We start from the raw sequence: 129,430 nt of genomic DNA on the forward strand, positions 1-129,430 counted from the left end.
ATATGTTTTAGAATACTACTAATACTAGTAATACTTCATTAGTCAGTTTTCAAAGACAATAAAGGGTTATTACTACTGTTTTCATCTTTTCATCAATAAGATTTTTTTTTGATTGAAACCGATAATGTTAGACATTCAATAGATAAAATATAATTGTTCAGAAAAGAAAATGTAATTAAATACAATAAAGACAGTAAACACCTTAGATCATATATATATGATCCAAGGTAAACTCTTTGTTTGACACAGATATGATTACCAATTATCTGAAGCTTTTGTAAAAATCATTCTCATCGAGGACTAATCATAAAAAAATACATACCTATTGAGAATTTAGGTATGTTAATATTAACAACAATAATTATTTATAATAATTTATATGAAAAATAAATATAAAGTTTTATTATTTTTTTTTTTTATGGAGGTTGATTGAATTACCTACTATACTATACTAATGTCGAATACTAAATATAATTCGTTTATTAAATTTCACTTACTAGAGGTAAATTTGGGCGAAAATTGAAATCGTTTTTTCCAGAATCGACTAGAATCAAAAAATCTGCTAGAATTATAAAAACATACTTCATGGTTTTTAACTATAAAATGTAATGAAGTTTTACACACTGATAATACCACGCAAGGACAATATATACTTACTGGACTACTGGATTCTATTAATTATATTGCACAAATTAATCTATGATATTTATTTTTAGAGTACTTCCGCTTTAAATACATTGTTATTATTTGTATTCAATATAATAATGAATGTTTTTTATGAATTACACATACATTACCATGGCATTGTGAGTAATATATTTACCTTGATTGTTCTGTGTGAATTTAGGCACATTTAATTGCAATTTCGCGTGGTTATAGTTTTCAGATTTTCTAAAATTATAAACATAAACTAAAAATAAAAATTAATAATAATAAAAATAACGGAGATCACGCATTGCATTGAATTCATATCATAAACTGCTTTAGGTATATGGTATATGCATATAAATTATAAATATATTATTTAATTGAAAAAAAAACTAATTTAAGGTATACTATAATACTATTGGAAATAATGTATGGGTCTTATCAATTATATTCTTAATTTTTCCAATATTACCTCGCGTGCACACGCAACTCACTTAACACAATATTCTGATGTATATTCATTTTCACATTTTATAAAATAAACTAATTCGTCTATAATAAAAGAAAATAAACACAAATAAAAGTATTAATGATAAAGTCACTACCTATTTTAAAAATTAAAATTAAATTAATTTTTTTATCAAATTGTATACTTATTTTTTATCTAGGTATATTTTGGATTTTTTAATTGTATTTAACATAAATATTTACAAATATGCGAAGGAATCTATAAAACCCCACCTATAGTTGTTCTCCTACATCAAAAATATTATCGAAAAACAATAATAAATATTATAATACAACAGGTACATGGTGTACATATAAATATTAATTGTTATTTGTTGTGGCCGTGGGTGCTATTTTTTATTTGAGTACCCACATGATAAATTGCGCGTCTCATGACAATTTAAAAATCACGCATAGTTTAATTGTTTATTGTAAGACCGACAATAATTATTTTATATACCTACCATTTGTATTTCGTGGTATTTGTTTACACGACTGCATCGAAGATTGATCGTTTTTTCTTGTACCTAGCGATCGTGCGGAAGGGTCAGAGGCGAAATAAGATGTTAATAATAATATACTCGTATACTCGTACTATTCATTGATTTGCAGTGACAGCGGTGGCAGACGTGTGGGTGTCTGAAAGTTTCATGAGATTTGTATACAATTTAAGACTGAAAACGCATATTTTGAACGTATAATTTTATACATATATATAATATATATTCGTGTTTTTATAGGATATAGGCGCTTGTTCGTCCCTTATAAGAACGACGCTAATGCTACTGTATATGATGGGCAATAAAACATTAGAAATTCATGAACGCATCTACATCGTTGTCGATATATCACACTTTAAATAATTCTCTTTTCGATAGTGAGACTATAGAAGGCACGATCATAGTTATCCCCCCTTTCTTTAACCTCCACATCATTAAAATTATCTGCGTTATCTACCAAGATCTTAACTGTTGCGCCAAGTGTGCGAACTATAAAATAATATGATAATGATAATGTAGGTGTATAATACTATATAATATGTGCTATAGTTGTTATTTTTTAACAGAAGAAAATATTTCAATTATTATAATAATAAATTATAAGCAGCGTTACATTTTTCGAATGAAAAAATCGAACAAAAAAACAATTTAATATAATTACAAGCTTTTTATGAATTAAAATAACGATAATATTTTATTTTATAATCAAAAGATATACTGAAATCATTGAGTATTTGTGTGCAATACTTATTTAAAGATAGAATGTTATAAATAAAAAATACTGTACAAATAAAGTGTCTATGAATCATTGATAGAATTGCAGATGCTTTTGTTTTTTTTTGCGTGGGTATCATCGGTAGAGAGTAGAATTATTTGTGAAAGCTTTATTATTATAAGTATATCTTAATAAATTAATTTTTTGAAAAAACTTCACTGAAATATCTGTACTACATCTCGAACTGTGGTTATTTATAATTGCGTTTTTATTTGCCTTTTCTCTATACACTATAAGCACTATACAGTGTACCTGCACTATATTTTAACTTAAAATACACCGAAATCCCAATTTGCAGGAAGCAGGAAATCGTACGAAGGCCGCCCGTCTATTGCATAATAATATTACGTGCGTGGTATAAAAGTGCATATTATACGAAAAAAATAGATTGATATCTACTAGAAATTATAGTGATACACGTGTATATTATAATAATATAGTGTGCTGTTAATTTATCCTAATAAATATCTTAATAATCCTACGCGCCTTGGTAATGTGATCGGCGCGCAAACGAAGCGGCCTATATAATACTTTGGTAATTAACATTCGGGGGGTATTATAATATTATTATGTACGTGTATGTAATTACACCTATTTATATTACTACGGCACTTTCTATGCGTATTCGTGTAATCTTACTGGAAAACTGTAAAAACTAAAACAGATACCACGTGTACTAATAAATTGCTGTAATCATTATTATTATTATTATTGACAAAACAATTTTAGCCATTAATATTATGCGTAAAATAATATACGTAAGTTGAGTACAACAAACTAAAAAAATATGTAATTATAGTGTTATCGAGTAGAGGGGCCTATCGATTGATTAATCGTCCTTTAATCTAGTTCAACCAAAATTATTTGTAATTAATATTCATCGTTTAAACTGTCTATACGTATTATTTATTACACTGGTATAATTAATATATTATTATTATTATTATTATTATTAAGTACATCGAGCACTTGCGATCGTTGGCAAAACGTTCACACCTAATTTTTGGAATTCCAAATCTGAGTGTGATAATATAATACGTTTTTCACACGTGACACCACTTCACACGCAGACGATGTTGAAATAGCGCATTTTCAGACGTTAGAATAATCTAAATTCCACTAATATAATAGTATAATATAAGTGCTGTATAAAATTACATTTTGTCATTTTGACCGGGACAACTGTAATTTTATTAATTATTTGTTATATATATATATATATTATATACAATGATACTGTTGACCTAATGTAATAAAAAATAATTATGTTCTTGAATGTATGTAATACATGTTTCAATAATTTATCTAAGCTTATTTCTTCTAATAAATTTAGGCTTGTTGGCCATCATATCTTACCATATAATGCTCAGATGGAGCGATTTCATAATATGTCTGCATTCGACGAGGAGTTGTTTGACAGTCAGTTGTAACACACACAGACTGTACATTTGGTTGTGTAATCTTTGCTTATGAGGTAGATGTGGGTGTATCGGGTTTGTTCTATTATAAGTCATAAAAGCATGTCTTTTTATCTTTTAAAATGTTCTGGTCTTTTTTTCAACGATTGGTAAACTATTGACTTTATAAATTTTAACATTAATAAGCCTTATGATTTCAACGTACCTACACACAGTTTTTCAAATTGATTTCCGTTAAATCATAATCTGCTTTTTCCTTTGTTATAATTTGCTATTTTTTCATCCTTCTAAATATTTCTATAGCTTAATACCCAAGTCTCTAATTATTATTTTTATTTATGCTAATTTTACGTTTATATAATAATTATGTTATCATAAAATACTATATATATTTGGTTCTAATAGCTAAACTGGTCGGTTCTTCTAGAAATCAAGTCAACATTTTAATGAAAAAAATTAAATGAATTTGATTAAAATTAGCAAAGGACAAGACTGACTAGTGTAACTAGTGTAAGTATTGAAAATTGTATCAAATATTTTAATATAAAATTATTATATTTGACAAAAAGAAAAACGGCAACAAAAATAATTTTGATTTGTTTTCAAAAAAATTCTCTATGAATAAAGCCATAAATATAAAAACGTGCATAGTTCTAATAGAAAAATCGTAACTTAATCATATGTCATAAGGTGATATTTGAATTAAAATAATCATCGTAGATATGACGGTCATTATTTTTTTGATTGCAGTACTGAATTATTAGTACTGACCATTAATGATACAAATTTCACATTAAAAACAATTCATAATATGCAAAAATTTCAGATTACTTTGGTAGTTTTTTTCGTCGCAGGGTCGACGAGACTACGTGTAACAAGTGTTGAACAGTTTACGTCGGTATAAAAATCAGACGATACGTTTGGGATTTTGCAAAGTGTCAAGTTTCCGCGTAAGGCCTATTTTATAAAAAATAAAAAGAGGGATACGAAAAGAAAAGAAAGATTTCTTCTGAGACACGGAGCGCTAAATCCCTTAAGACTGTCACTGACGAGGGAGATAACATAATATAATATGTAATTTATACATCATAATAATAACATTGTTATTAAATAATATAATATACGATATAATAACAATGTAACATCATATTATGCTCGAGAAAAACGTCAACAGGCGCGGAAAATGCGTGTAGCTGATTTAATCATCTAGTTCTAGTTTACGCGTGCGGCGTGTGAAATATAATATAATCGCGGAATCGTACATACATTACATAACCTAACCTATTGAAGCTAGGTACCGTGAATCGATTAACTGATTAACACATCGCTTATATAATATAAATTCATTGCCGCAATTACCGGGTGTGCTAGGGGAGCAAAAACCCCAAGGTTACAGCTTATTATAATATGTGTCATCAGAATGAACAATTTTTAGACTAGGATAGGAGCATTATTATTCAATGATACTAATAATAACAATTCTGTGTGTTTAAAAATTAAATTAGTTATATGTCATCTAAAAATAAAAGGATTTTGTATATTAACTAATATGTTTAATACTGTATCGCACCGCGCCACCTGCATTGCCAAAACACGCTCATACAAGTATGTATACTTTATAATAACAATGCGTTATACAAAAAAAAAAAAAAAATGAATGGTACACGAAACATATTATATAATATTACGTATTATATAACATAATATCATATTGTTTGGTCAATGAGGTTTGAAGGGAAGCATAAGAAACTAGAAAATAGTTTAATAACTTCTAGAAAAAATATACAAAAATCATTATCGATTAAAAAACGGTTAAAACTACCATACAGATTATTGTCAACTAAAAATAATTATTAAAAAATTCCCATAGAAATATGACCATTAATTAAATTAAGTCCAGTGCAGGACACTGATTTATATAATATATATATTTTATATACATTCAATTAATTATGATTTGAATAACGATGATATACATATATTTTGTTTCATGGGTAAACATCAATGGAGTTTCATATAATAATAATAATAATATAATTCTATATATCTCTAACTATTGATGAATGTCATGAAAACAATGATTTATTACCTTTATTCGGTTTGATTAAATGTATTTTTATTGTGAAAAATGAACGAAAACTTATTTTCGAAATATTTTTTTACAAAATTATTTGGGTATTTTCAACATTTTTTTTACAAAATTATTAATTTTCGAAATATTTTTTTACTAAAAAACTTATTTTTGATATATTATATTACAACATTATTTAAGTATTATCAACAATTTTTTTTACCAAATTATTTAGGTATTTTCAACATTTTTTTTACCAATTTATTTATTTTCCAAATTTTTTTTTTACAAAATTATTTATTTAAAAAAATTATTTTCAAAATATTTTTTACCAAATTATTTATTAAAAAAAAATTTTTTACGAAATTATTTATTTGATTATCGTCTAGACATTTGTTGTACTTAAATAACTTTTTAACACTTAAAATAGTAGTAATTAGACTGAAACTTTATTCACATAAAAATATATGTACCTAGGTAAACAAACATTTAACGATAATCACCATAGTTCCCCATGATAATATTATTCTCATAATAATTCGGTCGTTGGACACTATTTAATTTATATTATTATCTTTTTCAATAGGATATAAATAACTATGATACAAACATAATTATTGACTTGTTACTTGTAATCGATTTGATTATCAGTTAGGTCTTGAATTGGATATGATAAGCAAATTAATGTTATAAAACTAAATAAGAGCTCTCTAGCGGTCAGTAATCAATCAAACTTTTATTTCGTTCTTGAATTGAAATTACTATAGAAAACAGAAAAAAATGGGGTAGTTAGCTAATTTTTCAATTTTTTTGAGTTGTTGCAGTCTTGAACTGAATTGTCGAATATAATAGATTTATAATATGTATATATATTATACATCTATTATATTACACAATCTAACTCGTGGCTCGATGGGTTCATTCGAATCTGGTGCACACTGTACGAAACGGAATTATTGTACCTACGACCTACGCGTGTCCCCCAAAGTCTACCGCTACGAATAATGCACTCAACGCCGTGCACCATCGCGTTTTTAATAAAACGTATGCGAGCCTTTTCGCCGACGAACTGCATTAGTCGTACATACGTACGTATAAAATAATATGGCCTACGCGAAAGTCATCCCCTCGACGATGAATGACTGACTACGCATAGTGTACGCGTATTTTATAAATAAATATATACATATATAACTAGCTACTTTTGCTGTACTTGTATAGTACAGCAACCACTACAGCGTATATATATATTACGTATATTATATATTATTAGGCGAGGGGATAGAAACAAGGGAGTTTTCCATTAAAGCGGCGGTGGAATACGTGACCAGTCGACTTTAAATTAGCTGTACGCGTCGGCCTTTGCGTCGTATACGCATAGCCGACGTTTGTATTGTACTCGTGTGTATATCTATATATGCGCAGTAGACGAGCCTAGGGCCCATATATACGTAGGTACCCGTAATGTTGTATATACTGCTGTGTGCAGTACAATAGTATACATGTATAGTAAAAAGTTGCACGGGGAGGGGCAGGCCAGACGAAAACTCTCGACGGCTATATGATAAATATATATATATATATTGTGCGTCGTCGCGAGATCGGCACAGAGGAGGAGTGATGGGGGAGAGAGAGAAACTTGAAGATGGCTAGACGACGTCGGCGTATCACCAGGCGACGGCGGGCAAAAAGTGGTCGAAATGCATACACGAGACGCGTATAATATGTTTACACAGCGTGCACTTTTAGGTAATTTGAACGTGCTCCGTAGAAAGTATTTGGTTTTTTCCTTTCCCTCCCCTCCCCGTACAAACCCCACACGCCTAACCGTATTCACGTGTACGTGTGCATAATACGAGCGTGTGTGTGAACGCATGTATATTATACGCTGTATGTAAGTACATTACAATGGCCTATTCAACGACGGCGTGGCTGTTCCTCGCCTGCTGCTGCTCGCAGGACAAGTAGCTCGGGCGACATGCACAACCTTTTAGTCCTTCCGCTCTCCGCGAGCGTTTTATATACTACCGTCGTGAATATCCGTTCTTAATATCATATAATATTATATACTGTATAATAATATATTTATATCGTCGGTGAGCGTTTACGTTGCACACTGAGTATACGGAAGTGTGCATGTGCGTGTAAACGCGATCCGTCTCGATATCGCGGTATATTTTTATAATATCGTGTAAATAATTCCGCCCAGTTATCACTGGGTACCACCAATGCACGCGCACGAGAGCACACGAAAAAAAATATTTCGATATCACTTGCTCGAAAATAGAAATTGGCTAACGTTTTTGTGTATAATAATATAATATGCATGATAGTTGATACGACTGCAAAATTGTATGAAATATTAAGATGCGATAAAAATACTTAGTTTTTTTTCAATTTTGATTAACATAACCGTTCTGAAATTACGTATAGGTGTGTCGTGTCACCTTAGAACGATACATTCATAAAATATGTAGGTTTTACCTAATCTAACTTATTATTATGGAAATAAGTAATAACACATAAAACCAAGTATTATAATAATATGTACATACCGTGTTATATAAGACTTATTAACAGTCTCGCGTATACGTGTAGATTACGTTATCATATATTATTTTAATTTATATTATACAACGTACCTATCTATAAAAATATATGTTAATATATGTTCCTTAAATCTAAATAATATAATATATATTGGCGTGCTCATTCATAGCCATAATATGAGTAATAGCATAATACGAGTAATAATATTTTAACAGTATAAATTATTTAACAAAAAATAACAAATAAGCTAAAATATAATATTATACATAGGTATATCAACATCTCATAAGTCAATAAAGACTATAAATAGCTTAAAACAGCCAAAATATGGGTCTGTTACATTAGCATCACCATGCTCAAAAATCAAAAAAATATATATCAACGATTTATCTATAAATTAGTTATACAAGTATTTGGTAAACAATTTAAATCACAAGAAAATATATATAAATTATAATACTATTAACTATTTAGACTTAAACATTGATTTAATTTTGTTGGTTCATAGAATATGAAAAAAAACAACCAATATTATTCAGAAATTGATTCATTAATATTTACATATTATATACATTTTCGTGCGTTAAAACTATTATAAATATAATATATATTATAATATTATAATTATTGTTTTATAAGAATAATAAAATAGGTTCACAACCATCATGTGTAGCTAAATTGACTATACAAGTCGCCGTATTATCATAATACTTTTATTAGATTAGTTTTTAAAATATCACAATACGAGTATTAACTTAATACTTATAGGCATTGTTAAAATAATACAATTAGTCCGGTGTCTTGCAATGAATGATGCAAATAGTATATGGTCTTAAAATATTAAATATTATGTGGTTGGATTTTCACTCTCTCGATATATTCAAAAAATGTTTGTACTCGCGACTTAAAAAGTGTTCTTACTATACTTGCAGTAAACACAAATAGCTATTATAAAACAATGAATGCTATACAAATGTTGATTATTCATTGAACATTAGACTTTCTACGAACAGAAATTCCTTTTCAGTTTTGGTTTATCATGCTGGCTTTTGAATAAGAGTCTGTTCGATTTATTATCAAGTGGAGCCCTAGTCTGAAGTAGTTAGTTTTGTGGGAAATTGATGAATTGTTAACGTAAAAGCTCGGGTGTCTCCTGGTTGGGCGGAGTTACGCATCAAATTTAAACTTGACCCATGTCGCACGAGGATTGCCGAAACTTCCTAGGAATCCCCAGAGAGCAGGGAGGGAGTACCTAGTCACGGTCAGAGTAACCGTCTTTGGCTACGGTATCGGGGGACCACGTTCCTGCAGTACGAGTTGACTACGTTCTTCACCGTCCGAGTATAATCTCCACGGTTTCAAAACACGGAATACATTATAAATGTAACCATTGATGTACATTTCCGTATCTTATTATTATATTATTTTATTCAAATATTTACAGTCTATTCTGCCGTGCCTGTTGTAATTTAACACCACGAAGAATCTATGCGAATAAACAGTTGAAAACAGAGGGATCTTGGAACAATAATAAATAAACTAAGTATAATAATGTTCTTATATAGGTAGTAATAACGATTAATAACATTTTATATTTTCATTACAAAAGAAAGTTTGAATTTTAATTTATATAACCATCATCAATGTTGAAGATTGAAACTATTTTTTCTGCTTCTATTGCTTCTAATGTGAACTAAAAATATATACAGTGTGATTTTTTTATCATTGAACACTGAAAAAGTCTATACTTTTTGAAATAATGAGTGTTGAACGATAAAATCACCCTGTATATATAAACCAATACACATTCCTAACTCCCATTAGAATCTAAAATAGCATACGCAACAAATGCCTATTTTCAACATAATGTATTCTCCTATTAGGATTGTTATTAATATACAAATATTAAATGACAATTTTAATAAAATAATAATACATTATAAATATTATGTCATAAATAATTTTTAATGAACATTTAACAACATATCGTATCTATGGCTAAAGAAGTATTATTTTTTTTAATAAACAAAAGATAAATATAATTAATATAATAAGAAAATTTTTTGATATAATTAAGGAATTAAATGCATTTAGTAGAGACTGATAGACTGAATGACAATAAAAATAGTTTCAGTAGTTAATTATCAAATAAGGATTAAAAAATATAGGTTTTAATTACTGTATTCCAAATTCACCAATAATAAAGTTATAAAAAGTAGTACTTAAATCTAAAATAATTAGTAGAACGAGTACCTAATCTAAACAAAATTGTATATATGTATGACTAATATATGGCTAGTATAGTAACTCTATTTTATCAAAATAAATAACTATCATAACTAATAATATATCATTTTATAAGTTGTATATGTATATAGGTATTATCTTAAAAATGTAAAATAAAAGGTTTTGTTTCTTTAAATACGAGCTGTGTATTTAATTTAATACAAAATCCAATGAGATTCCCTCTTCAAAATTGTTTAAAATATATTAGGTTGGTGTTTTTACTCTTGAACCACGTATTAAAATCTTTTCGTTTGTTTCGCGTAAACATGTTTAAAGATTTAATTTGTTGTAAGATTTAATTTTTATTGTAGTCATGTGTCATTTATAAACTAGTAAATTTATTTTTTATACTACTAATATATTATACATTTAAAATATTATTTAAATTTTATTTTTTTAACTGGACACATTTTTAATTTTTAATGTTTGTTAAAAACTTAATATTCTTAATATATAATAACTAATAATTATTTTTCTACTACTCGTCACTTATGTGTCGCTTAATGTAATCTAACAATGTTCACATCTGCAAAATATAAAAGTCACTTATTATTGTTTATGCGGTTATTTTTTCTATTATCTAAAATCAGAAGATATATATATATTTCATAACATATTCTGTTCATTTCACCATCTACCGAAAACTATTCTGACCAACTGAAACGTGTTTTCGCGTACGTTGAACAGCGTGAGACGTATTATAGGTATATATACACTGTACAGTATATAGATGATTATTTCTCGAAAATAACGATTCGATCCAATGTTTTTTCTTTATTTTTTTTATTGAATTTTGCCCGGATAACTTTACACTATGTGTTCTTGTACGTGATCGACATTTACTTAAAACTTGTTTTCAACATTTTATAAGGGTCGACGAGTCGTGGAAGGGTCTAGTACTAGTTTCTGTTCAACTGCCTTGTCGAGTTAAATCGTATCAAATACAATATATATCAATATATACACACGTATTGTCATTCGAAACTTTTCTCAGTCTATCAATGCTGCTCTTATTTTACCAAGTGTAATGTAATTTAAGCAAGAATATGTTTTTATAATACCTAAGTCACAAATTATAAGCAGTGTATCACGTATGATACAGTTACCACTATATTACAGATACATTATAGTAACAAGCGAACAAATTTTTCTAATAACAAATAATAATTAGTGTCAATATATCCCAACATTTTCAACTCAATTAATAGTTTCACAATATTATAAATATAATATACTATACAAGTACTATATTAAAAAAAAAAATTTCTGAAACTTAATCATACAGAGACCTCTCTAACAGGATAATTATGTATATATAATTATATAATATATTATGTGTATTTATACATCAATCTCGAAATGTTGTGATTGATATATCAAATATCGTATTGATTTTAGACACACATTACCTAAATGTCAATATAATAATATTATATTGGGTAAAAATGAACTGACAGGTAAATACAATAACGTTTATGTGTTGAGTGGTGAATGTATATATTGCCTTATTATACGTATATAGTGCATATATAAATTTGATACCCGAGAATAATTGATTTAATTTATTATTATTTTACTATATCGAGAAAGAAAATTAAGTAGGTTATAATTTATTATCGAATCTTCATGTATTTATTTGCTTATAAATAGTTACAACAGCAAAACAGTTAATGTTTAAAATAGAATATATTCAACTTAATTTAAAAATAAAAAATTATTTTAAAATGTATTTTTTAGAAATCCTATTTTCTAATAATTTGTAAGACATGATAAAGTACAGACACTTTCATAAAAAATACCTTATGCAAATTTTTGTTATCCCTCTTCACACACCGTTTACGAAAATCGACCTTTATTGCCTATTGATATTTACGGAGACTAGGATTTTAGGTACATGATAAGTATTTAGTTCTTAATATTATCATAATTTGTGGAAATGGTACTATACCTATCTATTATACATTTTACACGTTTTACATATTACTAAGCTGAAACGTTCAACGTTTATGCATATTATGGAATAATTGAGTTTGCAATAAATTAATAACTTAAGTACGGCAGTGGAATATATTCTAACATCTGCAGCCGTTGTCTGCAGAGTACAGAACTGCTGTAAATTGACGAATACAATAAAGCAACTATAAAGAAACGACGGAAATGCGAACACTCGAGAGATTGAAAATTAAATTCCGGGTGATGGATTTATTTCGAAATCGTAAGATAATAATTGTTGATTGTAAATTTGTTATAATATTTATACAATTAAAGACATCAAACATATTTTATATAATAATATGTATTAGCTATACATTATAAAACGTATTTCTTCGTATTCGAGTTCGTTAAATACCTGCTATATAAGTTCGTTTTATAAACTTCCGAAAGTGTCTAATGAGGCAATTTTGTTTGCATAGATAAGGTTTTCTAATCTTTTACACAAAAACGTTTGTGTGCACCTATATAATAACAATAATTAATAATATATGCTTTAGTAGTCTAGTGTAAGTATACACTGCACTTCTAACATCCATCCGAAACCTCTCACCACCACAACCGTCAGTTCTCAGACTTATTACAACAATAATAATATTCCCATAAGTGCACCGTCGGCCGTTCATCACGCTCATATTTATATATAGGTTTCAAAACTTCAGTGCATGTAGCCATTGGCAGCCGCGTGCCACAGAAATACTGTATATAATACATACACGGATTATTATATGTAATGCAACTTTAATGCAAGACACACCGTGTATCACACGACCCATTAAAAAAAAAAAAAAAAATTGTTGTCATTTCCTAGTTGATCATTCCAGTCCCGTCTCGTACGATTACGATCAGCAATTATGTTTTTAAACGAAATCCTGTGTGACGTGGTAGAAAATAGCTTTCATAAAACTAAAAATATAATAATAATAACAAAAACAAATAACAACAATAATAACTAACCCTTTAAAATTAGGTCAAAGGTTTTGACCTATTTATATTTTTTTTCATTTGTTTACTTGGATTCTTATACGAGAATATTGTATATTATAATAGGGCGTCACCGTTTTCCGCCTAAGTACAGATCCTTGACCGTTATATCTGTGTCAGTTAACCGACAAAGGCTATATTATTCGAATTTCTGCCAAAATAAATGTAATATATATTATTTTATGTATTTTTAAAACAAACCTTTTTTTTCCATCATATCGAAATGATTACGATATACACGCCTTACCTCACCACATCATATCAAGTAATATTATTTTATCAACAATCACATAATATACGCAAATGCCAGATACGCTAATAGTTTGATTTATATTTGGTATACACAGTAAATATTTTTTGATATGACATATATTATATACATATATAATATTATAAATGCGTAAAAGTCAAACAAATAATAATAATTATATTTATTTTAAATCGTATAAACAGTACCTAATAACCAGACGGATATTGTAACGTTAATATTATACTACTGTTGATACCTACCTAATACATTAAGTATTATTAAAAAAATTGTAAAAATAACATAAAATAGACATTTTTTTGTCAAACAACCCCTGATTGCATTATGATAGTTCGATAGATAATATGTATAATATGTATAATTATGTAGATAAACCTGCGTAGTTAAATCAGTAAAAAATAACTTTTATTTCATTTTAAATCGTATTATCGAATAATTTGAATATTTAAATGAATTATGTACCAATGCTATATTATAATAACGATAGGTGTGAGTTAGCCAACTAGGTAGGTACTTAGTTATTTTTTCAGAATATAAAATTACGTTAGGTTATATTTTTACTTATACTCTCATAGTTTGATGATAAAATTTAATGCGATTTTAAAAATCAGTATTTTAATAACGTACATTTGCAATAAAAAAATAACAAAAATAAACCTGCAGTTTTATTCGATCGTTATAAATATTATAGTTATTGAGTAATACTATTATTAATTGATACTAGATAAAAAATTTCCAAAAAAAAAAATGTCCACGGTAAAATTGTCCAAAATAATCTAAGTCAAACACCTTGTTTAAAAATTAAAAATAGGATAAATGTATACAAATTAAATATATTATTATACACAGTATACCAGATATCTATATAATATAACTAAATGTATGTTTACAATATTGATTATAATGATATGTAAAAAAAAAAATTAAATATTCTTTGGTTATTACTGTATATTAAAAATGTCCAAAATAAAAAATCAGATAATTTACACAAACACAATATATTACCTAGTTAAAATATATAAACGTCAATGATATACACTTTAAAAAGTTATAAAAGCATTCATGTTTTATATATACCTACCTATCACAAACTATTTAAAAAAACTTCCTTATTCCTAGAGCTATGGTTGAGTGTATTAAATTCTCGAAGTGAGTTGATTTTTTATTCTGTAATCTAAATGGAGATATTAATTAATGTTCCAAATATTGTAGATGGTTTAGTTCTGTGTTGCTATCCGCACTTAATGTATTTGTTGGTTATATTTTATTTTAAATAGATTTTTATAAATAATTTACCTAACCTAATCCATTCTATATTAACATCTAATAGATTTTAAATCTTAAAGGATTTCAGAATAAATTAAATTTCTTTTATTCTATAATATTATAAACATTATTTTTATTCAAATATACTAAAATATTGAACAATATAACGCTATCTATAGGTTAAATAATATAAAAGTAAACTTCAAGACGTATCAAAAAAACGCCAATAGATGGCGCTGTAGTTATTAAAATCTTAAAGTATATTTTATACTTATAACTCAATGTACAAATTAATATTATACAATATTATATTTTGTGGGATTTACAATTTAAAATAACGTGTTTTTTTATTATACATAATATTTCATACCGAGTAACTATACTATAGACACTAATATTATTGTATGTTGAATTGTTTTTTTACATATTATTATAATATCATACATTTTTTTATATAGTACCTAAGTTTATCACATAGGCATTACGGAATTACCTATTGAAATCATAAAAAAAAACCAAATTTTAGTTTAGTACATTGAAGATTACTATGGCATAAAGACTGATAGAGTTATTTATATGAATATCGCCGTTATTTTCTGTACCTATGATAATACTATTTTCAAAATAAATTTATCAATTCAAAGTCTATTATATTAGAACGTGTATAATTTGAAATTTTTTTTATCGCTTTCTATGCCCTCATAATACCAATTAATATTATTGCGTACCTACTACGGACATCGATGCCATTTTTCCTGTTCAAAATATTGTAAATAATATCAGTTTAAACTATAAGAAACAAACAAGAAGTTCAAAATGAAAATGCCAAGACACCGACGCGATATTATTATTATATCAATAGGTACCTTCCTTCAGCCGCAAATGTCATCTCGGGTGTAAATTCTCGGATAACGCATGAATTCTTGCTAAATGATAAACTTATCATCATGTTTGCCCTTTGCCTAAACCAACTACCGCACCGACAAGCGACTATTAAATACGTACGCAAGACTGGGCAAGTTAATGATGTTTTTTAACTGAATTAATTTGAACTGATGGAAAACGTTTTTAAAACGTTTAAGTTAATGGTATCTAATTTATCTACATTTGTGTTGAACTCAGTTTAATGACGATTTTATACTTATATACAAACTTACAATTGACCTACTAACTTAAGTTAAGTTTCAGTAGAATATATTTATAATTTACGTTTTAGGATTTTTTAATCCTATATAATATTTTATTTCCATTTTCAATTATTAAACATCAAACGATTACACTTAAAGTCGTTTGTGTATCGGAAAATACGAAAACAAAGCGTATCCATAGTTAATAATTAATTATGGATCAAACAAAACTCATAATATTTAATTCAGCTCTTCACATTGGCAATTTAGAGCCATAATTTAAACTACTAAATAATAAAAAAATAATTTGGTAAATAGTACGATTTAAATGTAATACAAAGAAATTAAATGGTTCATGCATAGAGTACTACAGATCCTAGTAGAGCGATAATACTAAATAATTCATTCATTTTGAAACGCTTAAAATTACGTTTTTTTATTTGTTTATTTTTTTTAAAGTTTTATCGACTTCTCATAAAACTTTGTTGTTTAGTTTACATGCACAACAGTAAAATTTATACTCTTGTATTACTGACAATAGTATACAATAGTAGAATATTAAAACGTACTACACAGTATATCAGTTATCAGATAACCAAATAGGACAATGATAATCGATGATAACCGCGTTAAAATGTGTAAACAATGATTGTTAACAAAAATATAAAACATAATGTTTAATATAGTGTAGTAGTATGAGTAATGTGCTACTAGTATAATACGTAGTATAATGCATAATAATGTAGATTTTTTGACAAAGTATTAATAATAAAAATTATAATGCTCACATAGCAATGTATCAAAAACATATTTTAAAATATCTTATTATTTTAATATTAAAACGTTTAAAAATATTTTTAACTATCTAGCATATAACAACTAACTAGGTACATAACAAACATACAATTATTTTTTTATTACACATAATTAAGGAAAGGAATACTTTGAGGTTATATTTCCTCTATTAGAAATATTTTTTGTTTAGGTGGAGTGATACATTTTTATTATAATTGATTTTAGTTGGTAAAACTTTTATCCTAAAATGAAAGTCGCATGCAATGGTGAAAAGTTATAATTCCGTTTCTATCGTTGTAAAAATTAAAATTTTTGAAACAAATTGCATTACGAATATAATGCCCAACACCTTGGAAACCTAATTTTAAAATTCTTATAACAAACCTTTCCAACTAAAATAGCATACAATATCTGTCAACAACAGGTGTCAACAATCACCAGTAATAAGAAAAATTAACTTTTTTTAAATGTTTTTTATTAATATAATAGGGATGACATTCCCGTGAACAGGCTATGCTTGTTTTGATATTTACAACACATTCTTCCTCTCTCATAATGAAAATTACACGTTAATTATACTTAACATATTATACAAAAATCTTATCAAATGTGGTACCTATATAATTAAAGTTGTGTTTTTGTGTGTTACCAGCAGCTGAGTAAGCAGCTAATTCAAACCGTATCAATTCTCCGAATTGAATATTTATAATGCCTATAACTAACTTTTCTTGTTACTTCATCCAGTGGCAACATCGCTTAGGACATCAGTCATGGTCGGCATCTAGACTGTGTCTATCTGATTCTGCAAGGAAAACGTACCTTAAAATGTATACATATCGTGGTATAGTGCACAAATTAATATTCAATATTAACCCGTCTTCATATTATAGGTAGAGATTACAGACGTTATAATAGCAATATATATGATATATTCAGTGATTTTTCATTCGGTTCACAGCCACTTGTTATTAGTTGTTTCTAAAAAAAATAGTTTCTCGTATTTTTCACAGTGTAAAATGCATGCCATCATTTCACAAACGCATTAGGTAAGGGAATGTCACAGTATCGTATAGAACAATAATAATATTGAATATCTCCGAATTTAATGTCAAAAAAATATGAAATACCGTTTTTTTTTTTGAAAAAATCACATAACGCTAATACTTGGCGAAAGAGCAAGTTTTCAGATTGAAAATTCCACTTATATGATCTAATTAATGTATATGCATAAAAACGTAAAAAATTTCAAATTTATATTTGTTATTCGGTCCATAGCCACTTGTTGTCAGTTTTTTCTAAAAAAACTAGTTTTTCGTATTTTTCATAGTATAAAATTCATGCTATCATTTCACAAACGCACATTACACATTAACTATTAACACATAACTTCAATGTTTGTCCCTGTGAAGAAAATGTTCGTAACGTCACTGATGACCTCTCTCCCATCAATATAATATAATATATAGTTCATATTTAATGTATTGAACTTGAACTTGAACAAGTTCATTTTTATAAAGAACTTTCCCATCACTACATATCATATATTGATAATTTTTATCTATTTTAAGTTCAATTCGTTGAGATTTCTGATTACTTATACGATTTCATTCCTTGCCATTGAATATTCTTTGGCATATTATGCCACTATAGAAGATATGTTACATAATAGTAACAATAATATAGGTATTTAACAAAATATGTTTCTTGGATAAATTGTTCAATTTAAATAATTTTAAATTCTAAATAATTTAATCAATCTTTAGAGCTTAAATAATATGCATAATGTATACACTACGATTAAATTAATATAATTATTAGTTAATATGAATATCGATAATTATTATACAACTAAATTCTTAATTTTTGTTAGACGTTGGTTGTAAATAAAGCAATTATGTGTTTGAGTGTAATGATTTATTGATTATGTTTTAATTAAATTCCAGAGATATATTTTATTACTAATTTAAATTGTTTGATTATTTTTGAATTTTTCATTATCCGCCCATCATTGGTTCAAGCGAGTCAACAAAATTATTGTACAATTCACAGTGTAAATTATCAATTGCTAAGAATAAATAAATTGTTCCTAAGTGATGCATCTCGAATGTTTTTAATCATTTTTAATACGTTATATTGAGTACGTTTTTACGTTTGTTACTCGTTGAGAACCAACAATGTTTAATTATTATTATTAATAAGTCAACATTAAGCATGGAAAAAATCTGTGTGTGGCTTACACGTCTACTTATTATTAGAGTTATTCGTAGTGAATTCGACGGATAATTCGACGTGGTCTCGCTTGATTTTGAGTTTTTAACAATACAAAAACCGTTCATTATTATTAAGTGTGAAAATTGAATAATCATCGCCATCCATCAATAATAGATGAGGATCAACATTGCGATTATGTTGCAATAACGAGTAACTCGACGAAAATGGACTTTGGCAGAATAATAACAGATAATGGTTCCTATATCCGAGTATAATTATTTTGACCATCGGCAGCTGTGTAACGGATGTTCTTCTTATTTGGTTATGTTGGTTTCGATTATAAGATTTTGAAGTCCCGCAATAAATACAGCAACGGTCCATATTATTGTGTTTGATAGATGCCATTGTTTTGTTTTTCTTTTCTAGAAACACGTTTTGGATAATACGAAGATTATTGATTAATTAATCATTATACATAGATTCAGTATCACATCACGTCATAAACAAATATATCTTTACTTACGCAATAATATAATGTTATTCTGTTGAAACACAACATCTGCGGATCAGAATAATGTTTAGGATTTTCGCGATCCCGTTGTTTGGCCCACTGACTTATTTTTGTTATTATTTTATACTATATATATAAAAATAATAATTTTTTTATAGATACCAACTTAGCTATTTTCATTTTAGCTAAATTTTATTACAGTGAGTTCTGTTTAATGTTATCATCGCGGTTTTATACTTTTATAGAATCATCCGTTTATTAGAGGAGAAAAATTTAAATCTAAATCATATATTGTAGGCTGTAAAAATATATTGTGTTAATTGTAATTTTGTCACCGTTTACAAGATAATTGAATCAGTTTTATAGCTTAATAAGTTATACATATCTCATTATAATCTTATGTCATAATATGACATAATAATTTTTTAACAACTAACATTTTAGGCTTACGTGGTGAATTAAATAAGTGATGCTCAAATATAATTATAGATGGTTTATTTTCTTAGTTATAATGTTTTTGAATAGTACATACATCATTTCATTTATTTTTAATAAATTTGAAAATATAATAATTAACAGTTTTTTAAAAATAATAATAAAAAGAAATATATACATATACTCGTATTATATTGAGTGGAACGATTTTCACCATATAAAAAATAACCAATGATTAAACTCTCACGAAACCCTAAAATTGAGATACTTAAGTCTGAGGTGCTGATCATATAAACCTTGTATATTTATCTAGGTATTTATTATTATTATTGTCAGGTCTATAATATTACTAAGTGTTTCTATTAATTATATTCACTAAGGACCACTTTGGGCAGGCAGAAAAAAAAGATTTACCGTCGAGTAGGTACTACAATGGAGTACGGACAATATAATATTTTTATTTGTTTAGTCTTAAAACTACAGCTAATAACACACCAAATACATGCTTGACGATACCTAAATCGGTACAAAATCTCGTTTTCGTCATTATCCGTGATGATAAAAAAAAAGGATCATATTATTTTCTGTTTCTTCTAGACGAGAAGATAATACAACAATCGTCGTTTATTTTACCTATTCATTTATAGGTAGTGCGAACAAAACTCTAACTTTTCCTAACGATTTACAATTATTAGAATACTATTACAACGTACAACGTTAGTGTTTCGATCACGCCCACTAATACCCAACACCGCGTGTAACATGTAATATTACATAGGTATAATTTACTTGTACCGTATATAAATATCTGTTAATAGTGCTCCGAATGCTCCGATAACCATATAATCGCATATTAATATACAACGAAGGAAAATGTCTGAAAAAATATTATTTTTACTCACGCCATCATTAAATTATATTATTTTATAGGTATTAAATAGTATTAAATACATACCTATACAGATTACTGGCGTTTGGCACGAACTGTTCCGCTGCCTCAACAACCGATTAACTCACCTGTGTTTTGCACACTATACGTCTTGTTCAGTATAATATAGGTGCATTAATTTTCGCGAGCTTACCATTCTTTGAAAGGATGTATAATATAGGAACTATACACGATTCAAAGTCATTTTATTATTAATATTATTAAAATTACTGAAAAAATAAAAGATCCTGTTAACTTTACACGAGGAGTTCGATCATACGTATGAGTACTAAAATATTTCTCGATCACTCCGCTACGTTTATACTTCTGAATTTCGGTGAAAAGTTTATGATTAATTCATTGGCTGGATGTAGAAACTCGATTGTATGAAATCTCGTTTAGGGTTGGTTTATTATATTTTAATAATGTGAACGGATGTGACATTGAAAATATATTTACATAATATTATTATGTAAATTAACGATTCATAACAAAACTACAAAACTGTGCACATTAAATTGAATAATTAAATATCAAAATAAGTATTATATAAGAATGTAAAAGGGGAATTGGGAACGAATACAACACTATTATGATATTTTAAATCAAACATCTAATAATATTATAAATTATACCTACGTATTATACCTTTGTATTTACCTACGTTGTGAATATGAATTGTTCTATAATGTCTGGTATCATACAGGACAATATTTTATCTCCAACTTTATAAAATTTATATTCACCAGTCACCATTGATATATTTTACTCAAATAATTCCAATTTAGTTTCTTTCGCAGAAGAAACAATTGAGTATTAACTAACATGGCTCTAATTTCAGCCTCCACTCCCGGTACCACTACACCAATTCTACTTAATATAATTAAATATTACACGCATATGGAAATATATTGAGTATTCAATATATTGAATACTCCTATTGACATGAATCCCTCACACAAATAATAAATAATTATATGTATCCATTTTGACAAAATACTCAAAATCTTATATAGACCAAGCACTTAAAAATAAAACGAAAACCGCTTAAAATAAACTTTATAAAAACTGCTATATGTTTTCAAATCAAATGTTTCATTAAAACCAAACTATTTTTTTTATAAACAAATAATCCATCCCATGATGACCAAACTATAACTATATTACATGATATAAAAAATTATCGGACATCAATATTTTTCAATTATTTCAACTAATGTATTTTTATCGATTTTATTAACAACTAACAAATATCAATTTATCAATCTCACTTTACTAACATACTGTAAAATTCCAAAATTTCCTCTATTATAAATAACCTCATCACAGCAACACAAATTATTCATTCTAGCCCACTTGTAGCCAGTTTTTCTTTTACCACTCTCAGTAACAATCCATATCATTGACTTTAACATTAATAATCCTGATACCTTCTTCATGAATTCATTATTACTGAATAAAAAATAGATTCTAAAAGCATATGAAGTACTGAGTAGTATCAATGTAGTATGGACACTTAAGCTGTCAAGTATTTATAGTAAGTATTCATTATACAGATTGTAATTAACTATTCGATTTCTTTATAAAAAAAAAAAAAAAAATGTACATATGATTAAAATAAAACGTGGTTTAAATCGTTATTTATATCAATATACTTTATATTTGATGTCCACCGGCAATGTATATCCACAGCACAAGATAATTTTATTTTTATCGGTTTGGACACTAGGGACACTCACAGTTATCTAGTATACTATATGGGTCTTTTATTATTTTATGTATTACACTACTACACTAGTTGTACCTATCTCAAATATACTTCAAAAATAACTTACCTTAATATAATATTACAAGTACATTGTCAAATGGACGCATTAAATTCTATGCGTGTAAGTTTGAAGCATTTTTTTTAGCTTCTATTATTATTAACAATATAAAAATGTAAAATTGGAAAATTCTAATTTAATAACTTTTATCTTTATAACTTTTTATATCATTATAGACATTTATCACGAAAATCATACTATTATACACAATATTTGATACATGTAGAAATTTCGAATTATCAAGTCGAGTGATGTATGAATATCAAAAATCATTTATCCAACTAGTGTAGTAAACAAAATAATTTTAATCCAACTGGTATGAATATTTTATTATAAAACTTTTTTTCAGTATGCTATAGCCAAACAATAACAACATCAAATTAAGTTGTTTTTTTAACAGAAAATCGTTTTTGTTTTTAATTGTTAAATTTTTGGAGGGGCTTAGTCACTATATTTTATTTATTTACTATGAATGTAGAATGATCTATTTAACGTAAAATAAAGCAGGGCTTGAAACCGATTGAAATAATTTCGGTTTCGGTTTCGATTTTGTATACCGGTCTTTAATTTTTTCGATTTCGGTTTCAATTTTTCAATACCGGTATTAGGAAATTTCGGTTTTGGTTTCGATTTTGTATACCGATTTTGAAATTTTACGATTTTGGTTTCGATTTTGTATACCGATTTCTAAATTTTTTGGTGTCGGTTTCGGTTTTAATTTTTCAATACCGGTATTAAAAATTTAAGTTTCGGTTTCGGTTTTGTATACCGGTTTTTATATATTTCGGTTTTGGTTTCAGTTTCGATTTAGATAAAATTAAAGTTGAAAAAGTTAGGTTACCTAACCTTAACGATAAAAATTAAACAATACTTACCAATTAAAAGAAATATATTCATTACTATTAATAAAAAAACTAATAATTTTGCAAATAATGAAATGGTTATCAACATTTTAATCACGATCTCACGGACATATTTATGGAATTTACGTATTTAAAATTTTAAAAACACATAAATTAAAAAAAAAAATTAACGGTTTACAATTTTTTCTTTTTTTGGTTTTGATTTTGATACCGGTTTCCTATTTTTTTACGTTTCGGTTTTGACTTTAATACCGGTATTTAATTTTTTTCGGTTTTGGTTTTAAATTATAATACCGGTATCCAATTTTTGCCGGTTTCGGTTTTGACTTAAATACCGGTATCCAATTATTTTCGGTTTTGGTTTTGATTATGGTTTCGGTTTCGGTTTTAAAACGGTTTATACCGGTTTCTGAAATCGGTTTTAAAAACGGTTTCAAGCCCTGAAATAAAGTCGGCTGTAAATCGTAATTACCGTAAATACTGTCAGCTTTTATATTTTCGGCTAAAATAGCTACTTTTATTTATCACGGAAATAAGATCCAACTATACAGGTTTTTTTTATATACACGCATACATTATTAAATACAGAATAATTATACAAAAAATATAAAAAAAAAACATAAAAGTACTTATAGACATCTTATAAAAGTATTTTAAGTTTTTATAAGTAGAGCAATGGGACACATATTTTCAGGTACCTACTCATGTAATACCACTGATCTCCACTCATCTAATACCTATAGGTACTTAAATAAAGCTTATAGACTATGTTATAATAATTTACTATTAAAATCGAATTAAATAATCATAAAAACTATACTCGTTTAAAATTCAATTGTTATTTATCGAAGCAAATCGAAATATATTTTGCTTTGTAGTAAAAAATTAAATGATAGAAAAAATATTTTTTAAATATTTTAATTGTTTATTTCAATGTATAAAAAATCATATTCGTAAATAATCACCATGTGGTAATGGTTATAGTGAAATGATTTTATATCATTGTACCTCAAATGAACTAAATCCAAGAACATCTTTTAGTATATTTACAGGATATCATATATATCATATTCATTTCGTGTGAAAAGATTGGAGGGGATTACATAACTAATTAACGTGATCGATCGGCAAATTCCCAAAAACTTCGTTGCACATTTTGAAAGACTATAATATAATCCATAATGATAATATTATGTATATCATGTTCTGTACCTATTATAAAAACATTGAAAACAACAAAAAGTAATAGACCGCATCATGGTAAATCATGAAAGTGTCTCGTCATAATTTTATTTTTATAATAATATTAAATATTCCACTTTACGTTGGGTTAAGTTTTTATGCGTATATTTTATGCATTTTTTAAAAATATAAACGAGTATATTTTTTTTTAGCTATTTTTCACCATTAGAATAAAATTCTAAAAAGTACAGTTAAAAATGTTTTGTTCTTCTATTTGCTTATTACGTTTAGCAATTTATATAATATATTAAAATATTTATTTAATATTATAACTATATAGTTTTATTAAAGATATATGATACAAAAAATCATGTATTTTTTATAAAATATATGCTTAGTTTACTAATAAGTTTTTAATATAAATTTTAAAACGACTATTTTTTTGATGATTCATTATCGATTTTTCTGAAATTGACTGGGAAACTCAGAGTATAAATAACATAATATTAAAATATGCATTAATAATTTTGATGTTTATCCCATTTGATAAGACTATAAGTAGTCTAACAAATTGTTGGGCGTTTACTAATAAAACTGTTTTCAAATGTATATTGATGATCCCAAGCGCTTAACACGAGGTATTAATTATTTGTATATTAATCGTGTATACTTAAAGAATAATAATAAAAAAAAAAATACTTACATATTAAACACAATTTTGTCTATATTTAGATGTTTTTTGTTGGTATAGTAATTTTATCATCACTCAATTTCGCAATATAAGTAAAATAAATCCTAAAACTTTGAGTTTTCAATGTTTCAACTGTTAAGCTTTACACTTGTCGTCTTTCCAAACTTACATCGTAAACTTTTAGTAGGTACTTATATTTAGTTTTCACATTTCCATTGACTTTCAAGTTTTTTGTTTCGCTCTTCTAGCTTTGTTCTAAATTTAATTCGTATACTTTTTTCTTTAGCTCTTATAAGTTCTAACTTCTGACAAACGTTCTACCAGCAAACAATATAAAGTGCACGGCAACGACAGAAAAACTCAACTGAACAATTTAATAATACCCATTTGTATAAAACATAATAATATATTAAATTTCAATATTTTTCAAGTGGATAGTTAAATAGAAGAAATTTAGGTGGTCACATTATAACATACATTATATTTGTACAATAGTCATTAACTTATATGCTTTTTTTTAATTCCTCAAATATTTTAATACCAAATTTGTGTTAAAAAATTATATTTGGTTCTGGATTAAACGCTTTTACACAATATTTTGTATTGAGTTATTATTTATTTGTATTGTAAAAAATGTATTAGTTCAAATATTCAATTGCATTCAGTATATCAATGCTTAACAGACCTATCCGACAGTCTAGAAAATAACAATATTTTATTTTTAACCCTTTTAAATTTGGCAATGTTTGTAGTTATATTTTTCATTTAAAAGTTTCTGCGATAGCTTTCACAAATGTATTTTGTGTAAAATAAAATCAAGCAATTATTAATGAATCAAATATCATTAGGATAATTAAGTAAATAAATCATAATGGAAAATTGTTTGAGCATAAATCACAAAGTTCTAGACTAAATAAATTGTTTTTATTTGACATACATTTTTATTATTGTCGACTATCAAACAAAAAATGGTTAATGTTTTAGAATATAATAATAAAATTTAAGTCATTAAATATCTGATATCAACATAACGTGAAATACTAAATACTAATATAATGTACAATCTCATTAATTCAAAAAAAGCAAAAACAAAAACAATGTTTAATTTACAAAATAGTAATAATAATAAACGTTTAAATACATTTTAATCTTACAATAAAATTGGCACCAAATGTTAAAAATAAACAAAATATCTTAGTCTAAAAATATATATATTATATAATAATAATTTATAATAATAATAATAATAATAATAATAGTCGTATGAGAATTATAGAAACACGATGGAAACGAATTTTTGGAGTTAGACACGGTACAATACTGCGGTGAGAATATCTTATACTTATAACACGTACATGTACATATTATACTATACTTTTCCGTCTTTGGTCCGCGATTTCCTAACGAAAATTATAACAAAATACTGTGTTGTACGCTGCTATGTGTAATATATATACACCTCCCTACTACTAACTGATTTGGCGCACATGTACCTAGCAATATTTTTGTAGAAAAAAAAATAAAAATAAAACAGAACTAACCAAACGCTTTAAATAATTTTTAAAACAGATTTTGGTTTGAATAAATTATTATCGAAATACACGAATGCGTGATTCAGAAATGTGCATGTATACACGCATAATATATTATATATATATATATGAAAATCTAATGTCATCGTGTTTTGTATATATACATGTGATATAATAAATTATATGCATAATAATATCATTATTATATCGATAAGTCGCATGACAAAAAAATTAAAAGTTAAATAAAAAAAAAATGATTTTTCTGAATAAACAAAAAAAAAAACCGTTTAAAATTCAACGGAAACGGATGCCGGCGAACACTGACCGGAAAATCAAGGGACGCCGAGAACCCGTCCCGGTGACGATGAGTGAAACACGCCGCGGTTTACAAAAAATCCGTGACGAACACTCGTTTCAGATCGGGCACACTGCCGCCGTGGTGTCCGCGGCCGCCGCCGCCGCCCAGACGTCTGCCGGCTATGCCGCCGAAGCCGCCGCGATGTCTGCCGCCGCCGTGCAGGTGGTGGTGCGCCTGGTGCTGGTGCTGGTGATGGTGCGGCTGACGGTGGTGTGCACCATCTTGCAGGCGGCGTCCGCGGCCGCCTGCGCCGCGACCAGCGAGTCGACCGACAGGACGGAAGTGAGACGGGCCTTGGGCCTGCGAGGCGTGGGCGGCGTGGGCGGCAGGGCCGGTGCGGGCGCTGAGCGCGGTTGGTGCCTGTGGTGGTGTTGCTTCTGCGGGTGATACGGCGCCGGCTGCGGCTGGTGGTGCCGGTGGTGTTGCGGCTGCGGCTGGTGGTGCTTGGCGCGTCTGGTCGGAGCCCGCTGGTACGGTACCCGACCGCCGACGGGCGACCGGTCGGCCGCCGCCGGTTGCGCGACAGCTTCGCCACAACGGCCACTCGGCCGGTCGACGGACGCGGCGAAATATTCGAAATCGTCGTTGGCCGCCGTCGTGGCCGAGCACACGCTCCGGGCGGACAGCGTGGCGTACCCGCCCTCCTCGTCGCAGTCGTCGCAGTCGTCCGTTCGCCTGTCGCATCCGTCGTCCGAAGAATCGTCTTGGTCGTCGTCGGCCGTCGTGTCCGCCGCCTTTTCGGGCCGGTCCGCCCGTCGTCGTGCCCCGTCGTCGTCACTGCCGCAACAACTCGTCCCGTCGTCGTCGTCGTCGTCGTCGTCGTCTTGAGCGTACAGCTTTTCGCGAAGTTGTTGCAAGTTTTGCGGCAATCGGTTGTCCGTCGTCGTCGTCGTCGTCGTTTGAGCACCGCCGCCGCCGACGACCACGACGGTGGAAATTCCCGCCACGACCGACGACTGGTCGTCCAGGCTGTCGGCCGGCGTCGAGTCGTCGGCCGCGACTTTGCAGTCGTCCACCGCGGTCGCGGACATGGCCGCCGACGCGGTCACCATGTTGGCGAATCGCAGTGACCGGGGATGGAGTTGTTGTTGTTGTTGTTGCTGCTGCTGTTGTTGTTGTTGGTGATGGTGGTGGTGGTGTTCGTCTTCGCAACAGTGACCGACCTGTGAATCGGCTGCGGTGTGTATGAAATGAGGTGGCGGTGGAGAAGACAGTAGACCACTCATCGTCCTGACGCCTGAAAAACCGCCAGAAAACGATATTAATATATTATACTTATACCTATACGGATACTAGTAGTATAATGAGTCGCAAAAGTGTGATTTCATAATTCATGATTGTCTTTTTTTTAAATCGTTTACAAGAAAAAAATCAACTATTTAATAATACCTAAATTACTAATTGTTATAAAAATGGTTTTCATCGATGTTCAGACATTTCAAACAAGTTCCGCTTTATGTACCAACATTCATATATACAGAATTAATGGCGTGAACTACAATAATGAACACTAACGTGGCTAACCGATTTTCTTTCGTTTGTTTTTTATAAGACGTTCTTGGTATTGTTTTATATTATTTAATCACTATTTCTGCGTTTAACCTTCAACGATTTATTATATAAATATAATTAAAACAGAATTGAAAAACTACGCTAGACTATATGAATATTTCAGTAAAAAAATAATATTCCTGTTGTATTTAAAAAAAGAAAGACTTAACGCCAATAATTGGCAATAATATCACTCCGTAATGGTTACATAGGTACTGCAGATACTGTTATTGTGTGTCATAAGTACACAACAATAATGTGGAAAACGTTCGATTTCGTAGTACTGTGATTATCGACTACGTGTTTACAACGAGAAGATGGGAAATATATAAAACACCAAACTATATTGAACTATGCAGGGAAAGTTATAAAAGTTCAATATAACATACACATAATATATGTACATAAATAAAATAATATAAGTGAACTTTATATTATATATTATTATTTAAAATATGGATGTTTACTATTTACCGTTAGATCGTTTCGTTCACATCGATGCAATACAGATGATTTCAATTTTCAGTAATAATTATCATACGTATTATATTTTAAAAATGATTCCCAAGGGAGTCTAGGTTTAACCTGAAATCAGTCATAATGTTCGTCGACAATATTCTCGAACTTTCTCACGTACGATTTTTTTCGAACTACTAAGAAAATCAAAAACGACCTATTTGAAGTAATATAAGATACTAAATTCTAGAATTTCCAACAGACTTCCACAAATTCCTGGTAGGAAAATTATTTATTGCGGAAAAAGTTAAAATAACGTTCTCATCATTGTAAGGCCATTATAGATTTGCTCCGAAATCAGAATATGCAATTAAAAAACTACATTTCTTAAACAATACAGAACATCAAAATATACCTATTATGTTACACTCTCTTTCTCAATTCGTACTATACATTGTATGCATAGTACCCATGTAAAATGTAATACTTCGTTTTTTACAAAGTGTGTCATAGGATATTATACTTGATGTCTTTTATTATCGACACACGATTTTCAGCCCTATGACCTGTATATTATACAATATAATTTTATAATTTGTACATAGTAGGTAATAACTAATAGGTTAGCTCTAATAATCGGCAATAAAATAAATACCCCAATGCTTATTTGTATATACATAGACGATATTATTATTATTATTATTATACTTTTTATTATTATATTGTTGGGTTATGGTGCACGGTCAAACGTCAACGCCGCCGTGATCATAATAATAATAATAATATACTGTTATATTACAGATGATGAAAAAAAAAAAGCGGTGATTTAATATATTATATATATATATAATTATGTTTGCTGGACGTCGTGTTACACGCTCGGCGCCGGCTTAGAATAGCATTGGACACGAGCAAAATTTAATAAATATTTCAACGGCCCTCGATGTGTCCAAATCACGTCGCTATTAATTCATTCTTTGGATACTTTTTCCTCTATATTTTATATTATATTGTACAATCGCGAAAAGTCTATTGTTTGTATATTACTGTAATACGGTATAATAATATTATAATTATATATATATATTGAATTGGTATGTATTAAGCACGAAGGACGTGATAATTACGCGCTCTCTGTGCGTGAACTATATATTTTATAGGTATCTATCAAAAATATATGAAAAAAAAAAATAGGTCCGTTATTACATACTGTAATATATTTTATGTAGGTAGGTATAGATAGAGACAAAATGATTTTTATTATCTTCAAAAACAACTTAAATTCGTGTTACGGTTCGCAGTTGGCCGTTCCCCGCCCTCAAATACATATTATTGTTTACGGATCGTACTTAACTATCAACAAGAAGACTATTATATTATATTCGGCGAAATTAATCGAAATTCGATCGACGAGTCTCTCGCGACCACTAAAATGATAATCTAACAGTATTCACATAATTAGTTGTATATTATAATATCGCCCTACGTAGATAATGCGACTTTCGACTAATATAATATTCATCGAGTTATATTCTAGAAAAGAAATGTATATACATAACAAGATTATATTATAATCGACTACGTTTAAAAACGAATTTCACGTTGATTTACTCGAGTGTCGTACCCAAATGTTGTGTATAGCTGATTTACCTATGTACACATTACACACACGCGTTGTAATTCTCTACACGCGGTGCAGCGTCGGTATAAGAAATAAAACACCTACAACAATATTACAAACTCGTGTCGTCGTCATTTTGTATTAGCTACTTTTTAATTTAAAAGCGGTTCTTATGGAGAGAAAAAATTCATAATGCAAATATTACACGTTTTTATGTGTGTACGCGTAGTTATGGGTCTTCGACACGATGACTGTTTGTTTCGTAGGAGTTATTTTTTTCGTTTACAATAATTGGTTTTCAAAAAAATGAGCGGAAAAACGAACCGATAAAATTTAAACGAATAAACGCAATTATACTTGCATCGTAAAAACACTACATCGATATTCATAATATATATATAACTATGCATATTATTATTTATAATTATTTTTTAATATTTAATAATATTACCTAGGTATATCGTTTTAGGTACGACAGAAAAATTGTAGTTAGCATAGCTATAGCGGAACGACTACGCGACGACCGGAGGTACGTCGTCGGTAAACAAATCGAAGATCCGAACACGCGAACCGTAATAATCGCAAACACGATGTTTTATTAACCAGCTATACATATTTATGTAAAATACCTAATATAGGCAGGTTAAAAATATTATCATAAAAATATACACACGCGGAATTCGAAACGCGTCGCACCGACGAAGACCTGAACGGAATAACGCGCAACGGTATTATATACGCACATTTTATAATAATTTTATATTTATGTGCACGCACAATAATATTACATATATTTTTACGATATTGTAATACGCGAGCTGGCTGGCTGGGTTGTGCGTGTAGAATTTTTGGTCTTTCACGATCGTGCGACACATTTTTTTGTTTCGAAGACACGACCGCATTACAATATCATTTTGTTGGATATTGTACGGCGGCGAGCTAGACAGGTATGTAGGTAGGTGCCTTCTATTTTATAATACGAGCGACGTTCGTAGGTAATGTAATATATCATCGTGGCCCGTGTTGTTAATATTATTTACCACGACGAAGAAAACGACGACGATGATGATGACGAATGATAATGATTATTATGATGATTATAATGACGTTAATAATGATAACACATGAAAGAAAATATTTACAGTTACCAGCTATATTATACGAATATCACATAGGTATATAATATACTATTCGCATATAATACACGGTCGCATCGAGCACGCGGTCCGAAGACTCGAACGACCGACCGCTTTGCTGTACGAGGTCATCAATATTTAAATGAATACACTAATATTTCCAGGAAATTTTTGATTTTTTCAAAAATAATATTGAAGTAGGTAACATATATTATACAAAAAAACGTGTTTAAAAATTAAATAAAATATAAAACAACGGTTCTAATCGATTTAAATATGTATTTATGTTAAAACGAGTTTTTTTCCAATTGCTCTTTTAAAACCGTTTTTAAACATGATTTAATCGAAATAAAAATATTGGTATGTACTTGGTCGTAAGTATCAAAAAAAAAAAAAACTATAATGTAAATTTATAACTCAATATTATTCACATGATATTGCAGTATGCATTTATAGGGTCATTTTAGAATCATCTATAGGTACATATTAATACATGTATAATGTATTACAATTTGTGAAATTGTTCTAAATTGTATTTCAAAACTTAGTAGTAAACTATAGTTGATTGTAGTTTTTCGTTATTATTAAAATAGATGGAACCTATTAATATAAAAAATTGAACTGTGTCAATTAGACTTCTAAGACTACTAAAATCACTCTCTAATCATTTACTTATGTTTTGTAGATATTATTTGATTTATCTTTAAAGTTAAAATGTATTTGACTGAAACTGAATTATTAATTTAGTATCAAACAATAAAAATAAAAATAAATAATTAACTGTCGTAAAAAATTAAAAATTAAACTAAATTATCTGGTACTACTCGGTCAATTATATATATATTTAAAATAACTGTTGTTGTTTTTTTTTTTTTTAATTGTTTGAATAATTTTCTTTAAACATTTTGAATAAAACCATTTAAAATTAATTAAGATTTCTAACATAATAAGACATTGAATGATTGTTTTTTTTTATTAATTATAGTATCATTTAATGTTTTAAATAGCCAAAGAAGTGGAACACGACTTTTGCTAGAGGATTTACTCGGAAAATTAGTATAACCCGTTGTTAAATCCGCGGAAACCTATAGTTATATTATTATTATGATGACTCGTTAATTATTATTATTACCGTTTGAATAACGAGCAAGTCGACAAATCACGGATTTAACCGCTCATTCCGACGTATACGTGCTTGGCGTGTGTGCCTAGTGCATGTAAAATTAGTTTTGAAGCTGTGGCCTGTCCTACGGTGTACAAACGGAATATCGTAACGACCACGTATAGTACTAACTCGAGTCGGATGTAATAAGGTGACTTAGCGACGTCCGACAGCAGGGACCAAAGAGACCGCGGCGGCGGTATGACGTCGAGTTGCAGCGTTGGGAGAAACCGGTCCTGCGGTATCTTCTCTCGCGGAAAAGAAAATCTTAAGTTTTGCTATTTATACAGGCACTTAACGCACGATAATAGTATTATTATTGTGTAGTACACTGCAACGACGATAATAATATGATGTTACTTTTGTTATAATATTATTATTAGCCAATGCGAGCTATGGCGAGGCGCATAACGAGAAGGCGTGCGGCGCGCGACGAATGACAAGTCAGTGGTGAAAATATTTTATTCGTTTTTTTTTTTTCGAGAAATTCAGTCTTCGCCGCTGCCGGTAAACGAGAAAAAGAGCTCGCAATATTCACGTTGAATATTTTATGACGTTTTCGTGTTTCTGCGTGTATTGTTACCCGACAACGCGTCGTACAATTTAGAAAAATTTGTTATTATTTTTTTTTCCTCGTAGAAATTTTATTTTACGCGTGTACACACGTCCGGGCATAATATATTATATTGTGTTTTCGGTGTTGTATATTATAATATATAATATGTATATATATATTATATAGGTACAACATATTTTGTTATGTATGAACGGCATCGGGCGGACTTCATAGATAATATAATAATAATGTCATGACGCGAACAATATTATTACGAGGCGAATTCCGGGATATGTATAAAATATAACTCGTATATACCTACAATGGCAGCTTATCCGTGTGTGAATATGTTATTTGAGAAAGTCACACATGATGCGCAGTTCGAGACAGACCTGACACGTATACAATATATATATTATTATTATCGTCGTGTACTCGTATTATATTATGCACATTATTATTATTATTATTGTTTTGTTGTTATACATACTGAGTGTATAATATATAATATGGACACGAGATTTTACGATCGAGTATTCGCGAGAGTGGACTGGTCTGTCTGGCGGCACTAAACGTTATGGGCGCAAAACAAAATACGATAATAATATATATATATAATATAATATATTGTACACATCGGACAAATATCCCAATCCCGTATAGTGCGCGCGTACATCGATACATGGCACGACGTAAACTCCAGAAATGGACGGTCGTTACGGAGTCGAGCCAATTCGCGCGACGACTCGTATGGACGTAAAATATTATGATTTATTGCGGTATACATGAGTCGAAAAAATTTCAGCGCAGAGTGCATAAATCAAAAACCTTTGTCGCGTATGATCACGTATATATATTATGTATTGTATCGCGACCTAGACAGATTTAGAACCTGTAAAGTTAATAATACCATAGTATTTTACTATGCCACCTACTATTATAGTACCTCTATAATATAATATATATTATTTAATTATTTTCTATTAAAATATAAATAGCTGTTCTTCTCATATTTTAATAAATAAAAATATACTTAAAGTATAGTATTGCAATAGTCTGATATTAACGTTTTTATTTGTTGGTACCAATAGTTTGTTCTTTATGTTTACCGTTGGAATTGTATAAGTATATCATGCCTTTAATATAGTCGTATGTACGTTGAATGGAACAAATATTTTATCTTTTTTGTTATATTTTATTTTTTTATCTTTTAAACAGTGCCTTTAATAAATATATTTTTCTTTTAAACTCAGAAAATAATTATATTTTTTCAGGTTTTATTGCATATTTTGTAGTTTAATAAAGTATATTAAATTCATATTTAAACATTTTTAAATTAATATATATTTTCATAAGCCATCTGTCGAGAAATATATTAATAATAAATGTGTGTGTGTGTGAAAGAGAGAGAGAGTGAGTATGTACGAACCTCGTCTGTAGTTGTGCAGAACCGGAACTCTGCCGTCCAGGCTGGCGAACAAAGATCCGTTGGTGATGGGAAATCGGACCGCCTCGCCACCACTGGAAGGCGGTGGAGGCCTTCGGGCATCTTGCAACGAACCGTTGTACGGGCGAAACTTGCCGTGTAAGCCTGCAAACACAAGACACACATGTTAAAAGAAAATTATTAAAATATTGAAATATTTTTACTGTTTTTATGATGTGATTGGTTTAATATAATAATAAAACAGATTTCAAAAATATAATAATATAAATGGTATTTGTTAAGAAAAGAATTCTATTAAAATAGAATTTCCGACTTTGATATGATTTTATATATTATTATCATGTTTAAATGTAGGTACTGTATAGTATTGGAATGATGTGTATAATATATCCTACATCGACTAGTCATATGATTAATTAATGAGTCTGTACAACACATCGTTTTTGATTTATTTTGGGAATCGGCTCACTTATTTATATAATATGTGGTTATTATATATGATAGAAGCTTAAATGTTTTTAGTATAACAGCACACCAACGTATATAATGACTAATGGTGTTTACATTACTCTCGCCCTAACACCCTGTATGGCTGAATATAATGTATAGCAATCCACTACCACCCGTACACGATCAATTCACTGAATATATATATGAAGAACTGAGTCGTAATACTTATTCTTCTCTAGAATTTCAGAACCAAAATATTTGCTGCACTGCAGGAATAAAATGTATATACCATTCTCATTTCCGATTTTTCGGAATACGACAGTAAGTTACGCTCGGAACAATTTCCCCAAATATATCATATACCATTTATAATAATTATATATATGTATAATATTATATACCCTCAACGTTATAACTTAAATGCGTTCGTTCAAACGACCTTTATTCTACAAAGTTATGAATTTATGATCGCAGTATATTTCTTAAAAATACAATGGCGAACACCAGTCACGAATTTTTCACCAAAAGATGAAATATCGAATAAATAGAAAATGAAAATATATTTAGTTCTTAACCGATAAAATACAGTCAACGTGTCATATTATATTGAACCAATAATATAATATAATATGAAAACAAGTAGTATATTATTCAATTTCAAATTTTCAATTGATAATCAAAACGGCTGCAATAGGAGATTCTGTTTTTATTTTACTATATAATTTATAATTTTACCCGTATAATTTATTCACGTTATTGTTATTAAAAAAAGAAAATAATTTCAATTAAATACATCGCTTTTGTTTAGTTTAAATACAATATTTATAGAAACTCCTTTTTTTTTTTTTTTTGTTAAATAGATATCGAGTATTCGAGAAAACATAAAATAAATACAATTACACTATACTATTATAAACAGTATAAACTATAGAGTATAGACGTTTTACATTTGTATGATGATTTATATTAAACAAATCTACATATACGTATACCTATTTACTATGAAGATTGTTAAAAATACAGAACAAAATCAAATTTAATTCTGCATTTGAAGCATATAACACGTAATATAATATTTTGGTGTATATTAATAATTTAAATTATGCATATCATTATTATTAATGTTTTCAATCTGAACATATTAATGTAAAATCAAAATGAGAAATATGTAAAATATATTATAGTAATTCCATAATATTAAAATATATTAACGAGTTTCCATTTCAGAAACGAATCAAAATAAAAATAAAATATTCAAGTAAACGATTTTTAGATTTGAATTTGACGCATTCGCGTATGTACCTGTATAATATTATTTTACACTCTCACATGCAGCGCCATATTCAAGTTAATTCCATCATTTTATAGAGGTGCGGGTTTTCAAAATTGTATTGTGGATTTTTTTATATTAATTATATATAAAAAAAACAACTAAATAAAGTTAATCGGAAAGTAGAATGGAATCCGACATCACTCACCTACCCGATATATACGAAACCAAACGAGTACCTATTATGCGTATTACATGTATAAAATGTATACATATATTGTATACACATTATACATAATATTATAGTTTATTATAATATATTATGGTGTTTGGATAAGTAACGCGTATACGAAGACAGCGTCGACGATAATAAAAAGTAAATGCATTTATTTACCTTGAGGGGGCTTAGCTCGATCCGAAACGCTTCGTCTCCGGTACAAGTTTGACAGCCGGGGTACGAACTGGTCGTCGAACAGGAGCAACACCACCGGCCACAGACACGCTTCGGCCAGCGCCGCCAGCATTGGTAAATTTTTTACCACAGGTGCATACTCAGCGGAAAACACAAACTTCGAAGGTATGAAATGTTCAGAAGCCATCAGCACCTGTAACGCATAGATTTTTTTCGTTAGAATGATCGTCGATTACAGATAATAATTATAATATAATACAATATGTCAATAATATGATACTATTATATGTAGCTAACTTATAAAATTAATTTGAAAACTTAATACTACTTTTTTTTTTTATTGAAAATACTTTAACTTACAATTCGTATTTATAAATACATAAGTGCAATAAGTTAATGTGGTATGGAAAAAAGCCAGGAAGCGTGTTTGAGGAAGTCACCCAGAGACGGCGTCCCAATTTATTATTTATGCAATCATGCAAATTTGATATAAATTATTTTTTTAAATTCGTTTATAAAATAGTTATCAGCTTTAGATATTTTATTCGAAAATCTTTTTTATTGATAAAAAAAGTACTCTATATACAGTTTGATATTTTTTTTCAAAACTATGTAATATACTTATACGTATAATATTACTACCATTTGTGATTTTAAAATACTTATGTCTATTTTGTTATAAATAATATACTTTCGACTTGGGTCTTTTATAAATAATTTTGTCTGTGTTATAATTGATGTCAATTACTATGTCAATTCGAGGCCTTTTCAAGACTGCAGTAGGTCTAATTTGATACGCCACGCTGTATTCAAGGCCCGTGTGCAATATACACACCTTGTACACGCCTATAGTTTGTACAGTACTGATAAAATTTAACCGATACATCTATATAACGTCTCTGTATTAATTATACAAATTATTATAATTTCGCAGTGGCGACATTGTTAAATAGAGAAACATAATTTTACGAAAATACCAGCCTATTGTCATTAATTATGTTTTTATATATATATATACATATATGTGTTTGTATAATTTGATGATAACTATATTATTGTTAAAAAAACTGATGAATATCTCGTTATTAAAATTGAAAAACCGATGATAAACAATAACTCATTATTCATATTATTAGCTTTAATATGAATAAAATAATATATTTTTAAGCTTCACTTTCTGACAAATAAAAATAATTTTTATTTTATATTAATACATAAATGAAATTTTACAATTAGCTTAATAAAATAAAAAAAATCGTTATTTTCTATACATTACGATACTAATGTATTTTAAGAAATGTTAAGAAAAGCCAGATGTCTAAAATATTAATGAAAAATCCTCATTTTTTTTTTTTTTTTATTATTATTATTTTCGGTACCATGAAATAGTAAATATTAAATAACAGCAACAACAAAAAAATATAATAATATTAAAAAATATTCATGCCTGCGCAATTTTTACGAATATAATATTATACATTGCGGTTGCTGTTTCGTTAAACGTGAAATTCAAATAAACCGCATTGATAATAATAATTATGAAATACCAAACATTCGTAGGTATTATAATATAATAACCTACTATACGTCTTTGTATACGATATAATTGACTAATTTGATTACAGTAGATTACACGGGCCAATATAACATTACAAAAATTGTTTAACACATCTGCAGATATACAGTTAGTAATAAAATTATGCATAATATATTATAATTTAATATACACTCCGAGACAATCACATATATTTTATATATTATACTATAAAGTGACAGGATACTTATCAACTTAGTATTATGTATGATATATTAAAAATACTATAAAATATGTAATAGTGCCTACTATAATGTATTTATGTGCTTATATAGTTATATACTATATTAATATATAGTAATATTATATACACGTAATTTTCCTTTTGCCACGCATATATTCGGCGTCTCAGACATCCATAAAATGTGTAATATTATATAGTAATATAAGTAATTTCAAAAATAGTTTTCCGGCCTTCTGCACTTCAGGCGACCCGTTGAGATTTGATTTATGATTTATTATTTGCTTACTATTATTACGTCGAACGCCTAAGTACAGAATACTGTATAGTGTATATACTTGTACGTTATACACAAGAAACGCGACTATTATTATTGTTATGAAAAAAAATTATTTTTGATAATATCGCAGTGAATTTGTTCCTCTCGTGCGTATCTATCGTCTGATGATGCTGCTGCAGCGGCACGTCTATTATACACGTACTCACAAACATACCTATAGTTATACGTATATTATACATTATAATAGGTATGTATACACAGTAAATTGCCTCCTATTAAATATTATTAAACGTTTTCTTTCCACGGGCCACGTATGTGTGCCGCAACTGTCCGTCTAAATATGCCGCCGAATTACCATTTATTATATTTTTTGAGACATACATATATCTCTCTTTCTTTTTTCCTATCTTTTTATCTATCTGTCTCTCACACAGGTATAACGAATATACATATAATGATAACTATGTATAATATTATTTTTTAAACCTCGGAGGGATACTATCTAAATATTACGGACGTTATAACTATTATAATAAGACGACCGTAGTATAATATGTATATTATATATACTACATAGATTATACTTGGAGCCGTAGGTATTTTTTCACTGTGCAACGATCATCTTGCCATGATTTTTCTCGAATTTTCATTTTCGTTCAATGATAGTAATTAGTGACAAAGGTCGCATGCATACCATAAGTTTATACAACAGTTACGTTTATACTATAGACATCTGTAGATAATACATTGTATATATTTATATACAATACCTATACCTACTACCAATATTATAAACTGCATGTCGTAACACACGTGATAGTGGTTTACATCATATACTATTTTAATGCAGTGTATAATGTATAATATGTATAATATGACATACGTATACTTGTGTATTTATATCGAAACGAAAAACAATATAATTATAAATAATGATATAACTACATATGCGGCGGAAAAATTTGTTTCGGACGTCAAGTAATAAAGTATAAAAAATATATACGGCCGTTTTAACGGGACTTTCGAGGTGCTGAGTAGAATTAAATACAAGAGAAAGACTTGTACATATAATACATACAAATACACAACACCACGCGATGAAATTTAAGTGATAGAGAGAGAAAACCGATAAATATGTGAAATTGGATTTTACCTCAAGAAACACGCACAAGCGTAACCGGTGCTGCAGTTGCAGTGTGTGTTCATAAAATATTATTATATTATATAATATTATTATGATGATACATAATATATATATATATTATTTATATTATATTTTATGAATTAAATGTCAATACGTATTATAATACTGCTGTGAAAACCCGTCTTTCCGGTCGTAGTGTTAGAAATGATGAGAGAATAATTAAAATGGGAAGTTTTTGGTGGAAGGGGATGGCTGTAAACTCGCAGAGATCGTGTCGATCGTCCATTTATATACGATATACACCGTAGCGGTGCTGCTGAAAGAAGTTCAAACTCAAAAGCGAAGGAAAAATAATATTACACTACGGCGCGGTGGTTGCAGGTCAGCGCACGACCGCGGACTGAACAATAAAAACTTCAGCTCACAGACATCCGTGGCGCGCGTGCTAAGGGCATGGCGTATTTCATGCATACACACACTATATACACTTTACAGGTATATATAATATATGGCTAGTACTATGTTATTGTACCCATAATATAATGTGGAAACGTCGCCTTAAGTTGCTCCGCACATTAATCACAGACACTATCACAATGACGTACAAAAGACGGACCCGTGTCAAACGATTTTATAGGTACCTGACGTCGCGAATGTATGGTACAGCCTCGAGTATACATACGCGCGCGCCTTTAAATAATAGCGAAGTCGTTATAACGTTATATAATTCGTCTTGGCCGTAAAGCGGAAAACTGGGCACTTATATTTTCTCGCGACTTCTATTCACGATCCAACGGAGTCGTCATCAGACATCATTTAAATGCGCTGCTCGATACAGTTACTCGCGGCAACGGGAGGGTATCCAAATGTGCACATTATATGAGCGTATGACGTAGGTGTACTATGAAAACGTTTTTATACATCTCACAAAGACGATTTTCGAAGGTATGGCAACAAATTATTGCGAGTAACGCGTTAAGACATAATAATAACATTATCGTATTAATTTCATAGACTTATATACCTACCTACATTTGTTTACGAAAACTGCGTTTGGAGGTTCTCAACTGGAATAATATTATGGTTGTTTAGTTTTTAGATGTTATTAAAATATGATATCTACTATGATGTGTATTGTAAATGTATAAATGTTTATGGTACCTACTCGAGTGTTAATAACCTGCACCTTTAGGCTTTGAGATCAAAACAGTATTTAAATCCCACGACTCTATTTAGATGGATAATTTATTCTCCCACGCATGCGTTTGTATGTACAAAAATCAATTCCACTTCAACCGTGTCATGCGTCTAATAACCACATAGACGTTTAGACAAGCCAGTTTAATACGAAAAGTCTATTATCTCAAATTCGCGAGAGAAAAACGTATTCTGATAATAATATATCAGAACAGAGAATCGTGAATATATATCGCGATTTAAATCTCTAAAGAAAAACAGACAAATAAGCTAACCTTTAATGTAATACTGCAAATCGAAATACGAAATGTTAAATTTTAAATTGAAAATACATCAACTGTATAAGATAGAATGCTTATAATTAATTTAATACGTCAACAAAAACATGTATGTATACAGAGAGATTAAAAAAACCATGTTCATTGTTTTTTTTTTATCATTTTTCTGTATATTAATGTATTTATTAAAATTTAGATTGTTGGATTTTTTAAATTAATAACTAATTTTACCATTGAATTAATCATGTAGTGATACAAATTCTTTTTTTTTACAAATTAAAATTCATCATTTTCAACTGTAATTTTAAGAGCAGATGATTCTTCAAAATATTGTTTATGTACATACATCAAAGTTCGAACAAGTAGTTGGTGTCATTAAACTACATGAATTCTATTATTTTTATTAACACACGTCAACAGCGGAATATTGGTACTTAGTATCTAAGTAGTAACTATAGCAACGAAAATAATTAACGTGATGAATAAAATAAAGCGTAAGGTATTTTATAATGATATATATAGAAACCTAGCATTACATGTAGATACTTGCGTGTGACTTAATAAGTATAATATAACAATAAATTCGTGTTCACTGTGCATATTTACTGTTGCGGTTGTGTTATGTACCTACCTAAATAATATTATAGGTACTCACTACTCTATACTTATATTGTTTATAATATTATACAACTCTAATGATACATTTGAGTGAGTAATTATATAATCTCAAACAAAAATTGATTTTTGTTTTTATAATAAAGTCCACGTAAAATTTCAACATTATAGAGTTCGAAAGCTTATATGATAATATAGTCACCTGCCGTTTGTCAATTACAATAGTTGACGTAAGAATCGAACAATATATATATTGTTGTGTGGACAATTACTTAAATTTTATTTATTCGTATATAGTAAGAAACTTACAATATAATTTTGGTTATGATAAATTGATTTTTCACCGAATGATTATAACTTTGTTCAAAATAAATTCTCTTGGTATTTAGAAAAATAAACACAATAAAGTTTTAGTGCCTACACATTGTTTTACGTGACTTAATTTATTTAGTATTAACTCTTGCAATATACTACTGTAATTATAGTAACTTAACTGTGGTCTGTGATTAAGTTAAGTTATTTCCTAATTAAACTACTTAGTATCTATAACTGTAATATAAGTACCTACCTATATTGAATATCTATGAAATTTGTTAAAATTGTATACGTATTTTTTCTATCATAAACAATTATTTTAAATTGTTATTTAATTTTTACTCGATACTTTAATAATATAATGAATCATAATTCACTACAGTCTGTAATAATTTAAAAATAATATACTAAAAAAACTTTAAATACGCTATTTCACGTTTTTTTAATTGGCACATGTTAATCTTTAATCGAGATGCCAAATTTCACAAAACTATTTTTCTATTGAATATTGTTGTCTACTTGTCTGAAGGATAATCTAATTAGTTTCGGGTTTGTCATATAATATAAACCAACTCACGAGAAATACCTAATAAATTACATAATGATAATTCAATACATATTACACTCGTATGCAAATATAATTTCATGACGCCTTAGATTTAGATTAACTATACAAATCATTAAAAAGTCTTAGTTATTAATTAACACTGTAATATAGATATTTGTATATTTAATACAATTCGTGAAATTTGGATTGATATCTATACTCACAATAATAATATTACTATAACCTAATAAGATGTGACCTATTTTTCAAGATCAAGATCTATTGTCTATAAAATTAGACGCCTTGAGCTATACGTGATTAAATGTGACTTATGTAACTGGCCTCAATAATTTAATAAAATAATGTATATATAATATGCATTATACATGCATTTATCAATATTTCTCACAAACTTCATATGCGCAAATAATTATCTGCACAGTTTTGTTCACACCAGTTGTATATATTATTACCGTGTAATTAAGGAATTATTGCTAAATATAAAAATATAACGTGGGATTATATCATATACTAGACGTAAAATAAATGTATTTATTGTTCAGTAAAAAATATAACAGGCAATTGAAGTTAAAATTAAGTGAAAATTCTGATAAATCTAACAATGTACTGAGATTGTAAATTGTCATACAATAACATATTAACATCCTATCAATTTAGTGCATGATGTGTATTTTATTTATTACCTAAGTGTTCTACCTCCAACGTCTTTAGTTTTTCTAAATCCTGTTAATGATAAAATTGATGTTATTATTAGTTATAAATATATTCAACGAAATTATATTTATTATACAAAATAAATATCTTTAACAAAATCAATCAAAATAATATACTCTCCGAAATGATATTATTATTTTATCGAAGAAAAGTAGTTTTCAGACATTGTTAGACAATCAACTTAACTCTATGAATCCATGGTTATAATTATCCGTCCAAGAAACTTAATATTTTAAATCAGATTGAAATTTTATTATACTAATCTTCAAAAAATAATTATTATGTATGTAAATTAATTGGCTTTGTAGTAATGTCATTTGGAGAGTGCTGCAATATGTTTTCCTTGCGTAAGCCACGTACAACAGAAGTTCTATGATTTACAACCATGGTCTTTCTGGAGAATTTATAGAAATTCATAAATGCATGAAACTGTTTGAAATGAAAATGACTATAGTAGTGTAATTTATTTTAAACACAAATTTCCCATTCAAGTAGACCATGATGCAATCAGTTACCAACACATATAATAATACATAGTAGACACTGTTCAATTGGGAAACTCGGCGAGTTTATAATGATGTATATTATGCCGATTTATTTTAACCCCAGAGGCAACAATGATTACTATTTAGATGCTCGAGTAACTTGATCACGGCACATTTAACTTTGTTAGAGCTAACGTGCGATAAAATATATATTATAAGCTATAAGCATATCGTTGATGAGATGAGAATAAGGTTTCAGGGCTTGGCGGAGATTTAAAAAGTGGAAATTACTTTAAATTTTTAATATATATATATTTATATCACATTATCATACAATTTTTACAGTATAAAACGATTTATGTCCCATTAGATTTTATTAATTTTGAAAGACCGAAAAAATATGTATACCTATTGTATTGTCATACAGATTTAAATTTATAATTTAATCATTGGGTACAATATATATATATTAATTGATTATAGTATCAAACAACACTCTATGTTTTTAAAATCTTTTAATGTTTCTAAAAATATTTTTTTTACATCATTTTCAATTGACAAAAAAAAATAATATTTTGAAAGTTTTTTTTGAATAAAAACATACATTTTTAAATTCATAATCTATAGCAAAATGTTAGACTACTACTCCGCTATCTACACTTTAAATTTTTATAAATCATTAGCTACTCATCCAAATCGTATGTATACTGAAATACTTCAAAAAATATTTTGTTTTAAAATATGAAATAAAAAATGCATGTTGTTTAAAAAGTAAAAAAAAAAATGTTGGTGTTATTTCGACTGAAAATTGTGTAAAAACAATTTTTTAAAAATCATTAATAGATTTTGATCTTATAAGTGTTTTCGATAAAATCATCACCCACTATAGATATATAATGATATAATATAAACTAATAAATACTAATACTAATATATTAGTATTTGTATATATAATACAAATACTAAATTTAATTATGTTAAAAAATATTTTTTAATTACCATCAGCAACAATATAACTAAACACCATGTCTTATATGTAGGTATGAATCATTAATATAAAAAATACAGATTTCAAATTAACTTTTAAAATTTTGATCTATACATATTGCAAACAAGAAAAATATTGTATTATTACTAACAAATATATCATATAGATTTCACACACACTGCTTATAATAAATACTTACTAGTTACTACTATTCTCACAACAATAGAATATAAAAGCAATTTCTCGTCCTAGTTTCTGGAGTGTTACATTAGTGATGTCTGATATATAAATACGTATAGGTAATATAAATTGTATATTTTGTACATACAGTTTTATAATTCAACTACATGCCGTTTTATATCTCATATGGCACACAGTCGCTTGTTAACACGGGGACAAAAAAATAAAAATATTTTCTATTGTAACAACAATTATGTACTGTCGACGAATAAGAATGTTGGATCGTGAATGGACTGAAACATGTCTACTTCAATTAATACGGTAGGCACATAAGTAGTATAAGTGTATTATAGAATATATATGCCAATAAGGTGACAAAATGGAGGTCATAATGTAAATATACATTATCCGTAAATGGACTTGTAAACATTATGTTTCTTAAGATAATTAATCATTCAATTATAAATTCAGTGCACGGATTAAATACAATAATAACAAAAGATAATATTGTGTAAATATATATACAGTATTTATAGATAAATACATACATATATATATATTATAAAAATAGGTAGTACACACATTCTTAATACATACTAAAGTTATTTAATAAAAGTTTAATATAATATTATAGAAACATTAATTGTACTTTATTTGTGGGCGTGTTTTATTGTATGTTTTTAAAATTAATTAAATAATATAACTAATTTTATGGGAGTATAATATGTAGTACGAATATCTGACTACAAAATCAGTATTTAAGTAAATATATTTTTAATTTCAGTCTAAATATTCTGTATTGTGTATACCAATAAATTGCTTGATCACAAGATTAATCTTATCAAACAACTAATATAACAATATATATAGTTTTACACTTTATGTGTTTAAATTTTAATGTTTTTTAAAAGCTTATATTACAATTTTATTTGTATGGCAATATTTCTTTAAAAATATGATTACCGAATTACTTATTTAAAATCAATTATGTAATTTGAGTAACATTATATACAAGGTGCATAAATATCTTAATAAAAAATATTGATAAAGTAATAAGTGAATTAAGACAAAGTGATTTAAGAATAAGTACTAATAATAATTGGTAATTATGAATAAAATAATATTCATTAGCTTTTTTAATCCAACAAAATTCTGCATTTATATCACTAATATAATAAAAGTATCGACATTTTGAAGTTATTAAAAAATGTGTCTTAAATGTTTTCTTGTCTGGTAAAATATTGGTAGTTTATATATTTTGTAATTTTTCAAAAAATTGTTCGTATTAGAATTTAGAACCAATATAGTATATTTTAATAATATTCCTAGAAATATATTAGTATCAATAAATTATGTATTTATTATCATTACAGCAACTAAAATAGTCATAATAATAAAATTGGGTGTTAAGTATATATATTATATAAATTAAATTAAGGTTTAGATACATGTTTACATAGAACAATAATAATATTAATCATTACAGTATAATATAAACGGAAATCATAAATAAAGGATATTATATTATGTTCTACAAATTAATGAAGTGTACGTAAATAATTTTGTATTGCGATTGAAAAGTTCTCATTAGGTATATTATGACTATAGTAAGTCAAAATAATTTCAAATCATTATTTCCATACATAGATACGAAGAAATATGTCGTTACGATGAGGAATTTTGTAATCTAATTGTAGTTTTTATGTATTTTGCTATAGTGTCACCCAATTATATAAATTTAAAAACAAAAAAGAAACCATCTGTCAAACATCTATGCATAATGCAATGTCATTAAGCGATCCATTTACCATAGTAAATTTAGTTTCTATTTTATTTTGATACTCTTTAATATATTTTTATTTTCTACTTATTTGTATAAGTATGTTAAAGAATTTAAGCATACCTACTTATTAATCATTATATTATTTATAAGTATGAATTATTAACACACGTTTACATAACTAATACATACAGAATATATTATATAATTAATTTTTAATCAATAATTATTTAATATATTATATTGTTTTATCTTCGATAATAATAAAATGAACTATTAAAATAATTAATGACATAAGCACTTTCGACATATCAGTATAATAATATTATATTACCAATAATCATTATATTCTTAATAATACAACAATACTTTTCCATTGAATGATTTGACAATACAATTATGTTTTCATTTTTACAGTCGTAATTTCTTAAAATATTTTTAAAGACATTTTTTTATCAATTTTATGTGTAGGTAGTTGTATTTATTAACATTTATATATATACTTAAATTGAATTACGTTGTCTTTGGATTGAAATATTATAGTTATAAATTATTGATGCTACCTATTCAAATTAAAAATTACAATTATAATTCCTTTGAACAAATAATTAAATTAATGTCTAATCTAAATTCAGAAGGATTAAAATATTATTATAGAAGAATATTATAAAGTATCATTTTTAAGTTTAACTCAGTAATATCAGAAGAGTTTACAGTGAATACAGGAGTTCTTATTTATCATTGCGTTAAATAAATAATGGACCAAGGATATTCACTTTGCCATCGGAAACCACCCCCGAAGTTAGAAATTGAAGCCACATTATTGTAAAATCAATACATTCATCACTTCGTTCAGAATCTAAAACATGATATTAGGTATAACGTTCTATGTATAATTGTAATGTTTTTTATTTATTTATTTATTTATTTTTAATATGTTATAGACATTATAGTATAAACTGTTATGTATTATCTGTTCTAGGTTTACATATTCATTATTTTTATGACGGCTTTATTGACTACAAGAGTGTATAATGATGCTATTTGTAAAAAATGTGAAAAAATATAATAAAATAGTTTATACTTAACACTACGTTACACGACCTATTTTAAATGCTAGTATTGCAGATAATGAAGTCTTTTACTCTACCCACTATTCGTATAAGAGAAAAACTACTTTTCCACTTCATGCATCATAAATCTCGTACAATATATATATTTTATTTATTTTTCTCGAACGTCGATATTAGAATGAAAGCAAAAAAAAACACAAATAACTACAAGACCATATTACTACCTGCACTACTCTCGAGTGTCTTCTATAACGGAAGAAATAACGCCCAATCGATTAGTCTGTCTGTTTTACGTTGTAAACCTTGAAAATTAATAAATTTCAATAAAAAATATTGATCCTTAAGCTAATAATTCACGGTCACATAATCGACTGATTATCCAATTAAGCGTGAAAACTAAATTGTACAAATCTATAAAAGCATTCAGTACGCCATACTTATGCATAATACAGTTAATTGTTAAGTTGATAATAATTGTTAAGCATATTAGTAGTTTTGGATAAGAAGTATTTCAATGACAATCGAAATACCGTTGATTTAATTTTGTTAAGTTAAACAATTTTCTCATTAAAGAGTTGTAATTGTTAATACAAATATGATTACATTAAAATTAGGATTGTTTATTTGTAAGTAAATTTGTTATTTCTAGCTTGATTAAAAAATGGGTAGTTAAAATTAGGTAGCAATTTTCAACTTTTATTTAACATTGTTGTACACTTTTTGAACCTTAGAGCTCATAAATTGTTTTTATTATTATTTTAAAATTTTTAATATTTAATTTATTTTTTTCAATCAAATCATTACTTTGATAAATTTTAATTTTTAATTTTCACCTTATAATATATTTTTTAAACTAATTAAAAGATGAAATTAAAAATATATTTTTTTACATTTTCCAATTTAGTTTTTTAGTGCATCATTAGGTACTACATTTCTTGTAATGTTAAATATATTTTATAGTTTTTAGTGACTTTAATTCACATACCTATAATATTATATAATGTATAGTGTATACTCCCTAAGAATTAAACATAGGTACTTTTACTGAGTTAAATAATAGAAATATTTTTTGATGAACGTTTAAGTAAATAATGCTAAAAAAATAATACCAAATACTTTAGCTATTTTGGAACATATTCTCGTATTTCGGCATATAACAAGTGAGTAGGTACCTACACTCGATCTACAGCTATGTTATAACATAGCGGAAGACCAAGGTCATGGCGGAAAACCGCAGTTCCGGTAAAAGAAGATCGCATTTATAAACCTATATACTGAACAAACAAGAGTACAAGACGCACGACTCGCTATGATATTATAACGTCGCGTGCTCGGGGATAATTTTCGGTCCGAAAACCGGACGATGCGTTATGTACGAGAAACGGAAACGGTCGATTTTGGAGAAACGAACAAACCGTAAAAAGCCGATCGGAGGACAATATACCGATACGCGCTTCTATTTTATCATCGTATAAACGCGGCAAACGTCATTATAATAATATATAATGTAACGCGCGTAGTATTTACGATAACAAACGGAGCGGGTTATAATTTATGTACCGATAACAGTGTTCTGCCGCTGCAGATGGTAGTATACAGTTATGTACTTAATACTATGTGCGTGCATAACAATATACTTCGTATGTATATATATATAGTATATACAGACGGAATCGTAGAGAGTTTATTATAGGCCGGTCACTCGTAGGAAGAGAGACGAAAAACAATATTATAATAGCGATAAGCGCGAGACGAAATGAAGACTGACTGATGGACAAAACGAAATAATATTATAACATAAATCGGCCGCCAGATAAACTGGGACACTTACGGTAAGTTACGGCGGCGGCGACCGTTGTAAATCGGGGTCAGAGCGAGACTGCAGTCGTTTCCGTGCGCGCGGAGGACTCTCGCCCCGAGTGCGTCCTTGGCACAACCGCTAAAACCGCGAATCGACATTCCGAATTTCACATGTTATCGCGTACTTAGTAATATTATGGGTATCAAATCACTTTATTACCACTCCTGCACAAACAACGCTGTTCGTATCATTATTATTATTTTTATCGTAAACCGATATAAAATTTACTGTTGTTATCAGCAGAGCAATAACAACTATACAGTACGTAAAAATTTTGAAAAACACGCTACAGCAGCCGATTTGCATACACTCGGTGGTGACGACGGTGATCGTAAAATTAAACACCGTTCTTAGAAGACGGATCAATCGTTGACCCCACCTGGTGTGCGTGTGTGTGTGTGTATGTGTATGTGTGTGTGTGTGTGTGCAACCAAAGTTATAAACCTACACGACGTCGTACGCTACTCGAACCTATATATATTTATTTTAAATAACATAAAATATATGATATGAACGTCATCGACAGACGCGCTTATTAAAATTTTCCCTCTTGAACTAAAGTTTTTTGATGAAAGTCACGACGATTCGATTTTGTAGTTGAATACCCAGAATATAACATGATTGATGTTGGGTACAACTCCCGTTTTGAAAATCCTTCATTTATATCGACGAACGTAAACAATTATTACAATCAACACTATTTTCATAATTGCAAGTATTTTATTTTATATCATCATATCACTTTGATGTGCACCGATCGCGAGTTGGAAATAACTTTAATTATTTAAACACGACGCCTATCAATATAAAATTGATACCTACCCAAAATTAGGCTATAAAATTTAAAAACCAAAAAAGATGATATTAAATTGGGGAGTAGGTAACTGTAGTAACAACACTGCTTAAAAAAACAACAGAAATTGCCTCGTTCAAAACACGAACATAAAAAAATATATTTTTTATTCCATATAATATAATAATGATAACAATGATAATCGGTAAAATATACTAACACAATATTATGACCGATAAAACTATAACAGTGCTGATATAGTGCTAGCTGTGTACTTTTTTGAAAAATTATTGTCAAAAAAAAATATATCATAACAATATATTAACTGTATCGGTAGTTTACAAGATTGTCCCGAACAAACATAGTCTGTAATAGTGGACTTTCTTTTAAATAATATATATATATATATATACACATATATGCATATGTGAGAGGAGTATACTTACTATCTACATCATGAATGTGCGTATAAAACAATATAGTATTATGGCACTGCAGAAGTCTGCATATTATAAATACAACATTACAAGTAGATATACATAATATAATATTATACGGCTAACGCGAAACATTCGCAATTTTCCATGAAATTATAATATTATATATAAATATAAAATAAGGAACTTGAGCACTTGAATATTCTACATTTTATGCGACTATCCGGTTTCGACACGTGTAAAACGTTTACGGCAATTCCGGTTCTAGAAAACTGCGGCGGGCGTGTGTAGATGTTCGCCCAAGTCACTTATTATTATGGACGGCAAACGCGTATAATACTAATTCATGTACTATAAATAAATAAATATATATATATAATTGGTTGAACTCATTTCCGAAACAAGTTACACCGCCGAAACGTTGACAAAGAAAATGTAAAAAAAAAAAAAAACAAACACGACGTACTATATATAATTTATACAGCTGTTTTGGACGTGTCCAGGTATCCTACATAATATTATTACCATAAACGCGAACGAGAAATGAGGACGAACAATTACACTCAAACGTCGCCGCCGCGAGATCGATATAATTATTATATTGCATGTACGGCGTTAATAAACACCTGCAGTAAAATAGGATATCCGGTCAAATATTATAAGATAATCCACCGCCGTCACGTATCTGCGAACACAGATCGGATACAATGCGGAGTCATTGCGTTATATACATAAATACTTTATCGTCCAATAATTACGTAATTCGGGTGCATTTCAATTGTGCAAAATTCTCATCCAAGCGACCGCGAGAACTCTGCTCGGATAGCGTTACGGATTGCTGATGATAAATAAAAATAATATATAGAAAGGTCTGCATGTCGAAAGCCGCGGCGGAAGGGATGGAAAGAAATTTCGGTCAGATGACAAGGAGAGGAGTAGAAGATAGAAAAAAAAAACTTCCGAACAGTAATATAATCTCGGAGAACAATGCTACCGAAAATTTTCGATCCGTTGCGCGCTCTTGGGATCCGGTGATTAGACACCATTCGTTTTTATGTGTACGGGTGGGCGATATCGCGCGCATAAGTCCATATAATGCTGTTATTATATTTTTGCGTGGAACGCGGGCGAGGAAGTTTCCCGTTTTCCGACAAGGAAAAATATTTGCGTTGCGCAATCGCGCAACGGTTGAAAACTTACGCGGGCACTATAGCTATATAATAATATAATAAATAATAATATACGTACGTAACACCGCGGGTGATCGTTTCGGTCAGAGAAGACTGCGCGTATTATACATTATATTTAAACATATTTATAATGTACAGGGTCGATATTTTATCGCGAATTGGGCAACATAAATCTTATTTAACTCGGTTTTATTATCATTACTATTTTTTTGTTTTTCACTAAAGGGTAAAATTATTAAATATACGATCGAAAAGTCCACTAACGGTAATATAATAATATTGTGTATTTGTATTGCTAAAATAAAAGTAAAATAGCATCAATGATCAGTTACTACCTGGTCTGTAACGATAGAAGCATCACCCTATATATTATTATGAATGTTATTATTATGATGATGACACGAGTGTAGTGTGATTTCGAGTGTGTAATTACTAATTGCATTATTATCATTTCGGAGAGTGAATTATTACGCGGCTGGGTAAGGCGTGATAGTGGTTTAATGTATACTAGTTTCGTTTGACTCTCGACCGCGTAATAATATATAATTTCCTAATAAAAAATGTAACATATTATATATATAGATATATTTATTCACAATTCACTTATATTATGATATGAGTTATTGTTATCCGTTATTACGTTAAGATATGTGAATATGTCAGTGCTGATTATATATCATAATATTATTTTCAAGAAATATTATTATATAATATATAATTATATGTATAAAATGTATATATATATATATGTTATATGGGGCTAACCTTTAGACAAAATATTTTAATTTGACTTTTTTTAATGATTTCATTCATTTACAGCGTGGGTTGCATTGTACCACAGTGTATATAACCACGATTCAGACGTTTTTCCAATTTGTATTATTATTTTCCAGGAAATCTCATTTAACTATAACAATACAATTGTTATTGACAATATTTTATTTAATATAACATCAAAGGCTAAAGATGCTGCAGTTCAACATAATAAAATACAGTAAAGAGAAAAATAAATTTATGATTTGTATACTTTTGTAACCAATGTTTTGTTCCTTGATAACAATTAAAGCATATTTAGCATCTTTTAGCATACTTCATCGATAACCTGAAACTATACTACGATATAAAATTACTGAACAGATCCAACTTAATATAGGCAAACACTTAACAAGATAAAAATGTTTTTTTTTTTTTTTTTAATGGAACACCCATTATAATGACGTGAACTCCATCATATTGATGGTGAACAATGATAGCTTTTTTTCTTCCAATATTTCAAATATTATGACATTCAGCGTGTGGGCGCGAGCGGTCAAAAACATATTGTACCTAGGTATATTATTGTTTACGTAGACACGTGGGTGGTGAAATCAGCTCGGCGTGGTGACCGGTTGAATTGTTGTATGTATAAGTATTGTGTTCATTGGAATTTCAACGAAAATTATACTATCAAATTCTAGTACCATTAGCATACAGGGAGACTGAATAAAAATAAACCATACTAGAAAGGTAGGTACTTAAAAAGTGGCCATTTGAAATTAAAATAAGATAAATAACCGAAATGAAACTTTAACGCGTATCTGCGAGTACCTAATCATACAAGTATAAATACATTATATAATTGGATTAGTATAAACATTGTACACAATCACTGATTATGAATTATTCGTTTTGTAATATACACTTACCGCACTATATCCTCTCGAAAATGATATTTATTCTATCTATTTACATAACAATAAAAATTACAAACATAACATCATAGGTACGTTGTACGTCGTCGCATACTTTAACATTTCAAAATCATTGACACTGCATATATTTATAAATCGTATAATATATTAAAAGGAAAATTCTGTTAAAAAAATGTAGATATTCGTATTCTATTTCATACATATATCATAAAAAGTATTAACGATTATATAGTACCTTTAGTATAATAGTACCATTAGATTAGGTAGGACAGCCGGGAAATTAGCTCTGTTCACCGTGAACAGTGAAAAATACAATTAAATTCTCCATGTTACATAATTAATGTTCATTACACAGCTACATAAAATAATATATCTTATAGCTTCCAATATCCTATGTTCGATTAGCAACTATCGAACAAAAATATTTTTCTTAAAATATAAATTATCTTTTAATCCTCAAATACTCAATTTCGTAGCGCCAAATACATTATTTTCCGACGTAAAATCAGCTCTATCTATATTATATATGTACACTGCATCGATCCAAACAATGTAATATGTTATGACGAGTTTGTTTTTTCTTATAGGTGTATATATATAATAAAATAACTATATGTTAATATAATATATAGTTATATAAGTACTTGGTTGATGTCATGAAAGACTAATAGTTTTTTACCAACGGATTATTTTAATTCTAAAATCAGTAGGACACCCCACACATTAAAATACACGCCAACTGCGCAGTTACAAAATAACTAACTTGTTAGTTTCTCTATGTTTACTTTTCGATATTATTTTATATGTTTATAATATTTAATAACTGAACTGCAAAAAGAAATCACATTGAACGAATATAAAATTAATATTGCAAATTAAAATAATACATATTTATAATTTATTAACAATTTTATTAATAAAAAAATATTAATAAATATCAAATAACTACTTATAATATGCCTACCAATAATCAATAGTATAACAAAAATCATTGCGAAAGTGACCAAAACATTCAATTGGTATCAATTATTTTATGTAAACCTAAAAAAAGTATAAACGTGCTTCAAATTTTAGAAATAATTCGGATTTTATAGTCGAATTTAAATCCAAGTCGTACGTGACGTTGGCAATAAATAGAATGAATAGGAGTACTATTACATGTTAGGTACATTGGGAGTGGAGAGTCGCGTTTCGTGTGATCCTACAAACCCGGTTTTCTCTTATTGATTTTAAACTTCGTGGTGAACCACATTGGAACGAGCAATAGCACGACTGCGGTTTACGATCAATTGGAGCACGTAAAAATGTGTTATTTTTTATTGATTTTAAATGTGTTTCTATATTTTATTAATGACTTGGAAAATAAACCGATCACATAGGTGAATCAATGGCCTAAACTAGTTAAACCATAAAAAAGTATAAGCGATAAAAATTTAATTTTTAAGGGATAACTAAATGTGATTTACTAGAAGCGTAATATTATTACATATAAGGATTTTTTCAACAATTCATTTAAAAAGAAAACCCTTTTTAAATATACTCATTCTCTACATGTCTACATAACATTCTTTATAATGTCAGACGTTTAGAAAACGCAAATCGCTGAAATGATACCAATTATAATACTACGATAATAATGGACCTCGACGTGACAATGTACTTAGAGCTGTAGTGGAAGATACCGCCACGTGTATATTGTACGTTTTTTAGAAATTATATTTTTTTACGCGTTTATTATATTATATTATACAAACGACGAAATAAAAATACGACACGCAATTCCTATAACTGAAAAATAGAAAGAAAGTTAGTAACCTATACATATCGATCGCGAAAAACGTGCACGTGGAGTACGTGACGAGAATATTGTAAACGTTTTTTTTTTTTTTTGTTAATTTTATAAACTTCCTGTTCAGCTATTATAATAATATTGTTATAAAGTTATTATAAGGTCCAAGTACAGACGATAAAGTAGGTATATTTATAATTTTTATACATAAGACCATGTTTTCACTTACACTTATCAAATAATTTTCTGATTGATATATACTTTTTAATCAAATTTTAACATAAAATAACAATAAAAACATTTATAGACCCTAATATTCTTTATTATACATACCATCAATATATTATTATGTATAATAAGCCAGAAAATAGTACTATGTTCATTGTACATCTTCTACATGACGTATATAATTTAATAAATATACATATAATATGTTTTAGTGTCTAAACGGAGGGATAAATATATTGATTTTACAATGATTCATGTTTTTTCTGTCTGCCATATTTTATTTTCCATTAGAGCAGTAAAAATACTTCGATTTTCTGCTTTAACTTTTAAGGGTGGTATTTTGTAGAATGTTTTATCTAATTGGTACTTTGGAAGGTCAAAGGTAAAATACAAGTATTTTTTTATGATGTTTAAAGTCCGCTTTTGTAAAAAATCGATTATTTTTATTATTATTAAATATTACCTTGCTTTAAACAAATGGAATAACATCTTTACTAAATAATAATAAATTTACACTATCAAATAAATAATAAAAAATCTTTTTTCTTTACTGAATTTGCATTCCATCATTAAAAAAATAGGTTTTATTTTGGTGTTGTAACTTGAAAATGGATAACTACAGAAACTAAATTTTTACTGAATATTTATAATAGCATATACTATAAATGAGAAAATTTCCAATTAATTTTGGGTATTCAAAAGATGTTTTAAATTGGTTACTTCTTCAATTTTTTAACCGATTTATGTATGATATTACAATTTATACTTTTAAATTAAAACGATTTAAAAATGAATACAGAGTTAAGTATTCATGTAACATAAAAATGATAAAAAAGGTCCAAAAATATGTAACCTAATTATAGGTAATTATTAAACCTATGAGTTTGAAGTATAATTGTTGACTAAATTGAATGTTTTCGAGTAAACTTACTATTTATTTCATTAAACGGTTTTTTTTTTATTTTAAAAACTTATACATTTTACTCAAAAATTATTTTCTGTAGAAACTTAAAATATTCCTCTTACTTAAATTATAATTTACTAAACTCAACAGTCAAAATTGAAATTTTAAAACTATTTAGATACATTTTAAGCCATTGTAGAGTTTAAAATTTTTTAGTTTTTTTTTTTAAATGTTAATATAAACATGTTCAAGATTGGTAGAGAAGCTTGACATTTTAATGTAAGATTCCACATACGTTGTTATTATAGTTATTTAAAAATATTAAAAACACTATAGGTAATAGGTATAGACATTATTATTTTTTTATTCAAGCATTTTAAATGAAAAATATAATTGATACTTATGCTTTATAGATTACAGTGATTACCGATTTACCTATTTTTATTATTAATATTATTATTATTATTAATCATTGATAATTAATTGAATATTTGTCGTGATATGTTTTGGGGTTAGATCCTGTATGGAGCACGATCAATGTATACATGACATACTCCAACCCAATCGTTTAGGTAAGTACTTATTAATGTCGTGCTACGAATTATATTATAATATAATTGCATAAAACGGTAAGTGGTAACACATCTGACACACGAATTACAGTCACTTTATAATGAAAATGCTCAGAGGCGAACTGGGCCATTAAAATCTTATGCTGTCTTAAAATTATAGAAGGTTCCCTTTGATAAATTCAGAAAAGCAATTACTTTTTTCTTACATTGTTTTTCATTCTTTATTAAATATATATCCATTACACTTATTCATGTGTGCCCATAAATAGGTATGAATAAAAAGTGTATACTGATAATAGTTTATTAAATAATGCTGAAGATTGTTTGAGGACATCATCAAAATTAATATTTTCTAATACTTCCTTTATAGATGACATTATTATAAAAGCTTCTAAACGTTATTCTCCCATTGGTGAGTGTAGTGGTATTTATTTATTTTTAGTTTACTGAACACGCGTTCACAATTGACATGAGTTACACATAAAATTCTACAATGTACTCATAAGCTCTGTATAAATGCGTATATATATAAAACTATATATTTTAAAGAATACCTACAAAAATATTTATAAAGATAAATAATAGTTAATACTATACAACTATGTATCGTCAGAGTATGTACTCTATTACAAAATTCAGAAATTACGGTGGAGAACAATAACGATTTTTGAAATGCAATACTTTAATTACCTATGGCCTCTTGGCATAATATAATAGGCCAGTTTAACCAGTCCGCTCCTGAAAATACGCACATGCGTCACCGGCACATTTTTATTTTTTTCAATATTTTTATACAGTTGTTATAACGAACTGACTTATTTAATTTTAATTTGTTTTTACCGATTCCGACCTTTAAAATCAAAATTTTGAAAATCGGGCGACGTGGTGACACTCAGGAAAAAAGTTAAATAGCGTCCTCACAAAATGGATACATAAAAAAGGCCTGTTCTCCTATATATATTAGGATAATGTACAATAATTATATTTTATATATTTTAAATAGTATCTGTATTATAATATCTTATATTTTACTAACAAGTTTAAACAATACCTTGAAGCTTAAACTGTTGTTATCAAATCATCCAAAAACCAAAATTAAATAATACGAAACCTCGAAAATGTTAAGGACAAATTAATCAGATGAAAATACTTCATACTATTGTGTTATGCAAAAATATCTAAAACTGTATATTATTATATTAAGAATATCGTAGGTATATTCTCGTGTAATAATAGTGCTTTCTTACCAGCGAGGTAAAACAAATTTTAAGCAGATTTAATATTAATACTCGTTTTACGTTCACTTTTGCAAAGTACTTGCGACTACGCACATTACGTTTTATGAGCATGACCTGCGTAGCCCGTGTAAATATCGTATTGTGGTGTAAGACCACGTCATATATATATTCTATAAGGACACTAATACCTATATACACTGGAAAGGATCTCAAGACTTACCAGTACGGGCAAATGGTCGACAAAGTAGCACATGAACAGTATGGCCACCACGTAACCGATGCGGACGTCCTGGACCAGCGACACGCGTTTGGCCAGGCACGGAGCCCGACTGTTGGTGGACGTGACCGACACGGACGCCGCGGTGGACGGCAATTGATACCGGGAACCCGGGCCGCCGTACCGGTACGGTCTGATGGTGGACGCGGCGTAGCTGTCCCGGTCGCTGCTCGTCAACAACGTGCCGGAGTCGATGAGCCGCTTGGTCTCGTCCATCCTGCGGAGCGTGTCGTCCTCGGCGGCGACGCCGTTCTGTTGGTGCATCATCGTCCTGGGAGCGCCGTTGAGGAACGTGACCGGCGGCGCGTTACCGGCCGACGGCAACCGGAGCAGGTCGTTGACCAGCGCGCAGTCGGTCCGGTGGTAACCGCCACCGGTGCCGGTCACCGACGTGGTGCACGTGACCGTCGTCCGGTCGCTGCAGTCGCTGACGCTGTGCCGTATGCCGCCCCGGCTGCAGCTGGACACGGTTGATATCTCGGACATGCACGACGACAGGTCGGACGACGAGTTGACCAGCAGCGGGTTGGGCCCCTTCCGGTGGCCGGCGCAACCGAACGCCGCGGACGCGGCCGCGACGGCGGCCAGGGACGCGTGCAACACCAGCGAGAACACCGCGTACCGGCGGTCGGACGGCGGCGCGCACGGGTCCGTCTGCGCGATCAGCGCGGCCGCGCCCACGCACGCGCTCACCACCGACAGGCTGGCCAGGTGGTAGAGCAACAGCGGCCGGCCGCCCGCGGCCACCGTCCGCTTCTTGCGCCTGAGGCCGGCCATCAGGGCCAGCGAGGCCAGCGTGCCGGCCTGCATGGTGTGCGCGGCCGTCCACAGCCACTGCACCGCGCTGCACATGGCCGGTTCGTCGGGCCGGAACAGCGACAGCGCCGAGCTCGCGGTGCCGGCCGCCTGTTTGGCGATCGCCTCAGCCAGCAGGGCAATGAGCAGCGGGTCCGACGGCCGCCACTGGCCGCGGCCGAACCACAGCACCAGTATCGCCCAGCACAGCCATACCACGGACAGGGGGCCGCCGATTCCCGTCGTTAACCACACCAAAGCCTCTGAATGCATCATTCATTTTTCTGAAATTTCCAAAAAGAAAAAAAAATGTCTCGTTATTATATAACAATAATAATAATAATAATAATATGTAATACGATTTGTTTACAATTTTTTACAGATAATTATTATTTTTATATTATATGAAGTGAGATTATAATATAACTGAATACTAAATTTATCTCGACGACTATATGGTTTTGGGTATAGGATATTATGGCGTGTGTGCAGTTGTTAAAATTCGCAGGTGATCGCCCATCCGGGAACTAGTAACGGAATCGCCGAATTAACACCAGTGATATAGATAATTATAGTGACTAATATAACGTAGTATTGTAGTCGTACATATAGTATACGCCGGATATTTTGTTTGTTCATAGCCGCCTTTGGTTTTCACCGTAATCACACCACGGTGTTTTATTTTGTTCAACCAGGAATATCCCCCCGTCAAAAATCTCTATTTTACTGTACACACATTATAGAGATATCACGTTAAAAAATTAACATATACAAATACATGTTGATGATAATTAAATTTTGAATATTTTTTTTTTTACAATTTGATAACAAATAACTAAATAATCATTTGTTTTCAAATAAAGATAATTAACCAAGATAATGGTTCGTAGGAGATTGAATAAATAAAAAAACAACTTGATTAAACAACAGTTAATTAACAACTAAATGAATGGTTTAACTTTGAATTTAAATGTATAAATTAAATATGTGTTATTCATTAATTTACAGTTGGTTATCAAAATTGTTTAAAAAAAAAAACAAAATATTCTAGTGTACAGCCAATATGTATGATAATGTGAATTCAGTAAATATGCGTGTGTTTGTGATAAATTGACAGTCAAAGACTGTGTAATTTCTCTGTAATGTAGTTTGGAAAATTCCCCTTTGAACGTGGTGTGATTACCGCAGTGAAAAATTAAAATGGGCTGAGGACATACAAAATATATTGGTACTCAGTATTTGTCATACTCGCTACAGTCCTGAACTGTATAATCGAAATAAATTGCGTTGCTTGTTATAGGAGTTCATTTTCTGTTTTAAATTTATTGCGCCAACGCATGGTTGAAATCCAAAATACATTCATAAAACGAAAGTACCTTTGATTTATGTGAACACGTTTTGGAATAATTTGTAGAATGACTACGTCGTTTTCGATCGAATTGACATTTTACAAACATTCTGTACAACAGACAGTTTGAAATATCATTATTTATTACGCAACATATTTTTATTTTTGTATAAATTTCAGGCAGAAATAAATAATTGTATGTTACAGTAATAATGTAAAACAATAATAATTACCGCCTTAACTCTAAACAATTATAAACCAATAATAAATACATAATAATATAGGCACTAGGCAGTATAGTAATAAGACTGCAAACATTATATTATTCTATATTTTTTTTATGTATATTCACATATTTCAAAGCTTAGATGAATTTTTATAATAAAAATAATTCGTACTATTTTATATTTTAGCGTTTTATCGCACGATTTTCCTGTATGAGGTAATTACGATTTCTGTTTCTTTCTGCATCTTTTTTTTTTTTTCACCAAATTAGACGAGTTTTATTCGTACCTATTTAATCTTACTATTAAATAACCATTATAGTTGATATAATAATATAATATCTTATCTCCGTTACAAACTAGCTTCAAAAGACTGCTATTTCAGATAATATTCGAAAAATAAAATTTTATTGTAAATAGACACAAATTAGAATTATTTATGTACATATTATATTTTTGACCGATAAAATCAAAATAAAATATAGAACATCGATGCGTGGGCCGTGTGACTATATCAGTCCTCGGGCAGAATACGATCAAACTAAATAATGAATGACACGGTGACAGCTACGACTTATGCGATATCATTCCTCGAAATGTACATAATATTCGATAACGCGTGTTGTAGACATGCTGCAGGTGTTCGAAATGCAAACGTCACGGCAGAGGTTCTGCAAAGATATTTCACCTCGACAACGAACTACTTATACTATTCGAGCGATTGTGTTTGTACGATGGGTATAATAATATTATTGAGTTCGCGTGAACGGTTTTTCAAAATAAATGTATTATGGCGACAAGATCGATCGACAGATTTCCGTCGACTGCAGTGGCATATTTCTCGTGATGATATTACACAATGTGTAGTTTCGGTAAGGCATCCGAAATGAGTACTACATAATATACTATTATACGTGGTACTACAGTGGTAAATATGTTCTATTTCGTTTTTGTAAGCCTACTTACGTTTTATCGGCATAAGTATCGTGGTTTATTTAAAAAACGCTTATTACAATGTTCACAGTACAACCACTTATAATATAACATTATTATTCCGTCTTACTCTTATTGAAGTCTAGTGCCTAACCAACAAAACATTAAGATTGTTTTGTATTGCTACAAACGCACATTTATACGCACGTTAACGACGTACTACATCGATATACCTACCTCTGAATATAACAGATTAAAAATACTATTTCAAAACGTTGAAAGGTTAAAACCATTATGATGATATTTTTGCACGCCAAACGCTCTGTATAAAATTGTAGTAGTGAAATGTCATTTTCCGTTCTAAAAAACTATAAAAGTGGACTAATATCAACTTATTATTTCTTATAAACCAGAAATATAATGTAATAATCCATCTTTATTCTCGATTAATATGGATTTACCAAATTACCACAAAATATAAATATGAAATAGATTTACGAATTCGTGATTAACAAATTACCAAAAACAATTTTATTATTCTTTCTTTACCTATTTATAAGAAGCCGTACATAGTAAACTAATAGTGTATAATAAATATTTTATTAATTTTTGAATTGAATACAGGAAACAATTTTAATAATTATATTTGTATAATAATATTGTATTAAACAAATTGTAGGTGTATGCAGTTGTAGACCTCAAAATTCCTAAATCAAACTCAGAATCTGATTAGGCATACCATGACTATAATAATATAGTATAATACGTATTATAAAAAGGCAATATATTCAAATATGACTTGTGTATACGTGGGGTATGGCAGCAGCAATATTTATATGGGTGTTGACGACAAAATATAAAACACACCTCAAACGATTACTATTCGTTTTTGTTCCACAAACTCTACCAAAAGAACTTTAACACGATCAATTAAACAAAACCCACGACTTTGGAGGTCATGTTGATTCATTGTATGGTATTAGAAGTTTTGTAACGATTGTTTTTTCAATTAATTCTTATTTTTTTCGTACTTTTTCATATTTAATTTTAAGAAAAATATGACATTAATTTTAATAAATTAAATTTTCATTACATTTACATTTAGTCAAAATAAATTTCAAATGTTTTACTTTTATCATTTGGGCATAGTTTTCATTTTATTTTTATGATAACCTCAGTTCTTAAATTTATATTATAAAATTCAAACATTTTTCTGAAAATTTTAGTATATAAGAACACACACATTAAGTTAGTATTATTAAACAATTATTGACGGAAAGGATTAATTAAGTGTTTAGATTGATGAGTTAGATAATACACAATAAATATTCAAGAAGTATAAAATTACTTTCCCTATTTTTTAAATAACTGCATCTATAAGCTATATAAATCTATAACCTATTTCTTGGTTTTAAGTATTCATAATATACTTATTATATAATCACATTTTCTGATTTTCAAATGTATTTCTTTAGTTTGTGAAATAAAAAAATATTACCTGGTTATTAAAATAAAACATTATATTGATAATAAAACCATGATTGATATGACTGTCAAATAAGATATTAGTTTTTTATTTTATTTGTTTAAAGATTGTAATTTGTTGTGCTATTATAAATAATTTATGTTCTACAGTTCTTAAAGGTTTTAGTAAATTATATAGAGACACTAAAACACAAGTCTTGATTGAAATGATGTAGTGTCTCAAGTAGGTAATGCAAAATAACCGTCATGATATAATAATATAACATACAATATACCTTTAAATATTATACGTATTATAAATATTCTTAGATTTTTATGAAAACCATCACCATTATGAATTTCTCTTCGTGACGAAACGTGTTCGTACGTTTATTTTTGAGTGTATTGTATGTAAAAAAAAAACCCAGAGGGTCGAAGACGTAATTTTCTCTCTTTCTCTCTATAGTCGCTTTTCACCGGTTCTTCACGCAAATAATATATCCATGTACGACGCGTGGTATAATCACGTATATTAGTCGGTTGCCGGTACATATACCTGGTAAGTGTTTGCTCTCGGGATATAAATACGTTTACAAATACATTTGTTACACACGTCGCTGTCGTATAATGCCGCTTTAAACCGTGAGCAACGCTGGTTTATTTATTTTTTTTCAAACGCGGATTACGAATATAGCACGCGTTTAAAGAAACTCATTAGAAAACATATACGACGCGAGTTGTACGCAGACATAACAACCGTAACAGTAAGCATTTTTGCGTAACCATCAGTCGAGTCATACGGACGTACTGTGTATACAATGTAATATAATATGCGCATTATTATTAATATATTATTATTATGTACCTGCAACAGCTATATGGCTGTACATTATATATAGTCACGACGACGGCGATGTATATTTTAGGGTGGGTGTCGCCATAACATCACATATCGTATAAATTATAGACGCGTATAATAAAAAAAAACCGCAAATAAAGTGGCATCGTTTTTATTTTATACTTTTTAATATCCATTGGGAAATGTGATACATATATTAATACGAATGCGATTTCATGCCGATCGTTTTCGATGCTATTATTTAGGTACATCAATCATTTTATGATCAATGATTAGGGTTATTATACTATACTTTGTTTGGGTATTTAGTGTTTCGTCAACAAATTAATCATGTAGCGGCGTAGTGGTATAAACTTTCCTAATAGTAAAATATATGGATTTAAATAAATCCGAGGATCAATTCGGTGACCGAGTTATAATGTATACTGTGTATAATAGACGTACCGAAATTTGCTAAAGCTCTCGACGTTTTCCAGTAACCTTGTCCACAATGCTGGTATATTAATACACTAATATAATATATATATATATTATATAGTACACACGTTTTTGTCCAACAATATATAATGTACTCGAAGAAAACAATGTATTAGGTACGTGTGGCGTTTCACCGTGTTTTCTAAATCACACGCCTCTCGTGTATATAGGTATCTGCGTTCGGGAAAATCGACAAGAACAATACGTCTATCGTCTACTTATACACGTATATACACACCAACAAACCTATGTTCCGCGGATTCAAAAGGAGAAAAGGAAAACTTTGACTCATTAATACAATATTATACAGCACATAATGTTATACCCGTGTATAATATTATACACAAAATGTACAATCGGCGTGGGAACGCTGACAGATGTTTAATAATTGGTCCTGTACGAAAAACAAAAGGTCAATTTCTACACCATAGGTATATATTAAATATATATATAGGTACATGTAATATATATTATAAAGAAGAATATAAGCCACCGTATTATTCTTTTCTATTAAAATATTGCTTGTGCTGCCTCCAGCAAGGACACAAATATATTAACGATTCGTAATTATCATTGTTATCGGAATGATACGATCCCATTATTATTATTATGTTAGGTGTAGGTACAAGATTTGGTCCGGACCGCATATAACAACAATAATAATAATATTTATACACGACAATGGTCCGACACGCGACTCATAATAATATATACATATAGGTACTGCATAATATATTATGTAGTATATATTGTGTATGCGTCACGTCCATGTAGCTGTCGCTGGGCTGCGGTCCACGACGTGCGTATTATATTATAAAATATTGTGTCGGACTGTGGAGGAGATTTTCACGGGTGTACCTACCTAAAGTTATGCAATTTATCGGTTTAAATTTAGACATTTATAACACAGGTACGCGACAACTGCTGCATTAGTGTTTTAAACTTATTATTACTTATTAGTTATGTTAAAACAGAGGACAAACGGGACAACTGCCGTGGGCATCAATTATCTTAAAGTCGAGTCTGTTTTTCTACCATTATTTCTGTCATACACAAGTATGTACCTAATTGTTATTAACCGGAAAATAATATTAATATCATGCCTGGTACCTCTTACATGGTTTCATTTTGTTGTTACACTACAAGTTTACAAGACATTTGATACATTTTATCGAGTAATGCTCACCGGAAAAGAAAGGAAAAGAAAACTGTATAGTATCGTCAGAGAAAAATTCACATACCGTAAGTTCAAGCACCTATACAACATACCTTAGTTGATATACTAAAACCCAGGAAGTATATATAATATATACCTATAACAATATTACCTAAGTGCTAAGTATATGATATATTTATTTGATATAAGCACGTCGGAGTATTTAAAGGTCATCGTGACGACGGTATTCGCAGTATGTCATTTATAATATTATATTCTTATATATATATATATAATAGCATGCTATTATTATAACAATATAGTTATTATATTATTATATCGTATAAACTCCGTTCGCGCAATTTCTCTAATGGACTTTCAAACATAAAATTACTTGTGTATATATACGACAGTGGATGCGATATAGGAAACCGTATACTCGATACCTACGTATATACACATATAATAGGTATGCAAGTACAATTAGTATATAATATACTTGAATATGGATGCATAGAAAGCGAACGACATCGTAATCTGCTTGAATAACACATACCTACCGATCTGGGGACTTTTTATTATATTATATTATGTTATATTATTACATTAACATTTTTTTTTTTTTTACTCTCTATACCTATCTAATAATAATTATTACTATTGCTGTTTCCGGCCGAACCGAGTTGTTTTTCAATTGCCTGATTTCGTAACGTTGCTGGTTCTTCGGTTTAGACAGCAGCGATAGCTGTGTTTTTTAACACCGGTTTTTGGTTTCAGCCAAACGTGAAACCATCGGTGAAAAGGTCAAGTGGTACATATAATAATACGCGCATATATCAGTCGTGTATGATAGAATATACGATGCAGCATCACAAAACGCGTCCTTTCGAATTATTATTATAAACGCACGCACACACGCACACTGACACTGGTGAGATGAGCAAAAAAAGTTGTTTTTATTCTTTCTATAGTCTCTTTTTTGTTCGAAAGTATATTTTGTCGTAAGACTTGTTGGATTTTTCTTATTTATAAACGCGTAGCCTGGGGTGATTCAAACCAAGCTAGTATACGGCTGGTGGACCACTAGGGTCGGTCAGAGAATATGAAATTGTTGTAATTTAAATATGTTTATCGTTTACAAAACGCTAACATAACATATATTACAAGTATCTCTTTAATCATATATATAAGCGATCGTAATTAGCCACTACTGTTGCGAGTTGAAAGTTTGGATAGCGAGAGAACATCACGCAAGATCTATAATAGCGGTTGATGATTATAGATAGATACTGATACAACATTACGAATGTAGAATGCAGTCTGCAGCGTACTTGCATACATCTTTATCTCATCATTTCACTTCAAAATCCAGAGTAATTATATAGTCAATATATTTGTGTTGTATTATATAAGGTATAAAGCTGCGTAGTATATAAATTAATTTAATTCAAAATAAGCGAATATTATCATACATTATGAATAATAATGATTGATGATATGATCTATGGAATAGATTAAAAAAAAATCTCAAGTTGATTTTATTCAATAAATCGTCACCGTTCATGCAAAACACACTAAGGCCAAAAATCGGTTTTCCGGTTTATTATTAAACAAAATTCAGTTTAAAAATATCTATAATAAGCTATACTCAACCAAGTCCTAATATTATTTTAAAATATTAAATAAATAATTTTAAAAAGTCTATTCAATACTTTTCTTTAATAAGAAGAACACTTTAAGTCTATTTGTCCCATTAAGTCCAATTGATTTTGATTAATTTAGGTTGTGACCATATTATATATTATATTTTACTATTTACACGACAAGTATTAATAACAACGTTTATGTATTATTATGTGTTTAAGTTACTCAAAATATAGTTATAAATAAATGGTTTATTTATCCATTTGTTTTTAATAACTTTCAAGTTTAAGGTAAAATGATCGATTTAAAAACTTTTATTTTTTAAAAGTATACGTATTCAATTTTTAACGTGTGTACAATTGTAAAAATGTTTTAAAAATTAAACAATACATATTTTATGAAATATTAGACATGGTATTATAGTAACTGATTATAATCTCAAACTTAAAAAACTATATACGTATTTATACGTACATCATAATTTCACCGAATTTTGATTATATATTATGTTGAGACTTGAGGTAGAAATGAGCATGAATAAACGTATAGCTATTATATTGTACTTAAACTGATATGAATCACAATGTCATTTCAATTAATAAAATTAATGATTTTTTAGTATCAGCAAATTCATATCTATTTACTATAGATATCGTGATGGAAATCTTAAACGATATGTTATTATGGAAGTGATAATACAAGGGCTTATATTGTTATTAGTTTCAATTAATATAATATTGTATAGGTACTAACTTGTGAAAGTTATTTTAAAATTTTAAAATCATATAACGAGCGTCGAGATTCCATTATACTAAACACTATTTCCGACTTTCCGTCACCCGAATAATTACTTTGGTAAACAAACAAAACAAAAAAAAAAAAAAAATAGGAAGGCTTCTAGATCGATTTTTACGTTTTATATATCGTTGAATTATGCATGTACTTACGGAAAACAAATAAAATGCGACGTTGTCAATTGTTATAACAATATAAGTATATTATATTTATATTATTAAAATAACAAAAACGGCAATGATTCCGTCAGTATACCAAACAATATAATATTATAATGTTATATTATGCACAAATACAATATGGAAATTATGCTGTAAAACACGCATCTTAACCTCCTAAATACTTACACACACACACACAGTATGGTGTGTGTTTCGGTCAAGGTCGGTTGAAATTGAAAAAAAAAACGAACGAACGATGTGTAAGCGCAATGCAATACATCTCCCAGCGTGTATAAGAATAGTATATGAAATATGTGAGCGCGTTTTTTTTTTCACTAGAAAGCGTCGCACGACGCCCGACCGTCGCCTAAATCGGTCGATCGTCTTCGTTCGCTTCGATGCATTTGCAGTTTAAGTATCCATACACAACCTATAGACCTATATTATACGTCGTACGCGTATCGTATGCGTGTAAGGACGCGGCACGACGCGTAACCTGTGATATTGCATTTAAAACCGTGAAAAACTTCACCGCGGCGGAGGAGGTTGAGCATAATAATATTATACCTATGATTAATACACCTGTATATAATAATATAACGAATTTTAATACGTATGTAGCAGCACTCCACCGTCAAATCGAAATAAACAACTCACTTTCATCTCTCCCGTCGTCGTCGTCTTCTTCGCTTTGTTCTAAGCCATCGATATAATATATTATAATATTTACCAACCGTATTGTTATACACATACATACGCACGTCCACAGCGTACGCATGAATTGTGTCTATACCCATATATTTCCATTTCCATGTATGCCAGAATTCGTATTGTTCGCCGCCAATGTATAATATAATATAAATCGTAATAATAATATATACGCGAGAATTATATTCGTATACGAAGCACTCGTCGTGGCCTTGATCGTTTGACTTCGCGCGCCACTTTCTCCGCGCGTGCCCAATGTGGGACACACGACAATCGATCGCGAAATCGTTTATCACGATCGTGCGCGATGCATTATACTATTGCTTATAGTGTTACACATTTATATACTTCACATTTCTATGTACACTATAAAATATATATAATATATTATTATTGTTATTTTTTTTTTTTTTTTGTATTCGACAGGGTTGACGCGACGATTGACGGACACGACGACGACGGCTGTCGCGGCGAAAAGTTACGCCCCTTCGCTATGTCCAGCCAGCTTTAAAATTTAATACGCTATTATAGATAAAAAATATCGTCATTCCCGGACGATAACAAATCTATTCGACATATTATATACGTATATAACGAGACGAATTAAAATTCAATAGTAAATTGTAGTTGCAGTGTACGTTGCGCCCACAACGATCAACGACGACCATACTTCAATACGAAGACTGTTCTATAATATAATAACAATAATAGGTAACAATAATATTATATTATGTACTCAATATAATACTCGAAAATGATAAAACGACAACAGCGGGGGGTCTTGAAAAAAAAAACTAATAACATCGGTCCTATCGTGTTCGGAGACTTGAGTGTAAATCGTCTCTCGTCATCGGTGTGTGTATTGTATATGTGTTTGTGATTGAAACGGACAATGAGCCGTGAAAGACACGTCGTGCGTATAAGTGTAAGAGACATTTATGCAGTGGCGGTGGACCAAAATCATCGCAACTATATTATATGTACATAAATGGAGCGCTTTCGTCACTCGTCAGAAGGTATACTGGCAGTCGAAAGAATGTGACGATGGAACGAACGACTAGGTATGCTACAAGCAGGTGAAAGCGTGTATGACGCGCATTCGAGTCTTGAGCCTCGCTAGCTGTGAGTACCTATAATAATTATATGTCTAAAACAGTTTTTCAGTAAAACTCTATCGAAATGAAGTTTCACTGGATTCATTGGCTAAATATCATTATATTCATGTGTTATGCCAACAAAATATTTAATGTATTACGATAATAATGATATTATGTGTTCACTTTTCACGAAAATCGTATTAAAAACGGTATTGATTGAAAACTGAACAATAAAAAAATGAAAAAACTATAACGCGTATAGACCGCGAAGGTTTTAGATTACACACCCCCGCACACTGCACATCTTTATAATACCTATAACATATTATATAGATTCGTTTCGATTAAACGTCATTATACCGATTATAATTATACAGTGGACGCATGTACACATATTATGTATATTAGTGTATATTCTATTAAGTGTATATGCGCGCGTGTATACCAAATGTACGGTTATTAATCGACCGTTCGCACGTATCGGAGTCATACGCCAAAAATTAAATAGAAATTAAACGTAAACAAATTGAACTCTCTCTCCCTCTTTCACTCTGGGAAGAAAAAATCACAAAATTACCGCCTATAATTATTATTACTGTAAGATAAGATCCGACTACATATTATTATAATTTAATATTTTTATGTATTTATGTATACCCACGCGCATTTTGTTCCAGAGATGAGAAATAGACGTGTATTATAATATTAACTATGCACATTATTATTTTCTGTAGGTACCTAGCTAGTGAAATTTGGTTTCGAGCCATTTCGTCCGCGTCGCTGCGTGTAAACGCGAAACGTAGGTAAATATACCACACACTGCGCGGTTACACGTATCATAATAATCATCACTATACCTACGTGGTAATTATTAATTAATTAATTATTATTATAACCATATTTTACTGTATTACACGCCAATAAAACAGACTATATTATAAAGCCTAATGCACCGCATACATATTATAAGTAAATAATATGACGTTAAATCTAAAACACGCGTATTATCGGTCGTATTACGTATATAATTCACATATCAATTAATAATTATAATATACGATACGATTTAGTAAAATTTGAATCGCTTAATGACCGTGTCTCGTATTTCGGATGACTACAGATTTACTAGCAATAATTATTAATTATTGTTATTATACAATATTATAATATGTTTATTATTATGGTCACACGACTACAGAACATCATTGCGTTTGCAGATAATACGCGAACGCGGTAAATCGTTGTCAACGGTGAGACAATGCAATACGGTTTGTATTATAATGGTGAATTGTCTATAATATCAGTTATATTATATTGAGAGTGCGATTGTACGTCGTGATGAATGATTTGACTGCTGTAATAATAGGCACTTAACGATTTTTGCGTTTCCGCCGGTGGTCACAATCCCACGATAATGGCGTAAGTATAAAATTAAAAATCATAAAATGTACGAAAGTCACATGGGTCAATAGGTAGTTAACGCATCGAGCTCGTGCGTACACCTACAAAACCCGTCAAATATATCCGGAAATCGTATTGGCGATGGTTTGTCGTTTCGTCGTATCCTGCACTCCTTTTATTGATACCATTATTATACTTACTTATATATACACATACATATATATATATTATATATGTATTATGTATATGGTACAATATACCAATCATTACTATACTTAAACTACAATTCAAATGAATAAAAAAAAAATTGTGAACTATAATTTTACTGATACATTTGATTTACATCAAATATCTATATTAAAAATCAATTAACAATTAAACGTACTTCTTTTTTATTCGTTTCATTGTATAAGCGACAGCTGTGATTGCGGTCGGTTCTCTTTAGATGACTAGGGAGTTTTTAACTCTGTAAAATAGTTTAAATATAGTATAAAAGGACCACGCGAGTGTTCTATAGTGTTCTAAGTGTTAATCTATACGAATAAAGAATAGTGATCACCTCACGCATTACACTCTTGAGACTCGTAAAATAAATAATATACGATTTACAGTTAATATATTTTATATTATATGATTCAATAGCCAGCCTCCAGCACATAAAATGAATTCTTTTAAAATAAACAAAATTATATACATGTAGTTTTTATAAATAGCCGTAAACGAGTAAACATATAACCCTTTAAACACGATTCTACTAATGCATTCGTACACGAGAAATAGTAATTTCAACAATAAAAGTTTAGACTAAAATTATTTGTTTAGCTTGATAAATTATATCTTATTGAAAAAAGAAATAATACGGTCAAATGTCAATCGGAAACGTCTTAACATAAAGTTTAAAGGGGAACATTGTAAAATTGTAACCTACGTCGAAGGTTATATCCTTATATATTATTCAAAGGGGAAATCGAGGTTTCCTGCTTTTTCAATAACAAAATATATTATTCATTATAAAACCGAAAAACGAAACAGTTATAAACCTACCTAATAATAATGATTAAAATATGTCGTGTCATTGTATAATATTATATGTTATTATTTAATAGTTTTATACTATGTGATATGGGAAATTTGTATCACCATTTAAAAATGACCCCACAGGTAATATCAAAAAAATATACCTCTAAAGTATATACAAAACAGGGCCCGAATATTTAACTAATTATACACAAAGTAAACTATCATTCACTTGAAATATATATCCATATAACCTACTATATAGAACTATACATCTATGTATAGTAGTTATACCTACAAATACGTTTTATAGAATATTGTGACGTATAGGAACACGTCATAATGTACTGTAAGTATAAACAAATGCGTAAGCGTGTAATAAAACCGTAAAGAAAAAATAGGTTTATTAGAGCAGTGCATATTTTATTGTGTATTGTTTACGTTTAATAATACTAACACGAAAATCAAAAATTACTCTAAAACGATATAACAAAAATATACATATTATTTTATGCACACCATTCTCTATGACAACTACATAATTTTTTATTTATAATATTTAGTTTTAGGACTTATACATATAATGCATTGGTTCTATATAAATGACTTTTTAAAAATTTGAAAAGTTATGTTCACGAAATGTTTTATATCGATACACAAGATCTATTTTAATTTTGTATATTTTAAGTATAATGCACAATTAAATTATAAACACAATAAATTTATGTTTTATGTTACATTCAAACAAAATTAACACTCTTAATTTCAATTTCATAAAATCAGAGATTTTTATTTTAAACGAATACGGTTTAAAAATGTATTAGAAATGATATGAATATTTATTTAAGAGTAATGTCAAAAATTAAATTAAATATGGTATGGTTGACAAAAATAATTACCAAACGTAAATATAATATGTAATATGTAATATCATTTGTTTTTAAATTATTATAGTATAAGAAGCTTCTATTTCATTTAAAGAGGTTTTGGAAATTATTATAGTGAATACATTATATCTTTGTTGAACTTTTTAGTATATTTTAACAAAATGAATATTTAGCTGTTTTATATTTCATGTATACAAATCCTAGCCCTGATAATAACATTCATTTAGGTACTCTTAATTCGAACATGCCAGACTTTCGTGCACAAATTATATTTCAACGCGTCGTCGTCATTACGATTTGTATTATTATCGTGATTTAAAAAAACTATTAGTATAAAACATTTAGTTTTATTACGGGCATCCTATACAAAAAGCAAAAGTCGAATGGGAAAACAGCAAATAAAACGCTATTGTGAAACTTTTGCTATTACGTAGCTGCCAATAATACATTTGGTTTTCCTAAACACGCAACATTCCATGTACTCGCTGGGACGAACGAGACTCGTTTAAAATTTAAATAGGTAATACGCCATAAGTCCAAAACCAACCTTTAATATAACATAGCCAAACGAATAATTGTAGTACACGATGCATAGATTTTTCGAAAAATCTCCAACATCACGTACCTATACAGTTCATATTATAACGGCATTATAATAAGACGTGTAAGATAGGTAGGTATAACAATATATTATATGCATGTAACGCCTGTGATGATTTTTTTTTTTATTATTTTACGTTTCATGGATTATCGATCAAATCGGATGATATTATATATTTTCCATTGACGTTGTATTATTAATGTCATCGCAAACAAAACATTATATTATATCTGTCCGTGACAAAACAGCCGTGACCTACGTGATTCGTATATAATGTATATATACTTCTTTTTTTTTTTTTGTTTTTTTTTTCCACCGAATTTCGTTTATCGGCCCGCTCCTCGCGGACGACTGATTGGAATTTCGGAAAACCGCGTGCGCACCGCGGCAAGTAGGACGACGAGCAGTGAAAACAATAACAAATACAAGTAGGTATATACACGAACACGGCGACTACGACGCACGGCCGGTCAATCGGTCCACAAAAAAATATTGCGAATTAGTTTTGACCGAAACAAAACCCATTTACTGCGATACTATATTTTATGGCCAGAGTCGTACACAAATGGTAGTGGCGATGCTGCGGCATCTGTTCAGAGGCATTTGTATGTTCACAGATTTTCGGTTTTTCGATTTTCACACCGCAATTCCGTTTCGGTCGTACTGGGGCGGGTCGCGGGCGTATGCACCTACTCATATACTAAATATATAATATATTATAATTTATATATAGTACCAAATAATAATAACGATAAGATTTTTGGTCCGATAGTCTGGTATTAGCAGCCGGTCACGTATCACCTCCGGTTCTAGGTCGATCTTATATATATGTACCTATAATCCACCTACCCGGCACTACTTAGCTCTGCAGCACCCGCGCTGACCGTCCCGCGAAGAGAAAGAGAGAGGAACCATGTCACACGGGACACAAAAATTATAAATAATATAATAATAATACTACAAAAACGGCGCACACATAAACTCGCGCACGCACGCACGATTCGTGTGACCTCGATCTGGATTTACACTCCGGGTATAGATCGGGCGTAGGTACTACACGTCCTACAATAGGTACCTATGGATCGCGGTGAAATTCGATCGGTAACTACTACTGGAAAAGAATTATTGTTGCGATTTTTTTTATTTTTTGTTTTGTTTTTTTTTTTTTTTTTGAAACGCCAACGCACTCGAGGGGTCAAAAAGCCACGGCCTCGGTCGATCTATATTATTAACTATCGTGAATATAATAATACTGGCCGTAACACACGCGTATACGTATATAGCACTATATTATAGTGTATGACTGCCACTAACTACGGCTTCACGACTGTCGCCGCAGAGTGGAAAAAAAAAACTACAATAATAATATTATAATGACGACGGCGCTCCGCAAAGACAATGTTAATAAATTATCGAGAGACCGTAATGACATAATGTTATTATATTGCATACGAACTAGTGGTGATGGCGTACAATATAGGTGCCTACCAGCTACCGCAATAATAAACGCACATATAGGTGCCCACTGTAATACATATGTATATTGTCTTTTATTAACTCGCCATAATGTGGTCCAATCAAAAACGGAGAGAAGTGAAAAAAACTATACTTAACGCGTGTCGAAACCATTAGCCACTAATGGTCGTTATAGTTGTAACAATATAATAAGTCACCGCTGTACCACTACTGCACGGAAACGCATATTATATCTATATATACTTTAATACAGATACTCTGCAGTGGAGGCGACGGTTCGGTGTGTGTATATAATAATATATTAATATTATAACACTTATAGTCGTCGGTCCCATTTGTCATAAAATGTGTACAATACGAGCCTAAAGCAGCGTCTACACATGTCGTATACAGTCTTTGTTACTCGAAACGGTACGAGGACACGTGATTTTCTAATATTAGACCAAACTACATAAGATTATATACGTCTTTTAGCTAGCTGCTAGGGTGACGCCGGGACGGATTTCACGACTATTTCAGATTTTTCAAATGGAACGTTCACAGTGAGCTACGAATTAATTATAATTTCCGGTCATCTATATAACCACCGCGCACGGTGCGCATACAGTTTAGATCGTGAGTGTTACAATAATTATTATTATCAGTTACCACCTATAGTCTATACAATATAATACCTATGTATGTGCACAACGACCTATGAAACACTATACAATTTAACGAACATTTTCAAGAGACGAATACCAGATACCAGCTACCAGCCATGCACCCCGTTTTCTGCCGCCAAAGCAGAGAATTTAGTGTTATATGATGAATTCCATATAATATACTGTATTATATTGTATATATATATATATATATGCCTATATCATGTGTAAAACACTTTAATACACTGTGGTGTACGTAAATATGATATTATACATTACTGCTCTTACCACCGGCGTAGGGCATGCGTGTATATTATTTTCAAATGAATCGAGGTGAACACCATGCACGTTTCTATAGCGATTTAATATTATTATAGATACTTGTTTTACGTTCAATACCTAACAATATTGTTTTTATGTCCAACACAAGGGCTGTAAAAAAAAAAAAAAAAAATGTCACACGCGTACCTATTGTTGTTACTATGATATATATGTGTTGTTGTATATAGGTACACATTAATACGCATTATCGTGAACTTTAGTTTCGACCATAGGGACATATACCCAACCTCGTTAAAATGTCAAGTGAATAAAATAAATGTTAATCTTTTTCAGACCATGAAAACCACCGAATACGATTTTCGAAACAAATTCACATTATAGCGAGTCTCGTTGAAACATTACGATCCGTTGCGAACGAAAACCACAATCGTTCATGTTATTATATTTTAACGTGACGTTGAATAATTGTAACGTTTGTGTGTACTGTGTACACGTGCTCCGTGTTTTGTTATTAGCTATATAAATATTATACATTTATAAGAATATATATATATATATTATATAAATGAATACTAAAAGCGCCCAAGTTTGTGTGGAAAAAACCCCCACAATCGATCCCCATCCTCCACCGTTTGTTAGAAAACAGTGGTTAAATTTATCATTGCGTTTACACAAATCGCCTTTTACTAAAACCAATTAAATTAGACTTAAAATTTAAAACAGCCCCAGGCGGTGTGTTTGGGACGGAAAACATAATCTTGGCGCTGTTCTACCCCATGTTGCCCAGAGCGGAAATTTCATCAAAATATATGCCATTTAATTACCAGAGACTGGAAACAACGCCTGTTGGTGCAGTGGAGAAAAAGAGATATTATCCCGTGGGATGCTTAGAACGTACTAAATTCATCGTCGAGTATATAATGTTTTCATTACTTTAAGAAATGTATCTGAAAAAGTTAAACATTTACGAACACCACATAAAAATTATAGGCATAATCTAGTACATATGTATTAATATACTATCTACATACCTATTTATAATTTTAATACATCCATTTAAATTTATAAATCATTCTGTTAACAACATTTTCAACCGTAATCTCTTAATTTGTTTAGACAGGTGACTAAGGGCAGATTAGTTATATACTCGATAGGTTAAATAGGATAATAAAATTTCAAAATAAAATTATCGTTCAATTGAACCTTCAGAATAAAATATTATCATCTATTTTCTAAAAAAAAAAAAATTAACGAACCAAAATAATATGTGATAAATTAAAACCAACTATACGAGTATATCCTTTGGACAATTAATGAGCACTTCGAGTGAGTATCCTTGCTCTGTGAGCATTACTATCATCCATAAATATTTTGTATGAATTTTCAAAATGATAAAACTAAAAATTAAATACGTTTTATATAATGAGCAAAAAATATGCCCAAAAAGTTTTTAACTTAAAATGCATCCCATTCGAAGCTATATTGACTGAATGTAAACAATAATTATACTATATTTTGAACAACTCACCAGTGTCTCTCAGGTTTCCGGCGAATTTAATAATCCACATTTGAACGTGCGATAATAACACAAACAATTTTAATTATCCAGCGTAGGTACTATTATCCCGTTGTACCTATTGAGAATATCAACAATAAGGAGCGTTACGGAGAAAAATTAAAAAAAAACAAAACAAAACAAAACCAACAATAATTAAATAGCAAACAAAACGTTTATTCACTTCTCGGAATGATGTTTACGGGTTGTATCGCGAATAAGTTTGACGTACAATAATTGTTACAACGACTAGAAAGATAAATAAAAATTTAAAAATTAAACCATCTCTCGAACACAACTACGATCACGACCGACGGCGGCGACAAAACGAACCGGACACGAGAGAACAGCGAACTGACTGCTATGGTACCATCCACGGACTTGGCGGGCGCGGCTTAATATCGTCGGCGGTGGCGGGCGACGGCGGCAACGGCGGCGGTTCGTCCGGGGGAACATGCGGCGGCCAAACCGGCGTTTTTCTTTCCTCCGAGCGGATAGAGAGATAAATAAAAAAAGCATAAAATAAATGCTCGTATAAACAAAAACACAATATAATAATATCGTATCGTATCGTTATTAGGTATAATACTCCAATATAGATATATCCAATACTTGCATGTATTAACCTACCTGTATAATCGCTCTATATACATTGTACATATATCTCATAATAATATGTGTAACAATTTTATACACGGTTATGAATTTATGATTGATCGATCTTATTTTTTATTTTTTTTTTTACGTTGTAATATACCTATACGATCTTTCTATGCCCGCAATATTCCACACGCGCGTCCTACCGACTACCTATTTGTTTGTTGGACCAAAACATCACTCGCGTGGTACGATTTAAATTGAATTATTGTCCTTATTTCGCAGGAGGCAACGAGTACAGGTGACGATGACCACGATCGCGGGATGACAAGAAATAATTTATTGTTTTTTTTTTTTCCAATAATATAACAACAAACGTGTAACAATAATACACTAAGTGTAAGTAGGTACATATATAATATATATATATTATTATATATATATTATAGTATACAACTGTCACGGAGTTACATGTGAAAAGAATTGCAAGTCAAATATCTTTTAAATTAATATTTATTGGATAAGCAATAAAAAAATTTAATTGCATGGCGATATTAAGAAAATTAATGCTTATTTCTAATTTTTATCTTTGTATAGATTTAATCTATTTAGCGCAAATCGTGTATTCAACATTTGAAGGTAAATCCATATAAATAAATATTAACATATAAATTACGTCTAAGATGTAAAAAAAAATTCTGTGTAGACATTATGGACTTCTTCTGGATTAGGGGCAAAAATATACACGCATATTTGATTTTGATGTAACATTTTAAAAGCAAAGTACAGTTGACCGAATAACATAGAACGCTTAAGTCAATTCCAGCAACGTCAAGTATTTTGTCTCCGAGTTTTGTTTATATTTCTGAATGATAATTTAATAAGAATTGTATAAGTGTAAATTGAAATGGTAATTATGATGGTATAATTGGTATTCTTGGTATTAAGAAAGTTTCTACAGCACCACAGCCCGTTAATACCTATTATAAACTCAATTAATAAGTTTCTCAATTTTTTTTTTTTTTGCAGTCTTATGCCATTACACAGTCTAGGTAGGCTCAAATTTCTCATTAAAACAATAAGTGCCTCTATTTTTAAAATCAATTTTTGAGGTGGAACTCCAGAAGGCTTTAAAGAGTTAATAAATTCTGTCGAAAAATGAACTGCATCCTCTTTTTCTAAAACAGTGTCAACTGAATAATAAATTTGTGATAATGCATCAAACTTAGAAAGAATTTAATCATTTAATTTATCAACTTGCTCGTTTGTTGATGACAAAATTGCCGTTTTCTGAAACCATTGATTTTAAATGTCCTGGTAGATATACGTTTAGAATCAATGTTGATAAAGTAGGTACTGAAATACAAACACTTTTAATATTTATTTTACCATTTGTATCTTGAAATTCACCGTCGCCTATTAAAAGTAAACCTTTGGCAAAATATTTATTGTCTTGACCAGTACATACCACTATCATATTAGTTTTTAGTTCTAATATGGTTGTATGTGGCCGTATATAGAGTGTAAAAAAAAATACAAAAACGGGCGATTGATCCGTGTGTCGAACTCGAGACACTCTGTTCTAAATCATTTTAAAGTAGGTACCACTGCGTTTGTGTTTTCAACACGCAGCAGTAATTTCAATGCAATTTAAATAGTAATAAATACCTTTATTGTATCATAAAATTTGTATTAATACAAGTATAAAATATAATATATATAATATATTTTATTAATATTTTATACAAATAAATTATACACATAAACGATAAACCTTCCTTGGTTAATTACCTATCCAACGTCCAACGATGTAAACCGCATCGAGATCCATTCTACAGTTTCCGAGTTTAGGTTAAACAAAAAAGCGACTTAATTATATTTATAAATGTATGAATGTGTATATATATATGTATTAATATTGATATTGATGGTGAAATAGTAACTATTAATGTATTGATTACAAATTATTTTATTGAGATCGACTTGACTCCTGAAACAGACGATTTTTACCCACCTAAAAATGTTACTGAAAGGGACTTACAAACAAGATTTGGTAAATTTTAGAATAACTTAACTTACTCATGTAAAATTTTTACCTGTGGTGAACATTTTGTTAGATACTGCCAATTAGAGACTGAGGACAATGTTTCAAAAGATAGTGCTTCAGAATAAAACAACATTAATATCATGTCTATTTTAATTTGGTTTTTACTTTTAGTTTAATTTTTTAATTTATGGAAAACTTACGATAAAATATAATAATCTATATATTATTATCCTTATATATATAAAAGAACGGGCCTTTTTATATGTACCCATTTTGTCCCATTTAACTTTTTACCAATTTTTTTGTCACAGAATTTTTCTAAATACCTTCATAAGTATTACCACGTCACCCGATTTTAAAGGGTTGAAATCACTTAAAACGAATTGTTTAAAAATAAAATAAAATAAAAATAAATAAATAAAATAATTCAGATTATTTATGATAGAAATTACGAGATGGTAGATTATTGTGTCTTATCCACGTAGTAAAAAAATGTATGTAACTTTAAAACCTATACACTTACGTACACATAATATTCTCGTCCGAAAGCTTCTTACAAAAATCGCATTTTAAAGTGCGGGTGCTTGCACAATTCTTTTTAAGATTCAAAATGATCAACGAAAATGTCTAAGATTTGAACACCGTTAAACCGAATATTAAATAACAAATTAATCAAAGTTCGAATCATATAGTAATAGTATAATTGACATTTTTAACGGACAACGAAGTGCACGATCTTAGCTAGTAATACGAGTATATATATATACATACATATACAAGATAATTATTTTATTAAACAACACTCAATATTTCAAGAAGAATAGATTTTTTTTTCAAATTGTTAGATACGTACACTTGTGTAATATTTTAGAAATATCACTGGTAACTTCTTTACCCGTTTTTCTTTTCAATGGCAAAGCCCATGAAAATTTAGCAAAACAGTATATTACTCATAAAATTTACTTGAATTCTTTATTTTTTTTCGAATACGGTATCATTTCAACCAAGTCAGCTTGCTACAAATCATTTTGAAGGATTTAAAGTCATTAACTAAACTAATAAATATTGGAGAGGAAGTTTTGAAACTGGATGAGTATCATTCATAAAAAAATCAGGTACAGAGTCTGATGGCTTGGGGTTGTATGGCCGTGCTGGTTGACGGAGAATTACGCAAAGCAGTTTGGAGTTAAGAACTGTTTGGTTGATTTTGGTGATAATATATTTGAACACGTATGGTTACGTTTGGTCGGAGTCGTGGTTATCCATCCGTCATTACTAATGTCTTCCTGTATATTTTAGGTGGAGTGATTTGGCACTCTCTGTATACGTGATTTTAGAATAATGAGCTTAGAGACAGTTTTATTTCTGTTATTATGTGACGACGTATTGATGGTATGGTAGAGTTGGTAGACTAATAAAGATAGTGCAAGATGAGAACGGATCGCGTGTTAACGCGATAAGAGTGTAAATGCGTTTACATTGCACAGGAGTTCAGTAAATAATAATTTTAGTCCCTTGCCGAGCTGTTAGTATGAACTTATTATCTTTTTTTTTTTTTTAATATTTCCGAGGAGCCGAATCCCTGGTGAGTGTGTGTGAAAGACTGAAAAAAAGAGTTTTAAAGGACGGTTTTGCGAGTATAAGTTAAGCACTAATGGATATACCGTGATTTTTTTTTTTAATACCTAGTTAACGGAATGTAATAATCAATGTGGACATGATGACTGTACGTCCGCGACTATGAATAATTAGTTCATTATATTTTTCAATTATCAGGCATTTATGTTACACACTATATAATATTATATGGTTGTGTTCTCGAGTGGATATGCATATTATTCCTGTACAATTAGGATTTAGAACGATGTATCATGTATCAATGTATATATATGAATGTAATTATATTAAATGATAGTCAGATTGTATACTATCAAATACTTTCTATAGGATCATAAAATAGTATGTTGAATAATTGTGTGAATAATATATAAGTTAAAATTATGGCGATGGAGCCAACTAAATTAGAATATTATTTATAATAGGTAGGTATACATGACAAAGTTTAATTGCTTTAATAATAATATTTCTGAATAAGTGACAGTTTAAATAAAGCATAGTTTGAAACGCATGGTTTTACGTATTGTAATCTAATTGTATCTATATCGTTGTATAATATACCTAAACCAAACCGTAATTTAATAATTCAGTGAATCACAAAATATGGTGAAAATAAAATAGTATGTTGCTTGTATTAAATTAAATGTAAGCGTGCTTAATTCTCTTGTATATAATATATATTATATATCTATAAACATATTATTATACGATACGCGAGTTTACGGTAAATTCGGTGTGTTCATTTCTTGTATAATAGTGAATAATATATATTATAGAAAATCAACTGTGTTATGTAGTCAAAACTAACCTCTTTATAAAAGTTAAAAAATAAACACGTAGGTAGGTATAATTCTGGAGCTTATTCATAAAAATCAAACGTGTACACAAAAGAATTCTTAGTTTACAATAGAATACTTCTAGAGGAAAGAACTAAAGGACATCGTTTATATATCTAAATATAATATAATATATAAATAAATCACTAGATAGGTATAATAGATATACCTATATGTATGTTAGTATGTTACACATGGGTACAAACAAGTGTCCATGTATAATTAACATAATATTATAAAGATTTTTAATATATCTATAGTTTCAAGTATATTCTTGACACGCATCTAGTGATTATTTTTAAGTCTGTGGTTGTCATTGCACCATAATTCAGAATTCAATAACTAAAATAAGTAACTAATTAAAATTTATCCTAACGTCCATTTTTAAACAAAATAAGAGCTGTAGCCTGTAAGAGTATTCATTTTCATCTCCAGGATACAATTATTATATATATAAATATTAATTATAATTAATTCTATCTTCTTGGCCGCTTCGAACACTAAAACAATAGGATGGGTGACAGTATCATATTATACTCAACATGTGCATAATTATTTAATTAATTTTAATTAAATTCTAATACTAGAAAGGTAATAGTGTTGTTTCAAGGTTCAATATTTTAAATCTATATCTTGTAATTATTATTTTTATAATTTATTCAAAAGTATGAGTAATACCTCTCATTTTGTGTGTAATAACAACATATATTCATACCTACACCTATATAAAGATCTACCAAACAAAATTAAAACATTTAAAACTCAGTCGAATAACCATAGTTGTTGTTAGAATTCATTTTCAAAATAATAAACTATTCAAATCAGTATACTAAACATAATTTGATCATGTATATAAAATTAAAACGTTAGCATTTTTCTCATATCTTATGTTTATGTATACGTCATGTTTACATATTATTACGACCAGATTACGTTAGGACATATAATATAATATGACGTATTGACGTGCAGATATATTTTACTAAATATAATTGAAAAAATTGTATTAAGTCTAAATTACGAGTAAATCACATTAAAGCTGCCATTAATAGTAATACTTACTTATATAATACCGTACATTATTAAAATATACAGCAATAGTGTAATAGATTATTTATTAGTATTTATTTAAGGCACTATAAATAGCACAGCATTCATCAATATCTAATATAATACTTAGAAATTCTAGGTAATACCTAAATAGATATTGATAAGGTATTTTAACACATATACCATTATCGATGTTTCTGAATGGAACAGTATCAAAATTTAATAAAAAAATGCATTAAAAATAAAAATAAATTATATTATAATCAAGTGTGCTTATATACCTAATATATTTATTTAATAATTATAGTTCTTTTAATAATAGCTTAAAAACTGGTAGATATCGATTAATTTATCTAGTTTAATACATATTATACATACTAAGAACCATACTATTGTCTATTTTGTTAAGCCTTATAATATAAATTAGAAATTGACGGCATATTATTATGATTTAATAGTTATTACTACGTCAACACTTGGAAAACAATAATTATTATACTTACATATCTTAATGATTTTTATATCTATGAACTTCCTTGGTTTTTCTTTGATTTCTGCAATTTTAGTTAGGTATCAACATCGGATTTATTCAGAATTAAACCTAAAAGTAATCGTACATATTCATACTCTGTAGGCATTTAATAAGTAATGACTTATGAGTTGGTAACCGTAGACGTTAAAAATCGATAGTTTGAATCTTCCAACTCTCTCTAAGCAATTCAGTATTTCGATTATAAAACCAAAAAGTTCTTTAGATAATCCGTGATCCGTGAACCACTCTGTATATCAAATTCCAATAAATATCAAGCTAGAAATTGCGTGAAAATGAGAAGATCGCAATCGGGAATATTTCACTTTCATAATATATTGTAAAGAGAAAAATAACATTGATTCATACCAATAGATGGGACTTACAGAAAACGCAATTCTGAATACCAACTTAATAAAAAATTATAAGAATACAGGTTATGATAAAATTGTATTTAAAATTTTAACCATTAAAATAGTTACTGTTAGTTTCTCTATATAAACATCTAAATTGCTCATAATACACGTAATACGCAATTTAAATCAAAACAAAATATGTTAATAATATGCTGATATATGTATTTGAAATTACTTTTACGTCGTCTTTGCCATATACAATTTAAAGTTTGGGAGTATCTTAGTTAAAATATCTATTACAGGTGTATGACGTGTAGGTTACGTAGACAAATATTAGTAGGTGTCGAATAAGCTACTCCTTTTTTGTATTTTTCTCCTGACGTGTTCTTTCGGATAAAAGGTTTTGAAACAATAAAAATATCAAAGAGTTCCTTTTAGCACTTCTTAAAACAATGATTTAACGAATTTAATATAAAAAAATACATTGTACATATTATGAAACTATTCATTTATATGATTTTCTGAATTAAAATGATGAAAAATCCTGATAATAAAATTAAAACTTAAACTAGGTATTGCTGTCTTAGAACATTATAATTTAAGTATACGCTTACTATATACCTAGGTAGTGTTTGATAAACATAATGATACTTTTTGAACTTTGAATAATAATGGTTTTTGTCGGTTAAAAATATAGTGTTTCATATTTAATGTTTCTTAAACACAAATTTGAATAGAAATATCCACTACTTATAAATTATATAATTATAATTGCTATCAACTATATAAAATCCAGATCCTTACTACCTTTTTATAATAAGGAAAAATTATTTAGGTACACAATTAATAAGATAATATTATACATAATAAGATTTTAAATGAATAGGTCAGCAAAATCACGAATATTATTTCAAATTATTATATAGTTAAATTATAATAGCTACTTTTTATGTTATATAATGTTCTTTGTACTAACTTGTTCTTATAGAAATTCAAAAATTCCTAAAACACAGCCGCATAATAGACACAATATCTTTAAACATTCATTTTAAATTAAAATTTCAATAAAATTGATTATTTTAACGTAAAATATTAACTTCTTTCCTAAACATTATATAAATATAATTATTATGTTATATCTAATTAAAAATATAATCAATCGTTAACACTTGAAAAATTTTTCTATATTATTATGTTTTACATCATAGCTAACAATAAGTATCTACCAATAATGCAATTCAAAAAAAAACTTATCATAATAAAATTAATTTAGTCGTTGACTTTATTTTATTGCTCAATCTTAGTTAATTACATAAGATATATTTCCTACAATGTATTATTAACTATTAATAATAATAATAAAAAAAAAATAATAATGTTTATTTAATAATATAATATTATAATAATAAACATTTGTCACTCGATTTGAGTGTTTAAATAGTTTTAATATATTACATTCATGAATATGACATCACATTTAATTCATTAATTATTATAAGATAAATTTGTTTAAAAATATATTATATCAATGTATCTGGGTATAAATACTAATGATTCTGAATTATTGAAATACAGTAATCGTTTACTTTGCGTCTCGTGCGTTGTTACATAACGTTTAAAAACAGCATACTAATTTTTTTCAAAGTTCTGCAATTATTGTATAAAAGTATTTTTCAATCAAAATGGTTAGTAATTCGAATAATTACAGTCATTCGTCTGTTATTGTATTGATGCTATTTTTCACGATTTCTAATCGGTGGATTTTACCCGTGGAGAATGCTAAAATATTGGCCGTGGAGACGATTGGATGCAAAAGCCACTGGAACTTTATGAGCGCTGTGCTTCGATCTTTGACGAACGCCGGTCATAGTGTAACCGTTTTCACACCTATTACAGATGGCGACCGGAAAAACTACACGGAAGTGGATTTGTCAAAAAATTTTCCTATTCTAATGGCTAAGGATATGAAGGAAACATTGGATGTTTACGCTAGTCCGTTTACATACATAAATATGAAGACTGGTTTGAATAAGCGATATTGTGATTCAGTTTACGGGAACCAACAGTTCAATGAATTAATAATCGGTAACTACAAAGCAGATTTTGACGTGATCATCATGGAACCATTGAGTGTTGACTGCATGTCATACTTGGCAAGCACACTGAACTTACCAATAATTTATGTAATCCCGTCCCCCATGATATCTTACGCTGAACGTATGTTTACTGGACATCTCTCGAACCCTGCGGTCGTCTCTAATTTATTATCACAACAAGCCGTTCCCAAGACGTTCGTCCAAAGAACCGTAAACACCGCTCTTTTGGCATATTGTATTCTAATAACTACATACGATGAATGGGTGCTGAGAATTACTAATCCAAGATTGTACGACTTATCTCCAAAGGTTCATCCATCTATAATATTTCAAAATTCCCACTACATAACTGAATCTTCGAGGCCAGTTGTACCTAGTCTTGTAGATATAGGTGGTATTCACTTAAAACCATCAAAAAGTATACCACAAGTAAGTAAAATTATGAAAAACGCTCTATAAAAAAAATTTTGATAATTTCTAATTTAAAGTAATTATACTTTAACTAATTGTGAAGTATAATAATTGTAACTAGGGTTCGGACTGTATAGCAGTGGACAAGTATTGAAATATGCAATAAAAATATCAAAAATAGAATAAAAAATTGTAAATTAAAATTTTATTAAATTTATTATTTTTACTGGCAGTTTGTTTAATCCTATGAATCAATATCTATATTAAGTATTTATTAATTATCAATATGAAACGAAAATGTGAGAATTTTTTTATGGATTCATATAAATGAATACTATTTTTCATTCAATTATACACACGAAATTTATGAAAAATACAAATTAAAGTATTATATTCTGCAAATTAGCAAATGCTATGAAATCCGAAATTCCGAACCCGGATTTTAAATATGGATGACATTTATAAAATATACAATATTAGGTACTTTTATAGTTAACTTAATGTAGTATACTTTATTATTTATTTATTTTTTTTATATAAATTAAAATTAAAATTAACTATAAAATGTAAAATTTTATTTTTCATTCTCTTTTTTTTATTATATTTGTTTCATCATTTTTAAATGGAAAAATATAGGTATTTTGATAAATCTGTAAGGTATAATTTTTGTAGATGAATGTGTATCCAAAAATAAAAAATTATTCAGTCATCGATTATGAAATAAAAGCAATGCGAATTTTCCTGAATAATTTTAATTTGTTCATATTTATTTAAAAAATGATTTAGAATTAATTTATTTTTATTATTAAAGGACAATTTCAGTTTTTCTTATTTGACTGACTTTATTTTGTAAAATTGCTAATATATATTTTTTATAATATTAATATTGATAGTATTATTGGTTGCAATTATGTTGTTATAATAATATTATCATTATCCATTTCAGGATATATTAGACTTCATTGAGGACTCACATCACGGAGTTATTTATTTCACACTTGGTTCAATAATTCAATCATATACATTACCAGAACATATAATAAATTCATTTAAAGAAGCATTTTCTAATGTTCCACAAAAAGTTTTATGGAAATTTGAAGGTGAAATGAAAGATGTTCCAAAAAATGTGATGATAAGAAAATGGTTTCCTCAACGAGATATTCTTCGTAAGACTTAATAAGCGGTTTTACATATGTTTTATTGTTATTAATTTATAATAAAATTTTATAAAGTGCATCCCAAAATAAAACTATTTATCAGTCATGGTGGCATTTCCGGAATTTATGAAGCTGTTGATGGCGGAGTTCCTGTACTTGGATTTCCTTTGTTTTTTGACCAGCCGAGAAATATAGATAACTTAGTTAATGCCGAAATGGCAATAAGTATGGACCTCTTCACAATCAACAAAGAAAAATTGTTAAATAATATCTTAATACTCATTAATAACGAAAAGTAAGTTTAAAAAATAACATACTTAATCTTATATTAAAATTAAAAGGTCACTTATAATATTTTTATATTTATAAATTTTAGATACATGAAAAATGCGAAAATTGCCTCTCAACGTTTCAAAGATCGACCAATGTCACCAGAACAATCAGTTGTTTATTGGACAGAGTATGTTATTCGCCATAAAGGAGCATCTCATTTAAAATATCATGGACATAATCTATCGTGGTATCAATATTTTCTATTGGATATAATTGCCGTATTATTCACTTTTATTTCATTAGTATTATTCATAATTTATAATTTTTTGAATTTTTTGTGTAAGTACACCAGTTATGTACCTAAATATTCACACAATTATGTTAGAGCCCTTTTAATTTGGCCTTGGATTAATAATTTATACAATTTAAAATATTTATCATCATAGTCAAAATTACATTTAAATTTGTACTATTTTCACAAAATGTATACCCATCCTATGTGTCTAAACTAGTCATTGATATGAGCTATAGCCTATAACTATAAATATTAATGTATTAACTGTTTAAAATTTAATCCAAAGGCAGCTTAAACAAAATATTTTGTACATACATACCTACCTACTAATTAATACTATTTTATTTCATGTTTTAAATCTTGTTTTAATGATAATTTATTTTAATATTAATTATGTATAACTTGTCTTATACTCTATAATATATTCTTTATAGTATATTCTAATTTCTAATCGTGCTATTAAGTACTATAAAACGATAATAATAATAGGTACTCATCGAACTTTTATTTTAAAAAATTGTACATTGTACAAAGTATTATACATATTATATAAATTAAAATTTCAACTATTTTTATATTTTAATCAGGTATATAAATGTGATCTATATTGTATTATTTTTGTATGTTATGTAATATATCTATTTTATTTTTAAAATATAATTTTTCCAAAAAACTTCTTTTTGAAATATATTTTCAAAAATTTTATTTTTCCAAAAAACTTCTTTTTGAAATATTTTTTTCCAAAAAACTTCTTTTTGAAATATTATTTTTCCAAAAAACTTCTTTTTGAAATATTTTTTTTCCAAAAAACTTCTTTTTGAAATATTTTTTTCCAAATAACTTTTTTTGAAATATTTTTTTTCCAAAAAACTTCTTTTTGAAATATATTTTTACCAAAAAACTTCTTTTTGAAATATATTTTTAAAAACTTCTTTTTGAAATATTTTTTTTCCAAAAAACTTCTTTTTGAAATATTTTTTTACCAAAAAACTTCTTTTTGAAATATTTTTTTTCCAAATAACTTTTTTTGAAATATTTTTTTTTCAAAAAACTTCTTTTTGAAATATTATTTTTCCAAAAAACTTCTTTTTGAAATATTATTTTTCCAAAAAACTTCTTTTTGAAATATTTTTTTCCAAATAACTTTTTTTGAAATATTTTTTTTCCAAAAAACTTCTTTTTGAAATATATTTTTACCAAAAAACTTCTTTTTGAAATATATTTTTAAAAATTTAATTTTTAAAATATTATTTTTCCAAAAAACTTATTTTTGAAATATTATTTTTCCAAAAAACTTCTTTTTGAAATATTTTTTTTCCAAATAACTTTTTTTGAAATATTTTTTTTTCAAAAAACTTCTTTTTGAAATATTTTTTTTCCAAATAACTTTTTTTGAAATATTTTTTTTCAAAAAACTTCTTTTTGAAATATTTTTTTTCCAAATAACTTTTTTTGAAATATTTTTTTTCCAAAAAACTTCTTTTTGAAATATTATTTTTCCAAAAAACTTCTTTTTGAAATATTTTTTTCCAAATAACTTTTTTTGAAATATTTTTTTTCCAAATAACTTTTTTTGAAATATTTTTTTTCCAAAAAACTTCTTTTTGAAATATATTTTTACCAAAAAACTTCTTTTTGAAATATATTTTTAAAAATTTAATTTTTAAAATATTATTTTTCCAAAAAACTTATTTTTGAAATATTATTTTTCCAAAAAACTTCTTTTTGAAATATATTTTCAAAAATCTTATTTTTTTTTCAAAAAACTTCTTTTTGAAATATTTTTTTCCAAATAACTTTTTTTGAAATATTTTTTTTCCAAATAACTTTTTTTGAAATATTTTTTTTCAAAAAACTTCTTTTTGAAATATATTTTTACCAAAAAACTTCTTTTTGAAATATATTTTTAAAAATTTAATTTTCAAAAATCTTATTTTTTTTTCAAAAAACTTCTTTTTGAAATATTTTTTTTCCAAATAACTTTTTTTGAAATATTTTTTTTCCAAAAAACTTCTTTTTGAAATATATTTTTACCAAAAAACTTCTTTTTGAAATATATTTTTAAAAATTTAATTTTTAAAATATTATTTTTCCAAAAAACTTATTTTTGAAATATTATTTTTCCAAAAAACTTCTTTTTGAAATATATTTTCAAAAATCTTATTTTTTTTTTCAAAAAACTTCTTTTTGAAATATTATTTTTCCAAAAAACTTTTTTTGAAATATTTTTTTTCCAAAAAACTTCTTTTTGAAATATATTTTTTAAAAAAACTTCTTTTTGAAATATATTTTCAAAAATCTTATTTTTTTTTCCAAAAAACTTTTTGAAATATTTTTATTCCAAAAAACTTCTTTTTGAAATATTATTAAATACTATTAGAACTGTCGTTTTTTGTTATTTGCAGGTGACATTTAATTATTTCTAAAAATTGACTCCGTGCACTCACGACTATTCGCAAGTGCTTCAGAAACTAAACCACTCTTCGCTAGTAGATAGGAGGGATCAAGCATATTTGCTTTTTCTTGGTAAACTTATTAGTGGAAGCCTTGGCACTCTTGACTTACTGCAGACTGTTAATTTTCATGTTCCTGTTTTTAACTCCCGTTCAGTATATCCATTCTCTATCCCTTTTTGTTCCTCCAATTATATGTTGAATCGTCTTATCATCCGAATGCTGAAATTGCCCAACGAAGACTATTCTTTTTTATAATGAACCATATTTTTATTACGTTATCTTTTTGTCATTAAAATAAGTGACTTATAAATAAATGTCAACTTATACTTCTGTATCGCAATGTGTTTAATTTTAAAAAATATATATTTTATTATTATTTTTTTTCTCTTTGTGAATGTACATTCAAATTGCTTCTGTCTCATATTATGTTTAATAAATAAATAAATAAATTAGACATGTCAATTTTAAATAAATATACCAGATTAAAAATTATGGTAAAATGGCTATAAATTTCGACATAAAAATGATATATTTTTTAAAAAACATTTAAGTTTCGATTCTTTTGTTATATCTAAACACATATATTTTAATCTTTGTTAATATTTGTTAAAAAAAAGAAAATTTACAAAACCATTTTTACAAAAAAAATAATGTAATTAGTTAGTGAAATATGTGAAAATGGCCATACAATGTTTATTAAAGGATTGCGATGGTGGTGTCAGAAAAGAAGTTGCCGAAAGGATAAGGGTTTATTTTGGAATTGTGCATTTCATATACTACTGGATTCGAGAAATGTAACATTTCAACTTCACTAACATTTAATTAAATATTAATTAAATGGGACTGTAACGATTGTTACATATTTATTTATAAACATAATAATATTATACAATCGTAGGTACATATTATATACTTACACATATTATATATTATATAGTATACGTGCATATTTGTATGTGTATAGTAGACCAAAACATGTAAAATATATTATGATGAATGTACGCATTATGCCACCTCCTGCGCTGTCTCATATTTAACTATTGTAAAGCTACGGCTAAATAAGAATATATGTAAGAGACAGCCAGTTCCCCGAGTTAACACCAGCGAACACGAACTCAAAGCCAGCCCTACGACTTGTAAACGTTTTATTTAGGTAAGAATAAACTTGATGATATATTTATAAGTATTTGGATCAATCCACATTTTTTTGTACCCCGAGTACCATTTGCTCCCTAGCTACGGTTAACTTATATTCAAAGGAAATCAACTTCTTCCCTGAATATCATATATTTAACGGGTCATCCCCGACCACGTTACAGGACAAAACGCTTTTTTAAATAATATGAAGTATTGTAAGTATTTTTTTTTTATAGTGTTTATATTTATTGTATTTTGTATTTTTTTATTTATGGCTGGGCAATAACAAAGAAGAGTGGTGAGGTTATAAATTTTTTACCGTTCACTGGCAGGGCGATAACAAACAAATACCCTAATTTCTTATTAAATAATAAATAATATTACATTATTAAATAGTCAATTTAAAAAAAAAATGGGGGGAAATGTCCTACTACACCAAAAATAGTCCGGGGGGGGGGGGGGAGGATTATCCGCTATTCAAATATGAATACAATATTATACATAGTATATACACTGGTCAAAGTATTATTTGTTATACAACATATTATTCTAAAATAACAATATACAAGATACATTTTAAAAAAGCAATTAAAAATAAATATCAAAATTTTATTTCTCATTTATTTCACTAAGTGCCATTATCTTTAAAATATTAATTTATGCTTGGACACAATTAAATAGTTGCATTATAAATAGAGTAAGAAGTTAATATTCAAATAACAAAATTAGACTAGGATAATAAGAGAAACAAAATAATAATTCAAAAATAAATTTTGTTTGGTATAATATTTTATTCAGGTCATACCTAATAAATTATACTCATATTAATATTAATAAAGTTATAAAAATTAGGAAGTTGTATTAAAAATAATATTTTATTGTAAAGATTATAAATATTACATTTAAAATGAATCTTCAGTACAGTCAACAACAACGGGGGCTTCATCGTCATCTTCTTCATTTAACCCATTGAATTCCCAACCAAACTTTTGTTGCAAAAATCGTTTTATTTGAATCGTTCCATCTTTAAGATCATCCTCCAATGCAAAATCACAAGTTTCTAATGTCCTAAATAATTCTTTTAAGCCATTATAAATAACATTATTATTTTCAACAATGTCGACTAAAAAGCCTTCAGGTATGGTTTCTAATTGATGACGTACTGCTATGAAAAACTTTGCAAAAAAGTTTTGATCTTGTGCTATTGCATCTTTACTCATACAAAATAATTGAAATAGCTTCTTCCAGCGCTCAAAAGACTCATAACTTAAACCAAGAAGAAAACAAATATAGGAAAATTGTAGTTCGGCTAATAAATCTATTTTACTGAAAATAAAAGCATATTAGTATTTAATTAATATTGTAGATAATAATTATAATAATAAATATAAAAATATGATAATAACCTTTCATGTTTTTCAGCCATGTTATCAAGTATGTATGAAGTATCAAGTGAATATTTAGTGATTTCTGAAAGTGACGAACCAGGTGGATAATGACATTCTGGAGGTTCAGTAAATCTAAATAATATTGAAAATATAATCCCACATACAATGCACATTACAATATTATAAAATTATGTTAAGAAAATTGATAAAATGTAGTTTACCTTATTTTATTTTCTTCTTTCGGTACCAAGTTGGGCAAATGTTCATATCCAACATCTGTTTCACTTCTAATAGGACCCCATTTTCTTCTTTTTTTGGTGTTTTCTTTAACTGATGTTGGAAATAACTCCATTGCTGATCGAATGAATTTTGTTTCGGGGCATAACCTGAGTATCAAGTTATCTAAAATGAAAAATGAACGACTGATAACTAAAAATACATTCTTATAAAGATTTTCAATGTTCCATACTAGTGAGCAGTGATGATAAACCATTCCATTTTGATAGTTCTTCATATGGATAAGGACCCAAACAGTCATCAAAATGTAATATATTTGTTTTGTATTGTACTATTTCTAATCTGGGTACATCTACCAACATTTCATTTTCTGTATCCCATTTTTTAACAAGACATTCACCTTTTTTAAAACCATGAAAAAAACCACAACGTGGAGCTGTATTTCCATACTTATCGGTGGCACTATAAAAATTATATAATTGTTAAATAATATGATTTAGGTATTACTTAAATGTTAAAATATAACAATTAAAAGTACTAATAATACATTTTATTCATATTACCTATAATATATGAAATGTATGCCAGGGGGTATCATTTTGATTCCTTTAAATTTATCACCAGTCGCCCAGGACATCATATCGATGCCGAATTCCATGCCAGACGGTATGTCCAGAAAAAACGCTGTCGCACCGTTCAGATACAGTTTCATGGCTGTATCTTGATCCATGTCTGATGTATCTTTTTTCAATAAAATATTAAATTAGGCGGGCTTCTAATATAAACGTTATAAATGTCATAAATGTCGTAAACTTTTAAACAATAAATAATTATTATTAAACGGACTTGTATATTTTTTAGATTTAAAATATCTAGGTAATACGGTCTTATCTAAGTGATAGCTGTTGTTGATGAAACTGATAGTACTATCAACAAGACATGGTGAATAAGGTAAAGCTATGGTTGAAATTATTATGAACCATAATATTTATATGTCAACCATGGGTTTTTGTGTTAAAAAAACCACCTCGGCTTGTTTACATCATGTGATATAATCACGAGATGTTTGGTCTAATCATTTTTATCTACATGCCAGTATAACACTACTAAAATTTCATCAGTCCGCAGTCGGCTACACCACGACACGTTACAAGTTACTTTAATTTGATCTTGATTGTTAATGTCATCACTCATCAACTATAGTCTGTTCACTTTAAATAATAAAGTTATTTAAAATAATAGCATGATATTATAGTTAATAGGTAAATAATTCTAATTATTATTATTTAATAATTTCGTTGGCATAATATTCAGTAAATTACTCATTTTATGTGCCGATTTTAATGTTTCACTGGCAGTAGGTACCTAACTAATTGTTGTAGATAGATTATCTATTGATTATTTAAAACATATTTTTATTCGTTAAAAATTCTATATTTGTGCTTAATTAATGTTAAAAGAAGGTAAGCCAATATAAGTTAAATAAAGTGCATGATAATTTTTTTTTAATTTGTTTGATGTATTGATGCGTTTTTTTTTACATTTGTATATATTATATACCGAATGTTTAAATATGTACTCATTGCATTAATATTAAAAACATATAACATAACACCATAACAGTATGTCAATAATTAGCAACATTCGGATCACAATTTAAAACATATTTTCTTGATTAGTTATTCTAAAAATATTTCTGTTTAGTTCTTAAGAAAGATCAAAATAAGAAGGTTTATAATTGTAATAATAACATAACTATATGCAATATTTAAAAAAACAGCATCAACAATAATAATAATAATTATAATTTCATTTTTACATTATATAGGTAGGTACCTCTATTAAACAATATTATTGAAATTTTAACTTAACATTTTATTTTATTTTTTTAAATGAATTAATTATGAGTAATCTGTTACATATTTTATGTAAGAATTAGATATTATTTTACACATATAATATTCTTTAATAATTTAATAAAATTTTTATGTTTAAGATAATTAAAATGATACCTATCATTAATAGGGTTTCATTTCAAAATGGTATAAAAATGTTGAGTTTAAATGTATTAGTGATATACATTAAGAGGACGTTGTACCCATACGTATTGTCTCTGTATTACTCATGCACGACTTAGCAAATTTTCTTTCACTAGTTTCAAAAGTAATATAACCTTAAAGCTTAAATTTTATAATAGACCAATTCACTCTAATATCAAAACTAACAGCAAAACTAGTGAATGAAAATTTGCCCTGTCATATGTATAGAGAACACATTCAGGTGTGATGTCCTTTTAATTATATTTAAAAGAGTCACTTCTGGCAACTTCTTTTTTCGACTAATTACACATAACTCACTTACAGCTTATAGTAAAAAATTAAATTTAGTTTGTATATTTTTTAAATAAAAAAAATAATGAAAAGTTTTGTGTTATTATTAATAGAAAAATCATTAAGTATCATTAGATATTAAAAAAATTATAAAAAAGATATGGAGAAGTAGTATATTCTGTATATGTTATATTCATGAGTCATGACAATTATGCTGATTTTTAATAGAAATCTAACCTACACATTGTACTTTTTCTATATGTTATGTAATAATATACAATTATGTTTTATTTTCAGAGGTATCTCAATATTTTAGTAATATTATGGAAAAGGAGTCAGATATAAGTGCTAGTATAGCAGCAATCACTACATTATTAAAATTATTGGAACATGATAAATGCAAGTATACTTAAAATAATATAAAGAGAATTAAGTAATAAGTTGTATATTATAAATATTTTTGTCAATTTTATAACAATGCTATTTTAAAGTTACAAGTTAGGTTGATCATCAATAAAATAAAACTCATTTATAAATTTGAAAAATTATATGAAAGCTATTATGTAATCTTCTAATTATTATTTTTGTATTTATTGTGACAACTAAGTAAACATTTTATAATAGTTGTACAAATCATCTAAATAATAGGTATACTAGATAATTATTTATATTTTCTTAATGTTTAGCTGAAACTGTACAAGAACTTGATTTTAATTTGCAATCTGCAGTTGAAGTAATTACAAATAGTAGTTTCCGTGTTACTGGTGTGTCTTCTGGATGTGCTTTATTTATGCGGTTTATAACATTTGCTAAGTTGGATAATATTGTAAGTATTTTTAAATGTATAGTGTTACTAATATTTTATTTAATTAAGTTTCATTTTGAATATTTAGACAGTGAACCTATATTTATGGACTTCTCACAATAGCGGACTACTTATTAATGGATATTTTATCGGGTCCCAGCAAAAATATACTTATTAGATAGGTCTTAAGTATTTCTAACTTCCTGGACCCTTCAATACAACTATAATATATTTTTAATTTTGAATAACTATCAAGTGTATAAAATAAATATAATTTTTACATTAACAACACTAGATAATATTATCTATGAATATTATTTATCTATGTTATGGCTTTATTTAGCCTACATTGAAATAATTATTGATTAAAAAAGTAATTATTCCTAGTTTCTACACTTGTGAAGTATATATATGCATATGAAAACTCCATTATGTCTTGTAGAAAACGAAAAAGACTAACTTTGGCACAAAAAATTGAAATTATAAAATTTGTGGAAGCAGAAAATGTTGGAATAAGAGCAGTAGCTGAAAAATTTAAGATTGGTAAAACACAGGTTAGTGATATATTAAAAAATAAATTATATTTATCACAAATATCTATGGAACAAGGAAACGAAAAATCAAAACGCAAATTTCCAAAATCGAATGGTGAAATAATTGACACAGTTATATTTCAATGGTATCTTCATGCTCGTGCCAACAATTTGCCAATTTCGGGTCCTCTATTAAAAGAAAAAGCATTGGAGTTAGCATCAGAAGTTGGCCTGAATGATTTTAAAGCATCTAATGGATGGTTGCATAAATTTAAAGACAGGCATCAAATTTCTTATAAGAATACTTATGCTGATCCTGCATTAGTGAAAGAATGTGTTATTATCGAATGGTTAAATAGCGTGAAAGAAACTATAAAAGATTATAAAGAGTGTGATATATATAACTGTGATGAAACGGGTTTATTTTATCGAATTCTTCCTGAAAATACAATGAACTTTATTAATGAAGCTTGTATTGATGGAAATTTATCAAAAGAGAGACTGACCATTATGTTATGTACTAACATTGATGGAGAATTTGAAAAACCGTTGATCATTGGAAAAGTTAGAAAATATAATTGTTTTAAAAATATTAATATAGACAACCTTGAAGTTGTTTGGAAGTCTAATACTAAAGCATGGATGACACGTAGAATTATGACTGACTGGCTTTTAGATTTTGACCACAGAATGACTCAATCAAAAAGAAATATAGTTCTTTTTTTAGATAATGCAAGTTCTCATCCTTTACTTAACAATCTGCAATCGATTAAACTAATATTTTTTCCACCATATATATCATCTTGTTGTCAGCCTCTAAAGCTAGGTGTTATTCAAAATTTCAAGATGTTCTATCGACAATGTGTTTTAAAACATCAGCTATCATTTATAAATAATGGTCCTGGATTAATAAATAAAATCAATGTGCTACATGCAATTCTTTGGATAAAATGTGCTATTGACGAAGTTAAAAAATCAACGGTTAAAAATAGTTTTGTTAAATCTGGCATTTTGAACACAGGTGAAAACCAATCAGAAGATAATCTTGCAACTGATGAGTATAAAGCATTAATGAATCGTTTGGTTGTTGATGATTCTATTAATTATGTGGGAATAGATGACAAACTATTGACTGAAAACCAATCATTAGATTTAATCAAAATAATGCAAGATATTGTTGGCCCACAAATCAGTGATGAAGATGAAGATGATACTGAAGATGATACAGAAGATGACACCTCAAATCTTCTCAATGAAGATATAGTCTTGAACAATTTGGGTCAAATTTCTGAGTCTGATGAAAAGAAAAAAAATTAACATTAAATTATTAGTAAAAAACCATTGTTTTTTATTTGTTTTTATCCTTTAAGTTAGCAACTAGTAGATTTAATATATTTAAAAGTTAATACTATACAATATTATATTATATTAACTACAATTTGTATAATACAAGGCTTGTTTTTATTTTTTAATTATTTTGTAAAATATAGAATAAAATTTAATTAAATTTTTTTGTAAATTAATAAAATAAATGTTATAAATGTTAGTTTTTACTATGTTAATATAGTATTATAAAGTTTGATCTGACTTAGTTTGTAAAAATTAGTTTAAAATAATATTTCATATGGGTTATAAATATATAACCATTCATAGTATAATTAAATATACAAGTTGTTCTATTGAATAACAATATAAACTGTCAATATGACTATTACATTGTTTATTCATTTTATATTACTACTCAATTCCATACACAATTATGATAATAATGTAATACATTTAGTTGCAAGTTATATTACTTCTTCTTTAAGTAAATTATTTTTTAAAAATCTTATTTACTGTTATTTTTATTTTAACAGTATCAAGAATAAGAAATAAAAATTTAAATCTTGAAATCATTTCAGTTAATATGTATACTTTTATGTACTGAATTTTAGACTTTTGCGGAATGTAAAAAAGTCATGTTGGATCGAGGAAAGGTATTTTTGAAGAAACTTACTGATGCGAGAAATAAGGTTGCCAAAATTACTCTTCCTTTCTTTGTTGATGGCACTGTAAGTATTAATATACCTGCATACTGCATATATTTAAGAACTTTGTAATAAAAAAATGAAATTTTAATATTTAATTGCATAATTTAATAATGATATAATATTCCAGAATAACGTAGGTACATAAAATAGACTCTTAAGTATAATGTGTAAATTTATATGACCTTACCTGTAGATAGGTGTTTTCTCTTCAAATTTTTCCAGTTATTTATACTTGTGTTATATTTTATTTTACGTAAAATATTCGCCAAAGTGTCACTAGTAGGCAGTTTCTTATTTATGTTTTACCCATTAATTTATTGACCAATTGTACTTAATATTATGTATACATCTGATTATATTATATTGTTTTTAGAATATCTTGACACATTCAAAATCTAGAGTAGTGCTAGAAGCCATGAAATTAGCTGTGAATTCACAAAAAAGATTTCATGTTTTTATATCAGAATCATCTCCTGACAAAAGCGGGTAATTTTTTGGCATATAATATTCTTATACATAATAATATAGTTAGAATATTTTTTTGACTTTTTTTTAATACATTTGTTTGTTTATTAGAATTGAAATGTACAACTGCTTGAAGGCACTTGATATTCCTTGCACATTGATATTAGATTCTGCTGTTGGCTATATAATGGAAAGGGTCGATATGGTTATGGTTGGAGCTGAATGTGTCGTAGAGAGTGGTGGAATTATTAATAAGGTAATATATTATATATACTTTTATAGTGACTAGATAGTAGATGAGTGATATTTTTATTACAGGGACAAAGCAATATGGTTTTTTATACTATTATATTATTGAATATAATATTACAAATTTAACATTAATTTAGCTGCTATATTAATAAGCTATAGTCTATTAATTATAATACGTATAGTAATATAAAATTGACAATCACCCACTCAATTTTTATTGCTTTGGGCAAATATTCATTTATATGTTGTGTTCATTATGCAATTATTGTCATAACAAAGATCTATCATAATTAGCTTTATAAGTAAAACTACAAGTCTATTCCAACAGTTAAAAACTGTTGCCTAGCCAATTTTTAGCTCAAACCTAACAATTTTTTTTACTTGTACTAAGTGTAATAAAGTGTAAATATTATTACAAAATGTGTAATCAATTTGAATATGTATTAGTTTTATACTTTTATACATACAGTATTAACACTTTTTGAATTGTTATGACTGTTGAATTTTGTGATATTTTATTATACGTGTATTACCTCTATATTATGAGCAATAATGGTTATAAGTATAAATGATTAACTAAGGATTCTTCGGTATAGGTAGTAATATAAAAATCAAAACAATCCTTTTTGAATAGAAAACGATTCTTCTTTAATATTTATTTTATTTTATTTAGATTGGAAGTTGTACTATGGCTATTTGTGCTAAAGAATTTAAAAAACCTTTTTATGTGCTAACAGAAAGTTATAAGTTCTCACGAATGTATCCTTTGAATCAGAAAGATTTACCAAATAATTTCAAAGTGAGTAATAAAACATTGCATTATTCATAATTTTGTCATTGTTACATATAATTAAATGTACTATTATATGAATTTTATTAATATTTTGTTTCAATTTAGTACACTGGAAACAATTCAAATGATGATAATTTATTAAATGCTCACCCTTTGGTGGATTATACACACCCGTCATACATCAGCTTGCTTTTTACCGACCTTGGAATTTTGATGCCATCGGCTGTAAGTGACGAATTAATAAAACTATACTTATAAATGTACAATACGTTTGGTGTGTTGATTAAATTATGTTAACAATAATGTAAAATTTTAATAAAAAATATATTAAAATAATTAAAATTTAAAATTATAATCTTATTACACCATTGATAATTGTGCTCTTTTTTCTATGAAATATATCACCTATTAATTTCATACGTATTTTTAATTTGGAAAATATCAAGACGTGTGATTACTGCTGATATGGAAGTTGACTACTTATCTAATTTACCTTTCTAATGTACCTATAGATACATTATAAACTATTTATTTGAGTTATATGTTTAATCTATTCAAATTAATCATTATTTATTAGATATGAAACACCGAAAAATGAATAATTGGTAGTACCAATATAGTAGGTATCATAATCGATTGGGGAAATACATACTCGTAAAACATATGTATGTACCTACTATCATTATGAAGTATCGGAAAATGGGTTAAAGTATTAAGCTTAAACACTTACACTTTACAGGAACGACGAAGTTAATTAAAAATCTGATATTTGATAAGCACGGTGTTGAGTTTTGAATATAAGGACTCGGGCCCGTTTCACATGGACCCGTGTACCGTATGGCCGTATCTTACACGTGTATTTAGATGTATACGGATTTTCAAAACATCGTTTTATAAGGTTTTTCCGATTTTTTTTTCTAAAAACAAATAATCAACTAAGGTAAATTTCCACAGAATAATGTCCTTATATGTCTTATGAATTTATGATGTTATGACAAAATTCAGTATCGATAGTACCTATATTCTAATACATTTTGTCACTGTACATGGTATATTAGATTTTAGACTCATATAGTTACTAATTTAAGAATTTTTAAATGAAGAAAGTCCGATTTGGTCACCACATACTTACCAGATGATTACATTTGGTGAAAAACGGTCATATTGTGAAAAAACATCAATTATAATTACTAGAACTTGAGATAGGTACTATTTAAAGCATAGATAATAAAGATATGGATAGGCCACGCCTATGTTAAATATATTTGAGGCCGCGTGCCTGGAGGGGAAGGCAATTGAGGCGTTTTTATAATGATAATTGATACTCTATATAGGTATACTTGTTTGGCCTCAACTGGACCCCTTAAATACCGTTGATAAGACCGATATGTCCTATCCATATCTTTATTATCTATGATTTAAAGAGAATGTAGATTAAATTGAAATTGAAATTTTACTGATGTAGGAAACTGGCATAACTTGAAGTACTCCTTACAGAAATCACGAAGATGCAACCTAAATTACACTGATTTTATTGTTATGAACGTCACAAACTCACAACGATAAAAAGAGGGACTACCACAATCTAGTATTCAATGGCCAAAAATTAAATAGCTGTAAACATCGAATGGGCACAATTACATATTATTACACATTGACTTCCGAAAAAATAGCAACATCATTGAACAATATTATTTTTCCGTGACAAAGTTCAGAAATACCAACCAACAATACGCATTACGCGTAGTTTAAAACGGAATCTAACTACGCATAATATTATGGAACAGTTAGTTGTGAAAAAACAAAACAAGATTTAAAGATATCCAAGAGAAAAAACTCTGCAGCTGTTATCCAACGCTTATTGAAGTTACATTTAATATTACTTTAGTGCATATTAAATGATAAATATAGGTAGGTACCTATATTATTAAGTATAATATTACCTATAAGTAATGACGTAAATATTATATTGTTTGAGTTAGTATGTCGTCAATCGTCATACCAACATACTCATAACAAAACAATTCAGTCTGCCACGATATAATATTGTATCCTTGTGCAATACCACAACTTTATAGTGTTCTCTCAGCTAGTCAACTTTTTATAGTAATATTTCCGAAATATAATAATATTTGCCACACAAATTCGTTATTATTTTAAAAAGGAAATATTAATCGATGAAAAATATATGAACGATGTGACTGCGATCATCGTTTACTGTAAGTATTAACAATTCGTAAATATTTCCATTGTTTTGAAATTATATTTTGGTATACTGCAGTTTATAGGCAACAACAATTTACAACTTGTAACTTTCACCTATCAAACATCGTTATCATAAAACGTTTTTACTTGGCTGCTCTATGTTTTTGTAATCGATTGGCAATTATATAAATTATTGAAAATTTAACACTAACATTTATTAAAAATATCCAAGGTCTAGAGTCGTTGACATTGACACAAACACACAGTCACATATCAATATGCAGTGGTTTCTAATGTTGTACCTTCCGTTGTTTATGCCAAATTGATATTTCATTGTCTATATGTTTCACATAAAATATGTATTTTAGATTCTGTTGATCACAGAATGATGCGTTTTTAATTTTTAGTAAATGTACCTAATATTAAATAAAAAAAAATCATCTAAAAATGTTAAGTTCAAACTATAAACTCGACACCAATACCAATTATACATTACATATTTCTAAAACGATTTTAATGGTATCAACTGACGTGTGTGAGTGAATGCATGAATTTCAAATATGTTACATATAAACACTAAGCAATCATAGATCATCAAGTATAATATGTAAATGACTAAAGTCACTTGATGACCGAAGTAGTCTGTAGTTTGTACGCCGATACTCTATTGGCTTTTTGTACTCCCATATACTCTTGATTTTCCATTATATATATTTAATCTTAAAATGCATAACTTGAGCTAATTCAACGTTCGTGTTCTTATGATTTTTCTCTCTACCTCTTCACTGAATTAAGAATGCTGCTAAATTATACATCATAAAATATATTTTAATTTTTAATACTTAATGTTTCAATTCGTTTCTAATTATTAAAAGTATTCGTCTTTTAATACTCATCACCTTCATTATGAAATTCAATCAATACATTTTTATATTTTTAAGTAATATTACCTAGGTACACGATTTGCATTTTAAAGAAAATTTAATTCTACCGAAGTTTTAAAATTTGATACTTATTTAACGGATACAACTGTGTCATGTTAGATAAATCTAATTTTTTCCTCTTGTATGGGCAGAATATTTTAGTAAAAAAAAAAAAAAAATTAGCTCCATTAAAGTATTTAATGCAAAATCAAAATTATTAAACTTTAGCTTAGTTACTTTAAACATTTAAGAATGAAAATCAAACATTTAATTCAAAAATTAGGTATATATTTATAGAAATGTTAAAAAAAATTACACAACGAGTTTTCATATTGATTTTCAATTATCATTCATGTAAAATCATTGTGCTTGGTTGTAAATCCAATTGGTTTTAATGAAAATTATGTTTTATTCAGATTGAACTAATTGATTTGAAAATTAATTTTTTTTATTCTGATAATTATCAGAAGTTCAAATTTAAAAAAATAAAACAAAATAGTATTTTAGAACTGTACATAAAACTTTCATAGGTACAACGATTGTTTTACTTTTAAAAATATATTGATGATAGTGGCAACTGAGTTTGGTTCAACGTTATTTGAACAAATATTTTTATGAAATTAACACATAAAATCAATTCATATGGATCGTGATTAACAGACGAACATAATTTTTAGTTATTTTTAGAAATGAGACAACAAAATATTTACCATAAGTACTTTTTATTATTATTGAACGAAATACAATCTCAAATTTGAAGTAAATTAAACCATTATTCAACCTGTTATGGTGTATACTATATAAAGATACAAAAACAACAATTAAAAACACTCATCATTGCATAATCAATATATTCATTCCTCCGTTCAGAATATAAAGAACACAAATTTATATAAAAAAAAAATGTGTTTGAAATAATTGTATACCTATATAAGTTAGTAATATTTTATTTGAATTTATTTATACATTTTGAATGAGCAACGGTATGGTACTATCCTTCTCTAATACAATGCTACGTATCTAGTAGAAACTGCCTACGTATACTAGCTAAAACTGTTATGATAGATTTTACCTACTACAAATTTAATTCAATGTTCCATTAAAGCATTTAAGTCATCCAAATATATAATTATTTTTACTTTTAACTTATATTATTTATAATACTTATAAATATGAAATAAAATTTATTATGGTATCTATAATATAATATTGTAATAAACAAACTTCTCGAGATGAAATAATCAGCACACAACTTGTGTAAACTTACTTTTTTTTTTCATTTCGTGTACCTATCTCAAAAAAAATTACCAGGCACGACTTATGTTACCATAAAAAAATCGTAAGACAATTTCGTATTTGAGACATTACTAATTTGTAGCCATATCATAATTATTAAGTGGGTCTGCAGTAATGATTTCCAAGATAAATTTCCCAATACACATACCGGTATTTTTTAGTATTTTTAAGTTTAAGGTAGGTACTTGAATAAATGTTTACGATTCTTATACAGAATATTGGCACACCGAATCTAAACCTATATGACTATTATGTTGACATAATGAGTCAAATACAATTATATGAATTTATATTAATCTTAACGCTATTTAAACAAAATACCCACTTGTACTTAGAAGTACTGTAGCATAATGCATTATACAACGCAATGTACTTTAAATTATTTTCATACGCATGCGCGCACAGATTAGATGAAGTGTTAAATACTAAATGGTTTTCTAAACATACATACCTATATTATACGAATTTATAACGGACAGAGTGACAGTTTACCTTTAATACCTATATTAAACTATTATAGTTATGTATGGTAATGCTAATTATTTAGGACTTGTGGCAATTTTGACTCTTTCAGTAATTTCAAAATGTTCGTCCAAAACCCGATGGCGGAATTAAAACAGTATGGTTACAGTTCGGAACCTTACCTGATAATAGCAACTGCCCTTTATACAGCATCCCTGGCGGTATCTAGTACGTTGAAAAGATCCTGTGAGCCAATAATTCCGTTCGGAGAATGTCTAGTTGGTGTTTACGAAAATCAACACTATGCACATTCGCTTATTAATATCTCACAGTATTTGATTTCTTTCATAGTTGTATTACTAGCAGGTAAGTACAAACTAATAATATAATATATTATAGGAATACTGGATACAAAATCTTGAACTATTTATTTGACAATAGTACGATAGTGATCGGAATACGTTTTACTTTTTCGATTTTGAATGGAACAAAAATTTTAGATTGATTTTATAATCATGTATGTCGTGTATGTGTGTGTTCTTGTAGAAAATATGTTCATCATCAAACTTAAAGAAAGATTACTGGTAGCAAATTAGATCTTGCATAATACTTGTAGGATGAATTAATTTATGCCAAAATCTGTACATTTTTAGTTATTGATATTTTTTTAAATGTGAATTATTTAATTTAAAATTTGAACGAGTAGTTTTTCAGCTATTAAAATGTTTTTCCAAGTATAAAAAAGAGTGGTCAATAGTGAGTCAAGCTCTGCTATATATTAGGTTACTATAATGGATGTTTTAAATTTGAATCCAATGATAGGTATTATTTTATACAAAAAATGACTCTGAACGAAGATGATTTGTCAGCCTAGGATATAATTTCCAGTGGTTGGTGAAAAAGGGGGTTTATGTTTTAATGATCTAAATACACCAAAATTTAAGTTCTTTTATAATTATTGTCAGCCAAACTTATGGAAAATTTTGTATTTAAATTTCAACTCTTATAGCTACTTAAACAAAATTTTTTATGAATTTTACTTACAAAATAATTTGCAAATTTTCGCGATGACATAATATTTCGTAAAAATTTGGATTATAAACTCTTATAAAAAATTGTGATTAACGATTTTTGATTTTTTTTTAACTACAATAAGAATATTTCATAAGGAAATTTGTATTCAATTTTATCTATATTTAAAAAAAATACCTAGAAAAATAGCTAAAACTTTGTTATTGCTTAGAAAAGTACAGAAAATGTCTACTTTCGAATCTCTAAAATACTAGCTAGATTAACTTTCTTACAAAATGAATATTAAAAGTTGAAAATCAAAGCATTTTTTACTATAATGTGTTTGTAGACATACATTTATTAATTTAAAACACACATACACACACATCATTGTAAAGTTAATTTATTATTCATTACTCCATTGTGAATTTAAAATATTAAAATATTAATTTTTTTTATTTCGTACCTATTTAAAAAAAAATAATAAGTTTTTAAAATTTTTTGTATGATTAAATTATTTAAAATAATTTATAATATTTCTAATAACATACGTACGAGTAAATACGTTTTTTAGAAAACCAAAAGTTTACCTTAAAAAAAAAACCTCCATTGTATTTAGTTATTAATTATTTAATTGAATCATTTATTTATTAATTATAAACATTTGTTATAAGTTATAACATTTCAACAGTTAACGAAATAAAATTACTTTATTTATTTTCAGGTGCATGGAGTGACAATCATGGAAGAAGACGTAGACCTTTGATTTTCCTACCAATTATTGCACAGATTTTAACAGATAGTTTATACATTGTGTTTTACTATTGGCACTGGCCATCGGCATTTGATTTAATCATGAAATGTTTGAAATGGATAATACCTGCATTTTACGTTGGTCGAAATATGTTCTGGGTCGGTGTAATGTCATATGTATCGGAAAATTCAACTATTGAATCAAGAACTTTGAAACATGGAATAATAATTGCAACTTATCCTTTAAGTTTATTAGTGGGCGCTGGTATAGTTGCACTAATAAAAATCGTCATTCCATATTATTCTCAAGATCACGTATTGTTTTTGGTAACAATATTATTAAATTTGATTGCGTTAATGGTTGTACATTTGTATATTAAAGACACATCTGACTCGTATGATAAAGACATTAGGTGGCAGAAACCAAAATATATTCTAAAAGAGTTTATCAGTTTATTTAAAAATAAATCAATGAGTTTAGCTATTATATTAGCCGTACTGATTATATGCCAATCAATATTAGTAACAAGAATAGGATGTAAGTAACAATAAATGTAATTTTCGTAATTTTATACATTGGGAATATTGTATTGAAATTTTATTTTTCAGGTGATTATGGTTTATTAATGGAGTATATTGAAAATAATTGGCGTAATGACGAGGAAGTTTATTTTAGTATTTCAAGAACGTTGGCCATATTTTTTGGTGATTTTATTATATGGTTATATTAATTGTTAAGAGGACGTCATACCCCCATGCGCCATGTCTTGTTTCCGTCTTACGAATGCATAACATATCAATATTTAGATTCAGTTTTCAGTTTTGTATTGTTAACTTAAATATTAGAGTAAATTGATCTATTATCATACTTAAAGGTAATATAGTAATCATAAGTGTTTTCTCTTTGGCTTTTTATAGTATTTAAATTCTTAAACGAATTTTGTGTATTATTAAATTTTAATATTTTACATATTTATAAGAAATTCGCTTGAAAATTAAAATATTCTAAAGACTTGACCAAAGAGTATATATGTTCTTACCTTAACATTTGACGATAAGTCAATTAATATAAAACTAGAACTAGAACGGAAACCAAGAATGCGGGTATACGTCTTTTTAATAAACAAAATAATTTTTTCGAAGAATTATTTAGCTATTTATAGGTATTATTGGAGGAATCCTAAAAAATTGTATTCAGTATGAATAGTTTTTAATTATTTTTCATAATTTCATTTATACTTATTTAATATGTTATCTTGTTATTTTTATTTTTATTCATAGGAATTGTGTTTTCGGTTTCTGTTCTAAGCCATTGTATGAAAATAAATGATTTAAAAATTGGCATTTTATCTTGCTGCTTTTATATTGCAGCTGCTATTTGCTACATTTTTCCAGTTCTAATTTGGCAAATCATTATGAGTAAATATTATTAGTTATTTATTTATATTTGATACATCGTACATTTATACTAATATATTTTTTTAATAACAATCATTCTTGTTGTAGTTACAATTATTTATTTATGCCACGGAACAGCTGTTACTATTATTAGTTCATTAGTATCTAAATTAGTGGCGACCGAACAACTAGGTATCTGCGTATAAATTTTTGTTATATCATTATTTTTAAATTTTATAAGAAAATTTTAATATTTAAATTTTTCTAGGTCGAATAAATTCCATTCAAATGTGTATGAACTCGTTATTGACTGTTGTTGTAGTTACGTCTTATAAATCCGCATTTGGTTACATTCATTTTACTAAATCTGGACATTTGTGTTTGATGGCTTTCTTGTATATATTTTTAACCCTACCCATATTATCTATGTTTATGTAAGTTAATTTTGTTTTTAGAAAATATTTATTTACATTTACTAATAACATTTTTTCATAGGATTTTGCATTCTAAGTACAAAGATTTCTGGCAAAATGATACCATAGCAGTAAATCAAAAAAATGTATATACTATAAGTCAATAATGTTTTAATGTTATTTTATTTTTTATTTATATAATTTGTATTTGTATTTTGTGTACATTTAATACATATAAATGTCATTAATTTAATTTTTTAAATAGAGGAAATATTATATTATTTGTTTTATTTTATTTTTCTGTAAATCGTAGTAAGTGAATAGTAAATATAATAATATATATCCAGCATGCCGTATCATTAAACTTAACCATATTCTCATCTTCGGTGTACTTAATTTAGATTTTTAAATTTAAGACCTGCAGGAAACAAAATATTTTTTTTAATAAATTAATTTAATAATGATTAAATATTATTTAATTCATAAATATCGTATACTTAAAATACATTTATTTATTATTATAAGTATTAAATAAACAGAATCACGGATTATGTGTTATATTTTCACTAATAGTTAGGCACTCTACTCGCTGTTCATCTAAGTTTTAAATGCTCAATCATCTATAAATCATCAAAATTTAGTTTTTTATTTCATCTTTGGCTTGTGTATAGTTATACACGACAATAATAAGTATATAATATATACATTAAAAAAAAAAAGAAAAGATTTTTCTGAATATTAACTTAAGCCATTTTAAATCTTAAAAATCAATATAATTCCAAATTGGCAAACTTAAATGATTCCTCGTACTAACGATTAAAAAAATTACAAATACAATTTACTTTATAGATAATCGCTGACCCTTGATAAAATTATCATTCACAGGTTACCAATTTACTATATATACTAATAGGAGGTGGTATTTCAAAAAATAAAAGTTTCTATATAATTTTTTAATTTATTATTTTACACAGTAAGCGTAACAATATTAAAAAGCATTGAATGCATTTAACGTGTTGGTTATCATCAAAATAACATTTAAGTGATATGACTCCAATAATATGAATTCAGATAAGATGATTGGTATACAAAATAAGAGCGAATTAATCACCCACTCGCTCTGTCCAAACAGCACAACCACAGTATTATTTCGTGTCGCTCAATACAATTAATTGTGAAGAAACGGCCCATTATATTATGTAGATGCAGCCGAACTCAACTGCAGATTAACAAAACTATTATAACGAAAACATCTCACATCGAATCTTTAATAAATATAAATATAGTATCATTTTAAATTATTTTCACGAGTCTCGTATACGGAACAGTATTATTAATACTGTAATAAGGCAATTGATCGAAAAGCTAACGTGGAAATTTTCATTTTTCGAACAAATTACGACAGTCATCTATAAATTATTGTTCAAAATAGTAGATTCTCATATATATATATACAATATACATACAGACACCAAGAGAACAATATTATATACTAACCGTCACTATGAAATTTTATTCACGTAAGTAAACGTTAATCCCACAAATGTTATAATAGCATGTTTTTCTTGTATATATATATATATATTAAAATAAGAAACAATAATGTTTTCATAGTACTTTTTATTTATTAAGTTTATTTTAATATAAAGTTTTGACGTTTTATTCTTATTAAAAATTTATTATTCACTTAATTTTATAATGTAAATAACCAAATATCAAATTTTTTCTATGATTTATCTATTAATTTTGTGTCGGTTAAAATGTGAACATTTATGTTTTAGTCATACTTTGATGTCTTGACCGTTATAATAAGAACATTTAAATCACAATTTAATTTTTTAAATTGCAACTTGATTAAATTGAATTTTTATTTCATAGTAAAATAAAAACTTAAATTCGCTCAATAAAATTTTAAGATAAAAATGTGAACTTTGAATAAACGAGAAACATTATAGGTACCTACCCAGAAAAATATTTTTATTGCTTTTTACACTTTTTATTACCTATACATTTCATTTAAACTTTAATAAATATTATTGTGAGTATTATTAACAGGTGTCTCTCTATTCAACGTTTGACCACATTTATAAATATGTATATTTAAAAGTTCTAAATACGATTTATAGGTACATTAAAATAATTTCTGAAACAAAATAAACAAGTATTTGTTTTTAGCAAAATAATCAATCGATAGCAAATAGATTCTTTATTTAGATATACTCGTGTTATTCTTAATTTTAAACATAAGTTATATAAGAAACTATAAAAAATAATTGTTCTTAAAATTAAAATTAATTTTTTTTTACGTAAAAAAAAAATATTATGATCTGGAAAATCAGATTGTATAATTTAAGATAAGTTATACAAAATACTTATAGATAGGTACATGATGTAGTCACATAACTTTATTATTAGTTGTTGATAAATTTTATTTATCGATGTACTATGAATCACAAAAATCGAATAAACAAGTTTATAAACGTATCGCTGTAGAGTTAGATTAGTCATTACTAATTATGATTTTTACAATAAAAACGATCAATTAAAATAATTTTTTAATTATATAACTTTAAAATGTATCTTATTAAAAAAAAAGTAAGTTATCATTAAATGTATACAACAGTATAAAAGAACATGGTCACAAATCAGTAATCATAGTAAACGGTTGTTGTGGAAAGGAGATTTCAAACTTAATTATCTCTGTTTATCAGCCATTATAATTATAATGTCATCCAATAGATTACATTTTTAGTCTTGACATTATTAATTTCATATCAATATGTAATTATTCCAGTGCATTTAGTTATATCGTTGTATGGTTATTATCAGGGTTAGGATTTGTATGCAATAAAAAATTGTAAAATATGTTTTTTATTTACCAAAATATATGCAAAAATATGCATTTAAATTTTTATAAGATTTTTTTTTTATTATTATTATTAAGAAAATTTGTCTGAACCATTAGTTTCGACAATTACAATAAACATATAAATATATAATAATTAATAAGTTACTAAATTAGAAAAATATTATTTTTTTTTTTTTTAATTATGAAACCAGCCTGATTGAATAAATTAAGTGTGGATAAAATATTTTTATAAGATAAACACAAAAATAAAGTAACAAAAAAAAAATTGTCTGTTCTTTATATAATATTATAATTGAGAAATAAAATAAAATAAAATAATTTAGAAATAAAATTTATAACTTACATTCAAAAGTGTTACATGCTACGACAACATAATTGTTTAAATTGCCAAGTATAAATGAATTAAATACGAAATAAACAATAAAACATGCATTTTTCGCATTATTTTAATCGAAATATGCAATAATATTTATTTTATTCAATATATGCAATAATATGCATTTTATCCAAAATATGCACAAATATGCAAAATAAAAACACCACCATCTATCTCATCATGACGTGATTCGTGGACATTACTGACAAAGTCAATAATCAGAAGTCGCAAAAAAAAAACATGCTGTTGCATATAAGTCCTAGCCCTGGTTATTATATTCTGACGAATATATTTTTGTTTTTTAGACTTTCAAATAATTGTTCTTAACGAGGGTAGAAAACACATACGATATTTTTTCCTTTATCTATATTATGTACTTCTAACTTTTTGACTACTGACCATCTATGATAATTTCTCGAAGTAAATAAAACATTGAAATTTTCTGTTGAACATAATGTTATTATAATATTATGATCAAATATTTCTATAATTCTTCTGTTAACATTAATGAAATTTCTGTAAATACCCTTATCTATAAGCCTGCTTTTAATATTGATAATATTATTATTTCCGACAAGGACCGAACACTTTGGCATGACGTTATAGTGGTTATAATAATTGATGTATATAACCTTTACCCCGCATCTCACGATAATAATGTATTGACAATAAATAGGCACATTACACATTACATTTATATTTCTAAATGAAAATTATTAAACAATAAGATTTAATCGTCTTAATGAAAATGACAAGGCCAATATAATATAGCCATATTATCTTACCTATCAGGCCTACATTGACAAAGTATATATATAATATGTATGTATATAATTTACCCTGTAAACTAGTGGGGGTTATAAAGACTGAAGACCTTTTGATATTTTAAAGATCTTTAATGGTGTCTAAATTAAATATCTACGTACAATAATTTATAACATGTTCATGATTTACCACTTATGAGTATTTAATTTTTACTTATATGAGTTATATAGATTATAAGTACATAGTTTATGTCTAAGCAACTTTTTTCATTCTTAGATCCATCTTTGAATATACCTACACTTTTAATTTGTATAGATACGGTTAACTAACTAATTTTAAAATAAGAGCGTTAAAAAATTAACGGACCATTAACAATAACTTAATTCTATTAATTTCAACTTCAAATAATATTTTTTGTAATTTACTTAAAACCAAAAGGCCAATATCAAAATATCAAACTGTTAACGAGAGCTTTTTTAAAATCAAAAGTTATATATAATATCTTCTTTTGTCATGAATGATTTTAATGGTTATAAAATCTAAAAATGGTCAAAGTTATTCTACGTTAAATCTTGAAATTTATTTTTTGTTTATATCAAAATTTAACGTAAAAAGTTACATATTATAATATTTAACATTATAAATAATGTAACATGTAAAAAAATCAAAGGTAAGAACTAAATAGTTCTACAGAATATACAACTTTGTATATATTTTTAGGTAATACATTTTTTTTATTCAGTTAGCATTTATTTGTTCTGAATTGATTCATATTTTACGGGAATAATAATTCGATTAAGTAAATAAAAGAGGATATATTATCGTGGCGTTATAACCAAAATATTAGGACGATCTTATCATTTATTTTATTAATATGATATATATTATAGTACAATAATTAATAATATATATTGATATAATGGTATACACTATTTTATGGGAACCTATAGTATGGTTGACGCAATGAATATAAAACGATAATAATTTTTGATAATCGGTATTATAACTAATTAATTGTATTAAATAGATAGAATCTATTGATTTTAATTCTCCATAGTTAAGGACTGACACTTGACAGGTTCTATTTATAGACCAGGTACCCTCAAATAACAATGATTTTTATGTTTTATAATTTATGACATTTATAATGAACTTAGTATAATTTATGAAAAATAATATGGTAATGTAGTTATACATAGAATACAACAACTATATATTTGTCGATTGTATTGATTATCAACACTCTGTAGTCCTGGATAACTCTTTGAACAATGGCATTAATTCGTTATACGTGAATTAACACGTGAAACATTTATGTATAAAAAGTAGAATTTTCAAAAAGAATTGATTTAACTGATAGGTTAATTTATAAAATGTATATAGGTAGTTAAATAAAGTAATTACACTTATGCATTGTTCAATTAAATTTATGTTAAGCTATAATTTTCTTAATACTCAAAAAATAATGTATTAGATATTTAATTGTAAAAGTTGAAAATTTATATGAAGATCAAAATAAATATTACCTAACTTAATTTAATTAAAAATAAGTTATTCAATTTTATTTTTTTAATATTACCTATACCTAGTATGTATAATAACTAAGTACGTCTTACTAGACGTATTATTTTCAATCCATCGTCTAGAAGCAACTATTAAGTCGTTACAATAGATGTTAGCTGCAGTTTTTATTTAAATGTAAAAGTTAGTTGTTAAATCGAAAAGTTTGAAAACATTAACTCGCAAACCGTAGTCAAATGTAAAACGTTCTCGGTGAAAATATAATAATAACAATCGTGTGATGTTATCGACGTTGCAGTTCGATGTTTTTAATTTTTTTTTTCTCGTCCCGTTGTTCCGGGTCGTTTTCGGCTGTGCAGGACGCGTATCCCAGAGATGGGTGATGGCCGTGATGGGGATGCTGGGCGTGACGATGGCGTACGTGATGCGGGCCTGTCTGGGCATCACGCTCACGCAAATGGTGTTGCCGGTACAGGTGCAGGGGCGGCGCAGCGATCCGCTGACGGCCGTGCAACACGACTACTGTCCGATGACGGGAACGGCGGCGGCGCACTCCGCTCCGGCGTCCAACCGGACGACATCAGTGGCGGCCGCGGCACCGGCGCAAGGGCGCGTTCACGGCGATCGCCCGCGGTTCGACTGGGACGAGGAGACGCAGGGACAGGTGCTGTCGGCGTTCTACTACGGTTACATACTCACGCACCTCCCCGGCGGGGCGCTGTCCCAGAAGTACGGCGGCAAGCACACCATGGGCCTGGGCATACTGTGCACGGCCATATTCACACTGATGACGCCGTTCGTGGCGCACATCGGGTCCACGCCACTGACCATCCTGCGGTTCGTGGAAGGACTCGGCGAGGTATAATATTGTTAACGCCATATTATAACGTGTCGTCTGTATTCGCGTTATCACACCATATAACATTTGAAGTAGTTGTGACCGAGGGTGGGAAAGTCGACGATTATTTTTATATACGAGTATGGTAAGACGTAACCATTGATAATATTACGTATGTTATAGACATGTCGAGTCGCCACATGATCGTATTAACTCGTTGTTTCGAATTAATGTAAAATCAAAGTCGAATGTAAAGTCAAAAGTCACTTAACTTTTTATTTTTAATTTGTAAATTACAATAAGATGGAAATTTAACAGCTCGGTTATATATATACATATATAAGATAAATTATTAACTGAAATTGACGACGCAATCCAGTGGTAGACCGAACTAGCAGACATCATTAATAATTGATATATTATTTATTTTTGATAATTTGATATGTCAAGACGTTGCGACACCAAAGATTTTTTGAACATCGAATAAAATTATCCGATAGTGTTGAGATGTTTGAAATTAATGTTTTTGGTTAAGATTATGTTTTCTCTGTGGATATTTTATGCTTATTATTTCGTTTTCAATGAGGATCAAAATATTGAAATCCATGACTAGTACATTAAACACTTCTTAAGATTAAAATGCAGTACTTATAAAACAATGTAATATAACACTATAAATAATATTAACCATTATTTATTTAATTTCTTTTTTTTTACTAAAATAATAATTTAAACTAAATCAAATATATTTTAAGTATACGAGATTCATATGAGGGAAAAATAACTTAATGTGTGTATAAAATGAATTAATTGATAAGCATCTACATATTACAAAACAAATTTTAACTTGCTTGCTTGGAAATTTAAAAAAAATGAAACTCTTCATTCATACATAATGAATTATTATCCTTATACTTAGTTATATTCAATTACACAGTGCGTTTATTTTTTTTTCCACTTAGGGGATGACGTTCCCAGCGCTTTGCACGCTCTTGGCGCAGTGGGCGCCACCCGAAGAAAAAGGAAAGTTCGCCACACTGGTGTTTGCAGGTAACGAATAACGAGTATTCATGAAATAAAAATTATACTAGGTACACAAGCGATAACTTACTCGCATAACTCTGTACACAGGTGCGCAAATCGGTAATATTTTGTCGAACTTTTTGAGCGGTTATATCATGCGGTACATACCTGGCGGTTGGCCAAACGTATTTTACTTATTTGGCATTATTTCGATCATTTGGTTTGTACTCTGGTGCATGTTCATCTACAACGATCCAAATTCTCATCCATTCATTTCGGACGAAGAGAGGGCCTATTTAAAAAAATCCATTGGAAGATTAGAAAGAAAGAAGGTTGTGCAGTTTTTAAGTCAGACCTTCTCTAACATTGTATGAACTGTGATACTATGATTTATGTGTATAGGATCTGACACCTACACCTTGGAAATCCGTAATAACCTCTGGGCCTGTATGGGCACTGATCATAGCTGGAGCAGGACACGATTGGGGCGCTTTTACTTTAATCAGCGATCTTCCCAAGTATATGAATGATGTATTGCACTTTTCTGTGACGGAAGTAAGTCAAAATCAAAAATTATATCTATGCCAATGAATTAGGTACATTTTTAATATTAATTCAAAATATTTATGACATTAGAACGGTTTTTTGTCTTCAATACCATTTTTTGCCCAATGGATCACATCAATTGCTGCAAGTATATTAGCCGATCGTCTAATAAGTAATGGAACGATGGGAGTCACCAAAATCCGAAAAATATATGCCATAATAGGTATAAACACCGAGTAAAAACAATAAAACATAACAATAATAACAATAAAAATATAAAAATAATATCAAATTATACATTTTTTCAGGTAATCTTGGTCCCGCTTTGGGAGTGATGGGTGCCTCATTTGTTGGATGTAATAAAATCCTTGCAACATTGTGTTTCACCTGTGGCGTAGCTCTTATGGGATTCTGCTATCCTAGCTTACGTATTAATTCACTTGATTTGTCACCCAATTATTCACCTACACTAATGGGATTGGTAAATGGTATTGGGTGTTTGTCAGGAATGGCCACTCCATACATGGTAGGAATCCTTACACCACATGTAAGTTTACGTATCCATTATTACAAATTAAATAATAATTATCAATAATTTCAATTGATTTATTTTACACATATTTGTATACTGTAAGTATTACATACACAATAATTATATTACATAGTATAGTTTGTATTTTTGTGATTTTCTATACTGAGAGGAATTTTTATCTTAAGTTTCATTTAAAGTTGGTTTTGTATTCACGAATTAATCCTTTAATTCAGGTGATTCAGGAAAACCTACTATCTAGCAAAATATAAGGTGTATATAAAAGGAGTTTAAAAAACCATGGTATCTATGGTATTATTTAATTTCATTTGTGTGGTTCAATTTTTTACTGTATTGTGTATAACGTCATAATTAAAAAAAAATATATAAATAATAGTAGTACTTAAATTATGTGTTAATATATCATGTCATCTTGAACAAAATATAGTTTTTTACGAAACGGGTGTTGGTAATAAATAAATGTATGTCGTATACCTACCTGAATATTTTGCTTTTTTCAAAAACTTATTCTAGATCACTAATTATCTAATGTTATGTTATCTAATATCAAAGAATATAATATATTTTATATTTTTTAATTTTTTTAGAGAACCGTTTTAGAATGGCGTTTGGTATTTTGGATCATGGTCATAATAATGATGTCAACATCTATAATTTTTGCGTTTTTTGGATCCGGTGAAGTACAACCATGGGATGACATAAAACAATATCGTTTAAGCGAAAACGAAAAAGAAAATAAAGAAGGTGAATCAAATGTAATACAAATGAAATCAATAGAAAACATCAAAATAGTTTGATTCACAATCTAACCCATACTAGCAAAACCATCAAAACCATCCTAAACATTGTAAATATAAATACATTTTACCTATTAATTTAATTATTAAACTTTGTTTTATTAATTGTTTTAGAAATGTTCTGTTATCTGTTGAAATAATAAAAGAAATTGTAATTGTTTGTACATCATTATTTATATCTAATAAAATAAATAAAATATTTTTGTACATTATTATGTTATTTGGATTTTATTTATAAAAAAACCGGGAATCTCTAGCTAATATTATTTATACATATATATATATAATCATATTAATTAAACAGTCAGAAATCAACATTGCTTTATTTAAATTAAGTAGTTTGACATTATTATAATAATCACACAACACATCAAGTCAAGCGGTTAATTTAAATTTACTCGTTTCTCGGAAAGCTTTTATTTATTTATTTTTTAATAAATATTAATATTTATTTTTTATTTATTGTTATTTCTGGATTATACGTTAGCCGAAATATGTTTTAGATTGGTGTGATGTCGTATGTATCGGAAAATTCAAAATTTGAAGGTAGAACTCTGAAACATGGGATGATTATTGCAACATATACCTTTAGTTTGTTGATAGGGTGAGGTTAAATAGCAATTTAAAAAAAAAGCACAGACCATTTACATCGATATTTATTATTCGTGGTACCGATATTGTTTAATTTATTCACCATATTGATTTTCTAGTTGTATATTTAGGATAATTCTAATACTTATGACAGAGATTCAAAGGTTTCATTGATTTATTTAAAAACAAATTTAAAGGATTTTCTATTGTACTAGCAACATTAATAATTTGCTTATCAGTCATTGTAGCAAGAATAGGAAGACAGTTAATTATTATTTATACATTATATTATATACAATACATTAATACACACATGTATTTGTGTATATATTATAAATAATAAATATAATAATATTTATAATGTACTTTTATACCCCCTTAAATCAATATTTCAGGCGAATATGAAATTATAATGCAGTATATAAGTAAATCGTTTATGTGGTACCATGATGACCATATTTATTTTAGTGTTATCAAAATGTTGGCCATCATTTTTGGTAATTATGCGTTTTTTTTAAGTATGTATGTAAAAAATGGTTTTTATAAAAAAATTAAATTAAAATAAATAAATTTATTAATATATGATACGCCTGTATTGTAATACTGATTCATTGACAGTATTTCTATTTTCTATTTACAACCACATTTAATAATTAAAATTAATAAATATTTTTATTATTTTAACAATTAAAATATAGATTTTTACACTCAATGTTTAATCAAAATTAATATTGTATTAATAAATTGAATGTATAATGTTTACTCTATATAACCTATGTCGAAATTATTGTTTTGTTGAGAGCTTAGTAGATAATAAAGGAACTTAATAGATAATGTTGATTTATTTATTTTTAAATAGTCTTACATTTATTATAATCTAATAATTTCATGATTTTAGTTTTTCATAAAATCGTAACCTTTTTTTCTTTAAAAGTGGTGAAAATTAACAAATTTATAAATAGTATGCAACAATTCTAAACAAATAATTTACTGACTATTTTTAATAATAACTATTAATATTTAGTCATTATGGTTATGATTCATCAATATTATTGTTACTTCAAATTATTTGTTTTATGTTTCTAAAATCAAAAACTATGTATTTTTTAATTTAAAATGTATACTCACTTATTTATTATAGTATATATAACTATAAATTATGTACTAAATATTACTTTTTTTATACATTTAGTTTTCTTATCAATAGGCAATTACTATTTTATTTATGTGTTAAATTATTTGTTAAATACTTTTTACATTGTTATAACAAGTTGTTTATATAATATATCATTTTTTGATATGGTTGTTAATCAAAAACTAATTACTGTAAATACTTGACATTTTCACCAAATGTTGATATTAGTGTTATCTATATATTATAGTTAAATTTTCAAAATATTTTGACTTTTTTTGAGCTATCTACAGCCAACTGAAATTTTCGATTTTTCTAAGAATTTTTTTTTTGAAGTATCGATAAAAAAAACTTGGATGACTAAAACAACTAAGTTACAATTTTTTTTTTATAAGCATTTATAGTTCAAAAGTTTTACTAAATATGTCAAAGTCGTGAAAATTTACAAGTTATTTTGTAGTTGAAAAATCCTAAAATTGTTTGTGTTTATATCTAAGGTTAAACATTATTAAACATATTCAACGCTAAGTTTTCCTCTTCGAAAAGCTGTAGAAAAAACTCGAAATTTTTTGAATTTTAAATTTTTGTGAAATTGCGAAACGATAACGATTTTAAATATTTCTGAGTATTCGAAAAGTAAAAGTTGTGGATACTTAAAAATTTCAACAGTTATTTAGTTTGGCATTTTCTTTACATAATTTAATTTTCAAAATATTTTGCTTATTTTAATGCTATTTTTAGGCATTTGAAATATTCATTTTGTTTAATTTTTTTTTATAAATATCGATAAAATGTTTTTAGCTGAGTCAAAATACTTGAAAATTTAATACAAAATTTTCCATAAGTTTTTTTTACAATAGTTATAAAATAACTTAAATGTTAGTGTATTTAGGCTATTAAAACTAAACCTCCTTTTTCTTCAACCACTGGAAATTATATCCTATGCTGAAAAATCATCTCCGTTCAGAATTGTTTTTCGTATACAATGATACCTATTATTGGATTCAAATTTAACACTCCTGTAATATATAACAGTGATCCACACAATACCTAATGTAGAGCAGAGCGGTACCCACTTGACCGACTTTTTAATATTAGTAATAAACTAATACATCAATAACAATACAAAAGTGTTTCTGTTTCATAATAATAAAGTAATATCATATTTATTGTAATTAATGACATTTCAACGAAAAACGTAATACCTATTAATAAATTCAAGCAACTTAATAAAAATGAATACATGGTGTTACGAATACGACAATATAATATTGTTAAGGACTAACAGATTATCAGAATTATTGTTAGAAATTAAAATGTGTTTAATTCACAATAAACGGCTGCAATATGTAAACATTCCAAGGTAACAAAAAAAAAAACAAAAACAAAAGTAGTCAGATTTTGTTATATTAATCCCATGATTTATTTAAAAAGTTGTTTATCGTAATAGAAATATCAATTAACCTTATAACTAGTGATGACCTGTTCTATACTAATTATAGTTCCCCTCACATTGTGAATTTATGAATTATAATCTATCTACCGCTCTACCGCAGTAACATTAATAAAACTAGTTTACGAGAAAGGTAATTAATCAAATTGTAAAAATTTCAAATACATGGTGTTACGAATACGACAATATAACTGTCACTTATAGATATTAGATCTATGAAACATCTTAAGAACAAGTCGCAAGGTGGAAAACTGACCGAATCAGAGCTTCTATACTGTTAAAATATTTTTAAATATTATATCATATTATAAAGATATAAATACATGAATACATATTTTTTTTTTCAAATTTATTGTTTAAAATTTTTTTTTAAAACAGTTGTATTATTATAATGCTAAAGTTTTTTAAAGTGAAAGCTGAAAAGTAAAACTTTTAATTTAAAACGATAACTTTTAGTCCGTTTATTAGTTATAATATGATGAATGGAGTTTATAATGAAATTTCAATTTCATTAAATTTACGATATTATAATATGAAATAAATTATGGTTATTTTCAAAATAGTATTATAATATTATTAAATGGGAATATTTCTGTGTGAGTAATTACTAGTTGTATAATTGATGAGTGATCCATACTCAAGTCCATTGCTATGAAATTATAGGTACAAATTTAATCCTAGCTTTATCCGACTATATAAGGATCTTTTGGATCACGAATAATGAATATTTTTTTGTTTATATAGAATTGGTTAAATGAAATAAAATAATTACAAATAATAATAAATTGTACATGTAGGTATAATTTTAGATCTGTATTTCATATTATATCAAAACCACTCAAATTCCTTTGTGTTAAAAAATATGAATAGTTCGCATTTAACGGATAATGCATATAAGTCAAATAAACTGCCGTTATTTAATTTTGGCATCAAAACTATACGATTTTATACTACGGAACGAGATAAAATCATAATATATACAGAACGATAGACGCGACTACTGCGTTATATCAGTTTAGTTGGAACACGTTTGATGTACAATGTCCAAGGATTAATGTATTGATGTAGGTTTATATAGGTATCAGGTTAAAAAAAAAGACCAAAAAAGCAGAAAAATTGGATTCGTGGAAAAAATCCTTTCACTTGTGTTCATTGGAAGCGCTGCGGGCGGGAACCGCAGATTCGAAATGTAGAGGTCAGGTATATCTTTCTCTTTCTTACACTAATAAAAATTCACAATATTAATAAATATTATAGGTACTAGGAAGGTATATTATAGAAGACGTATTCAATATAATGTTACGCAAGTAAATATCCACTATAAAACGTTGTTAAGTTTTCGTAGTATATATATTTTGTTAATATAATACGTGTGGCGTCAACCTACGAGCGGGCATCCGGTTAAAACTCCTGTGAAACGACGACGAAATCAATGATGACATTGATGATGCTGTGCGAATGTGCGATCCACAAATTTGAAAATAAATTTTGCACGAAATTCTAAATTATTTACTAATACCTTACCATAGTCAATCGGCAGTCGTTCTCTAGAATTACTCCAATTTTTAAAAACTGTTATCTTTATAATAACTACATTACAAGATAATATTAAGAAATATTGAAATAATTAATCATTGTTTTATTTTTAATACATAAAATCGATAAGAAAATATACACAGAACGTATTCAGATAATTCAAATTTTAAAAGAATTTTGAGAGAATTTTTTTTTTTTAATTTTTAATTTAGGCTTCAACATCAATGGTTATTAGTCTGACAATAAAATTACATGACAATTTGCTTCTTAAAATTAGGTGTTACATTTTATACATTACACATAGGTACATTATACAGGTTAAGTGTTTTATAATTTTTTTATAAGGTTTGCAATGCTTAAAAATCGTATGATTTTTGAGGTTTGGTTTTCGGCGAGTGCTTTAGCTATATTGGGTTGAATGTTGAGGTCGGTGCGTGTTGAAGAGTATTGTTTGCACTCCTCCCCTATGTGTGGCATGTGTCGTATATTGGTTGGGGTTCTTTGCTAATTAAATATGAGTGGGTGAGGAAAGAGTGTCCGATTCTGGTGCGAGTGATTGCAATGTCTTGGCGTCGGTTAAAATTAGAAGGGGTGTTCCAATTTTTGGTTGCTTTTTTGACACTTTGAAGTTTGTTGGTCGAAGGCATTGAGTTCCAGTGATTTTGCCAAGCTAAGAGGATTTTTTGTTTGATGGAATTTTGTATGTCGTTGGTGGAAACGTTGTTTATTGTAGTGTTTTGGAAATATTTCATTGCCTGGTTAGCATATTTGTCTGCCTTTTCATTTCCTATAATACCAATGTGAGATGGAACTCACATAAATTCTATATTTTTACTTGTTTGTATTAAGCATGCTTGTATGTTTGATGTTATTTCGTTTTTTATGGGCAAAGTTTTTTAAGTGATAGTAAAGTACTTAAAAAGTCGCTGATTATTAATATATCGTTTGGTTCTAGTGTATTTGCCAGTTTTACCCCTTCATAAATGGCGTAGTTTTTGGAAGAGAAAATACTGGTTATTTCTGGGAGTTTGTGTTGAATGATTATGTGTTCATTAACTACTGATAAGCCTACCCCGTGTTCGGATTTAGATGCATCGGTATATATTTTGGCGTGATTAGGGAATGTGTGATGAATTGTATTTTGAAACTGAGAGAATATTATGACATGATTTGTTTCATTTTTATTGAAATTTAGAAGTTCAGTCTTTAGTTTTAGTTCCCATTTCCAGGGGGGAAGATCTTGAAAAGTAATTCTGTTTACAACTGAGGTGTGGATGTCCATTTTTTGTTGTAAATTGGTGAATAAATCTTGTACCGAGGGAGATTTTTCGTGTTCAATATTTATTGGAGGTAAAGTATGATTGTTGAAGAAGGTTTTGTATCCTATATGGTTGATCCTTGTGTAATACCGTTTTCAGTTGTATATATGTTAGATACTTCATTAAGTGCTCTGACCTGTATTGTACGGTTGCTTAAAAAGTTTTTATTAAAAGTTTTAATAAATAAACAAATAAGGTGATCAGCATCTATAAAACAATAAAAATAATATAAACGTAGCGATTAACGCCAATAAAAATACAACAATATAATATAAACAAAATCAGTGGCGATTAGCGCTCACACCAAAAATGGATATAATAATATAAAATGTGGCGGTTCGCGCCACACCAGGTATAACTAAAAAACTAGTGACAATTTGCGCTCACAATTTTAACTTGTAAAAATTAAACAAACCGGCGATTAGCGCACGACTGAAAAATGCGTTGATGCACAAACTCTGAAGAAAGACTATAGGTAACACAATTATAATAATATTATACAGCCGACGGACAATTCCGCGATCGCGTTATTACTATACATTATAATATTATACTATAATTTACAATCGACGAAATAATATAACAATAATTAATAAAACAAAGATAACATAAATACAATAGAAAAAATGAAAGAAATATAGCGGACGGCGTGCGAGTGTTTGTGTGTTTGTGAATCGTTCGGCGACGTACGTATTATATATTATATATTAATATTTAACGGCCGATTTTTGCGGCGCCAACACAGGACGTAGTTTTGGTGTATCCTCAAATTTAATATGGGTTTGCCTTCTAAAGCTTATGATGTGGGATGTCTTTTGTGGAGAAACCAGTTTTTAAAAAAGAGATTGGCTTAAGTGTGTTTATTCCAATGAGGTTTAGTGCGTCAGTGATATAATATTTGTGTGAAATAATAGGGGACACGTTTGAAATTATAAAACGTTTTGCTTGGTTTTCTAATCTGCGTATTTTCGATGTTGTTGTAAGTTGTCGACAGTAATAGTTGGATAACGATTTATGATATCATTGACTGTATTAGAATTGGCGAAGCAAACACGAAAACGGTTGTTTGCAATTCTTGAGGCAAATTTAATGTTTGAGGGATTAGTAATCAGACTAATCACTTTGATATAGGTATTCTATTTGTGGAATGCCGTCGATTGTATTAAAAATAATGGCATGATTTTTTTTTTTTTTTTGGAAAGGATAGGTTGGCTACAGTCTCAGCAAAAGTTTTTTGCGTGGATTTTTCGTTCACGAGGTTAGTATTGTCGGTAGTTGCGGGCTGTTGGTTCGGTGTCATTTTTGGAGTGTTATTGGTTTTTGGTGTGTTAATACCATGTTTACTCGTGGATGTTTTCGACACTACGTTTGATGACGAGCGTCTTAAATAAGTATGAGTGGTTTTTAAAAGCGGGTTTGTCACCCATATAGTTATAATTTGCGGCGCAATTATACCGATAATGAGATATTGTAACGTTCTACGGAATATATATAGTACCGATAAGCGACGACTCAGCGGATCAAATTGTTGTGTAGTATTTACTACTATCGGGAGCTATAAATGCGGAACGCGGTAGTTCATACACGTGTGGCTTAAACGGTGCCCAAGGCTATACACGGCGATATTCGTTGCGAAATTCGTCGAGCGGATTTCGCAGCAAATTTCTTTGTCGTCGAAAACCCTATGCGTTTAAATCGTGCTGGCTATACGATTTCGCTGCGAATTAAATCGTCGCAATATTTGTTGGCGGGCGATGATCTTTTTTCAAAATCGCACAATCCATAAAACCGCCTGACGGAATTCGTTGGGTACAGCCGAACGGAACAATATTCACCGTGTATAGCCCCAGCCCAAACACGTACGTACTGTGGCAATATTACTATAACGGCAAATTATTGATATCTTAGCTCTGAGAAAAATATAATTCAATACAGCGTAATTCACTAAGCACAATAATTGCTTATTCCTATTTTTCTTTAACTATGAATTTATTTAAATAATTTTTTTTTTTTTTTTTGAATATGTTAATAATTGTATTTACTTAATGACCATAATGTTTCAAATAGCTACATTGCTTTTTTCTACCATTTAAAAAGCATTTTGTAGTGGTACAAACTTCATTTTTTCAAATAAGAACCATCATTTTCTTCAATTGTAAATTATAAGACAGGCGATTCTTAAATTTCTAGAAAATTAAAAACATAATATGCAATATTTCATTTAGTAGGCACTCAGTATTGTGTTCAGTCAACTTTTGTAAATAATAAAATTGTATAGA

General features: G+C 28.2%; 7 protein-coding genes across 11 annotated transcripts in view; 4 read left to right on the forward strand and 3 right to left on the reverse strand.

The window, feature by feature from the left end:
- The window catches only part of LOC126549093 (uncharacterized), a 3,026-nt gene extending 2,287 nt beyond the window's left edge, over positions 1-739 (reverse strand). Inside the window, exon 1 of the mRNA XM_050197523.1 lies at positions 498-739. Coding sequence (XP_050053480.1) covers positions 498-587 — 90 coding nt within the window. The 5' untranslated portion in view covers positions 588-739. The remainder of the gene's footprint in view (positions 1-497) is intronic.
- Positions 740-26,752: 26,013 nt separating this feature from the next.
- LOC114129614 (uncharacterized) lies at positions 26,753-80,048 on the reverse strand. The gene is given in 6 exon segments (XM_050203021.1): positions 26,753-27,945; positions 27,948-28,961; positions 35,636-35,797; positions 37,768-37,978; positions 60,101-61,236; positions 79,655-80,048. Coding segments are annotated over 5 exon segments (2,709 nt in total). The 5' UTR covers positions 61,229-61,236; positions 79,655-80,048; the 3' UTR covers positions 26,753-27,751.
- Positions 80,049-88,270: 8,222 nt separating this feature from the next.
- LOC114129612 (UDP-glucosyltransferase 2-like) lies at positions 88,271-91,464 on the forward strand. Its single transcript, XM_027994410.2, has 4 exons — positions 88,271-89,238; positions 90,167-90,386; positions 90,453-90,672; positions 90,754-91,464. The coding sequence occupies exons 1-4, from the start codon at positions 88,396-88,398 to the stop codon at positions 91,094-91,096; spliced, it is 1,626 nt and encodes a 541-aa protein (XP_027850211.2). The 5' UTR covers positions 88,271-88,395; the 3' UTR covers positions 91,097-91,464.
- Positions 91,465-95,309: 3,845 nt separating this feature from the next.
- On the reverse strand, positions 95,310-97,045 carry LOC114129607 (protein AAR2 homolog). The gene is made up of 5 exons (XM_027994402.2): positions 96,727-97,045; positions 96,396-96,625; positions 96,148-96,328; positions 95,945-96,058; positions 95,310-95,864 (listed from the first exon to the last, which is right to left on the reverse strand). Exons 1-5 carry the CDS (start codon positions 96,891-96,893, stop codon positions 95,441-95,443), a joined length of 1,116 nt encoding a protein of 371 aa, XP_027850203.1. The 5' UTR covers positions 96,894-97,045; the 3' UTR covers positions 95,310-95,440.
- A 144-nt stretch (positions 97,046-97,189) lies between these two features.
- LOC114129608 (translation initiation factor eIF-2B subunit alpha) lies at positions 97,190-103,791 on the forward strand. Of its 3 annotated transcripts, none has more exons than XM_027994403.2 (8): positions 97,190-97,626; positions 98,791-98,892; positions 99,180-99,319; positions 101,769-101,885; positions 102,238-102,350; positions 102,441-102,585; positions 103,255-103,380; positions 103,480-103,791. In XM_027994403.2, exons 1-8 carry the CDS (start codon positions 97,614-97,616, stop codon positions 103,630-103,632), a joined length of 909 nt encoding a protein of 302 aa, XP_027850204.1. In that variant the 5' UTR covers positions 97,190-97,613; the 3' UTR covers positions 103,633-103,791. The 3 variants fall into 3 exon arrangements, with proteins under 3 accessions (XP_027850204.1, XP_027850205.1, XP_027850206.1); XM_027994404.2 differs by having other exon boundaries at positions 97,190-97,425; XM_027994405.2 differs by lacking the exons at positions 97,190-97,626; positions 98,791-98,892 and adding an exon at positions 99,387-99,852.
- Positions 103,792-105,424: 1,633 nt separating this feature from the next.
- Positions 105,425-112,116, forward strand: LOC114129610 (uncharacterized). 2 transcript variants are annotated; one of them, XM_027994407.2, is made up of 8 exons: positions 105,425-105,593; positions 108,373-108,626; positions 109,996-110,562; positions 110,634-110,729; positions 111,306-111,443; positions 111,531-111,614; positions 111,691-111,856; positions 111,918-112,116. In XM_027994407.2, exons 2-8 carry the CDS (start codon positions 108,383-108,385, stop codon positions 112,000-112,002), a joined length of 1,380 nt encoding a protein of 459 aa, XP_027850208.2. In that variant the 5' UTR covers positions 105,425-105,593; positions 108,373-108,382; the 3' UTR covers positions 112,003-112,116. The 2 variants fall into 2 exon arrangements, with proteins under 2 accessions (XP_027850208.2, XP_027850207.2); XM_027994406.2 differs by lacking the exon at positions 105,425-105,593 and having other exon boundaries at positions 108,243-108,626.
- Positions 112,117-112,951: 835 nt separating this feature from the next.
- LOC114129611 (sialin-like) lies at positions 112,952-121,332 on the forward strand. Of its 2 annotated transcripts, XR_007603489.1 has the most exons (9): positions 112,952-113,355; positions 117,726-118,225; positions 119,167-119,254; positions 119,336-119,559; positions 119,630-119,782; positions 119,864-119,996; positions 120,082-120,320; positions 120,911-121,170; positions 121,235-121,332. XR_007603489.1 is itself a non-coding variant. In XM_027994409.2 (8 exons), the coding sequence occupies exons 1-8, from the start codon at positions 113,340-113,342 to the stop codon at positions 121,118-121,120; spliced, it is 1,563 nt and encodes a 520-aa protein (XP_027850210.2). In that variant the 5' UTR covers positions 112,952-113,339; the 3' UTR covers positions 121,121-121,332. The 2 variants fall into 2 exon arrangements, 1 of the variants encoding a protein (XP_027850210.2); XM_027994409.2 differs by having other exon boundaries at positions 120,911-121,332.
- Positions 121,333-129,430: the final 8,098 nt, after the last annotated feature.

This window comes from Aphis gossypii, chromosome 1 (genome assembly GCF_020184175.1).
Source record: "Aphis gossypii isolate Hap1 chromosome 1, ASM2018417v2, whole genome shotgun sequence".
NCBI lineage: Eukaryota > Metazoa > Arthropoda > Insecta > Hemiptera > Aphididae > Aphis > Aphis gossypii.

Excerpts from the sequence above, each read along its gene's own strand:
- LOC114129612 (XM_027994410.2), top strand. The coding sequence starts at position 88,396 with ATGGTTAGTAATTCGAATAATTACAGTCATTCGTCTGTTATTGTATTG. Across the intron at positions 89,239-90,166 it reads CATCAAAAAGTATACCACAA|GATATATTAGACTTCATTGA; the intron begins GTAAGTAAAATT and ends TATCCATTTCAG. Across the intron at positions 90,387-90,452 it reads TCCTCAACGAGATATTCTTC|TGCATCCCAAAATAAAACTA; the intron begins GTAAGACTTAAT and ends AATTTTATAAAG.
- LOC114129607 (XM_027994402.2), bottom strand. The coding sequence starts at position 96,893 with ATGGATCAAGATACAGCCATGAAACTGTATCTGAACGGTGCGACAGCG. Across the intron at positions 96,626-96,726 it reads ATACATTTCATATATTATAG|TGCCACCGATAAGTATGGAA; the intron begins GTAATATGAATA and ends TAATTTTTATAG. Across the intron at positions 96,329-96,395 it reads TTTATCATCACTGCTCACTA|ATAACTTGATACTCAGGTTA; the intron begins GTATGGAACATT and ends TTTTCATTTTAG.
- LOC114129608 (XM_027994403.2), top strand. Across the intron at positions 98,893-99,179 it reads ATTATTGGAACATGATAAAT|CTGAAACTGTACAAGAACTT; the intron begins GCAAGTATACTT and ends CTTAATGTTTAG. Across the intron at positions 102,586-103,254 it reads GTGGTGGAATTATTAATAAG|ATTGGAAGTTGTACTATGGC; the intron begins GTAATATATTAT and ends TATTTTATTTAG.
- LOC114129610 (XM_027994407.2), top strand. The coding sequence starts at position 108,383 with ATGTTCGTCCAAAACCCGATGGCGGAATTAAAACAGTATGGTTACAGT. Across the intron at positions 108,627-109,995 it reads CATAGTTGTATTACTAGCAG|GTGCATGGAGTGACAATCAT; the intron begins GTAAGTACAAAC and ends ATTTATTTTCAG. Across the intron at positions 110,730-111,305 it reads AACGTTGGCCATATTTTTTG|GAATTGTGTTTTCGGTTTCT; the intron begins GTGATTTTATTA and ends TTTTATTCATAG.
- LOC114129611 (XM_027994409.2), top strand. Across the intron at positions 119,255-119,335 it reads CGCCACACTGGTGTTTGCAG|GTGCGCAAATCGGTAATATT; the intron begins GTAACGAATAAC and ends CTCTGTACACAG. Across the intron at positions 119,997-120,081 it reads AAAAATATATGCCATAATAG|GTAATCTTGGTCCCGCTTTG; the intron begins GTATAAACACCG and ends ACATTTTTTCAG.